General features: G+C 42.9%; 1 protein-coding gene across 2 annotated transcripts; it reads left to right on the top strand.

The window, feature by feature from the left end:
* Positions 1-39,180: 39,180 nt before the first annotated feature.
* LOC104041513 (potassium voltage-gated channel subfamily A member 6) lies at positions 39,181-64,625 on the top strand. 2 transcript variants are annotated; one of them, XM_064462282.1, is made up of 3 exons: positions 39,181-45,405; positions 45,696-45,781; positions 62,071-64,625. In XM_064462282.1, the coding sequence occupies exon 1, from the start codon at positions 39,373-39,375 to the stop codon at positions 40,927-40,929; it is 1,557 nt and encodes a 518-aa protein (XP_064318352.1). In that variant the 5' UTR covers positions 39,181-39,372; the 3' UTR covers positions 40,930-45,405; positions 45,696-45,781; positions 62,071-64,625. The 2 variants fall into 2 exon arrangements, with proteins under 2 accessions (XP_064318352.1, XP_064318345.1); XM_064462275.1 differs by having other exon boundaries at positions 39,181-45,409.
* The last annotated feature ends 65,261 nt before the right edge of the window (positions 64,626-129,886 follow it).

The raw sequence follows: 129,886 nt of genomic DNA, 5'->3' as shown, positions 1-129,886 counted from the left end.
TCTTGTGTTGTATCATCCCAGTGATGGGGCTGACTGATCCTATGCAGAGCAGATTTTATTGTTAAAATAACATGACAGGCATTGTATTTGGAAATAATAAATTTAAAACATAAACCTCAAAAAGACAGGCCAACTGTAGCAGAAACATCTGAAAAAAATACATAAGGCAGCAGTTTCATGCTATAATAGGCATTAGTTTAATGCATGTACCTTTGTTTTGAGGGTGCTGATTTGGAACAGCCCATCATAAATAAGAACACCTGCTCCCAAACTGAAACATTCACCTTCTTTCCCTGTGTCCAAAAGAAAATAGCAGTGAAAAGTTTCACAAAAATCTGTATGAGTTCATGTGAATGCAGGGAATGGTACCCATTCCTCATTAATTGTTTTATTTTTTCATTTTGGGAAAGCACAAATTATTTTGAAAGAAATAAAATAATTGTTTATTTAAAATGTAAACATACTGGCAGGAGAAAATCAGGTTTTCAGTCAGTCCATGACATAAAAAACGTGTTTTTCTGGCTACTCTAGGTAGCAAGGTAATAAAAATTCTGACATATTCATTCACTATAACTAGAATAATATTGGACTACTAATATTTTTTAACATCATGTACCGATTGTATTTTGTGAAGGAAAATTCTTTTGACTTGCTAGAATAATAGAATAAGAATGACCATAAATTATATTGTATGATAAGTACAAAGTTATGTAGACCAAACAGAATATATTGCAAGAATATATCCCAAAGTGGGGGTACTCTACATGTACTCTACATAGTGTGTTAAGGAATAGGACAATTAAATGATGCTTTAATTAAGGGGGTATTAAACTTTAAAGTTGATCCCTCAAACTGATGGTTTGATGATTTGTTCCTTATCTTGTTTCTTTCAAGTTAGGATTTTGTGTGTAAAAGAACATATTTATGTGCTCTTCTATGCATTTTAACATTGATTTCTAATGTTAATTATAGTTATCATGTGTCTGGCTCAGGACAATGTAAGGACATTTCCCAACAGTAACTACTGTGTTTAGACTTTAAACTTAAGGGAAAAACAAAAACTGTCCTTTTCTTTTTTTTTTTTTTTTTTCAGGTTATAGTCTTTTTTCTCAGTGAATGGCCTGAAAAAGCCCTTTTCTTCCTGATTATTTTCAGGAAGGATGCATGAAACCCTTAAATGTGTATCAGACGAGGCTGGAAGTGTCCATGGGTCCAGACACAATTGGAAAGAATGATGGAGCATGTAGATGCCTGCACTAACCTGCAAATGGACTGTGCATCTGTAAGTCTTGTTTCCTGAAGAAATTACTCCCCAAAATATTGTTATATCTTTGATACATTTTCTTTCTTTTGTTGTAAAGTATTTTAATTTCCCATGAAAATTTGTGTCCAGCTCTTCCACTTTTAGACAGCTCTTTTGAAACTTACATTTATATTTCAGCAATGAGGATTTAATTGAATAAAAATTAAAATGTTTCTAAACAGACTTTTCAGTTCAGGGGAAGACTTAGGGAAGTCAATGCATGTGGTAACACTCTAAGAGAACAATGGGCTCTCAGGACAGAGCAGCTGGAGATGCTGCAATGTAGGTGTGAGATGGGTTGAGAGAATGATGACTGGGTTGAGGAGGCAGGTATGCTGTCAGTCTGCACAGTGAAGGCTGACTGAAAATTTTGTCATCTCCTATTTGCGGTCATCATTAGCAGAGGTCACCTTTCCCCACTGGGAACAATGTTTTGTGCGAGGGAAATCAAGTGCAGCACAGGTTAGATGGGGTGTCGTGGCAGGTACATGTGTGGTGGCTGCTCTTTGTCCATTGCAACAGGCATAGCCACAGAAGATTGCATGGGCCCACCCACCGAATGCATAAGCTGGCACTCTTACAGGCTGGCACATTTCTAAATATATTCCCCTGTAAGAACAGCTAAATTGCCCTTTCTCTTTTCTGCTTTGCTCTCCTATTCTCTCCTCTCTTTCCTACTGTCCCTTTTACTTGCTCTATCATCCTGCTGCTGTTTTGTTCACTTTCCATCTTTCCCTTTCTCTAGATCTGTTATTTCTACCCACTGTTTCCTTCCTTTTCCTTCCCCAAACTCTGTATGCATTTTGTGCTTGGTCCCACCCTCCTATTTTGTCCCCTTTGTTTCTCCTTAATGCTCTCCTTTGTCTCTCCTGATTCTGGATGCATCAGTGGAGGCTGAGATGGTCCCACACAGGTCACGGTCCTCATGCTATCTTGTGTACCCTCTTGATGGGGAGTTTGCAGGAGGCTTTCTCCTCTTTGAAATGGTTCTCCTTCTCAGTTAAAAAGTTACGACATGTTAAATGGGGACAACTATGGTCCACCCCACTACACATTTTTCTTCTTACCCAGGCCTGGGGTAACTGTGGTAGCACAGTAACTTTGACCAGCATTGCATATGTTGATAGCTCTGCAAATCCCCCACAAAGAGCAGTAGTAACACTCCAGAGACAGAATCACTAGAGAAACAGAATGACAAAATGCAATGAGTGAGTGAAACAAGCCCTGTTAAAATGGCCACGCTCCCCTCAGGAATGACATAGTAAGAGAAACCTTGCACCCTTCTTCACAGTTTTTGGCATACAGAGGTGCAGGAGCAGGAAGATAAGCCAGAGGGATGGCTGTGGTGAAAGTCCCCCATAAGAACCAGAGACTGTGAACATGGGGCTTCTTCCACTTGTTTGAAGAAGGCCTCATATACTCCTTCTGCTTGATCGGGCAGTCTGTAGCAGACACCAACAATGTCACCCATGTTGGCAAGCCCACTAGTCCTGATCCATAAGCTCATCACCCTTTCCTAGACAGAGCTCCATGCAACTCCATGGAGCTTTCATATAAAGGGTACCTCATCCTCACCTTCCTGGCTTGTCTTCCTAAAGACCCTAATTTCCCCCTGAACCATGCGGTCATGCTTGATAAGCTTCAGGTCTCCCTTGGAAGTATCATTCATGTTCACATGGAAGAGTGGGGGTGGGGTAAAAGTCTGAGGACTGGACAAGCTTTGGCAGCCTCTCTACAATGAGCAGGATCTTAGTTCCTCCTGGGGAACTCCTATTGCTTCTTGAATGTTGTTACTTCTCAGTACTTTGAGTTTTTTAAGTTCATGGGAAGAGTAGCTAGCCTTTGTGCTTTCTAGTCACAGGAATAACTGTTCAAGGTGACAGGGAATCTGCATCTGGAAAAACTGTTCTATTATATTTGTGCTGCCTCTCTGATATTCCACACTCAATACCCTTGCATGGGACTCAGGTAGCATAATACCAATATTATGCTGACCTGGGTCGTGTTTGTCTGCAGGCACTGGTATGACTGTACACAATGTGTACATGCTCTTGGTCAATTGGTAGTCTACAAAATTTATTTTTTTCTTGTTTTTCTTGTTTTTCATGTTCAAAGTGCTGTACTATGTAGAACGCGAACTGTCACATGCATATTAAATATTTGCACATTAGGCAGAACCATGTTAACTTACATTGCAGATTGAATAAAGACTTCACTTGCTTCCTACTATGTTTTTAGTCAAAATGTAGCAGTTCTGGCAAAGGGTCTGTCTTATCTTTGTTTTGGCTCTGGTAATTTCATCACCTCAAGGAGATTAGTAGTAACAGGAAAGATTCAATGAACTTTGATAAACATAAGGCAGAAAAACCTGTGCAAGTATTTCCCAGATCTGCTCTACAGAAGTTTCCAATAATACTGTTTTCAGTACTTTTTTATGCACACATAGTTCACACAGCCTGTAGGCCTATGATCATCTGTTCTAGTCTCATGATCCTTTTTTCCTTCATATGAGTTTCCTTCGTATGAGTTTTGACATTTGGATTTGTGCTGGAAACAGTGGTGATAATGTGGAGATGTTTTAGATATTGCTAAGTATTGCTTACGCTGGTCAAGGACTTTTTCAGCTTCCCATGCTCTTCTGGGTGCACAAGAAGCTGGGAGGAGACACAGCCAGGACAGCTGACCCAAACTGACGAACGGACTATTCCATACTATATGAATACTCAATATATAAAGCTGGGGAAGAAACAGGAAGGAGGGGATGTTGGGAGTGATGGCATTTGTCTTTCCAAGTAACCATTACGTGTAATGGAGCCCTGCTTTCCTGGAGATGGCTGAACACCTGCCTGCCCATGGGAAGTAGTGAATGAATTCCTTGGTTTGCTTTGCTTGTGCACATGCAGCTTTTGCTTTACCTATTAAATGGTCTTTATGTCAACCCATGAGTTTCCTCACTTTTATTCTTCTGATTCTCTTCCCCATCCCACCAGGGGGGAGTGAGTGAGCAGCTGTGTGGTGCTTGGTTGCTGACTGGGGCTAAACCTCGACACAACCCCATAAAGAAAAAATGTGTAAGAAAGGGATAAAAAGAAGCAGATGGGAAAGGTTGAGAGACCAAGTGGAAAGAGAAAGATGTCCTGGCTAAAGGTTGTCCACCGCTCTTGCTATTTTCTGTCCACTACTAGTTTGCAACGTAGTATTTGTAGTCTCAGGAGTGTACAGAAAAGCACATCAGATTATTCTTGAGATTTGTTTTTGCAGGTTGTCTTCAAGTGTTATAGTTGGTTGGTTTATTTGCCCTTTACCAGCCTGAATTTTTCTCAGCTAGTCATAAAAATATATGCATGGCCCATATTATTAACAATAATAAAAAAGCTTGATCTATGCTTTCTGACTCATTTTACCTTAATAAACAAAGTTATTTCTAAAAGGACCTGCCACTAAGAAACATTGCTGGTGTTCAAAGCATCATTTTTTGGGAAGTTAAAACATTCACTATTCTCCCTCTCTCTCTCTCTTCTCTCCTGTCCCCATCCACCCCCTTTTTAAAAATCCAATGGAATGTCAAGGACCAGGAGTCTGAGCGGGAATACAAGGTCTCTATGGCTCCTTTAATCATTATATCTGTGTTCACAGTATTGCAAGTGGTCTCTTAAATCCTGCAATTTAAGAACTGGTCAAGCTCTGTATCAAAAATAGCTCTGTTGTCCCCCACTCCTGGAAGGCTGTTCCAGTTTCAGCCCACATCCTTCCTTGAGGAGTATAAACAGACTATATGTTCTTCTGCCAACATTGTCTTTTAGCTTACAAGTTCCTTCTCCTTTGTATTTTCCCTCATAGGAAAATAAAAAGCAATCATATCTCCTTTTCAACTCCGTTAGGCTAAATAAAGGAAACATTTTTTTTAGTTCCTTTTCATATGATCTCCTTCCCAGATCATCCTACTTGTGTTTGCTATGCATCCATTACAGTTATAATTCATCCTCTTCAAACACTGGGGTTAGATTCATACACAGTATTGCAAAGAAAGACTTACTAATACCTAGTGCAAAGTTATTTGTATTTTACTATTTGCTGGAAATACCTTGCTTGAGGCATTCTAGGGTTTTCTCAGCTGCTTTCATAGGCTCATCCTACTGATGTCTTGTAATCATCCTGTAATCAAGCAGTATACTGAGGCCTCGTCTTCATTCTTTTCCAGTCCACAAGCATATAATAAAGAGGAGAAATTCTTATTGATCTCTAACTATACACTTTTATAATTTATATTACAGAATTTTAATCTTATTTCTATAATTCTAGTCCTCTGCCCAATTTTTAAATTAATTTCCCAATCTTTCTGAAAAAGCTTGTTTAATGAAATAATGATAGGGCTCTTCATTATCACAGCAAAATAAGCAGTCCTTCTAGCATTGACAGTTTCTGGTTTCAACTCCAGATATTTTTGGCAATGAGAAAAAACCCAAACCAAACCACAAAACAACCAGATCCCCTCACCCTCTTCACCTAAAGAAACCATGTTTTATGCAAGACACTGTCTGTAAAAAAGCTGGAAAGGTACATAAATACTTAAAGAAGAAAAAGGCCTGGAAAATTTGGCTTCATTTGAAGTGGGAATATTGGGAGTTCATCAGCTTAGAAAATGAGCTTATCAGGGCAGTGAGGTTGGGGAATGTACAAATTAGTATCTACCTGAGCCAGCTTTGGAGTATGAAGAGAGTTTTTTTCTGCTAGGTTGAATGAAATGCCTATTGAGTCCACAGGCAAGGACATAACAATTGATTGTCAGTAGGTTGAGAAACCTTAGAAGGAATTATTGATTTTTGCAAAATTAGTTTTTACCCATGTAAACACTTGAGCCTGCAGCATTCCTGTCAGTTATTCCTGTGCCAGTTTAGTTAGAGTTTCTTGAGGGGCAGAAGGTTTACCTTTCTCTGTAGAAGAAATAGCAAGAAGAAAGCTGCCTTAGTATTTTCCAAGGAACCATGCTTTCACAGAAAAATATTAGCTTTGAAAACACAGTGTACAATGGCATATTTCTTTCAGAAAACTCCTGCAAAGGCGTAAGCAGAAGTTGGCCTCACTTTAACCCAGCGTCAAGGCTTGAAGCCCTCTGGATCCTGCAGTCCATGGCTCTAGGGCAAACTCTGTGGCCTATCTCAAGGGGAAAGGCAGAGGGTTTCATGATTACCTACTGGCAACTCTCCACAGCAGGAGCCATAGGAAGTTTTGGATCAGTTCTTCATGATACAGAAAAATCTGTGCTATGCTTGAGCGTGTGGGGTACTTCAAAGCTGGATAAGACTCAGGATTCAGACTGTGTCACTGAAATGTTTAGATTCTAAATGAAAAATTCTGCACAAAACAGCAACATTTTCCAGCTGGGGAATTTTGGGTTGTGACAAACTACAGTGAAGAAATCTGCTCCCAAGAGACTTCACATAGTGTATCCTTTAAAAAAGCTCTCCCTTATTTCTTCCATTATTAACACAACCACCCACCCTACTGCTGCAACCTGCTCCTCCTTGCTGTGGGGCCAGCTACCACTGCCACTGGAGGGAGACGGTGAAAAGCTGTGCGCTCTCAGGTGGATGCTGCACAGCTGAATGAGCAGGCTCAAGCCAGGTCTCGCTGGAGAAAGTTCCCATGGGAGAAGAACATAATTCCAGTATAGAGTGAATTGTTGGAGTGGGGACTCTCGTCAGCTACCTGGTGGAGTTGGCCAGTTGCCAAAAAGGACAGAAGTGTTTGGAGGTCACTGTAAGTTTAGGTGAATGCAAGGCAACATTTCAAACAGGTTGCCCCAGTGTGGGTGGAGTAAATCCAAAGCAAAACACTTAAATATTTGCAAGACTTAAGGAAACGTTCAGAAAACAGAGGCCTTGCTGGTTTTTTGCATCTTTGGAAGTTTTGCATTGCCTAAATTCTCAGGTAACCCAGAGATTTGTCTTTTTCTTCTCTGAATGGTTCCTTTGTGTTCTTGACAGCTTTAAAGTTGATACTATCATCCATATGAAACAATACAAATAAAAAAACCTCAACAGGCAGTTCTCAGGTTGCACATTTTATCAATCATCCACAATATCTTTGACTGATGATGTGTGTTAGCAGAAGAGTTTTGCAGCAGAACATAGAAATTTCATTGCATCAAACTATTCTGCAGGCACATAATTAAAGCCTGTTTTGTTAGAAGGTCTAGCAGCTTCTAAGAAGCTTGGTCAGCTGCCCTTGACCCAAGGCTGCCTGAAGCTTTGTTGTAGCTGCCCCCTGCTTAGGGAGGGTCAAGCACCCTTTCAGCTGATGTGAGGAAGTGACCTACATAAGAGCCAGGTCTAAAGCACAGTCAACAGACAGCAGCTTGCTCAGAAAGATGCAAACAAGAGGTCATTGTTATCATCATCTGAGTTCAGATCAGCTTAAACACTTTCAGGTATGGTGGTGATGCACCACAGTGCACTTGCCCCAGCAGGTAGTGGAGCAGCTCTTCCTGCCAGGGTTGAGGCCTCTATCCGGGTAGAGGTTTGGATGGTGAATACAGCCCTGCAAGTCCCAGGCTGCAGGGAGTGCCTGTGGCTTCTCTGAGGCTGGAAGAGATGGCCTCCTGTCCTGCAGAAGGTGTTGCTGTTGTTGAAGAGATGTGTCACCAAGTGGAGGAGTGATGGGGGGAAATCAGCTGGCTGTGCAGCATCAGTGAGGATGAGAAAGAGAGATGGTTGGGGACATGGGGGCCCAGGTGGTGGTCTCTTCAGCCCTGCTAGTGGGGGGAAGAGGAGGGGACTGTTTGTCAACAACTGTTCACAGAGCTGGTATAGCAACAGGGTTTGGGTTTGGACCATGGACCCTGTTTGAGGATCAACATCTTGGACTGGGAGAGATGGGATCCACTTCACTAAGTAGGACAGAGGAACATTTGCCGGCAGGATGGCTGACATGGTAAGGTTTTAAATTAGGAATTATGTGGGAGGGAAAGTTAACAGCAGCCCTGTGAGAGAGTGATGGACAGGGGTGACTAGCAAAGGGGCTGGGGTGATGTGTACAAAAGGGAAGACATAATCAACAAATTAAGGGTTAAATGGGGTCAACTCAAGCATCTGCACGTAAGCAAGACAATTTCCACAAGGCACTATTAAGCAGGGGAGGTGGAGAACAGACCCTTTCTAGGAAATGAGCATGCCTCTCTGAAGTGCATGTGCATCAGTGCACACAGCGTGGGAAATAAGCATGATGAATGAGAGAGATGTATGCAGTTTCAGGCCTGTGACTCCACTGGGATCATGGAGAAGTGGTGGGATAGCTCCTATGACTGGAGTATTGCAATGGAGGGATACAGACTCTTTAGGAAGGACAGGCCAGGAAGACCAGGAGTTTCCCTTTATGTAAGAGAGCAGCTGCAGTGCCTGGAGCTCTGCCTGGGGATGGATGATGAGCCAACTGAGACCTTATCGGTGACGATTAAAGAAAGGACAGGTAAGGGTTACATTGTGGGAGGTACCTGTTATAGACTGCCTGACCAATAAGAACAAGTGGATAAGACCCTCTATAGAGACATAGGAACAGCCTCAAATTCCCAGGCCCTGGACCTCATGGAGGACTTCAACCATCCCAATATTTGCTGAAGGGATACACAGCAGGACATAAAGAGTCCAGGAGGTTCCTGGAAAGCACCAATGACAGCTGCCTCACCCAAGTAGTAGAGGAGCCAATGAGGAATAGTGCTCTGCAGGACTGCATACTCACAAATAAGGAAGGGCTTGTTGGGGATGTAGAGATTGAAGGCAGTCCTGGCAGCAGGTGAAGTCATTAACATTAAGTCTCATTTGGAAGGAATTAGCCTCACCCTCCATGAGACTGCCCCATGACATGACTCAAAAGTACAGTAAGTGGGTATGATCAGGAGATTAGCTTCAAAAGCATGGTTCTGATCCAAACTAAGGAAGCATGGTCATTTTCCCAAGGCTATGAGTAAAGCCAGAATTTCTCATCAGAGTCATGATCCCTGCATTACTGCACCAGGTATCTGTGTGAGGGAGCACTTCCAGGTCTGCAACTAGGATGCAGCATGCAGATACATTTTCAGTGTGCAAATAAGTCATGGCCTTAGCAGAGAGAAAAAGCATCTTTAAAAATCAAGATTAAAATTAGTCAGGCAGCTACTCTGCAGGTTTCTGGGGCTAAGACAAATGATACTGCTATACCTTTTGACAATAACAACACACAGAAATAGTTGGTGAATACACTTAGGCTAGAAGCATGGTAGAACCACACACCTCAGTGTTATTTAACATATCAGCAGGCAGACCTGACCGGGGGAACTTTGTTGTTGTCTTAACACTCAGCTGAAATTGGATATGGATTTTCCTCTCAACTTGCTAAAGGAACCTCCATTCTTCTGGTTGTGCAGGCTCAACAGGGAAACTGCCAGTTTCTTGCAGTCTAGCTTTACAGTGTAAAAACTTGTATTCCCTGCTTATAAATGTGCAAAGCCTTTTCTCCTGAGAGTCTTGTCAGACTTATAGAGAGTTTAAACAAAAATGTATCAATTCTGATAATATTTCTCACTGGGGACTTTAAAGTTAAAGGAAACTGCAGAAGTAATGCAGCATGTTTATCTTAAGGTCCAGGAACAGATAATGGGATTTTATTTAGTCTGAATGGGATATTAAGAGGTAGCCAGCAATGGAAAACTACATGTGGATATTAATTTTTCTCTCTCTTATCAATTGTGATCAGGAAGTTTTGATTATTTTGGTTTTTTATATTTTTTATTTGCAAACCCTAGCATGCTGTCTTCAGGCAGAAACCTGTGTATTTTAGACATTGCAGCAAGAGAGGGTCTTAATGTAGATTGGAAACTAGAGAATATATTACTAATTTTAGACTTCTGTCCAGGTATGCATCTGTTCCTAGCTCTAGTCTAAGTCTTATGGTGTGGGAATTAAAAAGTTCTGAGCCTGCAATTTCAAGTTTGCAATGATGAATCCTGTACCTTCTCATCAAGCAACAGGCCAGTGGTATTCTGGCCTGCCTTTTGCCATTAATACATTTTAAAAAGCCCTTCTTATTGTCCCTCATGGTACTGGCCAGCTTCAACTCTAACTGAGCTTTGGCCACACGTATTTCTTCCCTGCATTGGCTAACAGCATCTCTGTAGTCCTCCCATGTCACCTGACCTTGCTTCTGCTGGCCATATACTTTCTTTTTTCTCCTTATTTTTAGAAGAATATCCCTGGTAAGCCAAGCTGGCCTTTGCCTTGCCTGCTTGACTTTCTACACTTTGGAATTGCCTGATCCTGTGCTTTTAGGAGGTGGTACTTAAAAAGCAACCAGCACTGATGGACCCCAGCACCTTCAGAAGCCTTTTCCCAGGGGACCTTACTAAGCAGTTCCCTGAGCAACCTGAAGTCTGCTCTCCTCATGTCCAGAGCTGAGGTCTTGCTGGCAGCTTTCCTTCTGTCACCACAGATTTTAAACTTGACTGCTTCATTGTCACTGTGGCCAATGTGACCACTGATCTCCACTTCACCCACGAGGCCCTCACTGCTAATAAGCAACAATTTGAGGCAGTGAGTCAGTCACACTTCTATGCCTGGCAAAAATATGGAGAAGATTATTCTGGGAGCCCTGGGAGCCATTGAAAAACACTGGAAAGACAATGCAGTCATTGGTCCCAGATAGCATGGGTTCATGAGGGGAAAGTCCTGCTTAATCAACTTAATTTCTTTCTACGACAAGGTTACCCACCTAGTTGAAAAAGGGAACCCTGTTGATGTGACCTTTTTGGATTTCAGTAAAGCTTTCGATACTGCCTCTCACAGTATCCTCCTGGATAAAATGTCCAGCACACAGCTGCATAAACATATAACACAGTGGGTGATCAATTGGCTGATGGGTCGGCTCTAAGGGCTACAGTAAATGGGGTTACATCAGGCTGGCGACCAGTCACTAGTGGGGTTCCACAGGGATCCATCTTGGGGCCGGTACTCTGTAGTGTCTTCATAAATGACTTGGATGCAGGACTGGAAGGAATCCTAATTAAGTTTGCTGATGACACAAAACTGGGAGGAGCTGTTGACACTCCCAAGGGCAGAGAGGCCAGGCAGAGAGCTCTGGACAGACCGGAGAGCTGGGCAATCACCAACTGTATGGAGTCTAACAAGGGCGAGTGCCAAATTTTGCACCTGGGTCACGGCAACCCTGGATGTACATACAGACTGGGGAACGAGAGGCTGGAGAGCAGCTCTGCAGAGAGGGACCTGGGGGTTCTGCTCAATGGCAAGTTGAACATGAGCCAACAGTGTGCCCTGGCAGCCAAGAGGGTCAACTGTGTCCTGGGGTGTATCAAGCACTGCATTGCAGCCGGTCGAGGGAGGGGATTGTCCTGCTCTACTCTGCGCTGGTGCAGCCTCACCTCGAGCACTGTGTGCAGTTTTGGGTGCCACAGTACATTAAGGATATAAAGCTACAGGAGAGTGTCCAGAGGTGGGCCACAAAGTTGGCGAAGGGTTTAGAGGGGAAGCCGTATGAGAAGTGGCTGAAGTCACTTGGTTTGTTCAGCCTGGAGAAGAGGAGACTGAGAGGAGAGCTCATTGCAGTCTACAGCTTCCTCGCAAGGGGAGGAGGAGGGGCTGGTGCTGATCTTTTGTCTCTGGTGACCAATGACAGGACCCGAGGGAATGGCAGGAAGATGTGGCTGAGGAGGTTTAGGTTGGATATTAGGAAAAGGTTCTTCACCCAGAGGGTGGTGTAGCACAGGAACCGGTTCCCCAGGGAGGTAGTCACAGCCCCAAGCCTGACGCTATTCAAGAAGCACTTGGACAACACCCTCAGAGATACGGTGTGAATTTGGGGTTGTCCTGTGCAGGGACAGGAGTTGGACTTGATGATCCTTCTGGGTCCCTTCCATCTCAGGACATTCTTGATTCTATGATTCTCTGATGTGATGTAAGAAAAAAACATTTTTACCATAAGAGTGGTTTGATGATGACAAAGATCCAGACACAGTGAAATCTCAATCCTTGGAGACTTTCAAACTCGGTAAGTTTTGAGCAACCTTATCTAAGTTTGAAGTTATGGCTTATGGGATTGTCCTAATGACCTCAAAAAGTTCCTTCCCACCTTAATTCCCAAAGAAGTACTAAGTGATTTTGTTGTATAGCTGCTGCCTCTTGCTCAGGCCTCTCCCTTGACAGTGTTGTGATCTGCCCCATAGGGTGTGCTCTTACAAGAAAGAAAGGTAGCACCCGGCTTACTTTCTTTGTTTGAAAAGGCTTAATTTAAATCAAACCACTATGATGTATTGAGTGATGGTGTAGTTACTGTGGTTGCTGGGAAACCAAAGATTTAGGTACCAAGCAGTGACATCTACATCTGTGTTTGCAGTGGATCATTAACCCAGAACAGTTAACAGTCTAAACAGGGCCTGAAGATACTTCTAGACAGCTTTTGCATGTTTTCAGTGTACAGTTGTGAGACAGCCTGATGGCTGAACAAGTGAGGGCAGGAGCTGGTGGAGGCTTTAAGTTGGACGATGGTCTAATACAATTTTTCACTGGTGCTGCCTGAGAGAGCAAACTGGGCACTCTGAACCCATTTTGGTCTTAGACTCTCCAAGTGGAGGCTGCTGCTGGATGACAAAGCACCTCTGCCATATGCAATACGCCTCTTTAGGAAACTCAGCACAACAGAGTTAAAACTGAAGTGTCCTAAAGAACTGAAATGGGAAAAAGCAAAAGACACCTCCCCTATTCTGGTGAATTTCTCTTCCTCAGCCAGTATACAAGTGCTCACGAAGCTTGCTTGTGCACCTGCAGAAGTTGGTGCTTGCGCTGGAGGTGCTCTTCACCCCCCAGACAAGACAGATTCAGCCCACCCATCGCTGGCTGCAGGGCAGCGTTGTGACAGCCAGCTTCAGGATTCCTCTGGCAGAGGTTTTACCTGAGGCAGAGGTAATAAGGCCAGCTATCAGCTTACATTTAATAGTCTAAACAATGCACAGAAATCCCAGGCCCAGGAACCTTGCTTTTGAGTATGAGGTGCCAGACTTCACCCAGGAGATGGGGTTTCCATACCTGTTGTGCCACCCTGAGGCCAGGACAGGCACCGCTCTCTGCCCATGCTCTCCAGCACCCTTCAAAGAAAAAAACAGACCTGTTAAAGAGCTCATTAGCCATCCTTTTCATTTAAGAGATCTTATTTTCTCCCTAGTTGTTTGTGCTCCTGTTTAATCTCTTTAAACCACCCTGGGACTGCTCTGCCTCAGCTGCTGCTTATCTTCAGATTTCTGAGGGATCAGCCCGGTATTAAAAGTGCTCAGTGTTGAAGTGCTTTTTTTATCCCTGTGGTTTGGTGCACCTCGCTGAATTTGCTGACAAACCTCCTTAGTTCCAGCAGTATGGCTTACTGTAGATACTGAAGAGATGCACACACTCCAGAAATTTTAAATGAGCTTCAGAATTTACTGATGGCAGGGTTGCTGTTGTTGTTTTCTTTTTCCACACAGAGGTGCTTTCTTTTTTTCCCCCCACCAATTTTCCATGAAGTTTTGTGGGGCTTTTATTGTGTTAAACTTTTCCAGATCCCACTTGGAAAATTTTAAAATAAAGTATATTTTCCTTTTTTTTAATTCCCTCGTCCCCTTAAACAACCCTTTAGATGAGAAAATAAGCCTACTACCACATAAAAATTAAATTATCCAAGTGATAGCCTCTGGGTGGGGTGGGATTTCACGTTGTCTTTCCCCTCTGGGACAAGGTCTTTTCAGCTGCAGAAATGTAGCTCCCACTCCTTCCTTGGAAGTACTTTTTGAAAGTTATACAGGAAAGCTATATAATTCATCAGAAAAGAGTTCTGGTTTCCAAATAGTTGAGTTGTATCTCCTCCCTGTCCTCCCTTCTCTCCACCCCCCCGCCCCCCGCTTCTGTCTACATTCACCCACTGACTAAAGTCAGGAACATGCAGTGAAATAGGCAGGCAGAGACTTAGCCCCAGATGTGTCTCTAGCTTTCAAAAATATTAACAGAGCACTTACACAGCTCACAGCAGCCTTAAAATGTGGCCATCCAGCAGAAAAACCCTTTGCTGAATTTCTTAAATACAGATCAAAATGCAGTCTCTGTGTGCTGCTTTTCATGCTGACTAGCCACTTGTCTAACCACTAAAAACCTTACGTTTTTCTAAGGAACACATATACAAACATCCCACCACACACATCAGGAGCAATCTGAGCACTGGAATCAACCAAATCATATTTCCTATGCATGCATCCAAGGATGAATTGTGTGAGGATTCTTCTGTTTTAATAAGAGTTGAAGTTTTTTTCCTTCATCAGGGAAATTTCTAGGCCTTCTCTCCTCTGTGGAAAATGTGGAAACTTGCTCTGTCAGAGATTTATGCCTTTCTGTTATGTTGAAATTGGTCAGTAGCGGCCGTGATGGCTGCTAGAGAGACAAGGGCAGCTGTTTGTTCAGAAAAAAATTGGGTAGCACTTGAGTAAAAAAGCAGTTCTTGGGCATTTTTAGCATGGTTCCTGCTCTGAGACCATGTTTTATGACCTGTTTGTAGACACACTGGCATGAGAGCCACTGGGAAGTGAACCAATGAGGGTTTCTAAGGCTGATTTTGTTCAGATGCTGTTCAGCATCTTACAGAAACCCCTCGCATCCCGTGCAGGAGTATTAGTGCTCCTGGGGACCCATTCTCATCTCCTAGGTATGAAAAGTTGTTGGAGCTCAGCTGTAAGTGGTGGTGCCTCGAGATTCTCAGACAAATGGTAATTTTGCATATGCTCCTATTAAGTCTAGGAAACGGGTCTAAAAATGTCAAAGTAGACAGGCTCAATTATTGTAAAATACAGTGTATACTAACATAAAGTATGCCAGATTGGCAGTTGGACCTATCTTCTCCTAAACCATGCTGTTTAGAATGATCTTGAAAACTGTGGCTATTAGATCATCTTCACTTTAATCTTGCTGTGTAACTTCCAGGATTACCACATTTCAGTTACCAAATAAATCAGAGGGCCTCTCAGTGGAGTATGTTACTTTGTGTACAAGGCCATGATCTTATCTGTGCGTTAAATGATAATTTTTGGCAGCTTTGGAAGCCAACATAAAAAAATTGTAGTATTAGCAGATTATTATCAAAATAGTACAAAGCTGAGGAACAGATACTTGGGTAACATAACACATCTGAAATGGACTTCTCCCCCACTCTCAGTAATAAATCCAGCTCCATAATGATAGTGCTCAGATTGAAGCTATAAGTCTCCAGGCATGCACCTGGACAGTCCCCTTCTTCTAGGTGGAAAGAGCTCCAGGCTTTTGTGGAGTAACATTTCATAACAGCATTCTTATTATAAATCCTTGGTCTTAAGGTTTTCTGCCTTGGTTAGGGAAGTTCTTTCAAAGTTGGCAGTTGATACAAAAATGTTAGTCTGACCTCTTGATCAAACTTTCATTTTTGATACAACCGACTCGAGCAAAATCTGACTGATTGTGCACTTCTCATCAGCAGACAAATTTCAAAATAGAAGTGTGACAGACCTCAGCTGCATGGGATTTAAATCTGAAGGACTCCTTTGGACAGAAACACTCTTTGTCAGTGTTTGTACAGCACTGGGGCATAATACAGCCTGCATGTTGCCTGGGACCTTTGAGCAATGTTTTAATATGGACTTTAAGTATCTATTCACTTTATTTTTACAGATGTCTAGAACAGTACATCTAGTCTAATATGTTTAATGATAGTGTGTATGACACTTCATCTAGTTCTTCCTGTATTAAGCCTAGGAACTTACTGAACCATGAACATAATTTAGACTTTCATGAGCTGATGGATTGGGTCAACCAAAATCTCATTAAGTTCAACAAAGACAAAAGTGAAGCTCAGTGAGGGAATGGCTCCATGTGCCTGTTCAGGCTGGACACTGACTGGTTAGTGAGTAGCTCTGCAGAGAAAAGCCTGGATTCCTGCTGGACAACAAGTTGAATGTGACTCAGCAGTTGCAGCAAGGAAGGCCCGCTGAACATTGAAATGTGTTATCAAAAGCATAGCCAGCACCTCAGAGGAAACGATCATTCCCCTCTACTCAGCACTCAGTCACCTCTGGAATGCTGTGCCCAGTTTTGGGCCTCTCTGTGCAAGAGCCAGCTGGAGTGATTCTAACAGAGAGTGACTAAAATGGTTGGAGGCTGGAGCATGTGATGTAGCAGGAGAGGCTGAGGGTGCTGGGCTTGTTCAGACGGAAGCAGAGAAGTTTTGGGGGAGATGTAATTGCAGTTCTCTGCTACCAAATGGAAAGGTAGGGGAGTTACAGCGAAGATGGGGCCAGGTTCTGCAGAGGTGCACAGTGAGAGGAAAAAGAAGCAACAGGCACACGCTACAACAAATTCTCACCAGGCAGAAGGACCCTCTTTCCACCTATACCCTTACCCAGGAGTGGCGCAGCACTGGAACAGGTGCCCAGACATTCTGTGAGACCTCTTTACTTGGAGATATTAAAAATTCAGCTGGACATGGCCCTGAGCAACCTGCTCCAGCTTTGATCCTGCTGTTAGCAGTGGGTTGGAATAGAGGCCTCTAGAGGTCCTTTCCAACTTAAATCTTTCTAGGGTATCTGAGCAGTTAGGGAGTTACTAAGAGCTTGGAAGAGGATGGTGTCTTACAGAAACAGCTCAGAGTATTAACATATGTGGAACCACAATGTCCCAGCAAAGCTTTGGCAGAAGCTGCAACTTGATCTCCTAGGACATGAGCAAAAGTTGTTAGGACACTGCTACACAGCAAAATACATTCCCCTTTGAGCTGACCATAACAGCTTGTCAGTACAAAACGGCTGTGCATTTTCTAATCCCTCTAACATTCTTGGTTTGATCAGCCATGTGAAGTCTTACGTGCAAGATGTACCTTCTACAGGATGGAAAATGGAGAAGACATGAGAGAAAACAGAAGAAAAGGTATCGAACTATAGATATAAAAGTAGAACCCGGAATGCATTAATAAATAATGAGGCATTATTCATGTGACTACATGAAGGGAGAGGAGGTGTACGTGTGGGTATGTGAGAATGGGACTTTATGCCCCCATTAGCATTGACCAATACAATACATCGCATGAGAGCTGGTCCAAATGTACAAGCCTATTCCCCTCTCTCTTATTCAGTCTGTCTCTGGCAGTGATCTCCAGGACTGTGACAATGTCAGACAGACCATCTCGAGTTAGATATAATCATCACACTAAAATAATATTGAGAAAGGGCAAAGGCATCCATGTGAGGAATACGATATAAATACATATTTTTCTTTTGCAGTATAACTACTAAATCATGTCTTCCCAGACTGGAAACTCAGTTGTTTGCACACGAAATTGGAAAGAAGAGGATATTTACTCTACCTGATCCCTTTGGTTCCCTACTTATGAAATGAAGAGCTTTGATCTGAAATTAATGAAAAAAAAGCAGCATAATCTGTTTTATACAGATGTACCCAAGAGACTTTTCAAACAGCACTTTTTTTTCACTTGCGTTTTTCTTTTTCATTGGGGACAAGGAAACTTCACAAAAAAAAGACCTTTTTCAAGCTGACATACACAGCAATTTTTCTATCTAACTCCTTAACAGACTGTGTGAGGTGGTATTAGTCCTCTGGCTCTAGACTTTACTCTTGTCCATGCAGATTTGATTTCCCACCTTATTGCTGGAAAACACATGTGATTAAGATCACAAGTGGAGTGGTTGCAGACTTTTCAAAGGTCTGTTTTCTGAATATGCACTTCTATATGACCAGTGAGTTACCAGAGTTATGTTGAGGGGCTTTTGAAAAATCATAGTGTTGGCTGGAGGGTTCTTCTGGAAATCTCTACTCTCAACTCCTGCAAAGTCAAGCTGCCAGCCAACGCTAGGTCACATCAGTCATGGCTTTGCCGGTCTGAATCTTGAAGACCTCTGAAGATAGAGTTTCTGTGACACAGGAGCCCTTGAAAATGATACCCTGTAATCTGTGTTAACTCATCATCCCACAATAGGTAGCATGAAGTAGCTTTGGAGGAATCCATGACTAAAGAAGAGAATGTGCCTACAACTGCAGAAATAAAGATTAATTGGTTTGTTGCTTTAAAATGAATTAGCATATTATACTTTAATAGTTTAAGCCAGATCTATATTTGGCACCTATACTTGCAGAAAAGATTAAAATGCTTTTGTTACACTGATCCTTAGGATAATCAGGCCTCAAACTGGAGATCAGGACATGCAGAATGCATCAGGGGAGTTAATTATTGTTTAGAAACTGAGTGGCTCAGATCTTTTCCTGTCTTTTCAAAGCCCTAAAACCTTACTGTTTTGCCTGAAAGCTTGAGTATTACACTACAGATACATTGTTTAAAGAAAATCCTCATGTCCTTGGTCTTCCATGGTGTTGTCTGTGTTTCCAGGTGATGTTTTGGGAAGTCTCAGAAGCCAGGGAGCCATATGCTGTGCTTTATTAGTTTCCATATATTTGCACAAAACAATTCAGTCCTGCACAGGCCTCTAAGGACCCACCATTTTATGGGATGATTCAGGGCCATAGCTTAGAATCACAGAATCCTTCCAGCTGGGAGGGATTTCTGGGTGTCAGTAGTCCAACCTGCTGCTCAAAGGAGGATTGACTCTGAAGGCAGACCATGTTGCACAGAACTCTGTGAAGCTGCGTCTTGAAAACCTTTAAGGACATAGACTGCACAACTCTGGGCAACCTGTTCCTGTGCTTTGTTATATTGCTGTGGATTTTTTCCCACCCTTACATCTAGTAAGAACCTCTCTTGCTTCAATTTATGACCATTATCTATTGTTCTGTAGCTGGGCACTTAAGACCCTGGCTCCTTACTCTCAGTAACAGCCTGTCAGGAATTGGAAGGTGGCTTTAAGGTATCTCCAAAGATTTATCTTCCTCAGTACAGTCATGCTCCATTCCCTCAGCCTCTCCTCACAGGACAAATTCTCTAGCCCCTGGACAATCTTAGTGCCCCTCCACTGAACTCATTCCAATTTGTCAATATCTTTCTTGCACTGAAAGATCCAAACATGGAAACAGTATTCCAGATGAGGTCTCATGAGCACCTAGTAAAGGAAATAATGATTTTCCTCTGTCTACTATGATCCTGTTAATACATTGTGCTATGCTGTTAGCCTTCCCCATGGTCATGGTGCACTGCTCATTCCTGCTTAGTCCATTGCTCACTAGGACCTCCAGTTCATTTTCAAAGGTAGTCAAACCTTAACAGGTAGTTAGTTCAGCTCACGTACAAGACTTTTTTCATTTGTTAGGTTAAATTTCTTGAGATTCCTGTAGGCCCTCCTTCCTTCAGCCTGTCTAGGTCTCTTTGAATAGTGGCTGTGCTGTTGAGTGTGACAAGCGTATCCCTGATTAGGTATAATTTGCAAACCATATGAGGGTGTGCTCTGTGTATATATGATAAAGATAACTTTGAACATGACAGAACAGAATAGGTTCCTGCAACACTCCAGTTGTAACCAGCCTCCAGGCTGAGCCCTTTTAATTCCAACAATACAGCCAGTTTTTCACCTAGCTAATTGTCTGCCCATGTAGACTGTGACTTCCAAACTTGGACACAAGGATGTTGTGGAAGAACACATTGATAGCTTTGCTAAAGTCAAGGTAAGCAACATCCATGGCCTTCCCCTCAGTGTATATCTAGTCTTTTATAACAGAACATAATCAGATTCTTCAGGGTTGATTTATCCTTGGTAAACCTATGCTGACTGTTCCCAGTCACCTTCTTCTCCTTCATAAGCCCAGAAATGGATTCCTGATCCTTGATTTTCCCAGAGACTGGAATGAGACTGACTGACCTGTAGTGCAGTCCTCATCCTTTTTGAAGGTAAAAATGCAATATTTGCCTTTTTCCAGTTGCCACAAAACCCCCTCAATCTGCCTTTCAAACATTATGAGACTGCCCTGACTATGACATCATCCATCTTTCTCAGCACTTTCAGATCCACCCAGTCTGGTTCCATAGACTCACATGCGTTGAGATTTCTCAAGAGATCCATGATTTTGTCTCCCTGACCTGCCTCTCCAGGCACAGAGGCCTGCAAGACCTTGTTGGCAAAGACCGAGGCAAAGAAGGCATACTGTACCTCAGCAGCTGTGAAGCTTGGGGTGAAGGGATCACGCATTGTGAAGATAGGCAGAGCAAAGAAGAGCAATTTTCTGGACAGGGACTTCATTTCATTCCTTGCAGCTGGACTAAAGCTAATAATATTCCAGCTCTGGACATAGGTAGCGATACTTATTCATCAAAAAAATGCCAAGAGTAACATCCTCTCACATCAACAGCAGCTCCATAACCCTAGGTCCAGCCAGGAGCAATCCTGAACATGTATAAGGCATGCAAGCACATATACATGCACATACACACTATATATATATATATATATATATATATATATACACACACACAGACACACATTTGTGTCTGGCCACACAAATCAACACATGTAGAAAACACAGCATTTATGAAAGCACAAACAGCACCCACAACTTTGTCCTGTTCTCCTTGTTCCCTGTTCATTATGAAAAGCCATTAATGGATAATATCTATGCATATAAATATATAAATTCAATATGGATCACTCCACATTGAGTGACAATGTGGGGTCATAGACACCCAGTCTATCCAGGAGAGGGACACTGGACAACCAAGTTCTCACAGTTGCTGGCATCTGGGCATATGAACCCTTCAGGCTCACAGCCCCACTCCAGTCCTGTACAATCCCAAAATACTCACAGCATCATATAAAGAGTCCCATACTCCCATAAGCAGTAACTCCCTTTCATGTATAAGATACCCCAGAGAGAGTCGCCAGTTGACTCATCTGGTGTGTCTCACTCCCCAAAAATGGAGCTGGTCACTGCCCAGTTGCAGGCCAGGAGGGAGCTGGATCAGGGTGCTCCAGTGGCTGTGCTCACATTACAGGGGTTTCCCCACCTGCTGTTATTCCTTAGTGCTCCTTTGTGTTTGTGGAGATTATCCTTTAATCACAACCTTAGAAAAAGCTAATATGGTGTTGTAGTATAGACAAACAGCAGAAATATATTCACTGTATGGTTTGGTTTGGTTTTTTCTTTTGTTTTTACACCTTGTGCATCATCCCTGCATGAATCTTTGAGATACCATTTGCAATGGACATGGTCATAAGGTGCAGCTAGGTAAAATCAAATCATCGGGACAATGTCCAGGGTAGTGGAGGTCTCAGAAGGCTCCTGTTGGGACATAGGTGAAGTGTTGTGAAGCTTCTGGTCAGAAACAGATATAGAAAGTAATGAAAGAAAGTGATCCATGCACTGTGCATTTTGGTGCATTCCCCATGAGCAAAGTCAATCTCATGAGAATTGACTGGGTGCAACATCACCCTATGCTGATACAGATAAGTGCACTCACCTGTGCAAGCCTATAAGGTGACACACTACACACAAAGACCACTTATATGGCAGACTTGGGCATGGCACTGAAGTAAGAGGTATCTCCAAATACTCAAAAGCTCTCTGTGGGTCTAGTCAGGGAATTTTGGAGAGGGCAGCTCCTCACAGAGGTGTCAGACCTGTCCCATTTCCAGTTCTGAAGAGCAGCCCACCTGGGGAGTTTCAGATTCATTACACAAGAGAAATCTGTGTTGCAGACTTCAATCTCTTGCTCCTGTGAGTCTGGCATAATACCTGTTAGCAAAAAATGTAGTTCACGTAGTAGGACAACCCTGTCTACAGCGCAACAAAGCAATGCACTTTCTGGCCAATTGATAAAAAAAAATAACATTCCCAGATGTTGCTCCCTGATGAACATTTATCTATTTTTTCAAAGATTCCCTGAGATAGATATTTGTGCTTTAGGTGTTTTTTATGTTCCATCTAAAGGATGGATAATCATGACTAAACCATGGTTCGCATTTCCTTGACATCCTGTTTGGGTCATCTTTTATTTTTGCACCTTCCCTATGTACCCAGGAGTCCTAATCTGTTTCCATGGAGAAAACATAGTGGTTTTGCTTTGGACTTAAACAAAGCAAAAAAATTGGGTTAAGTTTTTGTCCTATTCCTACTGCTTGTTTTATTAATTAGGCAAATCAGCAAGGAACTGCTGCTTAGAAATCTACATCTGTGTTTTGTCAGATAGAAAAAAAATCTGGATATTGCTGTATATGTCTTATCATCACAGTAAGCGTTATACAGTGCAAGTAATTTACATTAATAATGCAACTGAATGAGCTTTCCTGTCAATTCAGCTAAGCACATTATGTGTAAAGCCCAGATCTCCACCCCCCGCCCCTTCTCAGACTTGGTCAAGAAAACTACTTCAGAAATAGAAATGAATCATATAAGGCTGTACTCTGGCCATCTGACAATCTTACATCTTCCCAGTAGGCACAGTACTAACTTTATCCCAGCGCAGCGCTAGGGCTAATATGAGTCATCTGATAACCTCCACATTGTGCATTGACCTCAACCTTGGACCAAAATAAACATAAATTAAATTACAAACCTATACTTGGTGCTCTTACACTCTCTTTTGTGTCTTTGAAGCTTGAGAAGTGTGTCAGACTTGGAGACTTTGCTTTCTTTCCATCCGCTGTTGTGAAATGGGAGCTGAGTCTCAGAATATATTGTTGCCTTTGTCCTTTAAAGAGCCTGCAGGCCTGATCCTGTTTTGAGTGAATTCAGCACTTACACTGCTTTCTTCATTTCAGGTGAATTACTTCTGAGTGACGGTGGTATAAGTGTGATGGGTGTCATCTGTCATTTGCGAGAAATATTGTATCTTGCTCTGGAGGGAGGTCCTTGCTTCTAATATCTAATTTCTTGACTTTCCCTCTGATTGCATTAATGGATGGGAAAGATTTATGTAGTTTTATAGTATTTTACCATTCTCCCTGCCTGAAAGACACATGCAAGTTGGGGATCTCCAGGAGGAGAACAGGGCATCTGGGGTGGGGGGGAAGGATTGGGGATAGGGTTTTTGGGATAAGCTCTTCTCTGAAACAAACCCACTTTGAAGACACAAATCTCTATCTGCCTCCACCCCTCTAGCTAGAGGTCCCTTAGCTGAATGCTGCATCCAAGAATGGCCAGCTAAGATGTGCTCTATGTGACAAGAGAGTGATGGCTCATTGCCACAGATGGATATGGGTTTATTAGAGCATTGCACTGAGGCAAAGATAACCTCAGCTCCGGGGCTCACTCTGCCACTGACGTGTTTTGTGTCCTTGGGCCCTCAGCTTGCTGGGTCTTTTCCCCATCTACAACAAGGGGCCCATCACTAAGGTTGGCCTGTTCCAAAGCTGTATGCTTTTTTGGGAAACAGCTGGGGTTTTGTAGTTTGTCTGGAGAAGATTCCAATGGGGCTAACTTACAGAAAGTGCTGAGTATTCTGGCACCAAAAATATGACTGCTCATCTTCTAAAGCATTGATTTAAAGCTCACTAAGCTGTTTTCTGTGATTAAATTATAGAACAAATCTACCTCAGACTATGGAGCCATCCAGTCCTGATTTCTCTTGAAATAAATAGTTGAAACTTCGCAGTGAAGAGCAGATGTAAAACCATATTATTCTACAGATTGCCTCTGAATTGCTTGCTTTAAGGTAAGCCTTCCACCCTTCACTGTTCTTCCTGTTGTGTTGGTTGTTTGCTCTCCAATGTCTGAAAGCACTAAAGCGAGTAATCAATCCATGAAGGGAGAAGAGTGAATGCAACACTTTTTAATGTGCATTTTCAGATACATTGTGCAAAAGCTCCCTAAATGATTCAAAAACATTTTAATGCATAAATTTACAAGGATACATATTTCTACAACCACTGAATAAAACTGTGAATATACACACCCCTGCAACCAAACATGTGCATGTAAGCATGTCCACCTACAGATCTGTACAAATCCTACAATTATTCGGCTTTAATAACTACCCACAGAATAAAGGTCAATCTGACAGCAATTCTAAAGGTGAGTCAAGAAGTTTGGGTGGAAGACATTACCGAAACATGGAATAAGTATTTCTAAAAAGACCCTTAAAAAACAGGGACTTGCAGACAGTTCCAACAAACTTTCAATAGTGAATATGACCTGACTGAATATAACAGAGAGAGAAAAGATGGTTATGTTCTGAGAAGGAGCCTACTCACTTAATTTGTACCCGAACTACCCCGGCATGAAAGGATTCTTTCATCCGAACATTTAGGCTCAATACACCTTTTGTTTTACATGAAGCCTGAGGTATTCACCTCCTGTCACTTCACCGGTAAAGTGTTTTACCTCCTTTATAACTTGATCAGAAGATCTTTGTAGTTGGCAGAATGTTCCCTTTAATGCCAGTCAGGTTGAGATGATTTGTGCAGCTCTTTTTTTTTGAAGAAAAGACTAATGATTCAGAAGTGCATTCACTTTGGATGTCTAAAGTCAGGCACCTTGAAGAGTGTGATGCTGACAAGTGATAAGAACCTGTTTTGAAATTCAGACTTCCTTTTTAAAACGTGTACCAAGAATTCACAAACGAAGCAGTTCCTTCTGGAAATGTACTAATGAGCTCATGCATAAGTTCAGTCTTCTCTGGAAGCAACATTCTTTCTGTCTGGGGTAAGAATTTAAACTTGAGACCAAGTATAGTGCCTCTGAAATAAGCATAGAAGGAAAAAAATAAGTCTTTGTTGTAGGGGTGTGGTTTTTTTTTCTTGCCTTTTTTCCCCCCATGGAGACACTGGTATGCTTCCTAAGAAATCAATGAGATGTTCTGGCAATGTGTAGTGCTTGGAAGTCCTTATGGAACTCCCTGGTGTGGTTCTGGTTTTGCAGTTAATAGCTATCGCTTGGGAACAGCACAGAAAGAAATGCATTTCATGATGATCCCTACCTTTTGCTCCTCTCCCATTAATCTGAATTTCAATACTGGTCTGTGCCTCTGATTTTATGTGCAGTACACTCCCCACTATGATTTTGGAGCACACAAATGCTGACCTTCAGAAGTGTTTAGGTTTTCAGTAACCTACCACGAATTCTACCTGTATAATACCCTAGAAAAGAACAGCTGCTGTGGCTGGGCTTTGGAGAAAGCCCCCTGCTGGCTTTAAATCACTATCTAGTTTACATTTTTAATTTAAATCTGTGTCTGCTAGAAGGTCCTAGTCCATTCATTTTCACTTCTGATCTCAGATCAAATTCTGAACACGGGTATCATCTGGGGACTCTTCCCGACGGCTCTGTGGGAACCTCATTTACACTAATGTTGATTTCCAGTAATCCTGATGGCTGCAGTCAAATGTCTGCATGCTTACCCAGGGATAATCAATAACACTCTGGGTTCAGAAACTGAGTGATTCTCTACTGGAACCTCCTCCACTTCTCTTTCTGTGGATTAAAAAATGGGGATCAGACATCCATTATTTCAAACAATGAAGGTGGTAGTCTTTTTTTATTTATGAGGATTTGGGAATTACATTTTAAGCAGGCTGACTGGGAGTCTTCTGTGAGAACAGTTTTCTGATGGAAAATACGTGTCGTCAGACTCCAAGATTTTCTGGGGAGAAAGTTTTTTATTTTCCCCTCTCTCCCCTGGGATGACTGGAGGGAGGGATCCTTGGTTGTCCACAACAAAAGTTCCAGCTTCAGAGGAACAGTGAAACTCAGGAGCAATTCTTAAGTGGGGATGAACAGCAACCACCTCCCTGCTTGCCCTACTCAGTGGCATGTCTGGCAGCCAGGCACTGGGAAAGGGGAGAAGCAGAAAGACACAGGACTTTTATGCTCCTTATGGTTTCCATAAGGAACTACTGTCAATTTCTCTTTCTCCTTAGAAGCAGCCAGGGAAAATGGGGGAAGAAATAAATGCATAGATAAGGCACCGAACCCCTTAATGACATGCACCTAGTAAGTCAGAATTTCCACTAATGTTATTTCTGATGCAGGGAACTAAGAAAAAGTGGAAGACAGGCACATGGTGTTCCTTCAGGTTATCATTTGGTTGGGTGTAAGGGGTCAGGTGAATTAATCTGACACGAGGCAGGAGTAGTCTGTGCAGCTTAATATTGCTTTGTTGCTACAGTGTTCTGCCTCAGCTAGATCCATCTGCAGTTGTCCATCTAACTTGGAAAAAAACAGCCAACTAGACATCTCCTCATAGCAGTATATAACATGGCTGAGGATATTTCTGAATCTGTCAGTATAAGCTGAGATAGTTGTACATGTAATTGAAGGAACACTGGAAGCAAATCCATTTAATGGGTTTTCTGTATCACTGATGTCCTCCTAATAAAACAGGCAGAGGAATGAACCTCAGGTCAGTGTTGCCCATAGAAGATGCCAGGGAGATCAGAGGAGGAGCAGTCCTGTTTCAGAACATGTACTTGCATTACCTTGCAGAAACATCTGCCAAGGAGGCCTACTGGAGTGGAAAGCAATCTGATCCTTACAATGTTCATGTGGGATGTGGGTACTCCTGCTTGGTAGCAGAAAAACGAATTTGTGCAAGAGCCCTCCTCAGAAGGCTTGGGAAATATTTTTCTTCTTTAACCTTCCTTGTACAGCTTTTGGGGAGCATTCACCAAGCATCTTACTGGGCTACAATGGTGCCTACAGCCTGGGAAGCAGGTGCTGCAAATACCTCAGCATTTGCAGAATTATTGGTCACTTTGGGCTCACAAAAATAGATTGGATCCTGAAGGCTCCATTCCAATAGCTGGCTCTGATGACAGCTCAAAATGCCTTACAAAATGAAATACAGTTAATGCTATTTCTGTCCTGAGCTAATCTATGGGGGCGCTTTTTTTATTATTCTTAAATATTAATAGCAATGTCTCTACAAAAGATCTAAAGTCCAGAATTCCACATTTACCAATCATTTAGTCAAACCATTCCTCACATTAGGTGCTATTTATGCTAAAAAGGCTAAAGGAGCACTTCTCAAGTGGGTAAAAACCTGCAGGATTAGGATAACTATCATTATGTGAAATGGTTCCCTTGGGAAAAATCGTAGAGAATCTGCTCCTGAGAACCTACTGGAAATGAGAGGGGGTTTGTTTGTTTTTAGAAGCCTGGAATACTTTATTTATTTTTAGATGTCTGGCAATTAATCTGGCTGCTTTAGGGATGCTTAAGCTCTTCATATAATCAAATGAGGTTGCTTATTTTTCATGCAACGTCAAAATGTCAACAATAGTTTTGATTACATAGACCTGTCAGTTTGGTTATGTTTGCTTAATTGACAGTGTTAGTCTGATGAAGTCTTGTTTGCAAATACTCAGTTCTCAAGGTTTGGCTGGCCTATTGCACAAATAGGATATAACAGAAAAGGGTTAGGAGATTATGTTTTTGTAAAGAAAGCCTCCTTCCTAAAAATCAGGGCTACTTAATCCAGAGTTCTAGAAAGGGTCAGTATACGATGATGTGTACAAGCAGAAACTGAAATTTCTGGTTTTTTTCAGGGTTGTGAAACTGAAGCATGACAGTAGCTTAATTGTGCAAGTTCAGAACCAGTTTCCATGACAAACTTAAGGCTCCTTTTAATTTTTTAACAAATAATTTAGGGATTTTCCCACAGTGGCGAATTGACTCCAGTGAAAGCAAAATCAGAAAGAAATTCCATTCTGAACTGCAGCAACTAGAGTTTGAAACCTTGCTGAAAAGCTATGGAAGAGGCATTATGCATTTTTCATAGAAAGCAATAAAATATTAATTCCTTTTAGTGACTTAGATGAGCACTATAAAAAAAAGTATCAGAACTGGGACAAAAGAACTGCATTATTTAACCACAGCCTCTTCATTACATGTTATTAAAAAGAAGTTCGATATTTTGAGAGGAAAAAGACTTATAGTTCTGGTTATTAGAGTAAAAAAATTAAAATCTGTGTAGTCTTGGGAGAGAGAACAGAGGCTGTAGGAAGATGATCCCCCTCCTTTCTTTCCCGTCTTCTAAAGAAGCATCAACATTATAATTAAGGAATTTTGTTTGACACCTTTATGGGCACATCCCCTGTGCTGGAACAGCATTTTACAACACTGCTCATCAGAAAAACCCTCAGCAAAGTTAGAGCCTATCTCCACGAACACTGACATGCTGGGCTCCCTCTGAGCGATCCCGAAGAGGTTAGCAGGATTCCACCAGATGAGGAAAGTTGCTCCCATGCCTGTCCCTACAACAGTACCTAAGTTACTATATAAGGCTTCTCATGAGTACAAGACTGTGTAATATTTTTTCGTTACAATCATAATCCATTGGGTGTTGACATCGTCACAGAAAGCCTTGACCTGGTAAGGATATACAAGGTTAACTGTATGTGTATCTCGTTAAACTCAGAAGGGTGACTCAGGAAAGTCCCTTTTTTATTTTTCAGGCAGCTTTTGCCTGTTCAGAGTTTTTTAAAAAGAGTAGTGCTGCTGTTATTTCTCCTCACAAGAGCTGAGCCTTGGTTTGGCAGCCATTAGGAAACTGTTGAATATAAGTGGATAAGACAGCTCTAATGGGAGAGATGTCATGGAAAGAGTGTGATTCATTGCTTTGAGCTGTGCACAGAGCTCAAATACTTGGTTTAATTTGGTATTAGGTGCCAAACTACATATCTATAGTTTGACACCAGGATTAGGAGAGATCACTTTTTTCCTTTGTTCTTGCTGATCCTGAAACTCTTCCTCCCCTCTTGAGGAGCCTTTCCTGAACGTCTCAGGTTGATCACATTCCAGTTAGATAATTAGATATCAGTGCTGTAGGCATGGTCTGCAAAGACCAGCTAGATCTTGGAAAATATACCCTTTTCCTTGGAACTCCTTACTTTCTAGGAAGATTTATAACAAACTTATCTGAGATCGGCTTCCCAGATTAACACACAAGGCTTTAAACTGCATCTAATGCTTAAAGTTGTGATTTTGCCAAGCTCCAAATCTTGAAAAATCCTAAAATTGGAGGACTCGTATCCGAGATCTGGAGTATAGCTCTCTATTGCCATTGCTATTTAACATATTTTGCAGGATTCATTAAGTTGTAGCACAGTGGTGATATATACAGTGAGCAAAGAGCAATGGCTGTTGTTTCTTATATAATACACATTTAAGCATGAGGGAACACTGCATAGCTTCTAAAACAAGGTAGGCAACATCCACTGCTTTGTCCTCCTCCAGTGAACCAGTCTTCTCATCATAAAAGGGAATAAAGTTGGTCAGACATGATTTGCTTTTGATATATTCATGTTGGCTTCTCCCAATCACCTTCTCATCCTTGATGTGGCTGGAAATGGCTTCAAGCAGGATTTGCTCTGTAAACTTTGCAGGGACAGCAGTGAGGCTGACTAGCCTGCAGCTACCTGAATCCCCCTTCGTGAAAATGGGATTTGGCCTTTCAGACAACAGGAGCCTCTCCCTGCTCACCATGACCTTTTAAGATGATAGAAACTGGCCTTTGAATGACATTGGCAGGCTCCATCAGCACCATAAAAAGCAGCCTCACTGATCCCACAGACTTGTGTTATGTCCAGCTGGCTTAAGTGCTCCCTAACTCCATCTTCCTCTGTTGTGGATAATGCTTCACTCCCACAGGCTCTGCTATTAGGTTCAGTGTCCTCAGAGGCCTGAGGCCCAACTTTGCTGGTAACAACTAATGCAAAACAAAACAAAAAAAGCAATGAATACCTCAGTCTTTTTCTTGTCCTTTGTCCCTACCTCCCCTGTCTCACCGAGCAATGGGATCATTTATCTATTAGCCTTCCTTCTTCTGCCTGTTTACTTACAGAGCTCATTCCCATTGCCCTGAAATCTGATTGAGACTGAAAGCTTGTGGTTCTCCAGTGGTTTTCAGAAAGTCTAGGAGTGAACAGAGAGGTTTTTGCATGGGTGATTCCTACCAGACATTTCATCCTCACCTTATCAGTAACCCTTATTGGTATTTATTCAGCTTCTCTGTGCCCCACTGATTTTCAGCAGTTTTCATCCAGGGGAGGAGACAGCTTATGTTACTAGCTTGATGCTTACATCTGTTTCTTATTGCTTCATATTCTAAGATCATCTTATTGTTCGAGTGGTCAAGAAGAGGGGAAGTTATTTCTGTTCTTTATAGCAATTAAGATGGGAAGACTGTGTGAATGGAATTACTCTGTGTACTGGTTTTTGTACATCAGGCTCCTCTGTTGGATTCTAATTGAGTTTAGTGTCTACTTGGGCTATATTCAGTGAAAACAGTCCCAAAATACTGTCACTAACACAATGATCATACTACTGTTATCATAGAAGGGTCTGGTAAAGCCCTCTCCACTGCAGCTAGGGTGCTTCTTGTTAATCTTAAGACTGTTCAAACAACATTTTTTCATGTTGGTTGTCTTCCTCCAGGCTAATTTGCTTATTTGTTTTTATTTGGAAAGCTTCTGCTAAAACAAACAATGGGAAAAAAATTATTTGGCTGCCTCTGAAACAAAGTTGGTGGAAAATGTTTTGCTTTGCCTGTCAAAAAATATTACACTCATTTTGCTGCAAAGCTCCCCTACTTTTTGAACAGAGATGGAAAATTTGGCAGGGAGGCTGTTCTAATGTCATGATGTGCTTTTTACTGTCCTTGAAGAAATTTGCTCAACATATTCCTTTAACATGTATTTCCTTAGATACTTGTCAGAGATCTACTACCAAAATCCCTGAGGATTGCTTTGCACTGAGAAGACCAGATGTTTCCACATCAGTGGGAATGGCTGTACTGGCTAACCAAGACCTTGCTGCTCCTGTCCGTGCATGATGGATGGGAAAACAGGTGGCAGACCTGACAGCTGTTTCTCCAGTGCTCTCCGTGCCTGCAGGCAGCACACTGAGGAAGTGGGACGGTGTGTGTGTCAGGTCTAGAAGTGCACGGAGTGGGATGAAGGGAGAGGCAGCCTGAGATGAGAGAAGAAACACAGTGCTGCCAGCTTTGGCATCACAGGTAGCGACATAACCCTTTTTCGGCCAGAGTACTAGGAGTCTCACCATTTCCATTCCAGGGGTGAAGAGAAATCCCTGTGAAGGGCAGTTAGAAGTTATAGAAAGGCCAAATTCTTTCCCTCCTCTTTGCAGGTTGGATTGGGATGGACAGGGAGAGCAAGGAGAAAGAGCTGTGTTGCTCCAGGGAGTGGTATTCCCTTCTGCTTTCCCTCTAGTGTGCAAATGGTCAGTGTACTGCCTGCACTCACCCTAACAAGAAGTGAGAAAAATGGAAAGACGACCTTTACAGAGACCCTCTACTCAAAGAGATGATGGTGAAGGTGCCTTACAGGTCAGGGCAGGTGGAGGGCTGGGAGACACAGTATTTACATGTACAGAGGGTTTATCAGTCAATAGGATGAGGACAGACAGATGTGCTATTTGGAGGACAAATGAGTTATATGGAACCATGGTGGAGGGCCAGATCTTTGTGCAGATAGGATATCCTCACAGCACTGTGTATATGGGACACACACACGCACACGGAATGGGGGCTTACCTTCGGGATAGTGAGTTCCCTTTGCATCATAACTATACAAATCTCACTAAAATCTTTATAATTCTTTCTCAACGGTGACATGCAGAGGTGGCATAAAATAAAGGTGTCGTTACAATACAGACAACATCTAACAACCTGTTATAACGTGTAACAAGTAACAAATTTAAATGTAACAAGTTTCCAGAGGTTTTTTGGGGGTTTGTTTCTGCTTTTGGGTTTTTAAAATAATGTTTAAACAGGCTGCATGTGCATGTGTCTGTAGAGATGCCCTCAGTGGAAGTTACACTGGCTGACCCCAAGCTCTCAGGGATGGGTGTTAAGGGTGTTAAGGGATGCTATCTATAAGTGGCCACCATCTCCAACAGCTCCAGGACATAGCGCTCTCTAGGTTCACAATCACATGCAGTTCACATTCATGGATCCCCTGAGCACCAGACCCATGGGTCCCCTACTCACCAGCTAGGCACATGGCCTGTGACCTATGGTCCTGAGCTCCTCACTCTCCCTGCCCCTCCCACCCCTAACAGCTACACCCAAGACACACAGAGGTCCTGACTCTGGAGGTGGGCTGAGCCCCTCACTCGCCCCAGAGCCTGGCACCACCACCCAGGGTCCTGCACCCCACTCTGACTCCAGAGCTGGCACCACATCCATTTGCAGGGTGCCCCAAGTTGCTGGCACCTCATCCTTATAGCACTGACACACATGGAGCACAGAGTGAGATTGCAGGGGGAGACAGTGGAGGGTTTAATGAGAAGCCAGAACAGGCTGTGGTGATGAGGTGCAGGGCTGGGTCAGACAAGTGCTTACATGGGATCAGCAACTGCTCACATGTGGCCTGTCCCTTCCTCTCTGTTCACCCCCTTTCCCCTAAACTTTCCTCAACAAGTTTTGTAGAGTCCCACAGGCATCCCTCCAATATTCCAAATTCTCCTGTTCCTCTTGTTACCCCCTTCTTATCAGTTACAGAGCCCAGGCTGGCCCTCTCCAAAGCTGTGCCAGGAGTTTCTTAATGGCCTGTCAATTAGCAGCTGAAGACTTTTGGTCTTTATCATTGCCTCCATTATCCCTTGCCTATCAGATTTGTGTGTCTGTGTGTCCTTCTCTCTTCCCCTTTATCACCTTTGCATTGAAAGGGGCCTTGACTGATTACCTTAATGGAGCTGATGCTTTCACCTTCCACGTGCCCTTACTCTGTGCACATGGCACTGAGGTGGATCATTAACAGGACCACTCAGGAGAAAGTTACAGGATCCCTTACAAGGTAATGTCACTTCTCTTTTCCAACATAGAGCTACACAGTCTCCTGTTGTTAATACTGGCTCAATAATGGATAACTGGTAGTGGTGGTATTTTGTAAGATACTGCTCTCTCAAAACCCCATTGCACTATTTGCATGCAAACACAAGTCTACAAAAAAATATTGTGTTGCAAACACCACCAGCTAAAGAGCATTAGAGGTGCCACTGGCACCGTGTGCAATCTGATCTTAGCCAGGACTCCTAGCAAGGGCTTCTGTACCCAGGCTAAAATCACTTTCCTTATTATGCGTTTGGAAGAACTAGGAGAGCTGTAAATATCACATGCACACAAATACAGGAGATGTACCAGATGCCACAGTATGATTTTGAAGAATTGCTTGTCATTTTGGAAATAATACCCTTCACTTGCATGGAAGGGGGGCTCTGTTGAAATATTTGGGTTTTGAGGAACTGAGCCAAACTTGGATAGAAGGGTTAGGAACAGAAGGGACTGGGAAATGAGGTAGGATAAGAACAGTGAACAGAAAGGGCTCGGAGAGGGTAGAAGATGGGAACAGGAAGAGCGGACGTGGGCAGGAACCAAGGCACATGATGGCAGGACAAACATGTGGGACTAGCTCAGGGACTGTAGGAGAGAAATAAATTAAGGGATGGAAATTGAATGATGGAGTGCAGGAGTAAAAGGGGTTGAATGGAACCAAAAAAGCACAAAGTCCATCTGCAGGGCGGACAGGCATCTTAGAAGAGTTGTGTCTGATACTGCAGCCTCGGTAATTCTAAGCTACCTAGAAAATAGTTGTGAAACCCTCCATCTTTTTTCTGGCCACGGGTCTGCATACTGTTGTTATCTTCTTTCCCACTCATTCATTTGCTCACACAGCACAGGGTTGTGTTGTGAGTGTAAAAATTGCAGCCATCTGGCAGACCAACATGTTTTTTATCCTGTGATAAATAGAGCCCTGGAGTCCCTGAAATACTTCTAGGGGGTCTCTCTTTCTGGTAGGCATCTGAGAAAAAACAGGTTTACTTGGAAAATACCTAAGGGATTTGGAGGTTTAGATGATGTTTAAAAGGGGCTTTAAGTTACTCATCTATAAGAGAAAAGTTGGGGGATTATATTTTCAGCTTTAGTTTTTTGAAAGTCCAAGGCAAACACAGCATTAAAGGCACTTCAGGTTTACAGAGGTAAGCACTTGAAAGCTAGGAAATTCTTGCACGAAAGTTTCTGCTATAACCTGATTTCCCTTCCCCTTCTCCCTTTATTCCAGTATTGTGACATATTTTTATTTACATAGTGGTATATTTTTGCCAGTAAAAGAACCTGTCCTCATTCAGTGCACAGAAAAGACAGTCCTCCAGAAACAGTCCTGGGTGATACAGTGAATGAGGCTATTGTCTTCATCACGGAAGTGTAATTCTTCCTCCATCAGTTAATGGTAGCACAAGCATCCCATTCAAAGTGTAGTGCAGAGAGAGCCTGTGCAGTATTTTGTAAATATGAGAGCACTGGAAACTATACGCTATAATGAAATTACAACTGTAATATTAACGGTACAGGGAGGCAGTTCATTCAAACGTGCATGTGTGAATGCATGTATTTGTGCACACATGTGAATTCATTGTGCTCTGGCTGATGTTCTAACTCAATAATAACGTCTCCACTGAGTTTGCTGGCTTTTCTTCAAATGTGTGACTAGTGGGGAAAGGAGAGAACATTATATGGAGGAATAAAAGGTGACAGAAGCTCAGAAAACTGGGATGGATGCTTTCCTATCAGAGAATAGTCAGGGTTGCTTCTATCTTGGGAAAACTGGGAAGTCTTATCACTGCCCATTGTGGCAAAAATGGAAACCGCAGCATGTTGGATTCATGAAGAGGGTGTTGTCAGAAGCCCAAACCCTGCTCACCCTGATGCCATCTGATGCTTTGAGATCTGAAGTTACACTGAGAATTCCTCGTGTATTTTTTCCCTCCTACAGTTTAATGTGAATACGAAAGCCAATGTTTCACTTCCCGTATTCAGTGGAGTCACTCATCTTTCCTAGCACAAATGTTTCTAGCATTCTGCCAGATGAAGAGAGTAACATTTCAGACCTACACATTCATTCAGACTAGATAAAGAGGCTGAAGGCACTGAAGAATTTGGCCACTAACATTTGATACTGTATCAGTTGGATGCTCTGATGCCTGGAAAGCTGTTAATAAACAGATAGGTTTGTTCTTAGTTTCTGGTAAGAGAACAAAACAGAACTTCTGCTTCTGAGTGGTATGGCTAACAGCTTCAGGGCGTAAGCTAATTCTGCTTCCCTCTCCTGTTTAGCACTTTCATTTATAGATTTATGACTCTGAGTAAGTAGGGAGGTATGAAGTTGGCTATAATTGGTACTGTGCATAAATGTAAATGACCATTTTGAATGTGGATGCTCTGCCAGCTATTACCTTTTTTAAAAAATTTGCCTGGCTATTGCTCTTTTTAGACCATCAGGATTTGGTTTACATGTGGAATATTTTGGCTCCTGGGAGATGAATTCTACCTCTGGGCCTCAAGCCTGCGGGAGGTTATGTTGCACGTCCTAGGCTGCATCTTAAGGTGTTGATGCATGATTTCAGAGGTCCATAGTTCACTAAAGTTACTGCAGGTATGAAGGACTGGGTTTTTTCTTCTGTTCTCTTCATTTGATGTGGGTGGGTATTAAAACAGGTCACATGAGCAAAGCAGCTCTAGCTGTTCTCCTGGTTGCCTAGTGTTTCCTTCTAGTGAGTCAGGAAGTCAGCCACCATCTTCAGTGCGTACTGGACAGGGTCCAGACCTAATAGGAGTTTTGCAGGAGGGATACAGAAAGTGTATTGAATTTGACACTGGGGGCCACTGACCTGCAAGTAAGTGAAGAAACTAGTAGGGTCAGAGGGAGGAGATGCTCAATAACTGGGAAAAGTACCTGAATAGGGGAAGCAGGGGATAGGGGGAGCGCAGGAGCCACAAAGGAGAGAAATTGGAGAAGATGGAGTGACCAGGAAACCCAGAAAGGCAGGAAGTGGATAAGAAGTTCTGTATGTGCTAGACGCAAATCTAGATACCCACTTGGGGTGTCTCAGTTTTGGAGGGCTTACCTTGACTTTGGCTCTCCTGAGAAAATGTAACATAACCATAATTTTGTGGCAGCTGCAGTGCTGAGCGTGTCAAATCCAGTGAAAGGGAGCTAAAGGGAATCCAAAGGATAACAGTGTTACCCAAAATGCTGACCCACATTTAGGGGTGTGTAAGACATCCAAGGAACTGTTTGGCTTGTTGAAGCTGCACTGGAGGCTGGCAGGTGCCTGTCAGGGCCAAGCTCTGGGGGATGATGTCCCTCCAGCTTCTGGAGTAGGATGAGAGCCCAGAATCAGGAGTCCTGCTGTGCTAGAGTCAGCAACAATTTTTCTCATGGATCTGTGAAGGATTTTTTGTGCACCTTGGAATTAGTGACTGACATAGTCTGGGGGAGGAAGTGGTCATCCTAAACTCTTGAACCATAGCAACATGCCATATCAGAGACGTGAACACAGCTGCCACCTCAAAGAGAAGCTTAGCGGCACCTTTAGGTGGCACCGGTCCTGTGGTGTTGGCTTCAGACCTAGCAGCCAAATCACTCTGGCGAGTGTTATGGTACTGCTGTGTGGCTTTCTGGAGTGCTGCTTCGCGGTTCACCTTTTGCCCCTCCCTGACGTCTCTGGATCTCCCTTGCCATTCCTCTCCAGTTTTGCAAATTGTGTACCATCACAAGATGCTGGCCCAGCAAGATCCACACGGAGGCTGAACAGTGGCAGCTGGCATCGCCTCTTAATATAGAAGTGAGGGGTGTGGCTGCACAAGGCAGCATGGTGCAGATCAGTTTGGGAACAGGCTGTGAGCTAAAAAGAGTTTAGTTGCACGTTGCAAAGGCTTATGGGGTTGATACTGCATCTGAGGTGCAGCGTAAGTACACAGAGGGAACTACAGTGACTTCCTAAAGGCTTTCAGGAGCAAGCACAGGTGGTATATAGCAGCCGGGATGCCTGCTCAGAGATGGACTGTGGTAGGAGGTGAGTAGAGCGGGTAGACGTGGCCGGATGGGACTGCAGCTCACGTGGAGGCACCTCAGCTATCTGTAACACTGCTAGCTCAGGTGACGTGAGGACCAGAGCTGTGGCAGAATGAAATGTCTGCGTGGGCTGGAAAACTGTCCTGCAAATCATTGCGGAGCTCCACACTGTGTCTGCTATGCTGCTTGAAGCTTGCTTGTTTAAACCCTGTACAGGATGAGCAGTGACTGCAATGTAGCCATGCCCTGTATCGTCTTACAAACCTCGGGAGCTTTTCCATCCCTCCCAAAAGCTGTTTTTAAAGCATTTCTCAATAGTTAACCATGTGAATGAATAAATCATAATTATGATTCAAATAATCCCGTGAATGAATAACTCATTGTAATAATTGAAAAAAGAATCTCAGCAAGAAGCATTTTACTATTGCAAAGGCAAACATTGATTCATTTTTTTAAAAGAAAAGGTATATTCTCCAGCAAAGTATTTTTCATCTGGTTGCCATACCCTAATTATGTAAAATATGAAAGAAAAATACTCTTCCTTGTGCGACAGCCATCTTCATGTAAATGAAAAAATATGCTTCCTTTTGCAACAGCCATCTTCAATGCTAATGAGTGAGAAAGGAAAAAAGGATTAAGCAACGTTTGATTCATATTCACCTCCTTCCTGAGGACACAGCCAAACAAAGCAGCCATAGTCAGCTGGTCAAAATGCCCAGAGCTTGAAGTAACTGAATATTGCCAGCTAGTTAGGAATTGGGAGGAGGGGTAAAGAGGGGAATGTTTTCTTCTAGATCTGTGCAGCTAAGAGATAGTGTAGGCTAAGCATATGGCTCGTGGCCAGCAAAGGCATCAGATACTAGGATGATAAAAGCCTGCTTAATAATATTTAGAACCGACAAAGAGCTTTCAAGGGAAAGACGGACTTTTGTCTTGGGAAGGATGGAAGCAGCCTCACCTGTAAGCCCCATTTTCGGAGGAAGAAAGTATGCTGCCATGAGTTTCTCTATGATTTCACATGCCAAGTGTGACATGGATGGAGCAAGCCACAGGTTTCTAACGGCAAAAGAGCTGGAAGCCTGATTGCCGGCAAAATGCAGCTTTGGCTCCCAGGGAGACTAAGTGCTGACTGTGTGGTGGTAAACAAACAAAGGAGCAAGCTCATCTGTTTGGTGCCTGCGAGAAGGGGGCAAACTCTGTCCACCCCAATTGAGAGGAGAGAAACTCTATTTACCTGTGACTTTCCCCAGTTGCACTGTTCACTGTGTGACAGGTTGTCCCCATCTGTGGACGGTCCGATGCCACTGTCGTGCTTGCATCGTGGCAATGACATTTATATATGGAGGTCCGCGAGCCACAGGCACGGAGTGACCGGCTCAAGGTCAACTACAGCCTGCGGCAGTGACCGGAACAACACCGAGGTCTCCCGGGTCCCACGGCTGAGCTCTGAGCACTGACCGGAGCCGGCGGTGTCTGACAGTCCCCGTCAGGGTTTTGGCTGCAGGGCCAGGGGCAGGGGCAGGTTTTCACGATGGGAGGGTGGTGGAAAGGGTGGGCGGGGGCGGTGCCACCGCCACCCTTTGGGCAAGCTGTTGCGAAGCGCCTGGCCGGAGAGCTGCAGCCCGCAGCGGGATCCCCTCGGGGGTACCCCCCGACAAGCCGGACGCCCCTGGGCTGAGGCTGCTGCGGCCGCCGCGGCGGGGGGCGAAGGGGGGCGAGCACCAGCCTCCGCGCACGTCCACGGGTGCGCGTGTGTCTCGCTGCGTGGGTGCGTGCATCTGTCTGTACCGGAGCGTGTCCGTGCTGGCGCTGCCTCTGTCTCCTCTTTCTGTATCCGTGCGTGCCTCCGCTCACGGGTGCGTGTCTCCGCGCGCGTCTGTGTGTGTCTGCGTGTACCTCTCTCCCTCTCGCTCTGTGTAACCGGCGTGTGCGTGCTCCTACACCTCCCGCTCCTCCTCTCTCTCTCTCCCCTCCCGTGTGTGTGTGTGCGCAGCGGGGAAGGCAGAGTCGGGCGCGCCGTGCAGCAGCGCGCTGCCCCAGCGCGGGGCAGACCGCGCCGGGGCCGGTGGCGGGGGCCGGGGCCGGGGCCGGGGCCGGAGGAGGAGCCGCGCCGCGGCGGGAGCCCCGCGGAGCCGCCGGGCGATCGCGGCCGCACCGAGGCGCAACAGGCGGGGCGGGGGGCGGCGGCGGCGGGCGGATGGCGGCAGGCGGCGGCGGCGCCGCCCGCTGAAGGCGAGGGGCCGCGGCGGGCGGTGGGCGGCGGGGCAGAGCGGGCGCGATGCGGGCGGAGGAGCCGCCGGCGCTGGCGGCCCCGCGGGCGGGCGGCGGCGAGGCGGAGGCGGAGGCGCCGGGCGAGGAGCGGAGCGGCGGCAGCTGCTGCAGCAGCGAGCGGCTGGTGATCAACATCTCGGGGCTGCGCTTCGAGACGCAGCTGCGGACCCTCTCCATCTTCCCCGACACGCTGCTGGGAGACCCCAGCCGACGGGTGCGCTACTTCGACCCCCTCCGCAACGAGTACTTCTTCGACCGCAACCGGCCCAGCTTCGACGCCATCCTCTACTACTACCAGTCTGGGGGGCGGCTCCGCCGGCCGGTCCATGTGCCCCTCGACATCTTCCTGGAGGAGATCCGCTTCTACCAGCTGGGCCAAGAGGCCATCGAGACCTTCCGGGAGGACGAGGGCTTCATTCAAGAGGAGGAGAAGCCCCTGCCCCAGCACCACTTCCAGCGCCAGGTCTGGCTGCTCTTTGAATACCCCGAGAGCTCTGGGCCAGCCCGGGCCATTGCCATTGTCTCCGTGCTGGTCATCCTCATCTCCATTGTCATCTTCTGCCTGGAGACACTGCCTGAGTTTCGCCAGGAGCCCAAGGGTGCCCAGCCTGGCTTTGGGGAGGTGACGCTGCCTGGCGATGAGGCCCTGCTGCCGCCACTGCCACCGCCAAGTGGGACTCCGCCACCCCTGCGCCCCGCCACCGGCGCCGGCCCCTTCTTCACTGACCCCTTCTTTCTCATCGAAACCCTGTGCATCATCTGGTTCTCGTTTGAGCTCCTTGTCCGCTTCTTTGCCTGCCCCAGCAAGCCTGAGTTCTCCCGCAATATCATGAACATCATCGACATTGTGGCCATCATCCCCTACTTCATCACCCTGGGCACTGAGCTGGCCCAACAGCAGCAGCAGAAGCAGCAGCCCGGGAGCAGCAGCAACAATGGGGGCCAGCAGCAAGCCATGTCCCTGGCCATCCTCAGAGTTATCCGGCTGGTCAGAGTCTTCAGGATCTTCAAGCTCTCCAGGCACTCCAAAGGGCTGCAGATCTTGGGGAAGACTCTCCAGGCCAGCATGAGGGAACTGGGCCTCCTCATCTTCTTCCTTTTCATTGGGGTCATCCTCTTCTCCAGTGCTGTCTACTTTGCAGAGACTGATGACCCCGACTCCCTATTCACCAGCATCCCTGATGCTTTTTGGTGGGCGGTGGTGTCCATGACCACCGTGGGCTATGGGGACATGTATCCCATGACAATTGGTGGCAAGATTGTGGGCTCCTTGTGTGCCATTGCAGGTGTGCTCACCATTGCCCTCCCTGTCCCTGTCATTGTGTCCAACTTCAACTACTTCTACCACCGAGAGACTGATCATGAAGAGCAGTGCCAGTATACCCATGTCACCTGCGGCCAGCAGCAGTCACCTTTTTCTGAGCCCAAGAAGGGGGACAGTAATCAGTCTCTCAGCAAATCTGAATTCCTGGAAGCAGAAGACCTGGAGTCCATGAAATATTCCAACTTCATTCCTCCCAACAACCAGAGCTATAAAGAGAAGAAAATGCTGACAGAGGTGTGATTGGTTTTGTTACCCTGGGTCCAGACACGGAGCTGCAAGCTGCTGCACAGCCGTCTTCCCACAAGCAGCTGGATCTATTCAGCATTCACATGCCAGACTGTGAATTGTGATACCGTAAACAGAATGATTGTGATAATGGGCTCTTCTGTCCTGATTTGCTGTTCCTCATTACTGTGTGCAGCCAGAAACTTGCTTTATTCCATGGCATACTGTCACCCCCCACTCCCCTGTGAATTTCTTTCTGTTTTTGAAGACTGCTTTAATCCAATATTTGCTCTGAAACCTAGCCTTTCTACTCTACTAGCAGAGAAGCCCTTGCCACTTCTTCAGCTGAAGGATTCGGCAGGGAGTAAACAGTTAAAGGGGCTACAAACATCTGGCTCAAGCTGTGCCCTTAGTTCCTGTGCCAGCGCAGTGCCCTTGGCTGTGGGATCAGTCACGCCTGCCATGCCATTGCCTTTGAATAATGGAAACGCTGTAGCCAGCATCACAGTGAGTTCTGTATGGGAAAGTCAGCAAGCAGATGCCTGCCTTCTTTGCAACCCTTGGCATGCTAAAGATCCTCTTGGTTTGTGTTTCAGAAAAGGTGCATAGATCTGACAGCTCTTTGCTGCTTGTGACCATATACTATTTATCAAAAACAGGCTTAAAGGAGTCAACAGGCTTGGTGAAGATTCTCTATGTTTTGAGCTTATTTCAGCCTTATTTATGCCAGAGCCCTGATGGTAATTGGCTTTTATAGTACCAACTTAATCTTCATAGTGGTAAGTGCCTTCTGATGCAAGGCACATTTGAGTAAATTAATTTGTTATCTCTGCAGTTTGTCTCTGCACAATAGCGTTTAATGAGATGTACTTTATGCTTCAGATATCCAGTTCTGTATTCAGGCATGTGAGAGCAATTGACTCCACTGCTTTTTTACTGAAGCGTTTGTATGGCTGAGGGAAGTTTGCATGTTGGTATTTTGTTGACATTGCTGAAAAACCAGGACCACAGACAGCTGCACCTGCGCTGTCTGAAGATTGCACTGATTTAGCAGGTCACAGGCATAAATTACCCCAGGGTAAGTGTGTCAACATTTGAGATTGAGATTGGCATGGATACAAACTTCCCTAAGCCATTGGTACAAACCCAACAGCATACCCCAGACCTTTCAAATGAGGGGAGAAACAGCTAGCCTTGAAGAGATTCTTTTGCTATAGCACTGATCTAGCCAGTTCTTGGTATTTCATGGATAGAAGGCACAGCAATGTCTTCTGCATGCACTAGGTTTTGTGAGAGCAACTTAGCTAGCAATGCAAAATGCATAGCTTGGCCTGTAGTGCTGGGTTTGCCAGGGGACCAGAGATTTGCATCTTAATATGCACATTTTGCTTCCCAGATATTTTTTTTTAATCAGCCCTGCCTTACACCCAACTTTAAAATGCTTCAAATGCTGCCAGTGGGTAAGAAGGGGAAATGGATGCTTTCAGATTCTATTGGTAAATTTTCTTGCAAGGAAAAGTCTTGTTTTAAATCTAACTGTATATTCTGCATTCACATGTGTGCATGTGTATGAAAGCAAAGGCAGCCATTAATGCCTTGCATCATACTGTATGATATGCATATTAGAATGTACTACATATTGCATGTGACACATGTAATACATAAACCAGACATAATATCAAGATGCAAAATATATAGAATACATTTTATGTATATGTATTTATTATGCTTTTCAACCATAAGGCTAAGAATGCTAAAGGCATATACATTAATATAGTCGGAGTTGACTATAGAACTAGTTGTGAGATGAGGTCTGTTTGCATCTTCGTTACCCTGCTTGTTTTTCTTGTCTTGAGCTCTGACTCCATGCCTAGAGTGTTTTATTGTGGCCTCTTCTCATCTGGGCCCTGACCATATGGTAGAAGTTGTTTGTGTAAATCCTAACTGCTGCATTTCCCCAGAGTCCCGTTGTCTTCTCAAAGGTTTTTAATGCACAGGGATCTCCCTTGGGGTCAGCGCACAACCATTATATTAAAACCTCTCTTCTCTCTCTCGCTGAAGTCAGTAGCAAAATGCCACTTGTCTCGGTTACTGCAGGTCAGTCTGGGACACACAAGTGTGTTGTGGTGGGGGTCTATAGCTGAGAGGAGTTTGCCTGAATACGTAGGTGCCTAATTCGTTTTTGGTTCATCGGGACTGAGGCAAATGTCCGTGAAGGTCTGGGCCTTGGGAGCCATTCTGCATCCCTTGAAGCATGTAACCAGCCAGTGGGTAAGTAATCCCAGTGAATCTCAGTGGGACTGAGGAAGGATCAGCACAGTGGCACCTCTGTTGATTTTGTGTAAAAAGCTGTCTTGGTCATTGAGTTAATTCAGTAAAAAGCTTTGTTGTTCTTAGTTGTGTTTCAGGATCACCATAACGAAATCTTTCCCGTGAGTGCAAGAGGGTGACTTTTCTTCAAATTTTATGTTGCTCTAGCAGATGCACTAGAAACTAGCAAAAGAACCTGCTATTTAAGAGGGTTGTTTCAAGGCTGCTGCTGTCTTCTAGCAGGATGCCCATGTTTGGGGTTATTTTATGCCTGAGTGTATCAGCTGATAAAAGTTTCCCCAAAGTAAGATATAAAAAACTCAGGTTAAGCACAGGAGGAGGCATGAGACACACTCAGCCTACGTCAGAAAATTCCTGTGCTTGTTTCTTCCCTTGGGCCTGACCCCATTGCCCCTGCCAGGCAGGAGCCCTCCCTGCTCAGAACAGGTTGTTCTCCCAACCAGCATGACAGACAGCCGGGCATGGAGACTCTGGCAAAAAAAAGATGTGAGGCAAATTACTGGTAGCATAATCCCAATGTGTCCTATACAGATGCTTTTGTAAAGAGATTTCCTGCTCACAGGTGAAATTCAGCAGTGAGTTTCTAGCTGGAGTGTTATCTGCACACAAACACGTGCACACACATGCATACGCAAAATACCGGTGTGAAGGAACTTTGTTGCAAACAGACAGCTTTGTGCGGTTTTTTGCAATGCACGTTTTTCAGTTCTGAAAAGAAAGTGCAAATGAAAATGTGTGAAACAGGAGTGGTGTTTGCTCCCTGGGTTTTCTGTGTCAGAGCTAAAAGAAATACAAAAAGCCAACAGAAGCTTAGCCCAGAGTCATCAATAACACTATATATTATGGAACTTCTGGAATTTGACATTTTTATTAAGGAGCCTTTGGAATTTTTTCAAGTGACTGAAGTGACATAGTGGCACCCGTGCCATTGACTGTACAGAGGACTCACGTCACTGAATCACAAGAGATGCTTTCAAAAATCTTACCTCAAGTTCTCAGCTCTTAGCACTCACTCCTGGATATTCAAAATACAAATCTGTCTGCCTGTCTATTTCCTTCTGAAGGCATAGCGCATCCTCATGAAGCAAAGTAGGCACCTCCAGGGACTTGTTTCCATAACAACCTCCCAGACTGTTTCTCTCTACCCTGTGACTTTGGCTACAAGCAAAACCACTCGTTGAATATTTTCAGTTCTCAGATTATAGTACCTTATCTTTACAGCTGTTTTCTTTGCTTACTGAAGATGAACCCATCACCTTATATCATGTACAAGTGTCCTGTCCGACTCCAGACAGATAGTTATCAGCATTTGAAAACAGAGAGTGCAAAAGCAGGAGATGGAAAGTGATTCTATCTGTATATCCTTGCACACAGAGAGGTGGGGAGTGTGTGAAGGACATTATGAGCACTCACAGTCAAGGAGCTGAGGGGCAACTGGCCTGTGAATCCAACTTCTGGGTGCTCTGACAAGGAATACGGGCTAAAGCATTGCATTAAAAAACCAGAAACTCCACTTTCAACAGTCTCAGTAGGGAAGAGTTTTGCTGTGGAAGAGACTATTGCTCCTTCCTGAACACTTGGCTGTTCTGTGACAATTGGTTTCCCAAATGATTTTCCCACAGGATGTTTTGCACCAAGTAAGGACAGGGCAGAAATCATCTTGTTGGAGGTGGGGAAGGAAGGAAAGGAAGAATTTTACTGACACCTTTTTTTATCCGCAACTCATCAACCACATAAAAGTTTGTAAGCGTGAAAGGCATGAGGCAGTTTTGCGATATTTCAAAGTCTACATTACTGGTGGATTCCTGCACTTACCTCCAAGATAAAATTCCTGTTCTGCTCCTGTTTGGAAAATGTTGCAGTTTTGGATTTTTGAGCAATTCTCTGGTTTGGCCCTGTTCTGTTTGATCCAGCTTTCATGGATAAAAATTCACTGCTACAGCAGCTGTGGGGGTGAAGATCACTGGTGTCCTTTCCTAGGCCCTCTCGTTCAGCCTACAGAGATCCCTATGGAGATAAAGAAAAATGAGTATAAAGGAAATTCAGGGCAGCAAGAGACAGGGTAAGGACTGAAGTGTCTTCCATACTGTGATGGAAAGAACAGCATCATCCTTAAAAGCAAAGGAACAAACAGCTCCAGCATCTGCTGCTATAGCAGAAGTAGGTAAGGTTTCTTTTTCTCCTGCAAAATTAGTGACTAAGAGTTTTTTTGCAATTAACGAGGAAGGATTTCCTAATTAAGATTTGCAGCCTATAGGGAGAATCTGGTTCTAGGTGAAGAAAGAAAGATAATTATAAACTGCAAAAATATAGCATGAGCCAGATCATCATCGTCTACTGATTGAAGCTGGCAAAACTTCATTTAGTACAACTACCTTGGTTTATATTGGGCATCAAGTCAAAACATATGTACTATTTGTTAAAATGCTTACTTTTGTTCTTCTCTTGAGGTCCTGTTTACATCAGGGAAAGATCTGCAGATTACAGCAGGAGTTACCACAGCTTTCCCAAAAGCTCTCATCTGACTTGAGTCCAAGTAAGTCTACCAAACTCAGCAAAGTTAAGCTTCTCTTATATTATGTTTATATTGACAAAAATAAGAGCAGCAGCATTTTATTTATTTATTTTTCGTAGTGGTGGAAATGTGCACACTAATTCATGGAGAAGTTTAAGACTAAATGAGATTCTGCCCTCGGCTGCAGCCCTGTAAGCACAGGATAGCTCTATTTGCATTGCAGTAACTGAAAGCACACTCTGAGCTCTTCCTTCATCTTTGCTCTTTGGAGCTCAAACTCTAGGTACGTCCTATTCTGAAGACATTTGTAGCCATATTATCAGCAGACTCAGAGTTGAGTCCCTGACTTGCAGTCACCTGCTTTACACATAAAGTTAAGGAGGGGAGCAGGTGCTTGCAGGATGAAGAGACTTAATCCTCTGAAAAAATGAACAAATGCCAGTGAATGCTGAGTGTCCTTAGCTGCCACCAAAAATGGCTGGTGATGAAGTTGCCCTTAATTACAAGGAGCTCTTCTTGTGCAGGGTCTGGTCCTAAATAAGGCGAGACCCTAGTCAGGGAGATAAACCGAGAAGAATGTTTGTTGGGTAAAGCGGACAGGGACTGCAGTAACACTCATTTCCAGTGTAGCTTGTGTTATTAGTACATGTCAATTCTATATGCCTTGCCTAACTGGGTGAGTTTTCCCTTGCTCCAGGGAGGTCTGTCTGGGGCTTGTTGGCTGGCACAAGAGCTTGAATTTTATAGCATAGTTTTACACTTTGGGAAACACATAACTGCGATCAGTGTGGGTTTTATGTTCCTAAAGCATAAACATTCATTGATAAACATTCACCTCAGGAAATATCTGCATTGTGTGTAGTGCAAATTAGGAGGGACTGAAGCAATAGATTGGACTTTTCTGTGGATGACTTTTTCTTAGTGACAGAAAGGAAAGGATTTACAGAAGGGAAAGTGCTTATCAACTTCCATGGTCACCTTAAAATACTGAAGCCGTGTTGCCTGTTCATTAGAGAAAGACTCACAGGAATCTTTTCTCTTCATACAGAATATCATTGAAAGTTCAGTAGGTCCTTCTTTGGCTTCACTTTCACTAAATGGATATAGAATCACAGAATCATTTAGGCTGGAAAAGACCTTTTAAGATCATCAAGTCCAACTGTAAACCTAATACTGCCAGTGCAGTATTACATGCAATATATAAAGATACTTACTCAGTAAAGTTTTGGAAGACCCTAGTCAAAAAGTGCTATAAATCACAAATTTACAGATTTGATTACCAAATTTAGTTGGTATTGTAGCCATTGTTTGTATAAAGAAAATTGGTGTCTTGATTCTGCTCTCTACCTGAGGTAAGATAAATGCATCCTTAAGGATATGAATGGTGTGACTCACAATTTAAGTAATTGTGAGAGAAGAATCAAGCCCAAAGAAAGCAGCTGTAAAGGCAGATGTCTAGAATAGTTCTTCTCAGGTGTTATAGATACCCACTGGTCCATTCACCTAAAAGGTTTATACAGTTTTACACCAACAGAAGATTCAGCTTTTAGAGTACATGTTGGTTTATTCTCCTACATTCTCTGGAGAGAAATTAAATGGTGTTTTACAAGAAAACTGGAACATTACTGTCTCCCTTTGCTGCTCATTGATGCATCTGTTGTTTTCAGTGAGCTTGATGGCATCCATTTTCAGGAAGCAGATGCTGACCTCTTTTACACTGGTGCAATTCTGGAATAACTCCACTGACGTCAGTGAAGTGACTCCAAATTTATCCCTGGTGAAAGCAGAATTGGACCACAGTCTCTTTGTTTGCTTATCTGCTACGGTGCTCTCAGGAAGGTGCACCATTACCATACCATAAGGGGGTGGTGAGTGCCTGTCTGCTGAGCCATGCTCAGCTCTTTTGTGTCCTTGACATCACACCCACGTGCCTGGCTGGAGCAGAAGTCTGGCTGGTGTGGGACACACGTGGTCACCAGATTCCCCATGTTGAACGGAGTAGATGCTGGTCCTAGATTCTTGACTGCTTTCCCATTCCAATTTCCATCAGCTTCCTCTTGCTTGGATGTGTTTTCCAAGGAGACAAAAGCTTTTTAAGCTGAAGAAATGTAATTGCAATTCTTAAATTATATAATAACAGAAGGGTAGCAGAGGTAGACATGGAGACAAACTCTAGCCCTCTTACAGGTTTTTTGCTGTTATGGCTATGTGAAAATAGTTGTAGTCCTGGCAGGTTGGGTGTAGATCTGCTGCTCCAGCTTCCATTTTCAGGGAAGACCAAGTTTAAACAAATTGGGTTACTTCTTTCCTGCTCTAACTCTGCTCTTCTCAGTGATGCTGCCGCTGAAACAGGACAAAAAGCTTCACATAAAAGCCATTAGCATGCTGTATGGAAAAATACCACTTGAGATGGGTCAGGTGAAGGTGAATGGAAGAAATAGTCAGTAAAGAACAGAGTAAATAAGCAGTGTGAGGCAGGAGGGAGGTTCCTAAAGGAGTTCCTCAAGTATTAGTCCTGGGATTGTTTAAAATATAAACAGGAAAGCTGAAACTATGAAATTTACCTATGAAGCAACCTAAGCATCATCATCAAGACTGTGGCTTAGGACCCAGAACTAGATGACTGAATAACTGACTTAAAGAAATGGGAAGATAAGAAATAGCACAGAAATTAAAGTTGTGATTGGGACTTATCAGTTGGGGAAGACAGACAAAAAGAAAGATTGGGGGTGCTAAGATCAGCCAGAGAACCAGTGTCACTCACTGAGGCACCAGAGTCATGCAACCATAAAACTTGCAGGTGCAAGTCTTTGAAAGTCTCAGAAGGAGCAAATTTAGTACCACCTGGGAAATATTAATTCCATAAAGCCCCATCTGGAATGCTGTGTGCATTTTTGGTGACCTAAATTTGGTCAGGAAGGATGTATGGAAGAACAGCAGGAATGATCAGGTGAATGGAAGCTGCTTTGCAAGAGGAAGCTGGAAGAGCTTGACTTTTCTAGGCCAGCAAAAGATTGACAAGGCCTATAGTTACAAAAATACTGGGAGCAGAGTAGCCAAAAGAGGTAAAAGCTATTTAAGCCAGAAGGCAATGCTGGTGTTTGAACAACAGAGCATAACCTGGCTATGAATAAATTTACCCTAGAAAGAAGGTGATTTCTAATGTAACAGACAAACAAGGAGAAATGAAAGCTCATTCCAGCTTGAATAGGAGAAATTAAGGCAAAAACCAATTTGTTTTTTCAGATGGACTTTGTTAAACTTATGAAATGATAATATGGAAATAGTTGCATGCAATGGAAATAGCCTGGGTTCAGTGACTTTGTCTACTAGAATCCTCTCCTACACTTGGGATGTACTGGAGATGCTGAATAGATGAGAAATTGTAAGGTCTTCTCTCATTTCTTGTGTCCTCCAGCTCATTTGCCGTACAGCACCCATTTAGCTACAAAACACCAAATCCTGGTGATTTTATTATTTAGTACTTGGGGTGTGTGGGTAGGAGAGAGAACTAGGGGAGGAACTGTGAGTCTTGGGGGATGTTTTTGATCTGTGGGACTGGGAGAAGAGAAAGAAGTCCTAGGAGTGGTGTAGGACGGAGTACGGGATACCTGATCACTTTGGGAGCTAGTCTGAAGACAGAGAGGAAGTCCATGCCCTTTAAAAAACTACCAGGCTCTGTTCACTGCTCTTCCCCTCAACCTGGAACCTCTTCCTGACCGTGTCTAGTGCTTTCTCCTTACCCAGAGCACTCCAGCTCTACACTGACCTTCCTCCTTCCTGGGGTCTTTGGTAATTCCTCACTACCATGAGCTCCCTGGAGTCACTGGAACAGTGCATTGCACCGAATTTTAAGAAAAGCCTTGAGCCTGCTCTGCTGCAGCTCAGCCAGGGTATCTGATTTGGATGTAGAAAACAACAGCCATGTATGACCTTCAACAGCTTTTGTTGAACAGAAGGTCAGAGCAGTTGATAACAATGGCCACTCTGGCCTGAAGAGGTTAGCAGAATAATTTCCTATTCCACGCACTGTTCTGGCAGAGGCATAATAAAGTTTCATGCTTCCTCTCTTACCTCTTTCAGTTCATTTCATCCAATGGGAAAGTGACAAAATATTCCCTCGAGCTCAGCAGATAGAATAGACATTGACCAAGGTGGGAGCTTCGCCCATCCATCCAGCTCTGTGTCACAAAAGCACCAGGAAGAATCTAGTCCTTATACTTTGTCCTTGAGCCTTCTAGCATGTTGCTGCACCTTGTTCTCTTCTGTGAGGAAGTCGTCATCTTGTGATTTGTATCTATATTGTGGGTAGCAAGTTCTGCCCTTTAACTTTGAAATAGCTCTGCTTTTTCTCCCTTAAGTAGGAAAAAAGGAAAAGCAAAGCAAAGCAATCTTAGAAATAACCGTGCACATTGTGAAAGCATGTGAATATGGACACCACTTGAACTTTATCAATGACATTAGCCGGATAGTGCACACAAATCCGATTGTCCATAAGTTGTCTTAAGGGCTTGTTCCAGGCACTTGGCATCATTTCTTGAGTTATGGCAGTAAGCAAAATTAGAAAGGAATTATTTTATAACACTTACAAAGTGAGTCAATGAGTTTAATTTGAGCCATTAAGGCAGTGTTGCATCTGTTTCTGAGTTCAGTTCACTTTGACATTGATGGAAAAGGCCACCATCACTATATGTTTATGTGCTGCTTAATTTACTCTTGTTCTATCATGTGCACTGTGTATAGAAGCCTCAGTCTTGAGGCCTTTAACGTATTGATGGTGAAGATCCTACTACAGCAGTCACCACACAAACACAGAGCAAAAAGCTGGTAAAAAAGCTTATATGGTGAAAATTGTATATACCTTTTTGGAGCTTGAAGAACTTTCTGATGGTGAAAGAGCACTATTACATTCTCATTTTATACTAGGAACAGAATGAGGCACAGTTAGCTGTGGAGAGTGGAAGGGAAGCAAGAGTCTAAATGAGCAGAACCTGTGACTCCTTCTTTAGTGCTACAGAACATATCTTCATATTCTTGGTCCTGGCAACCCTATGTTTTAGCAAGATGCTGACTTTGAAAGGGGGTACAGTTAAAGAGCACAGGAGCAAATCTTGCGACTGAATTTTGTTGATTCATGAGGAAATGTAAGAAGCATGGGAGATGCATTTATTGTGAATCTTCAAGCCAGTCTGAGTTATTTAATTGTAAACAGCACTTACCCATACTCTTTTTTTTTTTTTTTCTTGGCTTTGCATTGCAAAGTAAACAGCTGAAGAAGAATACTCTTGTATTTTTGTAGTGTGTGAGACGCTAACGTGGTCTTAACTTGTGATCAAGTTCTGACCCTATTTGCCTTTTCCATGCTTCAGTTTTAAACCTTCCTCAGTCAAGACATGCATTCTCATAATGGGCTTATTAAGGATAGTGCTGTCATTAAACAAAAAGGAGCTCTATGCACAAGCTCCCTTGTCAGTGATGGAGGAAGAGACCTGATCTGTGTTTGAATCCCACTTCATCATCAGTACATAAAATAGAAAGGTACAGAGTAGATATTTACCTGTTAGTCCCATTTGGTGTCAGACAGCCAAATTTAGAACATCTACTTTATCACTGTTATTTTCTTTATATAACTACCACAAATATATTGTATATTTCTCAAGCTCTGAATTATGCTCATTTTAATGTATCAGAAATAGTACTGTCACATACGTTCCTTTTAGTGCTGTAGACTATGGGCTTTCATGCTTGTGAAATAATACCCACAAAGCAATTGATCTTTGTAGTCTGACCTTGGAGATGGCACAATGACTTGCAGCAACATTTTGGGGTGTATTCGCTATTGCTTATCCGTTAGTCTGTTATTTGATGATCTGTTACACTTTTCTACAGTGGATTGCAAACATTTCTGTAGGACATATTTCCATCAAAAGATACCTGTTCCTCAAAATCAGCAATATTTTAGAGGAGTTTCATTTCAGCTCATTTTGGTATCCTTTAGAAAATGCATGTTTGGAAAATTTTGTAATGTGTGTGATCATTTTCTTAATGTTCTGAATGTTTCTGCTTTTTGCAAATTTTTTTAAGGAAATGTATTTAAACAAGATAAAATACCAAATTTTGCATTTACATCTCTTTTACTTTGATCTGGAATGAAAGATATGACATGGATTTGTTTGGGGTTTGGTGTTTTTTTTTTTAACGGAGGGAATCGTCCTTGGTTTAGGAGAGTTTATTTTTTTAAAAAAATTTATTTTTTTCCAAGCAATGTACTGGTAGCCTTTGGTTGTTCTTGATTACTAGCAGTGTGGCTCCAGTGTCAGCTCCAATACTTTCTTGAATTCAGCTAGGTGATATTCAGATGCTCCAAAAGAGATGAAACGACAGACCAAATGGTATGGATAATACAGCATGCATTAGTAGGGACAGAAAGGACGTTCCAGTTCTTTGGCTATTGCTGAGGCAAGCCAGTTGTTCTCTTCTGCAACTGGAAAACCTGCACAGGTAAAAAAAATTGTTTAATGAGTCCAGACTGCTTTTACAATGTGGACTGACTTGCTAGAACATGTCATTACGAATTCTGAACTTCTCCCTGCTTCCTGTTCCTGTGAAAAGATGAGGATCTTTTTACTCATAGATTATGTAATAGGGAAAAAAAAAGAAAAAAAAAAACCAAAATTATTACTAATAATTTTCTGGGCCTGTTGGGAAGAAGAATGGAAGTAGAAGGTGCTACCTGCAGTCTGCTGTAGCTTACTTCCTTACTTACCTTTTTCTTTGGCTCTTAAAACAAATGCACAGATTTGTGAACTGCTATTAACACTTAGCTAAGTGGATTTCAGAGAAGATGAGTAGTGAGCTCTTCTTTGCATAGTAACCATTAATCAACATTTCCATAGAAGATGTCTGAATACATATTGATCAAACCAGCTGCAGCTGTGATATAGCTGTGTTGGGTTTTGGAGACGGATGCAGCTTTCCTCTCCATCCTCCATCCCCCAGTCATGTAACCTATGTAGCAGAAAAATCACCCGCTGGTACTTCTGGCTCTGGCATTTCTGCTTATTAGCAAATTGCATCAAAAGGTTGTGTAAGGTTTTTCATTAGTTAAGATACCACTTACTAAGGAAGGCCTTGTAATTAAATATTGGACTTGTAGTCAAGGGAACAGTCCCTGGTACTGTCACATGGCCTTTGGATGTCCCACATATCTCAGCAGGACCTCAGCAATAGAAAAGGGACAGTATTTAGTTACTTTTTTCCCCCTAAACCGTTTAGACCGGGAGATCTTTTTGAGTATGGCCAACCTCATGCCTAATACCTATATAATGTCAGGCACAGGAGAAGACCCCTACTTTCTAAGGACACTGTGCTGTATTACCATCATAACAATAGTAACTAACATATGGACAGTGAGGATCAAGCAAACACAGAAAAGCATTTGGCCTTGTGCATGAGACCCATGGAATATTCAAATGCTAACAAGTCTTGCACTTACCTAGCTCTGTGTCGGCTTTGGGCCAATGCTTTGGCCATGCTGATCTGATTTCTGTTTTTCAGGCTCAAAAACAAAATATTCATGACTCTGTGTTCCCTTGCAGGCTGCCTTTTAATTAAAGGCATGCAAAATATTTCTGTCTGACAAAGCCCAGAGCTGACTTACTGCAAGGTAAATTGAAAGCCTGTTGAATGTGCTATGGAGTGTGCTGACATCAACTTTTCGCAGCTAGTCCAAAAGAAGTAAATTTATGCAGGGTTTGTTATTTGTTTCTTTTTTTTGCCCCTTGAATTGCTATCAGAGATCAAGGTATTAAAGCAGCAGAAGAAAATATGCTGGAGATGAGAGGAGTTCACTGTTATGTCACAGATTTGTATTAGCTCTCCAAGCATGAAGGTGCTTTGGATGCTAACAGCTCACTGGTACTGCGCAGTCAAATCTGTCCTTTGAATCTGGCAATATCATCTTTTTACAGATTTTCACTGGCATTGTTGAAAACTAATCCTCCTAAATGCTTTGCTAGTTTTTGTTCCTTTATGGTCTTTCAGAGGAATACAAGGATACGTAGAACGGCACTTCTCATGGTTTACATTTAGTCATATATTGGTGATTCAGAAGCAAGCATATGTGGAAAGGCCCAAATAAATCCTCTTGCAAATTCCTTCCTGTCCTATAGCATATTTAGATGCTTGATTCAGTTATATTTTTTGAGAGGGCCCATTGTGATGTCTTTGTGCCCACCATGATGCATGAAGAGTTTTCTTGATGGCTGAAATATTTTAACAGCACTACTGATGCAGCAAGTTGATTTCAGGCGAGTGGAGCCAAATTCTCAGCTGGTATTCATATATCAGCACATTTTTCTTCTGATGCCAACTAGTCAGGGTGGTACAGGATGTTTTAGAAGTCTTTGGTTTTTCATCTGGTCAGTTTTCCATATGGTTAGGAAATAAGGCCTGTTATCTTGAAAATTCAGTGTCTTGAAGCATAACTAAAGTTTCCATTTGAATGTTTTTGAGTATGCACTGATTGTCAGATCTGCCACAAGGCCATAACAGTCTGTGGACTGACTGAGGCTCACAGGCATATTCTGCGTCTGGACCTGCTATGGATCTGATGTGTCATTTTCCCTGTGCCACAGTTTCCCCGACTGTAGAAGAGAAATAGTGTCTTTTTCTCCTCAGCATACACTTGGGTGTTTATCAGTGATAAGGATCTATAGGAACAATAAATGTATTCACTGATAAGCTCATTTTTCTCCGGATGATGCAAATGACCCTTTTTACTTTAGGAATCACAATCAGATGGTATGAGGCAGGGCTGGGAGGCTGGACTTAGGTTTGCAGCTGTTTCTGATTTCACATGGTTGTAACTTCCTTAATGGCATCATTATTTTCACAGCTGGAAGTGGGATAAATGGGATGTTGACCCTTTTTACTTGCTTCAGTGACATTGCCTCTGTTTAGTATTTCCCTGTGCTCCTACACCCCTCTTCATGCTTTCCATCAATAATCATAAACCTGACTACTGGGTCTTCTCCTGACTACGGTGGGAGTATAAATACTTAACTAATCAGCCAGGCAGGCACTCAGAAGAAACTATAAATCTCACTCCCAGAAGTTTGGTAGAAGATAGCATTTTAAAAAATGACTGTTAAAGCCTCACCACACCATGACCACAGTGTCATTGGGAATTTTTTCTGGTGATCATAGTGAAACAGAGTTGGACCAATAGCAAGCACATTTGAAAATCCTGCCTCTTGCTCTAAATTGGATTAGTACTTGACAGTGAAAGAACGTCAGGAGCAAAGGATCCTTTGAACCCAATTCACCCACTTAGGGGCTGGTGAGCTCTAAATGAACTTGCCGCTTGTACTTGTATTGCACTTTTTGATCACACTCCTTGCCTCCAGGTGATTGTTGCTCTGGTGATCCTTTGAGCATATGGCTTTTATGACCTGCACCATGCCACCTCAACTCACACCTCCATGTGTGGAGTCCATGAAAGCAATGCCTCTTCTCACAGTACTTTCTTTTAACTCCATGACTTCATCAAAGCATGACAGCTTTCCTATAAATTAATGTGGTTTCTTCCAGTTTATTGATGTTTTACTGTGCCAGCCTGATGTGTCTCATCTGCAAAGGCAAAATTAATATTCTGCATATGTGGGGCCCAAGTTAAGCCTTTGAGAGGAACAGAGAGAGAGAGAGAGAGAAAAGAGAGCTGAGCCAGAGGGGCCCTGGAGACCCTTGGGAGGAAGGGAGAGGTAAGGAGTGGAGGTGACTATTACCACTGCCACAACCATGGCAGCAGTTTCCTTGTCCCCAAGACCCTTTCCACACTTCTCAGCAGCAGCTGCAATCCTGGCTTCCCAGGGTTCGGGTATAAGTAGGGCAGACGGCAGGACCATGGCTGTTTTACCGTCCCCAGCAGCCTGTTGTCCTTAGCAACTGTTGTCTTTGTCTCTGCTGTAGACCCAGCTCTAATATTTTGTTGTGATTTGTGTGCTGGTTCCCTGGGCATATCCATACTGCAAAAAATCTTTTAAAACAGCAGTGAAGATAAAGCAGATAAAGCATTAACAAGAGCCAGCAATGAAGTTAAAGCTGATAAGGAAGGTTAGACTCAAGCTGAGTAAAATTCAAGTTCATCTTCTCAGCTACTTTAAGCTGAAATAATTGACCTTGGTGATCCTTTTCAAAAATTTTAATAAGGACAAGCATATCATGTTGAATTTTAATTTAAAGTCATTGACTCTGCAGTTCTCCCGGAGTATTTTTCTTGATGCTTTACAAGTCTAGGGAAAAATCTAAACCCTGTGTCACGGGATCCTCAAACACTGATGAGAAGGCTTTGAAATCTGATGCACAGTCCAAATTTTAATGTCTGTGGTTTGGCTCTATCTTTGACCCGTAAATGGGAGAGGTTCACAAGACTGTGTGGATGGTATATCAATTGAGCTGGAGCATATGCACCAAGAGTGTCCATGCATGTGCATGTAAAGGCTTGAGCCCCCTCCAGTTCATGCTGGATAGCTGTAGGCTACACAGACTCCAGGCTTTTGCAGTGATCTTAAGTAGAAAGCAAGTGATGTGGTAATTAGCAACTGTTAACTGAATTTCATTTTGTACAGTACTTTGAACATGTAAAGTATGTTATAAGCAATAGCTGTTACTAATCAGTTTCAGGCTTACCAAATACTTGACTTCTCAGCAGCAAAAAGAAGCAGTTGTTCTGGAGGTTGCTGTGTAGGTACTAGGCTAACCCTTTTTGAGGTTAAGCTTACTGTTGTTTATTCAAGCAAAATGCCCACAGAAAGCAGATGGTGATCTTTCTGAGCAAAGACACAGAGGATCAGCTGGTGTGCTGGCATGGGAGAATCTGTAGAATTATGCTAAATTCTGGAAAGCCTGAAAATTCAAACGAAAAACCTGTGATGTGAAAAAGTCTGCCTTATGCTGACTGTTGCTGTCAGGAAACGCCACCAAAAGCCAGGGACAAGTTTGTGGGGTGGCACAGTGCCATCCTGTGGGCCACGGAGGCATTTGACAAGGCAACATTTGGATGTGCAACCTGTGCTGCTATAGGGTGTTGGTAGCTTGTGGCAGAGGTGAGTTTGGCCATGAAAGCTCCATTTGCATGATTGCCTGCCTCAGCATTTAAAATATTTAAGCAGTTTCCTTTGCTACTGGAGAGCTATCTAAATATAGCCAGTGCTCAGGTGTGCCACGAACCCTCCACAATGTTCATGAAGCTCTACACCCTGGCTGTGCAGAAGCAGGACTCACAGGGCAGAAAACTTCCCTGATAGCAGAGATACAGCCTTTTTTTTTTTTTTTTTTAATGAGCATGGACTGTGTCTTTCAAGACATGAGAGAGAGGGCAGCTTCTCTTTGTGCAGTGAGCAGGACCCACATTGCTAGGAGAGCCCCCTGGCCACCAGGCAACAGAGGATGTTCTCCTTCCTGCTGAAGCTTCATGGGACATAGGATTGATGACACAGAAGAGGAAGTATGGCTCCAGAGCACTCCTTGGAGCAGGGAATGAGACCTCCTGCTCTTTGTTCCTCCCTCCTTTCCTGGGTGAGAGTTTTTCCAGCAGCAGCCTGGCAGATCTGCCTTGTTTTGTCATTCTGCTGGTGGATCTTGAAATTGTAACACTTTGCAAAGACCATGAAAACAGGAAACTCTGGGAGCCAATCTGGTGGCCAAATTGCTAATGCCTGGAGCTTTGGGGCTGTCTTTGGACGCAGCTGCAAATGGATGGAGCATGCTCAGAGCTGAACCTCTTGCTTAAGGCTTTAAGCAGTACATGTAGTGAGGTATGGTCTTCGGTATATGCTGGGGGAGCCTGAAGCACAAGACAGCCTGAGTGGCACTGTCATTTGCCATTGGCATGTGGAGAAATTCAGTGTTTCTTATTGTTTGTGTGCCTCCAGAGTTTGGTGGCAGCTGAGGACAAACACTTAGCCTTGCCACATTGGATTTAGGCATGCAGAAGGCAATGGATGTGGAACTTGGCCACATAAGCCATGTTCTGGAGCAAGTCAATATAGTCTTTGCACAGTGTCATAAAAGACATTAAATCCGACAACATCCTTTTAACTGTTAATGTCAGAATTATACAGAACATTTGCTTGAAAGTTGAGATTCCTCAAGGGAGTTCCACATGGCTCCTAGAGAGAGAAGTGCAAGCAGCATACAGCCAGCACTGTGTGAAGTTAAACTGGGGATTCAATTTGAGGAAGGATGATGGAGTTTTGGGAATTTCACTGAATATTTTGATTCACTCAGTGAAGCTAAATCTACCAATCTCACGTGAGGCAGTGCCGCACCTTTCCACTTGACCTGTAACATCAGCTGATTTTATGTCCACTGCATCAGTTTTCCTTTGCTGTAGCAGGACACTGGAAGGAGTTCATAGCTTTACCCCCTCATTAGAAACGGAGTTGCTTGCTTCACAATTCTGTTGCTCTTGTTTGCTTATCTGTTTTAAGATGGGTACTATAAATGTACTGGATCTGGTCTGTTTAATCACCTCTCCCTTACACTTGCACACTGTAATAACCTGGCTGCCATATGTGTCTCCTTATCATAATGGAAGCGAGTAAAATCTGCTTCAGTGGAGTTACATCCACTTGAAGTAACTTTCCCTACATTTTTGCTATCCCCAGTGTTTTCAGCTATGACAGAGACACTCAAAGCCTTAAATTATTGTCAGTTAACTTGCCAGTAGTTGTTCCTATGTGTGGATCTCCCTTTTACTTATAATGGGATGGCATCTGTCATCACTGAGAAGGATTCAAGGGCCTTGCATGGTAGCAGGAGGCAGCAGGGTTTTTTTAAGTGTGAGGATTATTGCATCTTTTCAAATCATAAATGTAGGAGTTGTCTGAAATGGGGGTTGAAAAATTGCACAGGCGAGCTTAGATCCTATTCCAGAGCATACTCTGTTTTTTCATGTTGCTGGTTTCAGAAAGTTTCACTGGGGCGTTAGGAGCTATTTACTATGAACTTAGGCATCAGTATCAGATCCTCAAAATTAAGGGCAATAAGAGATAGAGAAATTGGTCCCCAAAATTAATCCTTTGCATTCCTCTACACATATATGAGGCTCACCTCTTAAAAAATGGCAGCAATGTAGTAGGTTTTGTTTCGGGATGCCTGTACAAGACCTGCATTCCAATCTCACTGGCCACGTTGGAAATCCTTGGTTTAGTTTTGTACTTTATATTAAAAAATTGTTTAAAAGTAAGTAATCAGTAAGTGATTAATGAGTAAGTCATAGGCTGGCAAGGAGTACTTTAGTATTGAATTTATTTTATGCTTCAACAGTTGCCTTACTTCAAGTCAGTTCCTTTTAGATACTTTATTACCTTTATATTTGTAGAATTATAGGTATAGAAAGATCATCTGCATTCTTTTGGCCCAGTCAAATCTTTCCTATCCCTTTCTCTGCATAGGTGATATTAATCATTATTTAAATGGTGCTTTTAAACAGCATTATAAATTGGATCTGGCCCCTGGTTTCATGGCAGTCCTTCGCTGCGGTATTATACTATCTAATCCCTTACTTATGTGAAAGATTTAAAATGACAGTTTTGCTGTTCTGTGGCCATACTGCTTTGGTTTTTCATATTTTCAACATTGAATGACTATGTGGCAATCAGTCCTACCTTCTGAGCTGATACCAGACATCTGCTTAATACGGTCATGTTTAATCCCTGTGGTAGCTTTGTTTATAGAACATTTGGTGAAAGGTGGTCCAGTAAAACTTAGATTCGGGCTTTTGGATTTGCAAATACGTCAAGAAAAATTTTCATGCTAAACTCAAAAAACTGTTTATGTCATGTCTCTTTTTATTTACTGCGACCATTTCTATTAAGTTCTGCATAATCCTTACTTTGGACACGCAGGTGACATTACATACCTTAACGATGCAATACTTCCAGTGCAAGAGGAGTCTTGTTTACTGCTAAGGAGCTTTAGTAAATATATTTACAAATCATAAAGGAGCGGGGGTTTTCTCCCTGTAGATCAGGAAACAAGCTATAAGGAGGTATATTTTACAATTTCTAAGCATTTTTTTGATTATTAATGTACAAGATGGATAAAAGGAGATCCTACATAACAAATACTGAATATGTAGACTCTCATCCTCTACTCGTTTCCAGGGGAACATCTCTACTGACTTTGGGGAAGATCCACATCAGTATAAAACTAAGAGTAGAATCAGACCAACAAACCCCACTGTGATTGTTCACTGTGCAGGAAAATCCAGTGATTTGTCATAGGTTCAATTAATGGAGCTGTTGCAGACATCTGTCTCTGTGTATTGTTTGATGGGCCCTCTGACTTATCAAACTCCAGGCAATCACTAGTATCCAGTTATTGTTGCTCTGAATTTCTGGAAAAGTATGAGCTAGCCTTCATACCTCTACCAGCTTGTTTGTTCTCTGTAATCCCTGGACTGAAAACTTCCCTTTCCAACATATAAATCTGCAGGAAAAAGCTTAGATGAAAGAAAATTCAGTGAGGGAATTTTGCTTTGAAGATCAGCACAGATTTAGCCTGCAAATCAGAGATTTCTCACAGTTTTGGTGAACTCAAAGCAAGTGAGCCTTACATTTTGTTAATAGAGCTGGCTTTTTCTTAGAAAACTTTTTGAAGAGCAAATGCATTTTACAAATTCTTACTTAAAATATTTTACACATCTATATCTATAGTCATTGCTTAAATATGTAGTTTCTCTGTGAGTGTGAATGTGTTTAGATATATTTATATAAGCATGCATATTTATATATTTTATGTACCACTGCCATTGTCTGCTTTCTGAATCTAGATAGAGCTCTTGACAAATCTTGTTCACTTTGTAGGCTTCTCCAGTTTCTGATGTTTCTCCCACTTCTTTCTTTCTCCTCCTTTGGTCTTTGGCAATGTTGCAACCAACCTTCTGGCCCAGGGTTTTCTCACTGGTACATTTTTTTTACAGCGTATTCTTGCTCTTCTTTTTCTGGCTACTGAGTCATCGTCAAGAAGTAGCCGGAGTTGTAGGACCACGAGGACTAGGAATTGTATGGTCTTAATGCTGGAGTAAGCTGCTTTCACACTCCTGTACTGAGTGGGAAATGGAATTGGTGGAAAACACTGTGTAAAAATATAAATGGTATAAATTCCTTGCAATGTGAGGCTTGAGCTTCTTATAAGCATTTAGACAGGCACATGCTTAACTTGTTTAAGCTCATGACTAACCCTGTCAACTACTCACATAATTAAATTAAGTCTGGACCTCAGAGTTTTGTTTAAGACTCAGGAGTCCTAAAATAATTAATTTAATATCACATCCTAACCATGTGTCATAGAAACACATGAACTAACTTGTGTAAAGAAAAATGTAAAGGGTAACTTTTAGGGGCATGTTTGACTGGCAGATTTGAGGCATTGCATTGTTGACGTGCAGAGAGAAAAGAAATGTAAGTATTGCTTGCATTATGAGAAACTGTTATGTGACTTTTCAGACTGTAACAGACTTTGACCAATTTAGGAAGACCTAAGTGCTTCTGTCTTCCCTTTCTCTCTCTCTTGTTATAGAGGACTGCAGATATATTTAATAACTTATGAACAGCCATTTAGGTTTCATGTGTCACCAGCACAGATGGACCTTTGCAGCTAGAAAGGACTACATCAAAGTGTGGCAGTGGAGAAGTCTCTAAATGAAGAAAAGTCATTGCAGGCCCAACACATCCTTCATTCATTGTCTCAATTAATAATTTCAGATCTGATTAAAAAAAAAAATAAAAAAAAATCCCTCTCTTGACCTGATAGACTTTCCTGACCCTGGCGTGGAGGAAGAGGCTTGTATGCCAAATTGTTAATATAGATCTGTCTTAAAAGGACTTTATTAGACACCAAGAAAATGGCTACAGGTATGTAACAAAGTCCCAGTTACAGTAAAGGTCAGACCTTGGGTCTCCATCCCAAGCACAGCACTGCAATGCATCCTACCAGACTTTGCAACACTCTAATATGCATATTTCATCTCATGCAAGAAGAGATGGGTATAACTCCCAGCAGCTGTAAGGAGAAATACCCCAGAAATCAAACCCCAGCAGGATCAAGGTAAGCAAAGAAAAGTAGCACTTTCCATTGTAGCCAGCTGCAGTTATATTGACAAGATATCTCAAATTCAGTCCCTTTAAACATTCTCATTACGAAATGAACCCTTAGGTTGACATGTCTTAGCTGTGATCCATGCAAAATAACACATTTGTCTTGGGCATCTTTTTAACATGTGACACTTTCTTTTTTCTTGCTAGGCTGGATTCTGGATGCTGCAAGTCTGTCATGTCAGGATGCGGCAAAAGAGGCTGTTGCATCTTCTTACTGTAGAGTTGGTGGAGTTTCCTTGTGTGCAGGGAATACAACATTTATGAACTGGAAACTGGTTTCCTTGCTTTGCGGTTTTCTTGTTGCTAGTGTTTTTAAAGGGTTTAACACTCTTAGTTCTAGGAAACTGAAACTAGATGTGAACAGGGATTGGAGGGAGGAGGCAGGGAGAATCCCATACAAGATTCAAATGTGTCTCATTTCTGGGAAAACTAAATGAAGCAGGATTCATTTTCCAGTGGCTAAATAGCAGCAATTTATGAGCTGTTGATCAAAAGCCCCAGACAAGCACTAAGTCCCATGGGAAGCTGGAAATGGACACATGGCACCTCCAGAAGACTCTGTTACTGAAACTTATTTTAAACCTTTTTTCAAGTGGAAGATCAAGTCCTGGCAAATGCGTGAAGTCAGCCCTTAGAAGAGCAAATAGCTTTTTCTAGAGAATTGAACAAGTGGCCAAAGTTTGTCCATTTGTCTGCCTGTCTTTTGGCCCTGGATTACCATGCTTTTTAAAACTGTGTCTTCATAACTTGGATGAATGGTAGATGTTTCACATAGCTCTACAAGTAGTAATCATCCTGTTCATACATAATATCTGATATCTAAGGGATGGGCCCAAACCAGAGGTATTTCTTATTTACCTATGAAGTGTCTTGCTTTAGCGTATGTACAGTCAATTCTTGTTGTGAACATGTGAGTCCATTGCCTGCTCTAAAGGAGGTAGTGACTTAGTTTCAGTGTCTGTAGAGAGTTTCACTGAAATAACACTGTCCGTAGTCTTTCATGTGATTTAGAAGGTACAATAGCCACATAGTTCTGAAAATGTAATATAACTGTATGCAGCATTCCCAGAAAATGCTCTGAAGTCTTCTCCCATGGTAACATTGTGATAAAAACCTCTGTTGCTTTTCAAGCTCTGGAAGTCCATGCTGTGCCCTGCTGAAACTGATTGAAAACCTGATTAGCACTGTAAAGTGAAGGGCAGAGAGGGATGCTCTGGCCTGGAATCCCCTCTCTTTGGCAGCAGCAAAGGTCAGCCGTGCAGCCAAAACTGCATAACCAAAGTGGACCTACCCTGTGTGTGTTGCGAGCTCTCTGCGTGGGAGAGTGGGAGGGTGGGGAGAGAGAATTGATTCTGGGAGGGGGGGCGACTGAAAGGAAGAGTGGAGCAAAGGGTAGTCTGAGCATGACGACTGGGATTTTCAGAGGGTACTCTGATGGATGCTGGGTATCCAGCTTCCCTAGGACTCTTTATCAGTAGCACCCTGTACATCTTTATGAGTGACTTTTAGCCTGTCTGGCAGTCCTCACAGTCGATGTGTGAAGGAAAAGAGGTAGAAGGCAGCTTGCTCTATTTGGCAGCTCTCGGCACCTGTAACAGGCGGGGACTGTAATACCTCCTCGTGGCTGCTGGCTGAAGGTCTGATCCTCTGATGACCTGTGACTTCCTGACTACCTGTGACTCAAACAGGATTATAGGATTGGGCTTAAAGAAACCCTGAGGTGCCAGACACAAAGGTGCTTTTGGAGCCAGGCTGCTCAATAGTCCTGAGCATGGATATGAGCCTGCAGTTCTTAGGAGGCAGCATTGACTCTATGTTCATATTATCTGGGCACAAACAATACAGAGACCTACTCTATGTCTTAGTGCAGGCCAGCCTGCAGTGTGGGACTTCTCTGAGTCACTGTCTGTCCTGATCTGTGTGGCAAAGCCATGTGGCTGACCATGAGCTGCCATGGACCCTTCTTGCAAGAGCAGTTATCCTGAAAGTCAACCTCAGTGCAGGATGCCTTTAGAAAGGTGTGAATATGCTGCAGAAGTCTATGGGTACCCTTCAAATACATGGCACACAGGTCAGAGGCTTTAGACCATACTGTGTGCCAGCACAAACAGCAGGGATGTTAGTAACAGGATCACTTTGCTTTTGCTGTGAAACCTTGCTCTGGTGCTTTATTTCAAGGAAGACAGTTGGGACTTGCAGGCCAGATCATGTGGTGAGATAAGTCATTCCAGCTCCCTTATTGGAGCTAAGCTGATTTGTACAAGTCTGGTCCAATATTTTTGAGAAATTGTGGATGGTAGGGTGGTTTTTTTTGTTTGTTTGTTGCACTGAAAACTTGAAGCCTTTCAAATAAAGTACATGAGGTAAACAGAGTTTTGAGATAAGGAATTGACAATGCAGTACTTCAGGATGTCTCCTGGATTCTGACTTTGAGAATACAAGTTCTTTGTAGAGAATTCCACATGCTGTGGGAGAAGAGGGTATTGGGCTTGAAAGTTGACCAAGGAGATGGGCCTCAGCTGAGCTTTGAACAGCAGTTGTTGTCCTTATTGGTGATGCCATAATATGTGCTTGAATCAAAACCAATGTTGCACAGGCCAGAACCTGATGAAACCATGTAATTTGGTATTTGTGATTGTTCCTATCAGTGTGATCCACTGTTAAAAAGTCTGGGAATATGAATAAAATCAGTATTTTTTAAACTGTGGTGTGGTTTTTATGTCAAAAAGACTGGTTGTGTTCTTGGACTTTATTATATTGATATAAAATATTTGATATGGAATTAATACAGTTGTGCTGCTTTCTTAGGACAGTTCACAGCCACTGGCAGAAGTGCATTTTTTCTTCCTCAGAGGTGATTTCTGCAGTGCTGCACTGAACACCTGCTACAGGGGAGGATGTTAAGGCCACTTGGGACATCCTCCTCCTAGTCCTGAAAGGATGGTCCATCTGTTTTGTGACAGAGCAGCCAAGGCCACTCAAGCTTATATCAAATGGAAGTGATCTCATGGCTAGAGATCAGTATAATGCTGGTGAGGAGGGGCATGTGTCTCATCACACCTGCTACTGCCGCCTCCATCCCTCCCCTTCTCACTTCATAGCCCTAAAGATACCAAAGGATGGATGCATTTCAGAGGATTTTCTCCTTTTCTACACAATGTCTGGCTCCGTTCCAGCCCTTGCCCAAGAAAAGATGTTTATGAAGGTGCCTCTGAGCTGCTTTTGCATCTCCCAGATTATGGGTCTTGTTGGAAACCTAGGCAAAATTGAGCTGACTCAGGCACCTCTCGAAGTTTTGCCACCTCACAGGAGAGCCAGCTTACTCCATCAAGATCACCACATCTGCTCAGTGGTAAACTCCAATTTACTCCTCACATATTTTGCTTGCTCCTTGACTTAGCAGCCACAAAGGTAAGTCTGTTATGTATTTATCTACCAGGGAGGCATTCTGTCTGCCTTACGATCATACTGAAAAGAGGGTGATGAAACAACAGTCAAGGAAAATGCCAGACCCTGTTCCCCTCATTAGATGCAGTCATCTGTATCTTGCTGAATGAAGCAAGGGCAATGGCTCACACACAGCATTTGTTTTCTTCTAGCTTGATACTCTGACAAAGCTGTTACCAGACAGTATGTTCTCACCTGCTCCCTGTCACTCATCCAAAGACCTGACTGTCTCTAATCACAGCCTCACACACCATTATATAAGGTCCTTGGCTGTCTTTCTAGTTGCTTGAGCTCTGGAACAGAACCATACTGCACTGATGTGTGGTGATGCTGTGTTATCAACAATCATGATTTCCTGTATGCTTCACATTCATGCGTATGTGACCCTTAGCCATTTTATCCCTGCATGCTGGCACCATCCCTAATTCTACATCCTTATCTATTAGGACAAGCTGTCTTCTTTTAACAGGACAGTGTGACATGCAGCCTGACTCATGGACACAGTCTGATCTTTGCTACTCTGACGAGGGAAGCAGCCAGAAAATGAGGCTAGTGGCCTAGCTGCGCAAAAAGAAGGGGAGGGAAGGACACATTTTCATTTTCAGTGATACTGAGGGGAAAACACATTATTACATGGATTTCTTCTGAAATCTGGGTTCAGAGTGTCCTGGCAAAAGATACAGCTACTCCAGGACTGGGTCTGTGAGCCCCAGAAATCTGTCTTCCTACATTTCCTCAACTATGAATGGAAGTTCTGTAACGGCCTCTTAGTATGACTTACTGGAGTGTAACTGCTGTATTAGAGATGAGCCAAAGATTTTTTTATCCACTCAGGTTTAGGGTAAGTTTGGGAGGCTGTTTTTGGAGGAAGGATTGAGGAAGGTGAAATTTGTGCAAGGCTAACCGATCAGTTGAGCTACATTTGCCATAAAGGCCCACAGAGCCTATGGAGTATGCAATCATAACTGCATTCATGGATATATAGGTATAAAAGAAACAGCAGAAAGAAGAAGCAGCAGTGAGGAGTATAAATTTATTAATTTTGAGTACAGCATTTATATTTGCTATTGTAATTGGCCTATTAAAAAGATTTTCCTAGAAGTGAATTAGTGACCCCAGTAGAGAATACAATTTGGAGAGTCATTGAATTAGAAGAAATTAAATCAAAGGCAGACTAGCATCTCGCCTATTAAATAACTGTGGCAGAAATTGTGTTGCAGATATACAGAATGAATCTTGACAAATCACCAGGAATGGTATTCACTCATCCCTTTCAAGAGAAAGAGTGGAATTACTTATGGCACTGTATATTTTAGTTAAACTTCCATTGGTGCCTGAAGTCTGGAGAGTAGCAAGCATGGTGCTATTCTTTAAAACAGTTTCCACAATGGTATTTAAGGAACCGTGGTCTGGTAAATTTGACATCTGTACTAGGCAAATTAATAGACAATATAACAAAGAACTGAATCAACGAATGCCTGACAAATGTAAAAAATTTCTTTGGGAAAAGTCAACATGGTTTCTGATAAGAAAAATTTTGCCTTAGAAAACTGATTTATTTGAAGAGGTAAACAAGCACAAAGATAACTATGAGTCTATTTGGTTAGGTTAGGCTTTAGAGGGAACTGTACAGCCATGGGATAAGAGGAAAGACCCTGGCATGGTTAAAAATGTGAAACAGATAGAATGCGGACTGATAGAATGGAGGGAAGTCACTGTTGGGTGGGGTCTGTCCTGAGACTTGTGCTGTTCCACAATTCCATAAATGATCTGGCAGAAGGGGTGAGCAGTAAGGTGGTCAACCTTGCTGATGATACAAAGCTCTTCAGGGCAGTAAGGAAAAGGACTGACCGTAAGGAGTTGCAGAAGGACCTTACAAGACTGAGAGCGCAATGAAAAGGCAGATAAAATTCTGTGCAGATAAATGTAAAATCATAGGTATGGGCAAAAATAATCCTAGCTTCACTGTGATAGGCACTGAGTTGGCCCTTGCTTGTCAGGAATGAGACTATGGGGTTATGATATATTTCTCCATTAAAAAGCAGATCACTGCTCAGTAGCAGTCTAAATAGCAAATCAAATGTAAGGCTCTGCTAGAAGCTTGAGTACCATCTGCAGTCCTGGTACCCCATCTTCAGACTATAACTGGAAAATATTTGGAGAAGGCAAGCAGGATCATTAATGTAAGCAACAGCTCTGTTTGAGGAGTGACTGAGCGGGCTGGCACTCTTCCACACGGGTGGTGGGGAAAGAGGTCTAATTATGAATGACATAGAGAGCTTGAGTAGGGATTAAGAGTTACCTGTTTCTTCTGGGGTTACTAGGCTTGGAGTAATCAAATGAAGCTGTTGCCATTCAGGTTCAAAACATAGAGAAAGAGGCAGTCCTTCATGCAAAGAGAAACAGAACTGGGGAGCTCATTGACAAAGGATGGTGAGGAGGCAAGAAATTTATGCAGAAATAAGGGGAGACCTGAAAAGTACTCATAAAAGAGATTGACTGCAGATTACTCAATAAACAAAACACATCAGGTTCAATGGCCCCTGAGAGCTAGAAAAAGTTAGAAGATGGAGAAGTGTCATATGTGTTTGCTCTGTTCTTATTTTACTTTAGGTGTCTGCTTGTGGTCATTCAGAGTTGCTAATATTCATGCAGAATGCTGGCAGAAACAGAAAACATATATCTAGACAAAAATCAGATCAACTTCAACAGTAAATTATATTAAATGGGGTTATATTGCTCTGACCCTTTGAAGAGATTGAGATGTGACCTTTCCCAAGTTCTCACTGAATTAGATAACTGTTTTTCAATCTTTTTTTGATTTGTAGATCTAAATGTTGTTGGTAGAGATGAGAATAGCGGTACAGTATATACCAACTTACTGCAAACTTGTCCACAGACCCTTGAAGAGCCTTGAACAATAGCTTGATGGACACTAGCTGTCCTGTGTAGAGTTCATCCTTACTTTTCAAATTTATTGTAGGCAGTGGACATCCTCTCCTGGGACACTAGCAAGTCAGTAGACACAGCAGTGAGAGTCTGAAGTTCATGAAGAACAGAGGTGACAAGTGCTCACCAGAGGAAGATGGGACCTCTACATCTATTTGTTTTTGTGACTTGGACAGATTTGTCTTCATTAATTACCATGCCCAAAGAATTGAACTAAAGTGATGATCTTCTTGGTGACACCATCAGGTAACGCACGGTCTGTATAGCACACTTGCTCTTCTAGAAGGGAAGAAAACACATGCCATCACCCAGACCAATCTGAGCCAGTATGGCTGGTGTGTTTGCCTCTGAATGGAGCAGACAATCTGCCTATGTATTGATTTTGTGCACATTAATAGCTCCTAATAGCCCAGGCCATTTCCTGAGTAGCAATTTGCATATTCATAGGGGAAAAATTTCCTTGTTTATTAACAGAAAAATTCACCCTTTCAGCATGTTTTGATGCTGACCAGAAAATTACCATTTCAAGCCACTTTGTAGTAGTCAAAGATGCATCATGTAATCATGATCTCTATGATGCTTGCAGTCAATAAGCCTGGAGTGGACTGTGAGCCCAGCCTGGTGTCCTTAGGGTTGGCAAGTTCAGCCAGTCCTGTGGGAGAAGCAAATGCTCATATAAGACTTGTTTTGCTTCATCTTTCTCTCTTGGCATGCAATTGTGAGGGTGAAGAACAGCAGGACCCCTACCCCAGTGGTTTGTAGGAAGCAGCTTGGGGATAGTGAGAATCCAAACCTAAGTGCTCAGTAAACCAAAATATGCTTTTACATTTGCACTTGCATTTTTCTGGGGATCTGGAGGTGTCTGTGGAGGATCGGTGTGTATGCATCTTTGACAAGCAAGGGCTGAAGGTAGCACAGGGACATCCCTGGGATGGGAGAGGTTTAGTGATGATCTGGGGAAGGTGTTAAGGAGATACTGTGCTTCCGGAAGTCACCTCCTTTCATAAACTGCTTCACTATATAGGGATATGTAGTTGTCACTTCTTCCAAATCAACTGGATTCTGGTTACCTCCTGCAGCTGCTCAGTGACTCTGTACACCCACTATAGTCCTTCTCTTGGTTTATATGTCTATATGGGAGTCAAACCTGGGCATCACGTAAGGAGGGAAGAAAGCATCTAGGACTTCCATCCACACCATGCACTCCTGATGGTGACCAAGCTAGGAGTACTGCAATTCCAAATTGGAGGCACCACCAAGTGGCAGAGGTGCAAATACACTGTAGTGTCTTTAGTGTGGGGCCTGCACCCACACTTGGTACCCTCCTTGGGTACCGAGCAAGGACCTGCTTGGTACTGTGTAGTCCTACTATGATTCAGCCTCTGTACCTCCCTCTGAAGTTGCTTCTGTGTGGTTCCTGGTCTTCTCACTGTGATGGCAGGGAGGAGAAGGGGTCACAGGGCTTACGCTTCCTGCTAGCTTACAGAACTCCCTTCCAGTAGAAGAGCCAGAACATGCATCGGGAGTCACTGGATCTCTGCATGGCCTGGCCAGGAAAACAGTGTCCCCTGAGAGCAATGTGGACCTCATAAACTGCAGGGATAGGTGGGGCAAACGGCTAAGTCTCCGTGACACCTTGCACTATGGCTAGAATCTCCAGAAGTAGGGATGACTTTCCCGTGTCTGGCTCCACCCATGAGGTGAGACTAATAAGGAGCTGGGGATTGGTGATAGGGGAGAGACAGTGTGAGAGAGGGAGTTATCACTGCTAATGATACTTGATGGTGCTGTGATGCTGTTTGATATCAGTGTTGTGAAAGATCCAAACTGTATCATCCATGATCATAGCTCATAGAGGTGAGAGTGAGATGCTCTGTTGTCCTTACATGTGGAGTCAGACGTCTCAGAGGGAGAAGGGGGTATTGGATTCCAGTCATACTAAACTACTCGGTCTGTGCTAGTTTAAACGCTGATGGGATGGAGGAGGGATGCTGCAGCAAGAAGAAATACAGATGTGAGAAGGAAAAAGATAATATACACACACTGATCCTGCTTGTGCCTACACTAGTGTGTGCGGCTGGGATGGCACTGTAGTAATGTTGGCAAGAGCAGTGTGACTATTTGAAAGGGAAGGGGCAAGCTGACATCTTCTTACCTTTTCTTGGCTGCACCTGCTGTGGCCTGTCTTGGTTTAATTGTTTTGCAGTTTTGATTCCTGTTTAGTTCCTTTTCCTTGGAAAATGTGACTGTGTCAGGAAACCTTTCACTTCTCTGCAGCAGCATTAATGACTGTTCAAGGTATAAGGAAGCAGAGGTTCATCTTCAGGGCTGGATGCACCATGTTCATCTGCTCTGCATTCTTCTCAGTGAGAGGATACATTTTCATGGTGTAATGTATAGCACTTGGAGTAACTTCAAAGGTGGATTCCGAGGCTTATTTCCACAAGATGCTTATGTGACATCTGTGCTAATAAATTAAATTGACTAATCCTGGATACTGGGAAAAACTCACTGCAGCGGTCCCTGTTGTAGATTTTGCCTATAAAAACTAGTACTCTTACTAATAATTTGAGTAGCTGTTCTGGGAGTCTGAGAGTTAGATCACCCCCAAACGAACAGTTTGCATGATACCAGAGTGTTTTATCAGAATTTGGGCCTCATACCTTCCCAGCATAAACCACATTATTGATTGTGCTACTCCAGGATGAAATTTATGCCAACCAGCTGAAATATAATGTCTCTTGTAGCTTCACAAAACTCAGTGAGAACTTCTTGCAGTGAATTCTGATATTTTGGGCTTACTGGCTTGAATTTCATTTAATGGAAATCTCTAGAGAAGCATAGTTTCCAAGGAAAATCTGCCTTTTGAAAGAAAAGCTGAAGATCTGATCAGCTCTTCCCTAGGTTCTCTAGAAGTGTACAACAGGCCTGCAAGGGAAAAAGCTGGTGTGACATCTTGTATTGAGTCTGTGTGGCAAGGTTTTGGTAGCAAGGGGGCTACAGAGGTGGTTTCTTTGAGAAGCTGCTAGAAGCTTTCCCCATGTCCGATAGAGCCAATATGAGCCAGCTCAAAGATGGACCTGCCAGTGGCCAAGGCCAAGCCAGTCAGTGGCGGGGGTAGTGCTTCTGTGATTGATAACATATTTAAAAAGCAGAAAAATCTGCTGTGCAACAGCAGCCGGGAAAGAGGAGTGAGAATATGTGAGAGAAACAACTCTGCAGACACCCAGGTCAGTGAAGGAGGGGGAGGAGGTGCTCCAGGCACCAGAGCAGAGATTCCCCTGCAGCCTGTGGTGAAGACCATGGTGAGGCAGGCTGTGCCCCTGCAGCCCATGGAGGTTATAGGTGGAGCAGATATCCACCTGCAGCCCATGGAGGGCCCCACACCAGAGCAGGTGGATGCGTGCAAAGGAGGCTGTAACCCTGTGGAGAGCTTGCCCTGGAGCAGATTCCTGGCAAGACCTGTGAACCCATGAGGAGAGGAGCCCACACTGGCACAGGTTTGCTGGCAGGGCTTGTGATGCCATGGGGGACCCCCACTGGAGCGGTCTGTTCCTGAAGGGCTGCACTCCATGGAAGGGACCCACAGTGGAGCAGGGGGACAGTATGAGGAGGAAGGAGTGGCAGAGACAACGTATGATTTACTGACCTCAACCCCCTTCCCCCATCCCTCTGCACTGCTTGGAGGGAGGAGGCAGAGAAAATCAGGAGAGGAGGTGAGCCCAGGAATAAGGGAGGGGTGGGGGGAAGGTGTTTTTAAGATTTGGTTTTATTTCTCATTATCCTACTCTGATTTGACTGGTAATAAATTAAATGAATTTCCTTGAGCCGAGTCTGTTTTACCTGTGACAGTAATTGGTGAGTGATCTCTCCCTGTGCTTATCCCAGCCCACAAGGCTTTCATTATATGTCTCTCCCACCTTGTCCAGCTGAGGAGTGGGAGTGATACAGTGGCTTGGTAGGCTCCTGTTGTCTAGCCAAGGTCAACCCACCACACATCTGTAGCTTTAGATATTTCCTAGACAAGTCCCAGATTCTGAGAGTGTCCTTTATACTTCTGAGTAAGCTGCAGGAAGGACCACTTCAGGAGCTGCTATTTTCTGTTACTTATCTGCTCTTCCTCTGAGTCTTGCTGAAGTCAGAGGCATGTAGAGGCTTGTAAGGGAGTGGATAGCTTGCCCTACATCTACTGTACTTTGCTGTTGTTGGGACATCAGTGGAGTCCATGAAACGTCTTGGCAAAAGCAGCTGCAGTGAGATGAGCAGCACAGGTGCATACCTGACAGTAAGAACCTTCCCCAGAGGCTAGCCATTGTGCTGACAGAGCCCTTCATCAGTACAACTGTTTTGACTTGTGTTTGGAGAAGAGATTGGCACAATTCTGATTGATGCCAGAGACTTATGCTCAAGTTTTTAGTAAATGTGCAACTCTGAATCCCCCTTCTGCTTGCCTGCTCCACTGTAGTATACAAATTTTGGAGCCTACTCTCTTAACTGCTGCGGAGTGAGCTAAGATAGCCTCAAATCCCTTTAACCATCCCTTCCCCTCTGGGCACCCTATAGAGAGTAAGCTCACCCACATCAGCTGTTGAATAGTGCTTCTTTTTTCTTTCATGTATAACCTTTATATTACATTATATCCAGAGCTTTCTCCCTTCTAAATGACCCCTGCCTTTTCCCAGCTTTGATCCTTTCCATTGCATGCCTCTATTTCCCTTTCTCTCCACCCTGACTTGGCTGGGATGAACACAGTGCTCCAGGAGAGGGCGCAGGATGCATTCAGCGATGAGCTGGAGAAAGTCTGAATGCCTGATTTTTTTTTTCTTCTTTTTAGCTGCCGTGCTATTTCAGGTATGCAAATACTTATCCCTACAGACTCTGCCTTAGGACACTTTTTAGATTTTTTTCCTCTCCCTTTTTTAGCATAGTCTGAGTAGCTGTTTTGTGTTGGTTTATTTGTTTTGGGGGGTTTTTTGTGTGTGTGTTTTGTTTTTTTTTTTTTTTTCCTGCTGTTCATGCACCTGTCTTTATGGGGTGCAACTGTTTTAAAACTCCTCATGTGGGACAAGTGAGTTGACATGACAGTGTTGGTGACTTCAGGTTTGGGCTGTTTGCTTCTCCTTTACTAACTACAATTCAGTTGGAAAAGGTTGGTCCTTTACCTCACTGGTGTGGGTTGTCAAGCCATGGCTGATGGAAGTGTGGGGTGGCTGTCTGCTGATTTTATCCTTTCAGGGTAACTTGTAGATTCGGAGGACAGCTAAGACACAAGGGTGACAGTGGGAGAAGAGCTAGTTGCATTACAGGGCTTCTTTGCCAGTAGGCTGAGCTTCAACTGTTCCCTTCCCCTTTCTAATTACATTGCATTATGTGATCATAGCAATCCTTTCTGGCTTTAAAATCGATGGCAGATGTATTCCCCAGGTCATAAGTCTCATAAAAAATTATATGAAGGCTCCCACTGAATTTGATAGCAGGGGTACTGTTGCAATTTAAAGGTTACAGGATGATGCAAAAAAAGCTAAAGAAAGGTTATCCTTCTCCACTCAGCCTCTGGAACTTGGATAATTATAGAGCTGATCTTGCCAACACTAAAGCATATGCTTTTGGATGACTGAAAGGACAAAGAACTACAAGTTCCCCAAGTGTGAAGTGGCCAGAGCTGGGGCTGTGCTGCAGACAGCTGAGAGCTGTACTGCCAAGATTTGGCACCAAGCTCCTTCTCACGGCAGAGCAGTAGCATACAAACTTTTTCTGAAGAAAAAAAAAAACAAACCCAACCCTTTTTCAAACCAGAAATATTTTTAAATTATTATTACTATTAATTATGGTGGAATGTATTAAATAAATATAATAATGTAATGGAAAAGTAGTAATACTGTCAACACTTTTTCATTATTAAATATGATGTCATCTTATAGACAGATCTTCAGATTTTGCAGCAGGTGCTCTTCTGCTTTGACAGTGAAGTCTTTACTCCTCTTAACTGTGGAGGATGGCTCCATGGACCAAAGCTCTGCTCTGACATCAGCCACTGTGTTGGGCCTACATATTTTCACTAGGGTAGTTGCAGCAGATACCTTTGCTGTGGTACTTGTCAAGCCTTTGGTCCCATGGTCCCATAGCTGATTGCAGACGAACATTCTTGCTAAAAGCCACAAACGCAAGTGTTGGCCCAGGCTCATATTCAGCAAGAGAGCACAGAATAACCAAACCTTTTGTGTCAAGAGAGACTGTTTTTCTTTTCCTGTGGCTGCCATAAATAAAGTTAGTCAGAGTTTGGTACTGTGGCCCATGGCTGGGGATGCTAGGGACCACCACAAAGCAGACAGTGAGTGGTCAGGGAAGGAGGTGTGCTAACATAGAAAGGGTGTGACCTATTTATAGAGATCCAGGTTTTAGTGACTGCAATTCCATTTAGTGCCACTAGGGGATACCCAAACTGTTGCCAGCTTGTAAGAAACAGCTCCTTAACCTCAGCTTCTTTGGAAATCAATTACTAGGAGAAATAAATGTATTTGGAGGGAATAGGTATTTAGGCACATCTAAAATCTTCCCTTCAGGCTGCGGTAGGAGTTCAGTGAATAGAATCACGTGTGTAAAAATTGAAGCAGTAAGTGACAGCAAACTGAGCCGATGAGCTCCCTGTATCTAAAAGCTGTAGTGTCATAAAGTGGCTGTTTGGTTCCTGTGAGATAGGACCAATGTCTCACTGGTGGAGCGGCCACATCCTATCATGAGGTCCTGGAAAAGCTAAGGTGGTATGAAAGAGAGAAGGACATACCTAGAGGCTTAGAGGAGGGGCTGGTGGGACATTTCTATTTTTTCTGCTGGCTGGATAGCTGGGATCTGGTGCAAGCCAGACAAGTAGACTTGATTCCAATTAACATTTCTTGTAGAGTCAGAGGGAGCATAACAAGTGCACAAAACTCACTGAAAAACTAACTTCTGAAGTGTGCTGGGGATGTCTAATAGCTGTGGTGGCCTCATGTGGTGATCCAGGGATTGTTTTTCTCCTCCAGGAAAAGCAAACCGTTTCAGACAAGGAAAAGTCTAATGACACAATGAAGTTCTCAAGGAACTAACAAGAAATCATTACCATTTTACTTCAAAAATCATGGCAAGTAGGGATCAAAGCATTTTCTTACCTTGGTCAAACTAGGCTACACCAAATGCACCAACAGTGCTGCTGCTGAATCTGACAGTCTCACCACAAATCCTTGTATTGGGGTGGATGTAAGAAACAAATTCCTCTCTGACCTCTAGTAACATTCCCTGCTGGGTAGCGTTTCAGTTCTAGCAGGACGACTGTGAAGAGTATGGTTATCCTGTTTTTGTCTGAACTGCATCTTTTGGGGATGGCTAAGCTGACAAAGGCTGTTAATCTAGCAATTAGAGCAACACAAAGTCAAAGCTCTTTGCCATTAATCAAAGAATTTTTGTAAGGGCACATGAAACATCTCCTCTTAAGATGCATGGCAGAGAAACATCTCCTCTTAAGATGCATGGCAGAGCTTTGTCTTCATAAAGTTACTCTTCAGTGCTCTTATCCAACACATGCAGGACTTATGTGTAGGATTCATTCTGGGGCTGCCTTTTCAGTCCATACCTTCCCTTTAAAGACTGCAGTGGCATGAAAGGGATATGTGCCAGAAAAAAGTCTCCAAACAATTTCCTCTAGACACTGGAGATGACTTCTTTCACAGGAGCTGGTTGGGGATGGAGCTGGAGGATTCCATGCTGGAAGGGATGCATAGTAAATTAACATGACCTTCCGTCCCAACCAAGGTCAGGCAGATGCTCCTTTTCCCTTGGTCCTGCTGACATGGATTTTCTGAGCGATTGCTTATCTGTTTCTCAGTGTCGTTGTACCTGCCCACCTGAATCTGTATGCATCATCTGTATGCTGCTGGCATGAGGACTTGGTTTTGCTCTTCCAAGGGCTGTATATCAATGTTGAATAATGCAGCCAGAAGTCTCTAGAGCTCATGTACTGCAAGTCATTATACTAGACTGACTTTGGCTGCATGCATGGTGAACAAGCTGTTCTTTTTAAAACAGTGATTTATTGTCTTAGATTGTAGTAAATACTGCCCTATAGAACAGAAGTAACTCCAGTTTGCAGTGATACAGTTTGTTTTAAGGTATTTGAAGACACTTTAATCGCTCGCTTTGTTAAATTATGTTAATTTATTCTCAATACCTTCTTGATCTCAAAGCAGGCTATAACACATTTGAACATTTTTTTTCTAGCCAATTGTGGTGCTTTTTAACCCATGGAAAGTGTCTCCAGCTATGCCTTTTTAATCTTCAAAATTTCATCCATCTTTTCCTCTACTTCCCCACCTGTTTGATCTTCTCCTTTTGTCTTAAAAACTGTGCCAAATGCTTCCCTGAGTTCTTCCAAATGCAGACTCCCCTTTCATTCTGCAGATTGCTTGTGGCAGAGTGAAAGATCTTTTATTTTTTTTCTTGCCCAAGGGCCTTTGTGGTAAATTAGCCCTCCCAGAATAGAAGGAATATCTGTAATATTATTTGTGGCTATGGCTGTTGGGTGGGGGGGAAACCTTTTCTTTTGCTCACTGTTTCTAGAGTCCTTAGGGCTGTGGACTTTTCTATGAGCACCTATTAGTGGGCAAGGAAATGGTGGGCTGGAGCTCTGTGGGGAACTGCAGGTGCCTGTGGACCTGCTGAAGAAGGATCACTCTGCTGCAAAGCAAAACAAGTGATCAGTGAAATGCTTAAGTGATTTTCAGCTTTAAGAGTTTGGGATACTTTTTCTGAAATGAAGTTATGTTGGAGGCAATAAATCTCAAGAGGAGAGGCACTCAATATGCTCAGGAGGTGAAGTCTCCCTGTCCTTGCCCACAGTCTAGAGCATTAGATAGTACAGATGAAGAAAAGAAGTGGTGATTCACCTGGGAGTGCTTGCTCCAGGCTTGGTGAAGCTTCCTGTTCCTCTGTAGCATTTCTCCCAGGAGCAATAAGAGCTGGGGCAGGGTCGAAGTTTATGTAGACCTGCAGAGGAGCAGTCTGTGAGGGAGGACTCTGACATGACATCTTTCAGTTGGAGCACCCCACAGCAGCCTGGATCTTCTGCTTCTTCTGAGTCCACTCCTTGGTAAATATTGCACTGTATCTAAGAAAAGACAAGTACGATTAAGTAAGTACTTGAGTAAACAAAACAACTACAGTGAGCAGTTGTTTGTAAAGCAGCTGCCAAAATCAAAGGCATAACCTAATTGGGCTGAATTTTGTGGCTGCCTTAAAGGAAGACAATTCCCTGGAGGCTCATAACTATTCTCTGAGGTGACAGAATGCTTTTCTGGGCGTGTCCAACCTCTCCTGTACCAGTGGCTCACTTTTCTATTGCAATCCTGCCAAGAAGTCAGGGTAGGTTTTTCCTCCTCTCTAAGTGATGGATGGATCAGGTTACAGGTGACGATGGCCATTTTAAATGGCTCCCCCTTTCCATTGGTGTCTTCTTATCTAGTGATGAGGATGAAATCTGGCCAGGGGTAATCTGTAGGCAAATTGCAGATTTGACAGATGTGCCAGGATTTTAACCTGTGGGAGTCCACAGTCTGCACATCTGTCTGCGCTGACTGCTCCCTGCCCCAGTGCATCCCATCAACTTCAGCTGTCAAGCCTTTTCCATACTGTTTGTTGGCCAGTGCCAAGGTAAAGTAGGTCAGCTAACTTGGAGATCATCTCTGTTTGCCTCCAGCAAGGTTACCAGTGCGGTTTTGGCCACCGGAGGGCTCCAGTTTTATTTCACAAATATGACAGAATGATACTAAAAATTGCCATTGTAGTGGGCCAAAAGGGGTGGTCTAAAACCCTGCAGAAGCCTCATGCCTTATGCTAATGCTTGGACATAGAAATTGAAAATGGGATGTCCAGATTCCTGCATCATGAACAATCAAGAATCTGGGACATGCTTAAAATTAGTTGGGTTATTACAATGATTTTCTCAGCCTCCTGAGGTCTGTCTCTGTGCCAGTGCAGAAAGGATATGCTCATAAAATCCCTTTTTGTGTGAAAAAGCATTGGCACTGGAGAACAGAGGCAGGGGATGTGTGCAGAGGGAGAGGACTGTGGGAGAAGCAAAGGTAGATCCATGCCACCTCTATGAGCTGCTTTTATCAAGGACTGGGCAGGGGTAGGAAGGGAGGGAATCTCCACATTGCACCTTCTTAAATTTGTTAAAATTATGCCTTTTTCTCTCTTCTCCCCTCATTGAGGGACCAGTGCAGCACAGGAGAGAATTGGAGAGGAAGCTTTTATTCATTGCAGAGCACTGCAATGAATTCATTGCATGTCCTTGAAGGAACCCCACATTTTGTAGCTGACCCTGAGCTTTAGCATCAGAAAAGCTTTTCTTTTTTTTTTTTCCCCTCCCTCAGCTCTAGTCCTATTTTTAGAGCTTGCCTTTTTCTCAGGGGCTTCACAGTCTATTTTTAAAAGACTTCTCAGGCTGCCAAACCATTGTTATTATCTCTAGGGTGGTGTCAATATGGTGCGTATAATAAACATGTCCAGCATCTGCAATAGGTATTGTTTTAAAGCAGAAAAAATTACTGTTGAATGTGAAAAATGCTATTGCAAATACAGCCCCACTTTGAAGTAATTTATTTCCACAGAGCATCCTTTTGTTTTCCTCATGACTTTCCCCTTTTTTGCAACACCGTTGGTCTGACCGTCAAATTGCTCACTGCTGCATGAACCTGATCTGTACATTATTAGATCATCTAGAGTGACTGTAAATCAGGTTTGGTCCAAGTCTTACAGCATGTTCAATGTTTTTATATAGCTTTTTTCTTGTCTTTTAAATTTGAATGAGTTAAATAGTCCAACTCCGATAGCAATTTAAAGAAGAGTTTGAAGGGCTTAAAAATGAACAGCAGCAAATATTAGTAATAGTCATCATGATTGCATAAATTTCAGTGGCATTTCTCAAATGAATCTGGGATAATCACAGCTTCTTTTTACCTGTGGGGAGAATAAAAAAAAGAAAAAAGTCAGGAACAGTTATGTAAAGATGTGGGAGCAGATGTACTGCTGGTGTAAGTTGGCACTGTTCCACTGATGTCAATCAAACTAGTTGATGTGGGGGAACATTTGTCTGCAAGGGAAGATAGTCAGATTTACCAGTGAGCTATGGTGGCTTCATAAGCTACCACACATCAGCTTAACACAGTATCTGCCCATGTCATTCTCTGATCTCCTCACAAATGTGAGGGACAACATCTGTATTAAATCTCTCTCAGGGATACTTAAGCTAATGTCTCTTCTATGCTGCCTGCTGAAATCAAGATTGCCCAAGAGGACAATTCCTGCTCTTCAACCCATGTGCAGTTGTTCCTTGAGCTGTAATAACTCAGCTGTGCCTTTGAGCACTGAGTTTACAGGCCACAGACACGTGCAGAGCACCTCCTCGATCCGCTTCTTGTGTGAATGCCATGAGAGGACTGAGGGAATGTCTCCATGGGAGGTGGGGAGACACCCTTCTCCAGTATCTCAAGGGCACTTTGAAACATAAACTTCCTTGTTTCTGTAAAATTTGAGATCATAAATGCTTTTGCATATTTGAACCGTGGTATGCACTATGGGTGCTGGGCAAGAAAATAATGCACAGTACCCAAGAATGGCTTTGTTATTCACACTGTCCTTGCTCTGAGTCCTTTCCCTGAACCATGAAACATCCAGGATCTTCACAAGCTGGTGGTATTCATTTTAGTTATAAACCTCCATGAATTTGTCCAGCTGCCTGCTGAACCCTTGTAAACAATTATCATCCACAATATCCTGCTGCAAGGAGTCCCACAACTCAGTTCTCCCATGTGGAGAGTCACCTCCTCCTGTTTGAACCTGCCCCTTTATTTGTTGCCTCTTCACTCATAATTTCACTTCGCTGGATTGCTTGAAGGCTCTAAATTGCCTAGCATTCAGTTTCAGTTCACAAAAGGCCCATCTCAAGTGTGCTGGGAGATCTGTGAACTTTTGTGAATCTAACTGGAGACTTGCCTTTGTCACCAAATCAGAGGGGTTTTGCCTAGGTTTGAATTTCATTGCAGACGCCTTACACTCATCTTATAATCCCACTGGGCAAAGAACAATCGTTTGGAAGCCCCCAGGAAAACAGCTTGACTTCAAGTGCTTTCGGCACCAGCCCTCTGCACCATACCCTGAACTCTGAGAAGCCACCAATTCTGGTTTGTGCTGTTGGCAGCTGAGCTGGTTGGCAGGTTTTGAAGGTAAAACTACCATAGCAGATGGTTGTGAGGTTAGCAGGGAATTTATTCAGAGCTATGCATAAACCAGGCTGTCTTTCCTCGGAGGGAATGGCAATCAAGAGCATGCTCACATACCCACCCACATCTGCACACTAACATCCCAGTGCTACATGGTGACCGAGGAGCGGAGGAGACAGCCTGTCTGTCACACACCAACTCTTCTGTGCTGCTTTACCCCACAGTCTGTGCCAGCTCAGCAAGGCTGCTGGCTCCGTCTGCACTGCTGAACAGCAGAGGTGTTTCATGAATAGATGAACCTGCTCTGTTCATATGGGAATGGGGCTGAAACGGTGCTAAGGCTCCATTTTGGGCATATCCTTTTAGATACCCTTCATGCCCTGTGCCCAGTCAGCAGTCCTAGGTTGCTGTTGTACTTCCACTGAGAACTGGGTATCTGCAGTTTGTAGCACTGCATTTTGAAATAGTAGTTTGTAGGAGGCTCATAGTCTGATGGGAGTCAAAGGGTTGGGACAGGAGGGATAGGAACAATTCACTGTTTTCCTGGGAAGCAATACACGCTGGTGTTCCGGTGAAGATGGCTGAACAAAGAGAAAGCTGCAAACCCTCAAGAATTTTCCTCTAAAGTGTCTGTTTGCAAGAGCTAAACATCTCCACCATGTGCTGAAGCAGATGTGAAGGACTCTTGGTCAGAGCCTGTGATGACTCAACAAAGATACCAGCAGGTAACGGGATTTGAGCTGCCAGCTCCTTGACTTTTTTCTCTGCCCCTAGAGTAACTGCATTAGTTTTTATCTTTAAACATTCCTGCTACATGAAAAAAAACCACCAATGCTACCCACTCTGAGTCACACCAGCATATTTGTATGCCAGGAGTAAAACTGTTTTAATTCAATAAGCATAAAGCAGCACTTGATAAGTGAAGTAGTGGTAGTAGTAGGCTATTTAGACAAGGGAAAGGGAGGTGTTGTATGCTGTCAGTAAGTACTTGTCACCTTGCAGTACTGGCCCCAAGTGAGGCTGGCCCAGGCTGTTTTTAAACCACTGGATTTCTTGCAAATTAAATTCCTTTCCTCAGACTTGCAGGACATATCAGTGTTACGTGCCCAATGGGAGGCAGATTTAGATAATGAAGTGTATTTTGCTGCAGATTTGTTCTTATCACTGCAGCATTTGAAGACTGTATCTGCTAAGTGATAGGACTCATCGATATATGAAAAACCTCTGCTTGTCCTTTTCACCTTAGGCAGTGGTTGCACAATTAATGAATTAATTAATGACCACTGATATGAGATCTGTGCAGTATTGGATCATTCAGCAGGACCAGCTGGGTCTGAAACAAGGTATGGATGCTTATCATGTTTCTGCTGAACTATTGATAGCACATGTGGTAGTTGCTTGTGGTAGTTGCTTATGGTAGTTGCAGGAAGAAGGATAGCACCTGCTCTGACATAATGCTTGATGGGACATAGTTAATCTCATACACTTTGGGTTGCATTTTAATGGGCATAGTGACTTTATATGTTTTTGTTATGTGGTTGTGCCATTTTTGCCTTAGCGGGAGTCTTAAAAACAAATTTGCAGTGTCACTGCACAGGGTATAGACTCTCTATGTACTATTCTTGTGCCTGTTGTATAGTGGGTGTGTATCAGAGATACATCTGAAGTGTGGGTGAAAACCTGTGAGGCATCCTTGATCTGTAATGCCCTGGAGTTTTACGGTCTCTTGCTGGGCCATGCAAGCACAGGTTGCATGCTTGCATGCAGTCCACTGGGGTGTGGATTTAGGGCTGTCCTTAAGAGATGGCACTGGCATAGCTGTTGGTCCCTAGCTCCTTAGTTGCTTTATTCCATAAAGTAATGATCCCTGTGACCAGACCAGCGCTCTGCCTATTCAGTCCTGATTTCCAGTCTCTCTTTGGCAGACATCTGTACATAACCCAGAAACTCACTTGCTCCCCTGAAGTACAGGAGAGAAGCCTTTAATTCAGTTTCTAACGCAGCTCTTTGTTCAGATCTGCGTGCAAACAGCCTCTGCTTGTCAGACTGCAGTTTCTGGGTTACTGCTCTGCAGAGCCTGGTGTTTCAGGGGAATTGCTTAGCTTCTTAGAGGTAATGGGTTACCTCTTTGCTTCCAGCTGCTAGAGAGCATGGAAAGAAGCTAAAAATACATTTCAGTCGACACCTAATGTCACTTGTCCACGTGAGGTGGTGAGGTGTTTGTGCAGTTGCCACAGGGATGTTAAGCAATTGCACAGAGGAGGGGACAGAGCCCTTATTTTTGTGAATAGAGGGGGAGGTGCCCATGAGAAAAATCCTTCTATGAAAAGGCTGCAGAGCCTGGTGCTTTGATGCCTGTGTTGAAAAAGCGTGCAGCTTAATACTCACAGATTTAGACCAACCAATCATGTGTAAATGGTATTTTTAGAAAGCACAGCACAGAAATATGGCACATGTATCACATGTGAATTGGGAAAGTGCAATCTATTTTTGGAGCCTGTTTGCATATGTGCTGAGTCAAGGTTTGCACACAGAGCAAGCCTGTACCTAGCATCTCTTAAATCTGCTTTAGTAAGGTTGTTAGCTTTCAAGCAATTTGTGGATCCCACAAACTCCTTTCTTCCTCTGCTTTTACTAGCATCTCAGCATTGCAGGCAGATTAATTAGAAAAGCTAAAATATTAACTGAGAAAGGGAGACATAAGAAAAGGGGAAACAATTTAGAGTTGAAGGGGAATGGATTCTGCAAACGTAATAGCTAGGAAAGTGAAGAAAAGCCAGAAAAGCATTAAAAAGTATGGAAAGGCAGGAATGGCTCTGAAAGAAGGTGGGAAATTTACACCTTATTCTATCTTTGCTAAAGCAAACCTATATATAGGGAGCAGTCCCTAGAGAAAACAGGAATCAGAGAATGAAACTGGAACAGCATTGCATGAATTACGGCTAAACCTGGCTTTGTGGGCATGGAAGAAAAGCCCCTAGGTTCCTAGGACTGTCAGTCTGCACGGCGAAGAGATGCTAGCTGAGGATAAAAGACTGGCTGGCTGGTGTTGGTGTCAGAGGATGGACTCTGTTCTGCAGGACACAACATTTTGCAGTCTGCCTTCCAAAGCAGTGCTGCTGTCCTCACAAAAGATGGAAACTAAAATAGAGGTCCCACTACAGTCAGAGGTTTTACCTAGCAAGCGATGCTTCTTTATCAGCTATGTTCCGGAGGAAAAGACCTCAAATACTGGAGACAATTAGGCTGCTGCAGACTGCTGTGGTCATTAGGGGGGACTTTGGATCCTTGTCTTCTCCTCTCCTACCATGCCACTGACACCACAGTACTCCAGTGTTTCTTACCTTCTGCTGGTGGGAAGCAGCAGAACAAATCCATGGAAGGGTGTGGGAGTCGTGATGACAGGGAGGCTCTGTCCACTCAGGTCTGGCACCGGAAAACCTTCTTGGTCCTGCGTGCATGTAAACGGGGTTGCAGGCAAGGAGAAGTCGGAGCTAGCACACCAGCAGACACACCAGCCAGACAGGGGGCTGGAACATGGCTGGGCAGAGGCCAGAGCAGGACTATTCTTTAAGAGCAGTTAGTCATAGTCTGCAAACCTCAGGCTGCATTATCACTGCCACTGAGAACTGGGTAAAGAATGACATGGCAAGGCCAACTGAATGCAGCTGCTGGGGCTGCCTGCCCAGTCACCCTGCCTTACAACAAGGGTAGAACACAGGTGAGCAGAAGGTGAGCTAGGACATGGCACAACCTGAGCTGGACTCTTTCTCTTTACCTGCCCATTCCTACTTTCCAGTAATTCTCCTGACTTGGAGTGTAGCTGTGGTATGAAACCACACAGCAACCCTGCAGAGAGCTGCTCCACTCTGGGGATGTGCGCATGACATACCTGTAGCTCCCTGGAGCTGTTCCCAGAGTTAAGAAAAAGGCTGGCTTGTTTGGAAGGACCAAGATGAATTTCTGTTCAGATGAAAATGAGGTGGTGAGTGGAGCCAGCCAATATTCACAGCTTCCACTCATACAGCTCTGGGGGGAAGGGAAGGTGTTTTTATACTAAACAAGATGGAAACACCAGCAAGAGCAATCTGGGGATTGGCTTGTGGGTGGAGGTCCAGAGCAGAAACATCCTGTATCCTTCACATCAAAACCAGCCCTATGGAGTTTGAAAGAGATGTTTTAAAGCCCTTGTCCTGGTCAGGTTGGTTGTAGAGATTGACCCGAGTGCCATCTAGTGATCTAAAAGCATAAATAAGTGGTATTCCAGCCAAATGACCATGCCACGCTGCAGCAGATGCTCTACACAGTCAGGAAAAACAGAGAAGCAACACATTTTGATGAGGTAGATCTCCACTGAGTAGACAGCAGTTTCCTGAAGGCCAAGTCTAGTGATGTGCAGAAGAATGGTTTGACATCAGACATGTGAACAGCTCAGCTGAATTCAGCAGAGCTCCACAAAATCTGCACCGCTACAGAATGTGCAGACTTCTTGTGCTCCCCAAATGTGGGCAGCAAATGTAAATCCTTTGTTGCAATCTACATTAATGGTGACAAGCTCTATCCATGAGCAGCAGGCACAGGGTTTTACACATTCCCCCAAAAGCCTTCTCAGGCTGCAGAAGGCTATGGGTGTAGAAGGATTTGACTAATGTCCTACTGTGTTTCCCTCTGATGATACTATCTGACGATCACCCTCGAGGCTGCCTTTCAGATGTTGGCAGTGATTTCTGAAGCCCATCAGTTGCAGTGCTGGTGCAGCTCTTGCATAGCTGCGTAGCACATGCACAGCATATTGTCTGTAGGACTGTGGGTAGGCATTGCAGCAGCAAGGGGGAAAGACATTAGCCCTGTTTTCCTGCTCTCCTAACAGGAACAGCACTGCTGGGGAGGCATGAGGAGCTTCAGCAGTGTAAGGTGGAAGAGCCTTGGAGCACAGGCTACAGAGGAAAAGGGAGCAGCACAGTACCCTGATACAGTTAGCATACCTCTTGTGCTGATAATACCATGTCATGCAGCAGGATACAGTGAAGAGGTGGGATTCATGCTAGTCTCTGTAGGGGGGCACTGTTGACTCAATTTGTTTATTCAGTTGCTAGAGTCATAGGTGTCAACCCAGAGACAGATGTCAGCATAAGAACTGACACATACCTATAAACAGGGTAAGACACAGCATGAAGCATGCCTCGCAGACTGCCTCCCATGCATGCACTCCTGGTGTCTTTAATCCTGATGGAGCTAAACCCATGTGGTCCTTTCTTGGCTTTCTGCCTCTGACAAGTGCCTCTAACAAGTGCCTCTAACATGTGGTTAGGAAGAGTCTGTTAAAATTACATATATTCCTTTTTCTTCTTGAAATCAGAGAAAATAAAAAGTGAAATCCACTCCATCAAGGAAAAAAATAGGTATGAAACACACATGGAGTTAGTGCTCTCAAGTCCTGGTCTTGAAGGTGAGCCTGAGTTTAAAAGCAGAATGGCTTAAAACAAGAAAAAAATGCAAATATTGATGCTATTTCCAAATTTGGAAAGTGGATACCATCCAAACAAATGCCAACATAACAATGCCCACAAAACAAAGTAAATCTGAATTCCCCTCCAATTTTCAGTGTATGCTAACAAAGGCTTGAACACATATCCAAAATCTGTGGAAAGGCAGAGGAAAATCATGCAGGTTTCCACTTCTAAGCGTTTCTACTAGAAAAGCTTTTTCATTTTGACACCATTTCGTTCTTCATATAACCAAACAGGGAACAGAAAGCAGCACTTTTCCAGATCTTAGTTTAGAAGGGTTTCTGATTAAAAACACTTAGGTTCATAACCTTCCTTTCTGCAACCTTAGATCCTCAGCCCTGGAGCCTAGGTTGACTCTAAACGTAACTTGGAACTGTTGGAAATCTGAGCGGTCATTTCATTCAATACTCAGCTCATGCCCGGGAACTTTGATGAACCTAACCTGAGATTCATGCTTGTAATCAAATCTAAGCAGAGGTCACTTTTGCCTGGGCTTTATTTTCAAGTAAGAACATGCCCACCTTTCTACCTGTCTTCACCTTGACCAGGCAGTGGGCCGTCTGGCTATCTCCTTGCATATCATCAGTAGCTTTTCAGGTTATATAGCCGGCTTCCTTGTCCTGAAACTAGTAACCCACCCATTTGTGCTTCATTCTCATAAAACTTGCTTATTCTGGTTAGTGTTCCCTGCATCTGATGTGGTCGGCTTGCTTCAAGGAGTGACTCTTTGCCCAGATGGTAGCAAGCCTGATAAGGACTCCTTTCAGAGCTATGTGCAAATCATGCCGTCTTCTCTTGGATGGATTAGAGTCAACAGCACCATAATTGCAAACCCACGCACCCACCTCTGCAAACTAGCATTCCAGGACTGTGCAGGAAAACAGAATGTCTGCCTGACCCACACAAGTCTGCCGTGCCAACAAACCTCACTGGCTGTAAGCAGAATTGGAGATAATAGATGATTAGTTTAATTCACATAACGTTTCTTGTTCAGAGTGGCCATTTTCCACTGGAGAAACTGAGGTACAGCAAATCAAAATGCTTTTTAGAGGTCAGTCATACATCCAGGAACAGAACATTGAACAGTGACAGCACCATGTACAGAAGTGATGATCTTAGTGTTAATTCCATGTCTTCTATTTTCCTTTGCAAAAATAATGTGAGAGAATACTTGTGTTTGCATCCTCTCTACTCTCAGATTGTCTTAACTGTCTGACTTCTTGTGTCTGAAGAAGTATGCCACAATCTCAGGGGACTCTGTGTTGCTCACAAATAGGTGATTATCAATAAATTGTTATTTTAAATCCTAGTTATGTTAGCTTATGTTATCTGATCTATATCAGATAACTAAATTGCATAGTCTGTTCTGTTTCTCGATTGCTGAATGTCTCGTACTCTTGCTGGTCTGGAAGAAATAGTCTCATCAATACATTTAAAATTAACTTCCTTTGGACATTGTGAATGACTCACTTTGAATGTACTGCTTCTCTGAACTGTCTGACCACTAGACTTTTTTTTAAGAAATTAGTTAATTCACAAGGTTTAAAACCAGAGCTTGACTACTAGCTCTCAGAAGAAATGGGGCTCTTTGGTACAGGATTTTTGTTTTCAAAGCAAATACCACTCTTACTTGTGTTAATATCACTGGTAAATGTGTCACACCAGGCATCTCTCTCTTGTAACAACATAGTAAAATCATCTGGTCCTTGACACACAGCATCTCTTCTAGAGCAAGAATGTTTGAAATAAATAAGCAGTGAGCTTCCTAGGGTACCCCAGGCATGCCTGGGGACCTACAGGCAGGGCAAGTTACACTCTCCTGAAGAAGCAGCTGAAAGCCAAAGCAGGCACGTCTCAAATGGCATCGAATGTCCATGATTAAGCAACCGAACTGAGCCATGGAGATCCTGTTGATAGCAAATGGAGCCAGGAGAAATCTTCTGCTTGTCTGAAGCAGGCTTTGGCTGGTGGTCACTGGGCCACTGCGGTCCAGAAGCCTGCACTGGCTGAATTTCCTCTGATTGAAGACCAAGCTTAAACAACCAGTCTCCATTATTGACACTGTCACAGGCATGGTCTTCATCCTGAGCTCAATCTCTCCCCAGCTGAGATGGCAAATGTGGCTGTATAAATATAAGCCTGCCCCCATTCTCATTGCTAAGAGAAGGAAGAATGAAAAGAAGGAATAATGAGCTGCGTAAATGGTAGTAGTCTGGGGAAGAAGTTTTGGAACATCACTGCTGGGCATCCCATGCAGGTTGAAAATACTAGTTGGTACTTTGGTCAGATGTGCACCTGGAATGTGTGGTTTTACACTGAGAATTATAACCTAGCAAAAAGTATATTGTTACTGTATGCACAGCATAAGTCACACAGTCTATTACTAGTGATGGTAGTAAAGTAGGCCATTTTGAGCACTACACTGTTTTTGCCTGCTGGGTTTTTTGTTGGTTGAATAATATATGAACAATAACTAGGCTCATTTTAACTTTTAGGAAGAGGCACAACTCTGTGATGCTGGTCTTAATATTTGGAGTGGAAGTAGCTCCACTGAAGCTGAAGAAAATCCAGTGCTATTTGAACTTGGTCCACAGCACGCACCCATCTCCCTTTGGGTTACAGAACGGGTGACAACTTTCACTGTGTGGCACTTGTGTCTGCAGGTGACCCATTAAACACCTCCGGGGTTAAGGGCAATAGAGCCAAGTTGTTGCATAGGCATGGATCCAGCAAAGAGCACCTGAAGCACATCAGGAGCATTGTTGACTTCATTAAGACTATGCGCATGTTTAAACAGCTGCTTAAGAGCCCTGTTGGATCAAGCTTTACATATCTAATAAGCAGCCCTGAAGGTGGAAGTTCATCTCTGAACATAACTTTATTTGGTTTAAGCCATCCATCACATTGAAATAATGCTGTTGTTGGGTAGGAGATATGACTATTTTTATGACTATGTGTAATATTTTCCCTTCTCGCTAAAGTGCCTTTCTGAGTGATAAATGTGTAGGTTTCCTGCCTCCCTAGGTCTGAAGGAGTAGAGGAGGCTGGCCGGGTGCAGTGCCTTTTCCCTGTTTATACAAGCAGCGCTGATGGAATGGTGGAAACTGGTAATGATCAGCCTGCAGATGCCCTTTTGCAAGTGGCACATCACAGGCTGATGCAGAACAGGAACTTCTTGTTTACACAGCTCACCATCTGCATAGAAGTGGCACCATCCTCCCATCTGTGTGTACAAACTGGAATGCTGCCCCCATGAGCAGCATGCCCTGTTAACTCGTTGTAGCCTTCTGAGAATCCAAAGTCTTCCCACTATTCTGGCGTTATCTTGCCCCTGCCCTGGGAGAGTTGCTGTAATCTGGACCTTCATGACACAGTTGTAACCATTTAATGCTAGAAAGATCAACACAATGAAGCAATAAATGGAAATGGAGGACTCGTATTCAGCAACCTGCTGAAGTTTCACTGTGAAATGTTTTATGCATTCTGTTGGTCTCTACCTGAGGAAGAACCATTAGTTAAAACAAAAACAAGATCTTTTTTTTCCTTAGGTAGCAAAGGCAGGAATGAGTCATGGTCAGTTGTTGTAGTCAAGTATGCAATCACCAGAGGATTAAGCCATGCCACAGATGATGACAAGGCCATCCATCACAAGGCTCAGTTAAACGCTACAGCCTCCATGGATTTAATCACAGCCAAGTGCCACATTAAACATGGCTTGCCCCTCTCTGAAATTACACTAGTGATGAATATAATTGTTTCAGTGAAGATATCTTAGTCAGAAGGTATGCTAATGCTGCAGTTTTCCTAGCAAAGGCTAATGTGATCCTGTAATGGTTTCACAATGAAACTTAAGCTATAGGATGGAAAGCACCATGAAGCAGTATCCTCAGATGAAGCTATACCTTTTCTAGCTGCTGACTCTTTTTCAAGTCTGCAGTGACAAACAGGATTGCAAAGAAGTGCATGTTGAATGCCTAATAGGTTAGCTGTACAGGAACATTTCAGGTTGGGCTCACATCTCTGTTTGCTAGGTGGGAGTTCTGAAACTTGCCTGCTTTTGACCAGTTGAAACACAGCATTTTTATCCCTCTCAGACAGGGACAGATCTAAAATATCTGCAAACATGTACTCTGAGGCAAGCATGGTGGCATCTGATCATTCCCTCAGCAGAACTCTTCCCACTTTCTGCACTCATCCTGCATCTGTGTGACATTGGAAGGCAGGGGGACAGTCAAGTCACCAACTCTTCCCTGACATGTTGGTGATTGTCTGTTAGGTCATCCAGTTGTTGCTGTCCCATCTTTAGAAGCATCCCAGGCCTGGCCTCTTCCCAGATGGGGTTTGCTAGATCCTTTCCATCTCCTCATGACCCATCCATTATTATCTCTGTTCTTTTACGGATTTGTGCCTACCAAAGAACTCTTTGTTCTTTACCTTTTTCTGCCTGTTTTAATATTTTTTTCCTCCTTGAAAAATAGTTATTCTGCACTCCATGTCTAGCTGAAAAAAATGCTGTCTTCTTTATCCATTGCACCTGCTTTTGAAGACCTGAAACACTGCCAAAGCTCCAGTGTTCCCCAGTGTCCTTAAATGCAGTAAAGCTGTTTTCTTCTTCAACAGTTTCTATCCTTTCTGCTCCCCTCTGACAAATTAAAGTGTCTTTTCAAATGTAAAACAAGCAGTTCTTTTTCTGGTTTTGTATGAGGATTGCTCCCAGAGAAGATTGCCAAAATCATCAGAAGAGTGGCCCCACTTTTTGTTTCTGGAGGCTCACATCCTCCTTTTAGAAGCAGTGATTTTATGTATCTTGCCCTTAGCTTGACAGTTTGTTGGAGAAAGAGAGGCGCTGGCTCCAAAGAGTACCTTTGTCAGCACCCATTGTGCCAGGCACTAGCAATCTATATTTGCAACCAGCTTTCACAAAGCAATGATTGTTTCTTTCTCATGAGACTTCTGCTGCTATGTAGGTCTGAGAAACTCATGTATACAGCACCCAAGCCCTTAATTTACCAGTACAAAAACCACTGAAATGATGTGTGTGGACCTGCCATGATGGTCCTGCCTGCAGTGCAGACCAGAGGTGATAGAACAACCATTTGGTGCAAGCAGTGTTTCTGTGTGTATGTCTTCACCTAGCCCTTTATCCTGCTTCAACTCAGCAGCAGCCTAAGCTGTCTATGTAGTAAAGGACTTTCTTGGAGCTTTGCAAAACTTTTTTCTTGTTTTCTACTCCAGCTGCAAGGCTTGGGTACTTTCTTACAGTAACAGTTTCTCTACCACTTTTTGGTGAACATATAGACCTTGATGCTCTGACCATTCTTTCAGCTCATTTCATGATCTAATTCCCACTGAGCATTAACACTCAGACAGAAATACCCTGAAGAACAGGAAGAAAACTGAGTGCATGCTGCTTGCATCGGGCCTAAGGGCTCCCATCACTTGAGTTGTTGAAAACATGCAGTTTTTTGTAGAGTCTATTTTTTGCTTAGTGGCAGGGGGCATGTATGTACATGTATGCATACTACTGTTTTAAGATACAGTTTCAAACGATGGAAATTTTTAATGTAAAACTTTAGTTAAAATCCCAGTTAAAATTCAGTTTTCATGTGTTCATCTCTCTTACTCCAGGTGCTTGGAAATGAATCAAAGCAGCGATGGCATTTGGGTCATCCTATGGGTATGCTGTTGTACCCACCAAATCTCAGCATATGCCCAAACAAGATCTTGCCTAATTCTCCATTCAGTTTTGCAGAGACCATAAGTAGAACATGAAGGGTGATTTTGACCCATTGTAGAGCAAATCCTGATGAAGAAAAGACGTTTTGCTTCTAAGGGAGTAAAACTGATATTTTGCAAGATAATTTTGAAGACCTGATAGGAAGACTGGATAAGTCTAGTGAAAGGTGGGAGCAGGTCACAAAATCCTTATGCACATGCAGTTTAACAAGCCAGCACAACCTTTTTGCACTTTTTCTCAGCTTAAGAAAACCTGCTTGAGGTTTCTTACACTGGCGGAGTTTTCTTATCCATAGTGGGAGTTTGTTTACTGTTACACATTTGTAGAAGGTGTGAAAGAGCTTTTGTAGGAAAGATGCTGGTAGTGAGGTAATTAAAGGCAGGGTGAGGAATGTGACAGGCCTGCCGTGCTAGCTGTCAGCACTTGATTCACGGCTGTACAGTGCTTGTGCTTCTTACACCTACTCTGAAGGCCTCCTGTCCCTAATTCTTCTGCTTCCCCACCCCTCAGAGTAACCCCTGCCTGTATCCCAGCTCCCCAGACTGAATATGAAATGGGAAGTACAGCCTGAGATTCCTATAGCCATTCTGCTGTGCTCATCACTAGCCAGCCCCCTCCTTTGAGCCTGAGAAGAAGGGGTGAGGGTAGTTCTGCTGGCAGTTCCCATGCTTCTGCTCTTATCTTAGACCCAGGGCGGAGAGATACAGGGCTCATTTTACCTAGGGAGTTGGTAATTCCTCATCTTACTGTCTGCAAAATACTAATTTTGCTGTGGAATTTGAAGGATTAGATCTGGGGGCTGATGTAAGTAGCTGATGATGCTGGAGCTACCCCCAGGAGAGCAGCAAGCAATGAACCCAGCTTGGTGAGGGGATCATGTTTGTCTGCTGGGGACTGACAACACTCTGCTGTTGTGGTCTGAGAGTCTGATACTCTCTGCAGAAGCTGCTTGCAATGGGAAGCCAGCCTGCGTATGTTATTTAGCTCCTCTTCATGGTCTGGTAGACCAAAAAGCCTTTGGGACTGCACCAAGAACATGTATGTGTATTAGAGGAGTAACCCATCTTCTTCAGCTGAAACTAAATATTCCACAAGAGCATCTGAACTCCTGGGGTGAAAGGCAAGAGACAAGGCCCTTTGCAATGGGTCCTAAGGCTAACTGGGAGCTAGGATGGGAACCTAAGTAATGCTCATCTCTGGTGAAGGTATATTGTTTTTATCTCCACAGCTCCCCCTGAACCCCTGTCTGCTGTGTTGTTCCCTGACTTCTACCCTGTTTCTGGGAGTTGGGTAGCCTTTCCTGTACTTCACCAGTCTTGCCAGCTGTTAGAGCCTGAGCTTATGGAGGCAGGGTTAGGAAAACACTACTTTGTTTTCTCAATAATGAATTAATGTCAGTTCTTGATCTGTTTTATGACCACCAATTAACCTGTAATTCAGAGCTTCTGTGAGCATACTAGCTGAATTCTAACAGTTTCTGGAAGTGCCATCCCAGCCCTCACTATCCTGTACTAACCACAGCTGTCCTTTTGCTGGATTCTCAAATTTTGGCCTTGGCTGGTGAAATTCAGTAACTCTAGCAGATAATTTTCCTATTAGTCTTCTGACCTTGTGTGGAAATGGTGTTGCTGATTACCCAATATTCACTAGATATTTGGTGGTACTGTTGTTATTCTAACCCCATAGTATTAAATTAGCTCATCTTCTGCTCTGTGGGGAACAATTTTGCCCTAGTCCTATTCCAGTTCTGCTGAAATCCTGAAACTCCCTTTGAAAAAACACACAGCTTTCATTTCTGGTTTGCATTAGGGATAATACCGTGGAGTGAGGGTCTCCCTCTTCCCTCTGCTGCTGGGGGGGTAGCACAGCTAGATGGTGCTCCATACACAGTGTGTAGTACAGCCACTAAGTCATCCTGAGATTCAATGCAAAGATACTCAATCAGTTTAAATGCTGGGACATGCCCACAGAAACAATACAGCAGGTTGTGATTACAATGGTCTTTGCATACATCAGGTCAGTCTGAACTGGAGATATATGTGTATGTGCATGTGCGTGTGTGCGTGTATGCATATATATACACGCACATACAAATGCACACATCCCTTTTTGTCTGCAAGCAGCTAATGTGACTGCCTCTGCAGCATGACTGGATGTTATGAGCTTCTTGCTAGTGGTTGAATTCATGACTTTGTTTTGACACGTGTCATCCTCAAAGTCCTACACAGGACTTTGTAATGGGAATTAATCAGCGCAGGTCTTGGAAGCCAGGCATTCAGACCTGAGTAGGCTTCTGGAAAAAGGGTAAGGTACAAAGGACCACCTAGATGTGCTTTCCTTCCATTTGAGAACTGGACAGCACTGCAAGCTGCAGGAATCAGGACAATTCACATTCCTTTGGGAATCAGCTATCTACGCATTTTGTCAGAATTTGAGAGTATGTTGAGCAAGTAGCACAACTCCAGATTGCCAATGATGCCAGAGGTTTCTCCTGCTGGAAATTCTTCTGCTTGTGTTGCTAGCAATTAATGAGTTATTGTCCTCTTCCCTTTGGAATTACACATTTATGCCACTCATTACTATGGCTTGTCCTGTCACAAACAAGACCCATTTCTTTACCCCACTGAGCCCACTGCCAGAAATTTAATGAATATGCTCTTCCAGCTAAGTATGTCCCATGGATTTATTTTTTTTCCCAGCAAGAAGAATCTTTCTGCTTCTTATTCTCAGTCATATGCTCAAATTCATGCATATGTGTTTTTCAGCTTCATACTAAACTTTGCTTTCTAAACTTTGCTTTGCAAAGGTTTGTTATCACATCTTTTCACCCTAAGTTGTCCTCTGTCTGTTTTCTACATGATAGCCTTTCTTTCACTCTAATGTGTTTTAAACAGCTTTATGATAAGCCAGTATAGCAGCTGTCAAGGGGTTAATGTTTTCCCTTCTGCAGCATGTAACACAAATTGAAGAAAAACAACCCCAAAGGAGAACCTTTGTGTTCAGTACATAAACAAACAAACAAACAAAAAAAAAAACCACAAAAAAAACCCCAAACCAAATAGAGAAATAAGTGGCAGTGCAAGAATTTCAGCCAACTTTCACTGTTCTTCAGGGCAGTTACAAATCAAATGGAAAACTACAGGCAAACTTGTCATGCAGAGCATCCCTGTTGGTGACAGATATGCTGAGCATTGGACCAGTCATTTACAAATCTTCCTTCATTTATGCTGCTTAGGGGGATTTGTTGAATTGATTTTAATTTCTTATTATTTTTCCTCTTGAAATACCTACCAGCAGTAATACACAAATACCTTTCAATTCAGAGGCCAGTGAGAGAAGGTAAGTTACGATTTTTTTTAACTAACACCATGCTTGAACTGATGGCATTCAGGAGTGCATGGGGAAGTAGTAGCTTTTATTAGGCCAGCTGATAAAATTGGAAAACATGGGCAAGCTTTCTGTCACACAGTCCATTCATCAAATTGAGTGCTATATTTATTATCGTGTTACTCCAATGTAATACTACTGTAAATCTACAGAAATCAATAGAGTTACATTAACATAATATTAGGGTACCCCAGCAGTAAATCAGGCCATGAGTTGTTGTGGTTGATGAGCTCTGAAGCAGAGCTTTATTTCCTGCAAAGGTCAGGGTGATGGATTGTGCATCAAAATTTACCTCCTCTGCTGCATGTTTATTTCTAAATGGCCTTTGACAAAACAGCAAAATAGGTCATATCTTACCCTTCCACACAAGCTAGAGCTTTTCTGAATTGAGCCAAGATGACAAATGAGGTCCTTGATCCTCCTGGATTTTACAAAAAGGCTGTGTCTGTTGCGGTAAACCCACGTGTGTCTGGGAGCATTCCTGGGTGCTGGAATGTGACCGCCTGCGCTAACAAAGCCCTGCAAGTGCCCAGGCACGAACTTGATGTCTCCTAACTAGCACTCTGGTTTGCATGCAGCCATCTCGTGCCAATGGATGTGATCATTTACAAGTGCAGATGTAGGTCCTTCCCTGCCAGTTGGCATCCGTGCCTGAGAACGCTGCTGGTTGGTCTAGTACAGGGCAGTTGTAACCAAATTATCTGAGGACAAAAGTGTAGCGAAATGGCCAGAATCTCCTGTACCTCACCCACCTACAAGGATCAGCTCTGAAACTGGGGAAGGGTTTTGTTCAATGTCTCCTATTCAGCCTCTGTCATTTTAAAACTGTGTGTTTTACAATGCAGTTGCCATAGCTTGCTGGAGGAGGAGAACCAGAACAAGCATGGTGTCCACATGCAGGTCCACACTCACTCTTTCATGCTGTCCGGGTGGACTGGGCATGAGTAAGGCCGAACCATTGCTACCTACTCTACCAGCAAGTAGTCTACCTGATCTTGGCCCATCTTTGGCACTAGGAAGATACTCTGAGCCAGAGCTGCCCCTCTGCTACAGTCACTGATCAGATGGGAAGTGTGTGGGTAATGGGTCTCCACACCTGACATGTAATTCCCCTACCTTGATGTGTAATTAGCCCTGTCTCCAAAGTGTTCCTGATGGATATGCAACACATTCAGTTTTACACTTCTTACCAGGTAGTTAAAGGGGATTTCAGCAACTAGGAAGATGAGACAGCAGTACACATGGGTATACTGTTGCGGTGATGGTGACCTGGATATCTATAGACAAAATGAATGGCGGTAAAACCAGAGTTCAGGGAGAAAGACGATGGCAAGGTGATGGACCACAGAGATGAATGTGAGCTCCAAGTTAGTATGGGAAGCTGGGGGAGCTTATACAATCTAGTTGCTCTAAGGATAATTTTATGGTTTGAAGGCATTTATCTGGTGGAAGCTTTGAAGAAGAATAATGTTTACTGAATTCAGGCAAAGACTCCTATATTCGAGGGCAGTGAGTATATGAGCAGCAAAGTTAGATTTAACAGGCTTAAATTCCACACTGAGGGCTACAGTGATGAGGCAAAAGGACCTGGGATGACTGGGTAAACATAAGTAAGGATGAAGCTTTTGGATTTCATGTCATGAGACACTATAAATGGAAGGAATTCTCTGACATGATGTAAACAGCAAGTATAGACAGGGAGTGACTAAAACTGAAGGAGAGTGAAAGGATTAGGATGGATGTCCAGAGATGCCATGAAATGTAAAAGTTCATCCCACTTGTCACACAATGCTCCACTCCTTCTCCTGCATGCAGACTTCTTCAACACACATATTCACATTTCTTCACAGTGGGTATTTTATTTTTACAACCTCCTTTCATGATCCTTAAAGGCATTATAAGACACAGGTTGGGAGTGTTAGTATATGGAAATTGCTCCTGCAAGCCTGACCTCAAGCCTTGTGGCTGTCCAAACCAAATATAAACCCCATTAATTTTCTTTTTAATTATTTTTTCTCAGCCACAAAAGTGTTCAGGGGCCCAGATCAGTAAGCTCTGGAATTCAGGGTGAAAATACAGCAAACTGTTCAGACTGCTTCCTTGACAGGTCACAGGGAAGACAGAGATCTTTTATTTTGAGTTTTAAATATTTATACAGTGTAAAAGACTTTAAAGAATATTAACACTGAAAAACAGAGGGCTGAAAAGTTGAGAATTGTGAGAACTGGAGTCATTTGAGCTACATAGAGGTTTCAAAACCTTTGCAGTGGGACAGAAACAAGCTCTGAAGCTTTCCCCTGAAGTACCAGAGCAAGTGGGCCAACAGTGGCTGTGACAGTCACCAGTGGTATGGGAGACCTGGGGATGAGGTCTTGCTCTGTCTCGTCTAGCACACTCTGTAAGTGCCCCAACCCCAGAGCCATTACTGTCTCTTACTTTTTCCTATTGCAGCTGCTCTACTTTCCATAAATAATTAAATATTCATTGCGGCAGGGACCTGAACCTCAGTTTCCCACATCCTGTGTGAATGCCTGAACAACAGCACTGTCAAATTGATCTCTTGCAAAACACTCTCCTCTCTCAGCAAGTGTTTAAGTATTTATGCAGGTTAGATATGCTCTAGCAGGGAAAACTGTGAAAGACCTGCCCTGGGTAGAAAGTACCATTCGGACTGGGAGAGGGGCTTTGCTCATGCATGAGAGAGACAGGAGACTCAGGCTGAAGTTTCCTACCTAATCCAGGTGTTGAGAAATAAACGCACTTCTTATGTATGTGGTTAGGCAAGGAAAATACACTCTTTCACACCCCTTTTTACCAGGGTTTCCCTCCTGGATCCAGAAGCTCTGCCTCCCCAGAGCTTTCTCTGAATCAAAACATTCCCATGAAAGGTTTCTTTTTGTCATAGCCACATTTTCTAACAGCAAGCTCTTTGCTGAAAACTCCTTAACAAGCAATACGAACCAGGGCTTGCTGCAGCCCAGCACTCCAGCTAAATGAACAGCAAGCAACACACATGAGCTAACCATTCTCTGCTTAAGCCTTCTGCAGGGAACAGAAATGTCATCCTTTATTAGGGAAGGCACAGCGAGGGGATCCCAGTTATTATCTCCCAGATTTCATATTTGTGCTTGGAAGAAGAGCACGGCTTAAGGGTTAGATCTGTGGTTGCAGACAGAACGTCTAAACAGAGACTTGGCATATCCTGAGAAACAAAACAGATGAGAGTTAGCTCAGTCGTATCAGTGACTGGGTTAAATTTCCAGCTTTGCCTGTAATGAACTCATTTGCAAAGCAGGATGCTGCCTCCCTGACCCCTTCAAGTGAGGACAGATGTTTTGAGCTGTGATAAAGGTGGTGAATTGCAGCAGGGCATTAAAGCTACTTAGAAGAAGAGATGAAAGAGGATACAAAGTTGTTCACCTCTGTCTAATGACAACCAGCATTTCATTTATGGCTTCTGTCTGACTGTAGCTGTGTGTCTGTCATTCCTAAACTGAGACACTCATGGGTTCTGCCATGGCCACGAGGTCTGCAAATTGGCTAGAAGGAAGAAAGGAAAGCGGAGAAAGGAAGAGGAGATACTAGTGAGAGGAGATATTAGTGAAAGATACAGTAGTAATGCAGAGGACACTTAGAATGAAAGAAATTTCATGTGGGATGAAAGAAAATAACAGAAACATTTTAGCAAATGGAGTTAAACTCTTTTCACAGGGAAAAGCTGTAAAGGCCCTGGAGTGAAACCCACGCATTGTGCATCAGCATGGGGCATGTCCCAATCCACCTTTTGACTATGCCTCAGAAGGAGCTACATCTGGGCTCCTTAGCACCCATCCTCCCTCACCATGGTGCCTAGAGATCCCACAGCACGGGCAGCTGTGTTTGAGTTCCCCTGCTCCCTGTGCAGCTGGGAGCTGGTATGCCTGGGGGTCATCACTCTTCTCTGCACAGGGAGCCTGGGGGTGAGGCAGGAACACACTACAAGACCCCAAATCCAAGAGACAGCAAAGTAGAAAGCAGCAGTGTGGCTCTCAATGGGTTTGCTCAGCCTCAGCACTGGCACTGCAGAAAGGAACAACAGAACTGGGGAAGGAATGGGTGAGGTTGACGGCAGCAGCTGCTGTCCTGGTGTGTTGGGCTAGGAGAATGGAGGGAGTGAGAATTGTCAGGGCTTGAACATGAATTAGGAGGTGGTGACAGCTAGGGTAGGAGTCAGAAGGTGGCACAGGGAGAAAGGAAGAGTGTGCTGTGGAAGTACATTACTGCCAGCTTACTCTTATGAGGCTCAGGATGAAATAACTGGACGGATCTTAAAACTTAATTGATCCCAAATAATACCACAAATGGAGGTGACCCTTTTGGCGCAAAGCAGACAACTTCACACCTACAAAAATGTCAACTCCTTGTCATGGGTTGACTGTAAAGCTGGAAAGTGCTTCTCGGAGGGTAAGGATGCCCTATACTCCAGTTTTAAGTCACAATTCTTTAAAGGACCACTGGCACAAAACAGACCAGCCTGACCATCCTGGTGGTAGATTTTAACTGGGTAGCGAGCCTAGATCCTGAGGTACCAGACATGCTGTTGGAGAGAACAGAGCCTCAGTTCACACAGCACTGCCTTGGGTTTCCTGCTCAGAGATTGAAAGCCTTCATGAGGATGCTTTGCACAGCCTGATGTTTGACATGCCTGGAGATGGCAGTCTGATGGGGACTTGTTAGATACCAGATCAGGATATTGGTGTGGGTAAGCAAAAAGGTCATGGCAAAAGGGGATACAGAGTATACTGAGTTTAACCCTGAGAAAGAGGAAGGAAGGGAGACTGAGGCTGCAAGCCAATCTGATGAAAATTTAAAGGGGAAGCCAGGAGACAAGGATCTGCAGCAGGGTGGGGTAGGGAGGAAGGTGAATTTGGGTAAATAAAGACCTTAGGAAATTGGGCTGAGAATTGATTGAGAGAGAAGGGTACAGATGAGGGTGCAGGGGAGAGATGGACTGTGCAGAGCCAAACCTTTGCATGGCTAAATGAAGAGACTGGGACTCAGAGGAAGAGCCTGAAGAGAAATTCAGGGTGTGCAAAGGAAAGATGACAACGTTGGAAGCATGTAGGGGAAGAGGGGTCAGGTCTTGAGGGGAATGGGTGGATGCTACTATATCAGTGACAATAATTTTACCTCCATGAGACTGAACAAAAGCCAAGAGACAGAAGTTTTATCAGTCCTCTGCTGTTGGGAAATGCCTTTGAAACCTACTGATAAAGCATTTGGTATATTCAACATCCAGGCACCTGTGCTGGGAGACTAGTATCTTCAGACTCCTTTGTTCCCAGCGAGAGGGTCCTCCAGGGCAGGGGTAGAAGGATGGGAGTGATTCATCCCTCTGGAGAGCACTGGAGAACTCACTCCCCTTATGGAAAAACAGCATCCTAATATAACACTAAGCTACAAATATCCCCTTCACTGGTGTAACACAATACATCCCATAGTTACCTGGTTATCTATTACAGCTGTTTGTTAATAGTGGTAATAGTCCTTTTATTGGCATTATCTGCCTTGTATAAAGAAGATGTGCAAACCAGAGACCAGAACAAAAGGCTTCCTAATCTAGTCTAAATGTAAGACTGCCACACATAGTCTTGTTCCCACTAATGCCAGTGATAACTTTCTTGCTGACTTTAGTGGGAGCAGACTCCAAGGCTTTCTAAAACCAACTTCCATAAACAACATTTTCAGAAAACATTTTTCTCTTCCTCTCAGCCACAAAAGCTGTTGTCATTCTTCAAGGGCAAATACACAAAGTTATTAGGAAAAAATGCTGTAAACATTATTCAAAAGTTCACTCTCCAGAAGAGAAATAAAGTATGTTTCCTTTGAGTCTCAGGCTACACGTTACCTTTAGAGAAAGCCGCAGAAGCAGGAACAGCTCTCCCAGGACCCGATGGCTGTTGGTTTATAGGATGTGTTTTAACTCTCCTTGAAGCTTTGAACTTCAAAGGTGTCTTTGATCACCTCCTCTGAAATTCTGCAGGTGGGACAAACTTGTAACTTCTGCAGGTAGAAGGCACCTGGCTGAGTGGTGTCTGGCCATGCAACCCTATGGCTACAGGTCAGAAGACCATGTGACAGGTGGTTCAGAGCCTCCTTTCTAATGGGCTGCAAGTGGTTGAGAGGGTAGTGCTTACTTAATTCAACCGTGAATCTTTCTGCAGATTTTTTATGCTGCTAATAATCTGCTAACATTTTACACCTTTACCTCTGAGGTTTTAATATTGTCAGGATCTACACCCACTTTTGCCAAAAGAAAAATTAATTACAGCTTTTTTGTTGAACTTGCATTCTGAGGAATCAAAACACCAACTCCCCAGTCCCCCAGGAATAATCTGCCCTTCAAAACCCAGTTTGTCTGTGACAGACCTTGCCAGACCAGCATGGATTTATAGTATTTTCTGTGATTACAATGTCTTATAATCCTGTCTGAAATTGTGGATCATTTGGCATTCAAAGCTGTTGCAGGGCAGATGGGCACCTTGTATTCTCATGGAAAACTTGTGCTCCCTCGTGATCCATGGCTGATTAGTCATCATTTTGGGACACAAAAACACACCTCTGGAGAATCAAGGGATTTAGGGGTGGAAGTAATAAAAGGGAAGCATTTGCACATGGCAGGCTGGATACAGCACGGGTGGGGTGGTGGCAGAGATGCACCCAATCACATTATGTCTCAATTCTTTACATTACAGCGCATGCTGCATTGGGTAGGAATACTGGGGAGAAAAAGGGGAATCACCATTTTTAGCCCCTGTCCCCTGCTCCCAGTAAATCTATCCCTGCGTGAGAAAGTTAGATCTTTTCATGAGGCACTGCAGAAAAATAGAATATGATAGGACAAGATTTTTGGTGCATAGGACAAAGCTGCCCTTAGGCAGCGTTAACTTGTCTTGCTGACATTTAAATGACCTAAATCAAGGTGACAGAGATGTTAGTGGCATTATGTGAAGAACTGTTCTGTAGGAATGAGTTGTTCTTTAGAAAAATTTATATTCAATGCAGAGAATTAAGCATAAGTGGGTTTATCATGAGGCTCACATGTCATCATTTTCCAGCTCTTATTATCTGTGGTGTGACTAATGCAGGATTACTCTTCATCTGTGCTCATGACTAACTTATCTCTGTCCTGTATGCTGCCGCAAAGCCTTGTTCCAAATTGCTAGTTAGAACCTTAATTGCTGCTCCATCTCCCAGAGAGACGAGGTGCACGTGATTGTGTTCAGTTTCTCCTTTCCCATCCCGGGACAGTGTTGGACATTTCTCAGAGAGGGGGAGAACACAGATTCCCCTACTGGGGAAAACCAGCTCACAAGGAGTACTGCCTGCTGGCTTACCGTTCTCTACACTGTGATTATTGTCTGAATGCTTTTAAATTCCTCAAACGAATCTTGAGGATGGGCACAATTGCTCATGCATTTAATGTGGGATAAGAAAGCAGATGAGGAGAGTGAAATGGATCTACAGAAGACAAATGCAGAATTGGAATGATTAACTTAGTTGACTTTTTTCCTTCTGCTATGGGTTTTATTCTCCCAGAAGATGCTGCAGAGGCTGTTATTAGGTGCCAGACTGGTCAAAACTAATAGCAAACATGTTATTAAGTGTGGCTCTTCACTGCTCTGGGACAGAAGTAGTGAGTGGGATGGTACTGGACCATTTCCACACTGAATTTCATGATAAAAGGATATTTGTACATTAAAGATGATCCTCAGTATCATGAGGATGGACATAAAGTAAAGCTGGGAAAAATGTATTCTGAAGGAAAAAGAAAATTTTTACTTCTACTTACTTTCGGATAACTGTTGGCTAACTCAGAGCATTTTACAGGTTGAAAAGTATTAACAACATCTGTTCCAACGCACAAATGTTGCAAAAAGCCTAAATAAGAGTCTGGGGGAAAAAAGGAAAAAACTTTTCTCAGACATTTGTCTGAGAACTGTATTTAGATTTGAGGCCCTGATTCAGTCAAATGCTTATTATGCAGGTTTTTAACCTTAACCATTTGAGTAAATATTACAGAAATAAATTGAACTGCTCTGCTCCTTAAAATCAGCTATGTCCTAAAACATCTTGGTTATCAGAATCCTGAGTCAGTCACTATTAAACATGTCTGCACTCTGATTAGCTAAATCCGCCCAATTTCAGAGGTTTGTTGCAGAACAATTTGTTAAACCTATCGCATTCAATACAAAGGTTTTGTGCTAGAGGATAGCATGTATTAATCATTGTTTAATCCCTTCACTTATTGATTAAAGCATAAGTAAAGTCTTTGAAACTCTATCTGAAAAATAGGAAAGGGGGATTTTTTTTCCACATGCAGTGAAAGAGGGGATTAAAAGTTATCTTGACAAATCAAAATTTAAAGGGAGGAAGGGGAAGAAGGGGAACTATTGTTCACATTTTCATTACCTTCTGGTTTGAAACCAAACTGGAAAATAAATAAATAAATAAAGAGAGGATTTCAGGCAAACCTGAGTAGGAGTTCACTCTTTTTGTTTGACAATTAAATTAATTAGCCCCTTATCTTGCAAAGCTTAGCTGTGTGCCTGAATCATGTGAGACTTGATATTCATGCTGAAGGTTAAATCCACTTATCAAGGTTTGCAGTGCTGAGCTTTCTTCAGCAAAGGAAAGGCAGCAGAGATATAGACAGAGTTTAATGAAATGTTGAAAATGGCAGGATGCGAGGATGATGAGAAAAGAGGTGAAAAATCACATGCTGACAAGGACTTGTGAGTAGGTGGGTGGTTGAGCTCAGCCTCCAAGTGAACATGACTAGAAAAGAGGCTAATTACTTTCATTTGTCTGGCACAGTGCCCATGTAAGATATCAAAGGGCACAAATAAAAGTTGTGAGCTGTCCAATCTCCATGAAAAACAGACATTCCGAAGACGTAGAGGGCGTCGATTCAGAGGCTAAAAGGATAGTTGCAGGTTTCAGGAAAGTAATATTTTGTTTAAAAATTGTATTCAACAAATATTCTGTGTCTTTCCAGTTACTGTTGAAAAAACACTCTTTTTTTTTTTTTTTTAACTTGGAAAGTTATTTTAAAATAGCTGCAGGATCCTAGTATTGGCGCTTCTTTTTTATGTGATCATATGCGCAAGAAAACTGAAATTAATTCCCACTTCTGCCACAGACGTTGTGTGCTGATAGACAAGTCAGATGCAGGCAGATGTGCCTAACATTCAGGTGTGTATCATATGATATGCATGATCGATACATGTCTCATTTTCCCATAAAACATTCTCTCTATCTGTTTGGATTGTAGACTGTTTAGGCAGGGACTTCTAGATCATTTAGACTGCCTGGTTGGTACCACAAAACAATATATTACAAATTTGCTACCTTACAGCAATATCCATACAGCAATATTAGAAATCAACAGATAAGTGGTCTGTAACCTTAACTTTATTGAAATTCACAGATATTCTAGGCTGTAAAAGTCAAAACTGCATGAGATGAGATGTAGGCATAAAGCTGTTGTTTTTGTGAGAAACAAAAGGTAATTATTTCAAAAAGAACTCTGAAAAAAAAATTAGCACCTTCAAAACCTAAAAATGTGATTCATAAAGAGAGGAATAGAGGGAAAAACAATAACAAAGCTATCAAATAATGATTACATCATCACATGTTCCCTGGGAACTTCTTAGACTTCTTGAGGGACATTCTAATGATAAATTCCTGCTGTGATCCAAATCCTATGGCATGATTAAGTGTCATTGCCATCCTCCCACCAAACACACACATGCTTAAATGGGAGTACTGATTTTTCAGGCCGAAAATTTAGATGTGATTACTTTAAGTCTGAAAGTCCTACAGGTACCTCCTATAAAATGGGATTCCTCAGTTCTGTCAAGTGAAAAGGCTTCTGAACAAAATAAATGACACTGTTCTTTGCATTTCCTGACATGCTGCTTACTCCACTGTTTAACCTGCTGCCTTGTCTTCAATACCTTCCCTCCTCTGGTCAGAATCAGTAGTTTCACAGGCAGATTGCTGATGCCTTAAAATCACTTTATAGTTACTCATAGAAGAGGTGATGGAGTACTACATTCTTTGTTTACTCAGTTGATTAAAAGACTTTTAAGGTAAAAAAGTCTACTCAGGCATAACAATTATTTTAAAATGTAAAAAATTGCTCCAATATGAAACAAAATGTTTCATTGCAAGACCAACAAATAGCAGTTTCATCAGAGTTAATAATATTGAAATGGTTCATGTGGGTCAACAGATGAAAATTGTGAACTCAGGTTGGGTTAATATAGGAAAAAACACTCCAAGTAATTTGTCTTAGAGACAATTTGAAAATTCAGATTAAAAAATTAATTTTTATGAGAAAGTATTTAGCTTTCTGCTTAAAAGATAATTTGAAAGCAAGTTTCTTCAAGGTACTTGCATTCCCATCTCTAAATGTATACTCTGATTTTAAACACTGGAATTCAAGCTGATAATTAAAATTTCTGAATGCACAAACCTGAGAGAGTTTCAGATGTGCTCTACATCACAGCAGCCAGTCTTTGGGTTGTTACAGTCCTGCTTGGTTGGAATGCAAGTAATTCTTTATCCAACCAAAGAGAGTTGCTTCAGACAGTAGCATGGGTGCATATTGCTTGCGTTTCAAACAGTCATTTTAAAAGAATCTTTGTAAATAATTTTCTGTTCTGGGCCACAACAAACTGAGGGGTTTGATTTCTTTCTTTTTTCCTCAGAACTTCTTCAGTCCACTTGAATGATACTAATTTGCAACCACAATATTATGGGATAAAGCCCATTCTTATTGTCAGCAGGACCCCATTGGCTTTAGCATGAATTGGATCAGACACAAGTTATTTCTAAGTTCTTTACAGAAGGTTCAGAATCTTAGTAAAAGGCCATTGGTCTGAGCCTCTTATCTTTGCATAATACATGAAGGAGAATGTGATAGGTAATTCAGTAGTATTGCAGTGCTACATCTGAGAGAGGAGCAGGAAATGGTGGCACAAGGCAAATGACTTCAAGTATCTGTGTTTGAACTAACAAGTCCAAACAAAACAAATTTAAATATGATCAGGGAATTCATCCAGTGCATCCCAAAGTGGGTTTCCTGTCATTCTGATTACAAGTGACTGCAGATATGGTTCGTGGCTTTAGTTCATCGTAGACGGCTTGTGTTCTGCCATCCACTCTTAGAGTGAAACTAAAATTTTTGTATGAGCTGAGGACAAGTCAGATCTGTGGGCTGCCCATCACTTAGAGTTCCCACCATCCTTTGGAGGAAAGGTTCAGCTCAGTAGATCCTGTATCAAATGCACCAGGTACTTGTTGATCATAAAAATGACATGTCTGAGAAAGAAAATAGAACATGCTGAAGATTCTGATAAATGCCCTTGTTTTGTATACTAAGGGTTCAGCTCAACACTGCCCTTCCCCCCTCTCCTTCTCCTTCTTCTTCCTTTTCCCCTTCCCCTTCTCTGTCTTCTAAATGCTACTTGAACTTGGTGTAAATTCCCTCTGAAGAAGAACCGCAGTTGTGTTGAAGACCTGACATACACACTATGCACTACAGTAGATGCATTATAATCTCAAAGCCTTTACACCCAGCAAATTCAAGAGCTCCACTGGCCTATAAACACTGGAAATTAATGACATGACAGCCTCAGGAAATAGTACTTCAGATGTGCAAGTGCCTCATGGGAGGAACTCATTACTGGAGTTACAGTAAATTGCCACTGAATGAATGCTGGAGGAGCTTCCCACACTTCATAAGCTTGATCTTGTCTGATTTCAAGAGCTAAGTGAATTTTGGCATGATTAAATACTAGAAATTGTGACCATCTGAAAAGGCTTGGACTTTCACGCTTATTACATCAACTTGCAGTGACAGCAATGCACAGTACACATTGTACCAGCTTGCTCTAGGTTTTGGTTGTTTGTTTTAAATTAAAGGTGAATAAAGCCAAGTATATGCTAGTTGAGCATATCTCTGCTGCTGAGATTTTAGACTGGTTTTGTATATATGTTTGTTATTATAATTGTGTATATGTATTGTTATACTGGGTTTGTGTATATGGTGTGTATATGGTTGTGGGAGTTTAGAAGAATGGGGGTGCAAAAAGGCATAGTCCAGATTTTTTATTTTTGGCCCCTAGCAGTTTCAGTGCATTTAATTAGATATACATCAGAAGTCTAGCTTGGACTGCTACTTGTTTTGCTGTATGGGAGAATTCCACTTTCATTTTTGAAAGTTATTTTTTCCCATCTTAAATAATTGTTAAGTGACATAATAGTAAAGTTATTTGTCCTGAAACCACCCTACCCTGAGGTGTGATCTCGATAAGCCTTTATAAACTGAAGCTGGCTCCACTCAGCAATTAAAGTGCCATACGGACAAAAGGTGTCTCATATATCACACCAGATTAGACAAAGTGCTTCATGCTGGACAGAACTTCCCACTGCAGCACAGCGGTGTTTGCTTCATTCATTGTTGTTGTTTTCATTAAAATCAAGCTCTGTTATAGGTGTGCAGTTCAGAATTGCAGTGGTTCCAGAGGGGATGGCAAATTCAACTGTACCCTTTCTAATGGATGGCTGATTGATGAAGAAAAGATGAACGCTAATACTGTGAATGTTGGCAATGTGCACCTTGTGCTGATCTGTTCAGATATGTAGGGCCATGCCATTTGGTGTGGTTGCACTACTGACGGAAAACAAGGGAGTTCTGCTCATTTCTACAAAGGCTAGTTGTGTCCCTATGTGGTCTTACGCTGCTTGACTGCCTGCTGTTAAAGATATCTGTAGCGGAGAAATGAACTGGAAAAAAAAGCAAATGCTCCCTTACTGAAATTTTATGTGGTGTTGGGAAAACAATGGAAAACATATTAAACAGAAGACTTTCTAGTCCAGCACATTCTGGGCTGACACACCTGGGATTAAAGTTGTGTTAAATTATTGCTAAATTGGCAAAATACTAATCTGCACCTTTCCCAGTTGCTGTGCTGCCATTTAATGTTAGTTGTTCTGGCTAGGCAAGATGCAGGCTTAATGCAAGAACTGATGGGCAAGATTCTTTGTCATATGGACATGCAAGCTCAAGGTTATAAGCTTTCTTTTAGCCTTAAAAATGAAAACAACACACACACGTAGTCAGGAATTTGGCATTCTGCAATCTGTGGATGCTACCGATATTCAGTGTACATTGCTGTTTGCTCGTCTGTTGGCAAGTTTCTGCTACTGATTGGATAACCCAAGCAATACTGTGTGTTGAAAATGTTTTTCTTTTTTATTCCTCTAGTTGGAATTAAGGAAACATGAGCTTGAGTCTCCATGGCCATGTTTCATGTGCCTTTAAACCAGGGCTCTGCAAGAAATGCTGTATTTTGGCTCAGCATTTTAATGTCTAGTGCTTTAGCTCAGCAGAGTAAAGGAGATGACAGATTTGTGGGGGCTAAAATCTTACCCAAATGCAGCTCATTCTGCCAGAGCTCTGAATGACAGCTTTTGTATGCATTCTCCCCATTGTGTACTACTCTGCATAACACTGATGACTTCAGAGGAATTTTAACAATGTGGGTAGATGGTGGCTGGGATCCAAATGTCTTCATTTGTCCACAAAATTAGATTTCCATTATTAGAAAACAGAAGAATATAACTTCTTCACATCCACCTTTCTTATACAGGTATTCAGGTGTGTGCATGGCACCAGGGAAACAAGGCAAAACTGACCAAATACAGTGGAACCTGCATGACTGTTGGACCCGTGCTGCAAGAATCCAGTAGTCATCTGCTAAGAGACACATACTTTTACCTTCTACCCAAGGGCAACAGGATGAAAAATATTGAGAGAGGACTGTTCTTAACGGGAATGTATCTTCCATTTATTTAATGAATGGCTCCTTTCAGTCAACAAATAGTAGTCCTGCATGCATGAACAGGCAAAGCCCTAAACATGCAGAAAATGCTTCTGTTTGTAGAAAATGATACCTTTCTGGAGGAGTGCCAACATTACTTGCGTGTTGAGGCCTTTCCTACAGGACCCTTTACTTGGTAGTGCGGGAATGGAGTCAAACAGGGTTGCTTCCAGTGTTAGGATCTGGCTGATGTGTGATGTTGACTTCAGTGAGCTTTGTGGCATAAGAAAATGTTGCAAGTTTTGGTCCTCCTCTAGAAGTTGATTTGTCCGCTCATTACCGCTGGGATTTGAGATATTGCCCAGCAGACACTGACAGGAAAAAATATTTTGAGGTTATCTTTAGGGAAAAATCAGTAGCCTTGTCAAAATTACACCAGCAGCAGTTTAGATTTTATCTAATTTTATCTATTCAGCCCTGGGTAGGTTCACACTGCCTGACTGCAGTGAACAGTGTTTCTTAATTTGGGGACAACCACTACTTCTGATTAAAAATACAAGTAGAACTACATCTTTTCCAGACCAACATCTGTTTTCTATCTAATCCGCCTATTGCTAGCAATCCACTTGGAGTCAGATAAAATCTATTTCTTTTCTACAGTGAAAAGCTCAAGTAGAACTACAACTAATTGTTGAGAAGGAAATCTAGACACATATCTGTATTAAGAAAGGGCATGCAATTATAAAGATCACTGGTCACTTTAGAACAATCATTTTGTGTGATGGCGTAGTTGACGTAGTGAATTGAAATGAACCATACCTCCATAAACATTTGTTTGGTTTGGTTTGGTTTTGATTTGTTGGGAAGAAAAGGTTTTCAGTTGAACAATTCTTCCCCAGATGCTGAAGTGTTCTGGGAGGTAACCCTGGTCAATCTGATCATACAAGAGTTTTTTATTGTTCCTTCCCTCATATTTCCAGGGATGGATTCTTCCATGCTGAAATCCCACCCTGGGACTCATCTTATCTGTCTTTAATTTCCCTCCTCTGACAAGTTATCTTTGTGGAGTTAGGGCAAGTCCATAAGTGCAAATGCAATTCCACAATAACATATAGACCTGTTTGCCATATCCTCTGTGGTTCCGGCTTTACCATCTTGGTTGCAGCACCATGCTAATTGCTTGTGGTTTAGGCAATATAGCTTAGCTCTCTCTCAGGCTTAGCTCACATAGTTTCTTTGCTTAACACCATGTTCAATGAAATAGGGATAGTAACATTACCTGGTCTTGGAAGGTGGAGGAAAGCAAAGGATTATTATGAGATGTATGAATCCCTATTTAAGCAGTTCATCTGGTTGTGACAGACACAAAAGATAATGGAATCCATCTATGCCCATGCTCGTAAGGTCCTGGAAAATGTGGTATTAAGCACATCCATTTCATTAGGTTAGTACTGAACTTGTGCACTGTGTACACTGTTAGTGGACACTGTGGTGTTGACAGCACTATCTTTCCAGTGACACAAACTGATATCCTAATCACTTATGCTCAGAGATCAATTACACTTTTCTCAAGTGTTGTGGGACCATTAACTTTAGCTTACCGCTCAAATTCAATGTGGTTAATTATAGCCTAAGTATCTAAGCTTTCATCTTGCAATGGCAATTAGATATGGCAATCTGCAATCCTTCATAGCCTAAAGTGATCCGCAAGAGTGTTGTGTGCTGCTAAATGGCTGCCATGTTCTGCTCTAGAAGTGGCTCCATTTTTCACAGAGGGAGATGCTGAAATTTATAGACAGCTATTTCTAAATATATTCAGTGTAAATGGAAGTGAGTAGGTATATAAAAAACAAACAAACATGGACTGAAAGGTATATTGCATTTCAAAGTAGTAGAAGCATAAACTTTCTGTGGATCAGTCATGAGTGACATGAGGAATATAAAATAACCTCAATATCAAAACCTACCTTTTTTCTTTCTCAGTGGTCAAGCCTTTGGACTGCAGTTTGCTGAAGAAAGGCTGACCATTTCAACTGGTTTCTTCTTCTGTTGACATATCTTTTGCCTCTTTCATTTTGTCCCAACCATATGCATTTGCAGTCACCTGATATTGCCATTGCACAGACAAGAACTGAATTAAACTGGCCTTTATTCCTGACTGCCGCATCATTTCCTAAGCATGCCGTTTTATACACCTACCCCATTGGTTCATAAAGCCCTACCCTACACATTGCTTCTATAGGCTAAGTTCCGCAGGCCCTACTAAAGTTAGCACAACTCCCTGAACTCTTGTTGTGCCCTCCTCACTGTCACGCACAACTAGAGCCTAAATTTCTATTAAGGGCTATGGTATTCCTAACCACTGGCGATGAAGTGGGAAAAATTTTGAGACACAGACCTTATTAAAGTGAACTCAGCCTCTTTCCCTTGGGATTGACTTCAACATTTACAAAACTGTCTGCTGAAATTCTTAGGTGAGTGTTTCATGACTGCATATGTCAGCCTGTGGGTGTGTGTGAACACAATTATTCACTTTTTGCAACAGCTACTGCAATACTGCACCGGGGAGAGAAGCACGTAACACTGCTGGTATTTTTTACCTTTGCCCTTCAGAAGCAATTCTGCCCTAAACCAGAAGCTGCATCTTGGTGCAAAATCACCTGGGCATTCAATGAACCTTGATTATGGCCAGAAGCATGACATCCCTTTGTGGACATCTGGACAAACTTTAATGGAAAATGAGGAGGAAAAGTTATTGGCAAGTCACTCCAGTCCTGTGCCTTGGAGAACACAGAGCCTGCCATGGCCTTGGCATGCTTCCACTACTCTTGCTACAGACTGCTGGGCTTTACACATCCTTTATGAATCACCATTTCCTGTATACAAAGCTTTACAGCACCAACAGCAACCAAAAAGTACATAGATTACCTGGTACTGATATATGGGTTGATATCCAGATTCTGTAAGTCATTTATTGGACTCAGGAGAAGGATCTACTGAAGCTTCCTTCTGTCTCCACTGTATTCGTTCATAGCCCTGTAAAGATTTTATAGCCCCTGCAATGCTACTGATCCCCTTCTGCCCTTCTCCACTCAAAGCATGCTGCTCCCACTTGCAGTTTTATCAACTTTTCCTAGATTTTTTTCTTGACTCACTGTGTGCCAGGATAATTTCCTCACCTTTCAGACATTTGTAGTGCTAAACATTCACTGGTCTTGCCTGTTGCCCTCCTCTTCTCATCCTGGTCCTACTCTGATGCTGTTGCAAAATGGAAAGATCTTACAGCAGCAAAACTAAATGGTACCTTTTGTTAGATGTGCTGGAGAGAAGGTGTCTTTGAGTAAGCTCTGAACATGAGAAATTTGAGATAGAGAAGGCATTTTCCTCAGAGCCCCAGAGCCTGGGGAAATATTTGAACTCACGTTTTGGACAGAAGAGGAACTAGTTTGTGTTTCCTAAACTTTATGGTGAACTATGCTGGACAACAAACTTGGAGGTAGTTGTACAGTTTTCCTGGACTGCAATGCAGACCAGATGGGATGGAGGAAGGAGGCAGGCTGGGACTGTCTAGGACTGATATGACTGAGGCAATGCCTGGCCAACACGCAGGTGGAGGGTGGGAGGTGCTACATTCTTGGTCCTGTTTTCACTGCCTCCAACCCTGGTTCTGATTTTGCTCTTGGTAGTGAAAACCTTGAGCATTTTCACTGGTGATACAGGGCAATCCAGTTTAGACACTACCATGATGTGAGTAGTAAGCCAAGCCTTTTGCCCTTTTGACAGGCTAAGAAAGTGAGCTCATGTTGCAGGACAGGAGCCAGCCAGTGATTAACTAAATTTCTATAGCAGTGGATATCCCAGAGCCAACACAGCAACAGAGGCATCATTTTCTCTATCACTGCCGTGTTTGAAAGAAAACCAGACCCTAACAACAAGCATCTCAACGTGCTTATTCTGCCAATTTTTAAAGTCAGAATTTGAAAATATAGCCTCTAAATCTCTTTCCAAGCTGAAATAGCTCCTTCCCATTTTTCCAGTATTTCCTCCCTTCCCCCAAGTCTAATCAAAGGGTAAACCTTTAAAAGCAGTAGGATGCAATGTAGTCTAATCATTATTACTATGTTAGAAAGTTGATGGCATGGAAGCCTCTGAGTAGCCAGCTTGGTAGTATTTATTGGGATTTAAGAGCTTAGTATAATTATGATGTCCAGTAACTGCCTGGATTGATGTGTGAGGGGAGAAAATAAAGAAGATAGAAACATGTCTTCTTGTCAGGTCATATACAAGATCAATGAACAGATGAATGGACAGATACAGAAGGATAGATATTCAGTCTGTCATGCATTTTTACGTTTTCCCAGCCAGCTACCCCTATTCTTCTGACATGTCTCACAACAGTTCCAAAAAAGGTTAGGCCTACCTGTACATTGCGATCATGAGCAGATGCTATTTTGCCCAGCCTTCGTGACCTTCATTTTTCAGTGCCTACATACCTCCAGAATCCCAAGTTTTCTATAAGGTTATTTGTTTGTGGTTTTTTGTTTGTTTGTTTGTTTTTTACTGTAAAACCCACTGCCTTAGCGTGAGTCCCCAGCATATGGATAAAATTCGCTGGAGACAGCACAGTTTAGATGACTCTGGGAGCCTGCAGCCAGAGGAAAGTTACAGCAGATTCCCACCAATGCACCTTTCTCTCTTGAAGGTTTATAATCTTACCGGGGTCTCCACCCATCTATCCCAGTGGGCTAGATCTATCCCTTTGGCCCTTGTTATGGTATAAGTGTCCTTCTTGCTCTCTTCTGAAAGCCCTGGGAAAATCTGAAATGTCCTGGGTTTTTGAGTCTCCATCACAACCTCAGATGGAGTTTCCCTATTATCATCCTGTTATTTCCAGCCAGGTGATTTTTTTTTTTTTTCTAGAAAAAGAAAATAAAAAGAAAGGCTTGTTTTAATGAATCTCTTTATAAGACAACTTTGTGTTACCTTGAGGTTCAGGCTGAAGTAATTTCCAGGATGATGGAGCCACATTATTTGGTGAACTCACCATTACCGTAGTAGCACTTCTGAAGTGTAAAATGGGTATTAAACGAAGGGGAAGCCCCACAGTAAATGTGCCATATACATTAGTGTCCACACTGGATTCCTCTGACACACATTTACCTTCCCTCATTCTATGAAAGAGCAGAAATGGGATTTTGATATTTTTGGGTCCAAAAAAGGCATAGAGACTAGACTTGTTTTTTTATCTGGGATTTTTGTTGAGCTCTTGAATGTTTATTTCATATTCTTTATGCAGGGCTTCCCCACCTTCCTTTCACTTGTTCCCTGGGATCCTCCCGTAGTCTGTCTTAGGGGAGCCTGGCTGCCACAGTAGTGTCTGATGAGATTAGTCACAATAATGCTGCAGAGTTAAGCTCCTTATACTGAAGCCTGGGAGAGCTTGTAATATTATCCAAAGAGCAAAAGGCTAAAGCAATATTTGGCCTGTGTTGTTTTATTTAAATTATGGCTTGAGGTGGTGGCAGGTCTGCTGCAAATATATAGGCTTCTTTCCACCAGATGTAAAGGCAAATTTCCTTGAGGGTTTCTACAGGACACGTGAAATTCAGTATTATATTCTGCCTATGATGACTGGGTATGTGTAGTATCCCACTTATTTCCATCTCTCTGAAGCCAATAAAATTACATGGGTGAATGCACCTCTGCTGGCTTGGGTCTTAATTAATTTCTTTCTCTTTCCATGTACTGAAGGGAAGTTACATTGAGCATTTAAGTTACCCTGACACCATAATGCAACAGCATGAAGAATATGAACAGACGTAACACTGCTTAATGGCAAGAGTTGTAGTTTTCCCAGCTGAAAACACTTCCCTCTTCCAGTACGGCAGTATGAATTTTCTGCAGTTATCATTTTCACCATTTGTGTGTCACCCCATAGGGGTATTGTGATTTGGTCTGTGTAATTGAAGTGTGTTATTTTGGCTATGACTGGATAAACATTATTTTATGCATTTTGTAATCCTCTCTTAAGTAGGATGCCCTGGTATGATGTTCATTTTGTGATCTCATGAAAACATCACTTGTCTAATGCGCTGCTTCGACACACAGGCATGTAACTAACATTTCATGTCTATCCATGATGCTTTATATAACCTGAGAACACTGGTATCTAGCTAGTGTCTTTGCATGGTCATTTTGCAGTTCCTAATTAGCCTGTCTGTCTCAGTAACTACAGAATAGAAACCTTGAAAAATAACCCCACAAAAAACAGATGAGGGGCATCTCTGAATGAGATGTTCTGATGGCTGAAGGCAATCATGTCTGATGCTGCTGAAGATCTCAGAAGACAACCCAGCAGTCAGCTTATCTCACAGCCATTATTAAATAATTTCAAAATGCTTGCTTTGATTTTTTTGATTTTTTTTTTTGTTTGTTTTCCCAGAGAATTTACTAAGTTCATAGAGAATGTTGCTGCACTTTCATCCTTCTTTTGCCAGCACCTCTTTCTGGTCTTTATCGAGCTCGGTTATGCAGAACTAGGACTCCTGATTAATACTGTGTAGATCAGGGGCAGGGTTAAGGTCACCTAGAGAAAACATGCGCTGCCCCCCACACCACTGCCACTCTCCAAAGTCTGTAATGTCCCAAAGTGAGCAACACCAGACCTTTTCTTTCTTTGTGATGGAGTGAGGTTGGTCAAAGGTGAAGCAGGGCAAGAAATGGAGCCTGTGTTATACTAACATGTCCTCACATTGCCACTTCTTTATAACACAGAGCTTGGCCTCAGTTAAGTTTCACCATCGACACTCTATCTTATTTCCCTTGCATCTGCCACAAAGGCTCATCTGATTCTCCGTTGCACAACTTGCCCTCCTGCCCTGTGCAGCAACTCTCTGCTGGTAGTTCCTGGATCTGGGCCTCGGACCCCCTTGCTTTCTGAGATGGGGGAGAGAATCAGGGAGCCACTCAGGCCTTGGCTCCCTCTCTTCGTCACCAGGGCCTAAGCAAAGCACACTGCTCTCAATCCATTTTCTCCAGATCTGCTTTCACTGTTGTCTTCTATGTGCAGTGTTTTCTGGACAAGTGATATTTTCAGTGCTGCACATGATCCCTACCTTTGTATCAGCCATGTGGTATTACCATATTAATTGCATGTTAGAAGGTGCAGAATGAACACGGGGGAAGATGAAGGCATAAGCTTCCTAGCTACCATTGCCAGCTGGCAATGTATCCTGTTAAACTACAGTTTAACACTGAATTAATCTGAGACAGAAGGGTACGAGTAGTTCAGCAATGCAGTTTATTTCAGTCTAGGTTGAAATTCAAACTTTTTTTGAGGGGTTTCCCAATAATGCAAAATATGTATCTTGATAAAGTTTTCTCAAAAAAGGTATTTTTTTCAGAAATAATTTTTTACATTGAAAACAAAGTCACTTTCTCACAAACCTCGATGGAATAGAATAGTTAATCAAGTCTAAGTTACCCATTGAAGAGTCCCAAATTGCATATCAGAATTGCAAAGTTTCTAGTGATTGAGATTTTTTGATCCATGGACATGCACAAATTAGATTACTGTAGCGTTTTTACACACAGAATTATTATTGCAATACTGATCCTGAGTTTTGCATTGGTGACAATAGTTGGTTTTCTTTGCTGTGTATAGTATCTGCATATGGGGGAAAGGAAGAGAGGAAGAGGGAGGCAGCTGTTGCTTTGATTTGATCATCTAAAAGGCATCTTTCACATTTCGGTTTAAGATGGTAAATTGCAGTTTTGGTAAATTTGAATCCTGGGGCTTTTGGTTGATGCCCACAGTTCATGTAAAACTAGAAATGAAGTAAGTGAGTTTTCATCCATGTAGAAATATCTTGGCTCATATTGTGTTGAAACATGGTTATTAACAAGATCAAATGTGTTGATAACCTTGATATTCACTTAGCAAAACAAATGTTGACTAGAAAAAGGTAATGCTGTAAAGCAAAAAAACCGTTTGAAATTACATTTTGATATATAACATCTGCTTGGGAAAGCCAGAGAAAGAAACTGTAATGTAGCAAAATTCTCGCAAGTACAATTTAAGTTTAGGCCACAGAAGTTACTCTGTACCACCTCTCTCCATGGATAGGAAAGCTCAAAGGAAGAGCTTTTGTGAAATAGCTGTTGAAGGCTTTTTTCTATTCCCATTTCCATCTCTGTATATTTCCATTGTATATACGTATTCCTAATTGATACCCTTGCATCCAAAGCATGCAGTTAGCATGAGTTGCTTCTGACATAGAGTCTATTGCTAGCTTTACCTTTAACAGCTAATATTTTTAACTCAACTTTATTTAATCCTGAAAATTACACAGAGGAAGTCTGAGGAAAATATACTCAGAGGTATAACATTTTAGTGTGGTTATGTTCATTTTTGGGACAAGAACTCAGAGCATTGGAGGAAAAATATCTTGTTAAAGAGAGAAGTTCAGTGTCTGAAAACCACTAAATATATAGGAAAATACCTGTCTCCAAGAGTCCAAACTTTGTCTAACTGTGTCAAACTTTGATGCATTGAATTGATAAATCTTTAGAATTTATAATCAGATTTCTATCCATACTTTCCTGGTTTCCTGGAGTCATGTCTAAGACACTGTGACTGAAGCCTGGTATCCTGTAATTTTCACTGTCTTTTTACCTATATCCAGATAGCCAATGCCTGTGTTCACCCAGGCAGAGACTTCTGTGTCCAGCAGTTTCTTGCAGCTCAGCAAAATAAAATGTTTCTGGACTCTGGAAGCTTTGGAAAGTCTAATTGCAGTGCTCTGAAATACGCCTTCAATTGTCCACCCTAACAGCTCTGGTTTATACTCTAAGATATCAACTTAAACTGCTAAAGTAGGTGAGTCTGCTCTAGGCATACACTTCTGCCCGCTATCCCTGTTACACAGGTAGTACTTTCTGGCAGAGGGCAAGATGACCAGCTGTAGGTGATAATTTGCTACGCTTACACAGACTTGCACAAGCAAGACAACCCTGATTTACATGAGTCAAAACTCCAGCAAAGCTCAGGGAAAATTCTGCAGAGCCTATATGAATCCCATTGTGCAGGGAAAAGTGCTTTTGTCTGCAAGTGGCTTGAGTTTTCTGTGTATTTGGAAATGATCCCTTGGACTTAGCTGAAATAGTTTGCATGGTCTTGTTTTGTTTTCAAGTCAAAACAAAAATTTATTATGGATGTTTCACAAGTATGCACCAGGATAGCGTATTGCTGATCGGTAATAAAAATTAAATATAAATTCCTGACACAAGAAGATGAAATTGACATTTTAGATATGACATTTGCATTTCCCATTTTTTCCTGTTTGGCTTTTTTTTTGAGTGCTTGAATAGTTATTTTGGATGCTGAAATGATGCTATCTTTTGCCTAATTTGATTTACAATATAGCATTACATTTATTGTACATGGTAGCAGAAACGCTGTTTACTTTGAACACTTTGTCCAACTCCCGGGAAAATGATGATTCTAAATAAGTGGAAATGTACTGCTTTATGCAACAGATTTCCTGGTATATTTGTGTTAAAAAAAAGGAAGCTGAACTTTGCAACACCTTCAAAGAGAATCATCAAACTTTGAAAATATCAATGTAAATCTTTACCTTAAAAATACAAAAGGGATTGCCAAAATCCTCAAATTGCTTTAATATAGTTGGAGTGTGATCCATTCTACAGGTTGGAAATGGATTTAACACTGCCAGTGAAGAGCTGCTTTGGCCAAGGCAATGCCAAAGGGAACAGAGATGTACCCTCTCCTCCAGAAACTGCTAGCAGGTTAGCGTGGCTGGAGCCCTGTGGGACTTGGTTGGTTCCCACTCAGCCAAAACACACTTTAGAAACTCTCACTGTAGAATAAAAACAGCACCAAGCAAACTCCCGGTGAGCATAACATATGGTACGTCCTTACTTTGCTCTCTGCCTCTTAGCTCTGCTAACTTGCCTGTGCTGGAGGCTCATCCTTGAGACCCGTATCCTAACTACCTGAACCCTTATTTTCCCCTTCTGGCATCTTCAATGAAGAGTAAATCCACCAGAGGCCATGGCTCTGCACTGCTTGAATCAGTCTCTTCAGCTCTCTTCTTCTGCCAAACCCCTATCTAAAGGATCCAAGGTAGAAGAGCAGGAACTGGGACCTCTGTGAAAATTTTCAGGTCTTGGAATGGGAATCATCATCTAGAAGTGTCCATGTCTCTCTACTTATTAATGAGGGAGCCTAGTGTACCCATTTCTAAGAAAGATTCAGTGTTTCACAGGGCAAGGAGGGCTGTGCTCATATTTATGAAGCTTTGGTCTATTATTTTGAAGACATTCAGTGGGCCTTGGGAAATGTTGCTTCGCTCCAAAAGAGGAAATTGAAAATTGCTGTCTTCAGAAAATATGAGTTTGTACTAAACTGAGCACAATGTGGGCTGGAGCTAGTTGAAAGCTCTTGATGTTCCTTAATTTAAGTGATGAAAAACACATAGAGGGAAGGAGAAATAAAATTTTAGTTGATACTTTTAATTGAAATAATGAGTAAATAATAAGCAGATAGCAAAATATAATTTGTTTTCAGGATTTATTTTTCAGCTCCATGCTGTACAAAGAAAAGTCAGATTTGTAGCTTCATAGCTGTTCTGGGAAGGCATTTACCTCAAGGATTTATTGTTTTTCTTTGGTTTTTGATAACCATAATGAGATAACCACCCCCAACTTTGTAATCGCTTCTCTGTTTCATTTGTCCCATCACATCCTCAGGCTAGAGAATCTTCTGGATGTGAAGGATGAAAGAAAATTTAAGAAACACTGTATCAGTATGAAATGGCAGCACCACCACAGTCAATCTTTTTCAGCTTTGCCGCTGGCAGAAGGTCAGTCAGACTAATACCATTTTCCATTAAAAATTTCAGAAATGGCATCACCATTGGTACAGATGACACACTGACAATACCAGGAGACCCTAGATGCCATTTGTACAAGCTTCATCAAGAGATATCTAAATGAGACATGTCTCAGAAAGACTGTGATATCTCCATTGCCTGTCTTGTTTGCCAGACATAAAATCAGGTCCAAAACAAGGATCCAGTGGAGTAATTTCACTAGAGTCTGTGTGAAAGGAATGCATGTGCTGGCCCAGCTCTGCCTCATCAACTGGAAAGGCTAACAGTATGGTACAGCTGTTCCTCAAAAAACTGGAAAAAAAGTGAAAAATCAAAAGGCACAGGCATCACTTTTCTGGGATGCAATGTCGATCTGAAGCAGAGTCAAAGAGCTTGTTGAAGAGAGCTGACCTGTGCCCTTGACTCATGGAGAAGCTCATTTGGTAAATGACCCCTGTTTTTTGCCTTTGCAAATCTCTACACTATTATAAACTTTCCACAGTCTGTTGGGTTTGTGTGGGAAGGTTTTTGTAGCAGTGGGAGCTACAGAGGTGGCTTCTGTGAGATACTTCTAGAATCTTCCTCTATGTCTGATGGTCCAAGATGGACCTGCTGTGGCCAAGCCCAAGCCCAAGCCAGTCAGAGACAGTGGTAGCACCTATGGGATAATATATTTAAGAAGGGGGGGGGAAAAACCTGCACAAAAGCAATTGCAGCTGGAGAGAGGAGTGAGAAAATGTGAGGGGAACAACTCTGTAGACATGCAGGTCAGTGAAGGAGGGGAAGGAAGTGCTCCAGGCACCAGAGCAGAGGTTCCCCTGCAGCCTGTGGTGAAGACCATGGTGAGGCAGGCTGTCCCCCTGCAGCCCATGGAGGTTATAGGTGGAGCAGATATCCACCTGCAGCCCATGGAGGGCCCCACACTGGAGCAGGTGGATGCGTGTGAAGGAGGATGTGACCCTGTGGAGAGCCAATGCTGGAGCAGCAGAGATGTGATGAACTGACCTCAACCCCTTTTCTCTGCTCCCCTGCACCGCTTGGGGAGAGGAGGCAGAGAAAATTGGTAGTAAAGTTCAGCCTGAGAAGAATGGAGTGGTACAGGGAAGGTGTTTTAAGTTCTGGTTTTATTTCTCATTATTGTACTTTGATTTGACTGGTAATAAATGAAATTAATTTCCTTGAGTCGAGTCTGTTTTACCTGTGATGGTAACTGCTGGGTGATCTCTCCCTGTCCTTATCTTGATCCATGAGCCTTTCATTATACTTTTTCTCCCCTGTCCAGCTGAGGAGGAGAGTGATAGAGCAGCTTTGGTGGGTACCTGGTGTCCAGCCAGGGCCAACCCACCACACAAAGGTAACTGAGGAACTAATAAAAGTAGTTCTCACCCTCTATAGTTAGTTAAAAAGTTACTTTAGATTTACTGTTTCAGGCTGTCTATAGATATCTTCTGCACTCCTTGCTGTGACATCTGACTCCCCATTTGAAGGTTGCTTTTGTTTTTGCTCCAACTACAAATTTTTTCAGACTTGCTTGTTAAAAACCAAAGTTTTTAATTCTACAACATCATGTGCATCATGTCCATTATTCTACAACATCATCCAGCAAAAGCCAGGCTAGTGCTGAGACATGATGTGATAAGAGTGGGGGAAGAGAGCAGATATGAAAGGTACAATGGTGCAAATCTAGTTGGAGATTTTCAGTAAAATGTTCCATTCAAATACCATGTTGAGGTGACATGCTCTCCCTCTCCCCTACCAAAAGCATGGGAAAAGAAGAGCTGTTTAAGAACCTAGGACTGGGATTTTAGCTAACTTTAGCTAAGTTTTTTTCAGAATTATGTCACCCATATCAATAAGAGCTAGCATGAAGGCCCGCTGCATGCTCTCTCTAGACTTCTTCATTTGCTTATTTCTTAGTTATTTGAATCTGTGTGCCCAGATTGCTGAAAGCCCACAACAGGAGATACCTGCCACAGCTCATCTGCCAAGCGGTAGGTTTTTTTCCTCTTTGCTGCTTCACAGTAAGATGCAGATGATGCAAAAATGAACTGGCTCATCTTGGCAGCGGGCAGTACTGCATTGCCATCTGCTGCAAAGCAAAAGGTGCTCCAGCACGGCTGTGGATGGCTGCAAGTTGGAGGATGAAATTAAGGGAGAGGACTTATGATAGGTATTGAAGGCAAGGAAGACTGCAGTGGCACTAGTGAGCTTTAGATCACCACTTCTGGCTAAATAACCAGAATAAATGCAATACACCTCATGGCACAGGAGATGCCTTTTGTTTATAATTGCATAAAGAACACCTCTACTGGTGGGGAAGCACCCTCAGCAGGGTGTCCTCTCAGCAGGGACAGAGTGGTGGGAGTTTCTGCCGCAGCTGGGGAACTATCCAGTGACAAAAAAGGACACCACAGTAGGGAAAGTAGTACAAAAGGATCTAGGAAAGATTTCAAAGATTTCTTTTCTTAAGAGATCAAAGAGATCACAAAGCCAGAGGTCATGCTACATTAGGAACAAATGGTGCTATTAGTCCCTCTCCAGCTTTCCAGCTGTGTTGTTGAGTGTCAAGCTGAAGATTTTTGTATTCTTCTACTGGCACAGGATCAGGGTCACCCAAGTCAAATGTGGCATGGACATGTAGTAAACTCTTCCTCCAGAGACTGCAGTTTACATAGAAAAGGCAAGATGAAAGATGGGAAGGGAAAGAAAAGTGCCTGGACCAAGATAACACTTCTGCTGAGGGTCAGAATTGGGAACCACGGTTCTAGCATTAGCATTAAACATCTAGAACTTTATCTAGGTTTTGGCACCTAGCACTTTATGGTGTCAGACGTGTTGCCATTCCTTCATATTCTCAAGGACCACACTGTGTCTCTAACAGAGAAGAGTAGTGACTCTGTGAGCTTGCACTCCTCTACCCACTTTTGGATTTATTCTCTGGACAAAAAGATCGGTCTGTCAGGAGTTTTTCTCTGATGCTTTTTCACTACCATTTTTTCTCTGCATCTCTCAATGTGCTTGAATTTCTGTTGTCCTGTCTGTGAAGATGTTACCAAAATCAGGATGCAATTTTCAGGACAGATTTACATTCCTCAGGGATTCTCTTTTGTCTTTTAAGAAAGGAGAAATGAAAGAAACTCTAAGAGCTCATGGCCCTAGCAAGTGGTGAGGGTTCATGTTTCTTTCCTTTTATTGAAAGGTTCTTAAGCATCCAAGTGGCTCAGACACAAAGGGAAGTAAAAGCTAGAAGCATAAGTTCACCTTTATAAGTTTATACAATATCTTAAGGAGTTTCATTTGACAAAATTATAGATCAGAATCATTTCCTTTTCACTGCATGCTGCAAAACTGAGATATGATAGATGCAGGAGTCACTGCCAAAGGGCCTGCAAAAAATAGGCAAGAGGAACAATAACAGATTACCATAATGATGCATAAACCAGAAACCCAAGCAAAATAAATTCATGTACAGTATGCAAAAGGTATGTGAAGCCATCTTTTGCAGTTTGGTTGTTACCTTCAAAAGCAGCAACATTTAGGCACTGTCTTACTGATTTTGTCCCATTTCTCTGCAAACAAACAAACAGAGATTTTTCTATTCCTTTTTTTTTTTTTTTTTTTGTGTGTGTGTGGAGAACAGAGACTTTGCCGTGCTGGATGAGATCAATGAACTGTCAGAAAAGACCTCCTGCCTTTATTCCTGGCTGGTGCCTGATGCTTTGGTAAAAGCTCCTCCTTGACTTATTTTCCCAGCCAGATATGTAATGATGCCAGTAAGAGACATACATTACTTCCAGAACCATCTGGGGAATCAATGCACACCATAAACCGTGGGTTTTGATTATCAGTATGTTAGATGTTAAAGCTACAGCTGCAACGGTCAGACAGAGCATCAGCCAGACCTTCTTGAACACTGCAGTATTATTCCACTGATGTGACCCACTGCAGAATTTCCCATAGTTCAGCTGACTCTACAGTGGGTAAAAACCATTCTTGTGCAGAGAACATGCGCAAGGCTTATGAATCACTTGAATGCCCTTTAAATCCTCAAAGCAGGGATTAAATAGGACTTAAGAGGAACATATGACTTGTGCTTGTCCTCGATATAGTGGTGACTTTCACGTTATGCAAAGAAATAGCTCCTTTGATTAGTCTGTATTTATTTGGCGTCAATGTCCCTGAATGTCTTTGTTGTTGCCCTGGCTAGTGTAAAAGAGCAGCCTGGTCTGCTTCTACAGCATTTTGGCAAAGCAGGATTCCACACCCAGGTGGGCCCTCCAACCACTGCTGTAATAACACATGACAGAATCCTGACTAATTTAATGCTCAAAGTCATAATTCACAGATTCTTCATCTTGCTGGCTAAATAAGTAGAGTCCTTGCTCCTTCGTGGACTAGTTGGCAAAGTGTATCTCTGCACAAGCAAATTTGATTTCTGTTCCCTATTGCCATGTACCGCTTCCTCTTTAATAAGGATTCTCTTTTATCTCCTTCAGTTGACTGTTTCCTCCAGTTTTTCAGCAGAAAGGTCAAAGTTCTGTGCCACACACTGGTTTCCCACCTTGTAGCAACCCAATGAGATATGTATAGTCATAAGTGCCTGTGTGTTAGAAGGGTGACCTTTTAAAAATAAAGTTTACTCTAAAAATTTTACAGCTGAGGACAACCAGGAACAACCAGGAACTACTCACAGTTTATGATAAATTTAATAAATTGCAGTGACCAATTAAAGAAGGATTTGCTTTATGCTGAAATACTTTATTTTACACATTTTCTTTTTTTTACATACCATTCATCATATTCTATTGTAATGTTAAATTAATTTTCCATTTCCACTTTTTTCCCACAATACAAGATACCCAAAGAGAGACCTAGTGTTACAAAGATATCATCCAATATCACATCTTAATGGTTATATTTCTGTTTCTTTTTATTAATGAAACAAAATGTCATCATTACTTTTCTACTGCTTCACTGTTGTAGGAAAATGGCCTCACAGAACTAGGCATAGTAGAAAAAGAGATGCATTTGCCATGTATAAAGCATACCAAGACATAGGAGGCCAGGGTGGCAGGTAGTATCTGTTATTGCAGCCAGGCTGAGTGCTTTTCATTTCACCCAGCTCATGGAAGGCTCTGTAGGCAACGTGTTGACATGTGAAGACAGAGGCAAGCATAAGGTTTATGTTTTTAAGATTATCAGTGAGGATAAGGAAAATCAAAGGTTATGACTGGATGATGGGCTCTGAATCCAAATAAAGGTAGTGAGTGGGTTGACATGGACTGTGCCTCCACAAAAAGCATGCTTGCTAGTTCAGTTACTGGGTCACTTTCAGGCTTCGGGCAGACACCTGGTATCCTTCTACAATGAGTGGTGTTGCTGGCTCCTGCCATATATCACAGTGGCTGAGATGTTTACCCAGGATTATGTTGTTGCAGTCCCATGTTGGGGAAATGGCTTTGGCCAGCAGATGGCCCATTCCAAAGCACATCTTGGAGTGTAGGAAAAATAAGATATTCAGTAAAATTAAGGACAGAGATCCAGTATTCTGAATCAGATTTGGAGAATCCTAGCATGTGTCTTTGCCTTTTATAATACATTGTTATTAATAGAACATTTTAAAGTAGCTGCTGGCAAGACATTTTGCACTGTGCTGTTATGTTTGCCCTACAACGTTGTAGTGATTTAACCCCAGCCAGCAACAAGCACCACACAGACACTTGCTCACTCCCCCTGAGTGGGATGGCAGAGAGAATTGGAAGAGTAAAAGTGAGAAAACTCGTGGGCAGAGATAAATACAGTTCAATAGGTAAAGCAAAAATGGTGTGCACAAGCAAAGCAAAACAAGGAATTAATTCACTACTTCCCATCAGCAGGCAGGTGTTCAGCCGTCTCCAGGAAAACAGGGCTCCATTACACGTAGCGGTTACTTGGGAAGACAAATGCCATCACTCCCAATGTCCCCCCACTTCCTTCCTCTTCCTCCAGCTTTATATACTGAGCATGACGTCATATGGTGTGGGATATCCCTTTGGTCAGTTGGGGTCAGCTGTCCTGGCTGTGTCCCCTCCCAGCTTCTTATGTACCCCCAGCCTACTCGCTGGTGGAGTGGTGAGGAGCAGAAAAGGCCTTGACTCAGTGTAAGCATTGCTCAGCAATAATGAAAACATCCCTGTGTTATCAACACTGTTTTCAGCACAAATCCAGAACATAGCCTCATACTAGCTACAGTGAAGAAAATTAACTGCACCCCAGCCAAAACCAGCACAAACATACATCTTGCCATACTTACTGCTATCTGTTCCTTGTTGAAAGGCTCTTCCTGGCATGTCTTTCATTAGCAATGTGTTTCTCTGCTGCATAGTACAATGGGATCATTATCCTGGGATCAATTGTTTGACACTATTAAGGTCAGACAATACTGCTGTACAGTGTTGAATACTAGCTCATGGGCTAGTATTCATGGCTATTGCTTTGAGGCAATGAGACACAGACAGGAAGTAATGCAGAGGAACGTCCTTTCTCTTTTTCTACAAAATGCGCAAGGGTTTGAAATGTGGGACATAATGGCTCAAAAGCTTTAGAAATTCAAAAGGCAAGCAATTTGTAAATAAATCAGCAAGTTGCCATGTAGGGAGGGAAAGATTTATCTGAAGTGTAATGGCCCTACTCCAATGCGCTCACTAAGCTCCCAGTGGCATTTTAAACATTGTGAGACTTGATTTTGAGACTTCAAAGGAAAATAAATCGTAAAAGGAAATGCTCAGAACTGGAGTGCTAGGATCTTACAGAGCACTTAAGAAACACACCCAACAGAAAGTGGACCATTCCCTTCTGCCATAGACAGCACAGAAGAGGGGAGGCTCCAGTCCTGCAGAAGAGGAATAAGTCATGAACCTTTAGAGTCCAGAATAGACCCTAGCCCAGGCATAAGTAGGACAACACACAGAAAAGCAAGACTGAGAAGCTAGAACAAGAGCAGTGCCCAAGGCACAGAAAAGACTGAACACTGATGGACTGGTAGTCTCTGAGGGGCTCCTAGCTGCCTTCATTTTGGGTGAGACTTAGAATTATTTTGAAACGCTTAAAATTACCTGAGGACAAGGCTTCAAAGCATCTGGGTCTTTCACTTTAATGCATAGTAACTGCCAGTATTTTTGTTTATTCATGTTCCTTCGTTTTATATAAGTAATTGCTTCTGCTTCACTTCAGCTGTCTCTCCAGTACACAGCAACTATTCTGGCCAGGCAGGTCAGTAAGCACTTCAAGAAGAAATCAACATATTCCTGAAAGAGGACATACCACTGTATCTCTAATCTGAAGCTATAGGTAAGTATATGTTTGAAACACACCCTGCTAGGTTTTTTTGCCTCTCCTGCATGCTGATAATAACGCAAGAGGAAACCATACTGCCAAAGCAGCTCTGCAAATCAACTGCACTGGGAGGTTTCATCACAGAAGGGCAATGTAGCAGGGAACATTTCCAACCTCTGCCGTAGGGACAGGTACTTGAAATATCTGCTCAGCATTTTTGACCCTTGTGTAGTTCTTTCAAGCGTTTTGTAGACTTAGAACTGAGGCTGCAAATCTTGAGTCCCTTCAAGAGAAATGGAGCCCCTTACTGCAGAGCTTTTGATTTCCCCCAGACCTTTCAAGTTATTCCCCATTTCCTATTCTTGCTGCTATGCTGCACAAGAAGAGTGGTGCTGACATCTTCTGTGAGGTCCTTCATTTGCTTGGTCTTTGCTGAGGTTGTGCTAAATCATAGAATCATAGAATATTTTGAGTTGGAAGGGATCTTTAAAGGTCATCTAGTCCAACCCCCCTGCAATGAGCAGGGACATCTTCAACTCAATCAAGTTGTTCAGAGCTGTGTCAAGCCTGACCTTGAATGTTTCAAGGGATGGGGCATCTATGACCTCTCTGGGCAACCTGCACCAGTGTTTCACCACCCTCATCATAAAGAATTTCTTCCTTAGTCATTTCTCCCAGCTCTGCAGCTATCTTCGGTTTTCCTTTACCACTGTCCTGTCACTGTAGTTATTTCCTGTGATCCCTGCCAGATTGCAGCTGCTTTCCTTTGGCCATTACCCATGCTGCTACTCGCTGTCTGTCTTCATATCTGCTCTACTCTGAGCAGCCGCCACAAATGACTGTCTCTTCATCCTTTTTTTCTGTGAATGGCTTGTTTAGTGTAACTGCTTCTAAAGCCTGGCTACTGGACTGCAACCCACCCCCCTTCACACTTTCTTCTTCAGTCGATGCATTCCTCACTTCCCATCTAGTCTTAGGAGAAAAAGCATTGCTGTGACCCAGCTTTGGCAGGTAAGGATCTCTTCCTGACTCTCTTGTTTTTCCTATCAGTCCCTCCACTGTTTATACTGCCAACTTTGTTTGCTTTCGCTCTTTTTCATTTTTGATACCCACGTCAAGACATCTGGTGCTCAAATCTGCCCTGTTAAGTGCTGAATTGCATAAATTCTGCTGCTGCATACTACGGGTCATGTCAGGGCAGAGAGTGTTAGGTATGTCATACTGTGAAAAGGCGCTGCTTGACTCCTGATCAGTTCTTGCCAGACCTTCCTCAAGAGTCACCTCTCAGAAAGCAGATTGTCCATCCCCTGTCCTTAAAAATGACCATTTGCAAGGGCATCCTGGAGTGGCAGAAAGATCATTTCTGACCAGTGTAACCTGCACACACATCATGCTGAGTCATATATGCTCTGCAATGCACATTGGTGCCTGGCCAATGGAAATAGTCTGGCTCAAATAAAGCACCCTCTATCCCTAGGTATGAAGTTATTAATTTCCTGATGTCAGCTCTTATATCTGCAGGGATTACTGCTTGTCCTGCTTTAAATAAAATCCCATCTTGCACATGTGCACACAACACACAAACAACACTCTATCCTTTGCCTAGTAACAAGATGGTCAGTGCCTGTGGTCCTTCTTCCTTCCAGTACAGCCACACACTCTGTGTCTGAACTGGTTTAATGCCTTATCATCCTGCCCAGACAGCTTTTGGGGCACCCAGCAGTTCATCAGCAGGCTTTCTTTTTGCTGGAGCTCACACTGCATCTTGTCCTACACCGTTACGCAGGGGTAGCGGCTCCTTGTTTATTTGACTCCATCCTGGTTGTGTCAGGGCTCCACCAGTAAGTGCTCAAGGTGCTGACTTCGCAGCAGTGTGGCTCCAAGCTTTCTGTGGCTCTATCTGTTCCAGGGGTTTATAGCAATTTGGGACTGGTTCCCTGCATTGGATTGCCTTTACCCCATCACACGGGGCTCTGATCGCTGCCAAATAGTGTCTGTGTGCGTTAATTGCTTAGAAAATTCTTGTGTCCTGAGAGATGAGAGGATAAACAAGAAGAATCTAGTAGTTTATCTTCTCTATGAATCCCTAGAAATCCTTCACCACTTTTGTTCTGGACATTTCCTTAGTGGCTTTAAGGTTTTTGAGGTATAACTGGAGTCACTCAGAAGTTCACAGATGTTCAGGTCACTGTTCTCTGCAAGCTTCAGCTCATCTGCATTCAGGCTAATATGCTGTTCTCAGCATCTCCTTGGGTCCAGTCATAGTCTGGAATCTTGGTGGGAAAATCCCTCTTCTTCAATGCTTTCAGTTACAGTAGAAAGTGTCATCAGCCATCACCTTGGTGCCTGGGAATCCCTCCATTGTGCATTTCAGTTTCTGCTGGGAACACTCTAATCATGGTCATGTTCCCGGTGTTCACACGGTGATCACGAATCCAGTTCAAGGTCCTGCCCTAACTCATAAGAAACACTGAATACTTTTGAATTTAATACATTACATTGAGCCTTGTGACTTCTCCCCAGTCCTGTATACAGTGGTTTGGCATCAGTGTAGATTCTCATTTTATGCAGATGCCTGTTATTTTTCTTTTTCTGCTGTCAC

The sequence above is a fragment of the Phalacrocorax carbo genome, chromosome 1, assembly GCF_963921805.1.
Source record: "Phalacrocorax carbo chromosome 1, bPhaCar2.1, whole genome shotgun sequence".
NCBI lineage: Eukaryota > Metazoa > Chordata > Aves > Suliformes > Phalacrocoracidae > Phalacrocorax > Phalacrocorax carbo.
This window is presented reverse-complemented; position numbering and strand designations above follow the sequence as displayed.

Coding starts and splice junctions, on each gene's coding strand:
- LOC104041513 (XM_064462282.1), top strand. CDS start 39,373: ATGCGGGCGGAGGAGCCGCCGGCGCTGGCGGCCCCGCGGGCGGGCGGC.